This window comes from Anolis sagrei, chromosome 1 (assembly GCF_037176765.1).
Source record: "Anolis sagrei isolate rAnoSag1 chromosome 1, rAnoSag1.mat, whole genome shotgun sequence".
Lineage (NCBI taxonomy): Eukaryota > Metazoa > Chordata > Lepidosauria > Squamata > Dactyloidae > Anolis > Anolis sagrei.
The window spans coordinates 140,719,005-140,863,183 of record NC_090021.1 but is presented as its reverse complement, the minus strand read 5'-3'; the positions used below and the strand labels follow the sequence as shown (position 1 = coordinate 140,863,183).

General features: G+C 39.4%; 2 protein-coding genes across 2 annotated transcripts; one reads left to right on the top strand and one right to left on the bottom strand.

Moving 5' to 3' along the window:
• The first annotated feature begins 61,084 nt into the window (after positions 1 to 61,084).
• Positions 61,085 to 143,425, top strand: CTNNA1 (catenin alpha 1). Its single transcript, XM_060786380.2, has 18 exons — positions 61,085 to 61,238; positions 75,157 to 75,263; positions 77,300 to 77,495; positions 79,071 to 79,237; positions 79,813 to 79,932; positions 81,551 to 81,817; positions 86,411 to 86,614; positions 105,956 to 106,036; positions 107,875 to 108,027; positions 113,408 to 113,500; positions 115,298 to 115,454; positions 123,594 to 123,794; positions 125,858 to 126,009; positions 128,836 to 128,946; positions 131,403 to 131,584; positions 136,502 to 136,607; positions 138,590 to 138,724; positions 142,079 to 143,425. The coding sequence occupies exons 2-18, from the start codon at positions 75,159 to 75,161 to the stop codon at positions 142,364 to 142,366; spliced, it is 2,718 nt and encodes a 905-aa protein (XP_060642363.1). The 5' UTR covers positions 61,085 to 61,238; positions 75,157 to 75,158; the 3' UTR covers positions 142,367 to 143,425.
• On the bottom strand, positions 93,374 to 99,762 carry LRRTM2 (leucine rich repeat transmembrane neuronal 2). The gene is made up of 2 exons (XM_060786394.2): positions 99,254 to 99,762; positions 93,374 to 98,966 (listed from the first exon to the last, which is right to left on the bottom strand). The coding sequence occupies exons 1-2, from the start codon at positions 99,255 to 99,257 to the stop codon at positions 97,420 to 97,422; spliced, it is 1,551 nt and encodes a 516-aa protein (XP_060642377.1). The 5' UTR covers positions 99,258 to 99,762; the 3' UTR covers positions 93,374 to 97,419.
• Positions 143,426 to 144,179: the final 754 nt, after the last annotated feature.

The following is a 144,179-nucleotide window of genomic DNA, read 5'->3' as shown; positions in this document are numbered from 1 at the left end:
ACCTAGCACCATTAATGAGGAGAAAATCTGTTTTTTGATTCCAGAGGAATGGTAAATGTAGGAAAGGGCATTTAAAGAGATGCACCGTAAGGTCATCCACATGCAATGAACTCTACCCTGCAATGTAAATCAGAAACAGAGGGACGAACGGTAATAGCTGCATCAGCAAATGTTACAGAATCATACAAGAAACGCTCTGCTGATATAATTATTTTCCTCATTTTTTTAAAAAAACACACTATTTGAGTTGACTGTTAGCTTCAGATGTGGTCTGTTAGCAAAGCAGAACTGGTATTTAGTTTTAACTTACAACCAAGTCCTTAAATGGTGGCAACTATATCAGGTAAAAATATTTGACAGAATTAGCTGAATCAGCCTGAAGATGGATTGTTTGTTTCAGGAACAGGCAGCACACATCACCACAGATACAATGCATACTCACACATAGATCTATTTGGGGGATTTAATTCTCCCTCAGGGGCTTGAACACTGGATAGGAGAGAAGGTTACATGAGGTGAATGTTCCAAAATTCAGCCTTATAAATGGGTGCTATGAAGCATGGCAGGCCTTTGGCAACAAATCTGGGCCACTCTAAAAGGAAGTTTGAAGTGCACCAGGCACTACCTTTTAAAAAATCATGATTGGAGTTAATTACTTTCAGAACTGTTTGTCGTGATCCTTCTGTTTCACATTTTAATGTGTTTGTTTTATATTTCAACTCAGGAATGGGAATTACGTGACTCTCAAGATCAGTGGTTCCCAATCTGTGGTCCGTGGATGATCCACGTCTTCACCATTACTACACTGTATTGTCGAAGGCTTTCATGGCCGGAATCACTCAGTTCTTGTGGGTTTTTTCGGGCTATATGGCCATGGGTTTTTTTCGGGCTATATGGCAATCTCAAGCTAAATACAAACGACAAACTGATCAGCTTCGATGTGGTATCTCTATTTACCATGGTCCCGGTAGCAGACAACATGGCACTCATCAACCAGAGGTTCCCAGAAGACATCACGGCTCTGTTTCACCATTGCCTCACCACCAGTTACTTTCAGTGGGACAATGAATTCTACGAACAGAAAGATGGAGTAGCTATGGGGAGCCCTCTCAGCCCAGTCATAGCTAACTTCTACATGGAACACTTTGAAGAACAAGCCCTGGAGACAGCAACCAAAAAGCCCACGATATGGTTCAGATATGTGGATGACACCTTCACCATTTGGAGCCATGGAGATGAAGAACTCAACAGATTCCTGGACCATCTTAACAGCATCCACCCAAACATCCAGTTCACTATGGAAAAAGAAAATGAAGGAAGACTGCCTTTTCTAGATGTCCTAGTCATCCGCAAACCAGATCAACAATTGGGTCACACCGTCTACAGAAAACCCACACACACAGATAGATATCTACATAAAAACTCCAACCATCACCCAAGTCAAAAAAGAAGCACCATCAAAGCCTTGGCAGACCGTGCAAAAAGAATCTGCGAACCCCACCTCCTCCAAGATGAACTGAACCACCTCAACTGGGCTCTACAGGCCAATGGATACTCCACCTCAGACATCAGAAGAGCTGCAAGACCAAGAACAAGCCACAAGAGTCAAGATGAAGATCCACCCAGAGGAAAAGTGTTCCTGCCATACATCAAGGGAACCACTGACCGCATAGGGAAGCTGATGAGGAAACACAACATACAAACAAGCTACAAACCCACCAAGAAAATCCAACAAATGCTACGTTCAGCAAAGGACAAGAGGGATCCTCTCACCTCTGCAGGAGTCTACCGTGTACCATGCAGCTGTGGGCAAGTCTACATAGGGACCACCAAACGCAGCGCCCAGACACGCATCAAGGAACATGAAAGGCACTGCAGACTACTTCAACCAGAGAAGTCAGCCATAGCAGAGCACCTGATGAACCAGCCTGGACACAGCATATTATTTGAAAACACAGAAATGCTGGACCACACCAACAACCACCATGTCAGACTACACAGAGAAGCCATTGAAATCCACAAGCATGTGGACAATTTCAACAGAAAGGAAGAGACCATGAAAATGAACAAAATCTGGCTACCAGTATTAAAGAACTCTAAAATTATAACAGCTAAACAACAGAGAGGAAGAAACCAGGCACAGATTAACACCTCCCAGCAACAGATTTTCCCAGGTTCAGGCAGGCCTTCAAATGCTAATGAAGGTGATTAGCTAAACATTCACACCCAACTGCAGCAGGGAAGAGCTCCTTGCCCCACCCCAGCCATTCCACAGATATATAAACCCATTGTCCTAATTCCAACAGACCTCTACCTCTGAGGATGCTTGCCATAGATGCAGGCGAAACGTCAGGAGAAATGCCTCTAGAACATGGCCATATAGCCCGAAAAAACCCACAAGAACTGAGCATTACTACACTGTTGCCTCAAAAACACACAGCAATGAGAGCAACTGGTCTTGCGAAACCCTCCTATAGTGCCGAGACAATGGGGATGTCAGGAGGAGAGAGGCTGACTACCTACAAAAGATAACCACTCCCACATCAGCTCTAGATTATTAAATATGGTTTTCTGTGGGCAAGCAGATGATGACTACTGGACAGCATATGTTCTATATCAGAAACTAGAGCTGATGTGGATTATCCAATGAAGTTTTCTGTATCAGCACCCCCAAATAACCACACTGAATCTAAAGTTGACCAAAAACTGATTCGTAACCTTTTTGGGGTTTTTTTTCCTGCATCAGGAGCAACTTGAGAAACTGCAAGTCACTTCTGGCGTGAGAGAATTGACTGTCTGCAAGGATATTGCCCAGAGGACACCCGGATGTTTTGATGTTTTACCATCCTTGTGGGAGGCTTATCATACGTGCAGTTATACATGTAATTTATAACTACACATACACTAGATGGCAAACAATAAAAATGAGGTTCTTATTTACATTTTTTCTTGTCGTGTCAGGAGCAACCACTCCTGTTGTGAGAGAATTGGCCATCTGCAAGGACATTGCCCAGGGGACGCCTGGATGATTTTTGATGTTTTATCATCCTTGTGGGAGGCTTCTCTCATGTCCCCGCATGAGGAGTTGGAGCTAATAGAGGGAGCTCATCCGCCTCTCCCCGGATTCAAACCTGCAACCTGTTGGTCTTCAGTCCTGCCGGCACAGTGCTTTAACCCACTGTGCCGCTTAATAATGGAACATGACACCCTTAAGAGTTAGAAAGAAGATATAATAAATTCCTACAAAATTCATTTACTCAATTTAAATGCAGAAGCTGCCATCAACTTTCAGCTCAAGTAGCAGTGAGTCATCTGTCTGGTCTTTAAAGGAGCTCTCCAAGGTGCTGAACTCCTTCGCCAGCAGAACTCCAGCACCTTAGATACAGTTGACCTCCACATCCACAGATTCTACATTAACAGATTCAACAGATCCATGGCTCAAAAATATTCTTTAAAAATGCCCAAAACCAAACATGGTTTTAAACATATTATATTTTATCTAAGTCCCATCTATATAAATAAAAATGTAATGTTTGCCTCTGGGATTAACATAACTCAAAAACCACTGGATGGATTGACACCAAATTTGGACATAATACACCTATCAGGCCAACGAGTGACCATCACTCATAAAACAGTGAAAAACACAGTGGAAGAGACTTAAAAAGCAAAAAACAAAGACATTACAATGCATGCGCAAAACCACATATATATGCAAACACACATATATACACATATGCACAAATACACACATACACATATATACACACACAAAACACACATACACAGATTGGACCACAGCAATGTTTGGCAGAGGGTGGGTAGTTTATATATAATGGGACATAAGCATCTGTGGACTTTGGTATCCATAGACCAATGTTGTATTGTTGCTGTGTGCCTTCAAGCCATTTCTGACTTATGGTGACTCTAAAGCAAACTTACCATGAAGTTTTCTTTGCAAGATCTATTCAGGAGAAGTTTCCATTGCCTTCCTCAGTAGCTGAGAGAGTGTGACTTGCTGAAGGTCTGCCAGTGAGTTTCTTTGTCTGAGCAGGGGCTCATATTCTGGTGTTCCAGGATCCTAGTCCAACAGTTAAGCCACTACCTCATGATGGCTCTTCCAGAATAGTGTCACCAGCCCACTGACATGTCAATCAGTAGCCACTATTTCTCATGAGCATCTACAGCATTTTTAATTCTAGCATTTGGGGATAATGGGTGTGTGGCAGCAATAGGGAGGGGAGGCATTATTCTGTTCTTAAGGAGTTGGATATTAGAAGTGGCAACCCCTGTGTGGCTGTCATACTCAAAACACAATGTGAATGTTCTGAAGAGGAAGACAAGATGACTCAGAGCAAACACCCAGCAGCTCCAGGGTTTTGTTTGCAAAGCCTTCTGGATTGGATCGTGGGAGTTGAGTTTACAGATATCCTCAGGCTGAATTTCAATGCAAGTCTATGGAGACCACATCACTGTGTCAATATGTAAAAGGCTGCAGGAATGAGACAGTGTTGGTGCACATTGTACTTTCCTTCAGAAGAAAACAGCAACCAGAAGCAAAAGCAAACAGACACGACACTGTGTGAAAGGAACTCAGCAATCATTGTCACTTCTGTGACAGAGCAACCTTATAGCAATGGTGGCAACTGCTTCCTCTAAATTGTTTTGTCCCCTCCTACAGGGAAGATCAGAAGAGTCCTGCTGGATCAGATCAGATCAAAGACCTGCCTTCTCCAGTATTCTGATCCTTCAGGGACAGAGCAGATGCCTCTGGGAAGCCTGCTGGGAGGACAAAAACCCAGTGGCAGTCTCCACCCCATGTTCCACAGCAGATAAATATCCAGAGGTATGAGATCTCTGATACTAGGATGATACATAGCAATCACAGCTGCTTCCCATCGACAGCCTTGGGAAAAGGCTCATCCTCTTTTGAAAGCCTTGTTCTTTGACACAATTTGACTAACATTACATCAATGGTAGCAAATTCTATCAGAAGAATGCATCAGGGTGGGTGAAAAGGGGTCAGCCAGATCCCAGCTCTCTCCTCTCTCCATATTTTATTCAATTTTTAGATAATTCTTATCCCACACTTTTGACTGCCATTTTGCTTCACCAGGAAAGCTTTTTCTGGTGACATAAAAACAGCTTTCTTTTCTGCCTGCACCTCCATATCTGTACTGCTTCTTCCCACAGTGCTTTCTGCTCAATTGCTACATTGATGTAAATTACCAAAAGGATTCCAATCATAATGTGAAGTAGCCTCCACTTATAGGATAACAGTTGAGAGGGGTGGTTACACACAAAACTGTGCATAATGTTTTAAAAGGTAGAACATAAGTAAAATTAAAATGTGGTAGTAAAATGCAGTTTCTAGGTATACTACATGCTTTGTCTGAAATCCACTAAAGTAGCCTTTTGTCTCAATTACAGGCAGATGACACTGGCTGCAGTTCAACTACCAATCCAGCTTCTTTATGTGGATTGGAGAAAGAACTCCATTTTGTCCTTCAGCTTCAAAAGCAGCAAAATGTTTTGGTTTTCAATAAAATGTTCTTGAGATGAGGAACAAAGAATTGGGCTAAAACTAACAAAATTAAATTTCAACAAGAGTAAATGTGAGGTGGGAAAAATGAAGTGCACATATATGGGATGGGTGATGACTGGCTTGAAAGCAGTGCATGTGAAAAGAATCTAGGAGTCTTAGTAGATCCCAAACTAAATGTAATTCAATAGTGTGATGTGGTGGCCAAAAAGAAAAAATCCCAATGAAGTTCTAGACTGCATCAATAAAAGTATTGTATCCAGATCAAAGGATATAAGTGTCAGTGTAATCTGCTTTGAACATATCTCAACTGGAATATTTTGTCCAATTATAAGAACCACTATTCAAGAAGAATATTGACAAGCTGGAACATGTCAGAAGAATGGTATCAAACTGCTCAGGAAACCAAGTCTTATGTGGAATGACTTAAGGAGTTGGGCATATTTAGCTTGGAAAAATAAAGATGGAGAGATAACATGATAGCCATCTTTAAATATCTGAAGGTATATCTGTAGAAAGGGCATGCGCTTGTTTTTTGCTGGTCTAAAAACAAGAACATGAATCAATTAATTTAAATGGCAGGAAAATAGAATTCACCTAAACATTAGGAAGAACTTTTTACTGTAAGAACTGTTCAGCACTAAAATAGACTGTGGGGAAGGGTGGAGTTTCATTCTATGAGGAAGGTTTAGACCAGTCATTTCCAGCCTTTTTTTGACCAGGGACCACTTGACCAGGGACCACTTGACCAGGCACCACTTTGACCAGGGAACACTTTGAATAGGTACCACTCTCCAGCATTAGTACCAAAAAGATTACAATTCAGTTTTTTGTCAACTTTAGATTTGGTTTAGTTATTTGGGGTACTAATTCAGAAAATTGCACTGGATAGACCACATCAGCTCTAGTTTCTGATACAGAACATATGCCATCTAGTAGTCACCATCTGTTCATCCACAGAAAACCATATTTAATAAACTAGAGCTGATGTGGCAGTAGAAATCATTTGTGTGTAGTCAGCCCCTCCCCTCCTGACATCCTCATTGCCTTGGCATTATAAGAGGGTTTTGCGAGACTAGTCGCTCTCGTTGCTCTGTAGTTTCGACGCAACAGTGTAATAATGGTGAGGCCATGGACCATATTTTCATTCTTGCAGACCGCTGGTGGTCCACAGACCACAGGTTGGGAACCACTGATTTAGTCAAAGGTTAGATGGGCATCTTTCAAGAGTGTTGTGCTTGTATATTCTTGCATGGCAGTTGATTGGACTAGATGCCTTGCTGCCCCTTCTAAATGTAGATTGTATTATTCTATTGTGTGTCCAAGGGCAGCCAGGCTTTGCTTGAAATAAACACCATACAACCAATAATTGAACAAAATCTGGCCATAACTTTATTGTTTACATCTGACAAGTAAAGTTAGTCTAAATCCATGGGTACTAAATCCAGTCATCTATCAACCCTCTTCCTACCACAATCCATAGGATGACAAGGAAATACTACAAACAAGTGACTCTCAACATGGTCTTCCTTGCCATCATCAAATGAACCTTTAACCAGTGAAGATTTATGAAACTAAGGATCCATAGTCTTTTATCTTTTGAGGTCTGCTGAATGAAGGATTGGTGGTGAGATGGTTATTTGGTTTCTTCATTTGTTGTTGTTGTTGTTTATACATTCAGTCACTTCCGACTCTTTGTGACCTCATGGACCAGCCCACACCAGAGCTCCCTGTCAGCCATGGCCACTTCCAGCTCCTTCAAAGTCAAGCCAGTCACTTCAAGGATACCATCCATCCATCCTGCCCTTGGTCTTCCCCTCTTCCTTTTTTCTTTCCGTTTTCCCAATTTCATTTCATACCATTTATTTATCATCCTTTTGCCTGCCAGGACTCCTGAGGCAATGTACAACAGGTGAAAACATTTCAAATATTAAATAGAGACAGATGAAAGCATTTGATAACAAACTAAAACAATTTCTTTCAAAAATTACTCCAGCTTATGTGGGTCATGTTTCAACTGGCTCCTTCCATGCCATCCTATATATGTGTGCCCAGAAGTAAGCACTAATGAGTTTAAAAGGAGTTACATTATGTGCAGACAGGGGCGGCTCAACCCATTACGCAAAGTAAGCATTTGCAGTATAGTTGATTTTGCCCAGAGGTGCTCTTGAGGCGCTCTTGGGGGAAAATAGACCTTGACATATGCGAGTTGTAGTTACTGGGATGTATAGTTCACCTACAATCAAAGAGCATTCTGAACTCCACCAATGATGGAATTGAACCAAATATGGCACACAGAACTCCCACGACGAACAGAAAATATATATCAGTGATTGGTTGGGGGGGGGGGGGGTAGGGTTAGGGTTACTGTTTGCTTACCATTGAAACTTACCCAGGGCCGCCTCTGTGTGGAAAGAATTGGGCCCTTCAGATGCTTTAAGATACAACTTCCAGGAATGCCTGTTCATGGCAGGGCAGGATGGGAAAGATAGTACAATATATTCACAGGATATTCCTCCCAACCCGCATGCCACAAACAGGACTGCAAATGAAGCTGAGAAGGGCAATTCGTCTTTAAAAGTGGTGATAAATATAATTAGCAACATGGCTGAAAGATCCCGCAGACACTGGCTTGGTGCAGTGCTTGTGTCGGCTTGAAAGAAAACATAGGTCTGTTTCATGTCAGATTCCTTTGGTTGTATAGAGATCTGTCCTTATTTGACACTCGCTTCCATCTGTGTATGGCTAGGCTCATTAGTACTCCCTGAAGGACATTTTTATTACACTGTGACACTTCAGAGCAACTCCTTTCATTTTGGACTTGTGTGCCTCCCTCCCTCCTTGGCACCCCTTTGAACAATCATCCTCCAAAATTCCTTTATGTGCAGCACAAGAGATCACTGCATCTAGAATAATCTTTGCAGCAGTCTTAAGAAAACCTCCCTCGCTCCAGAAACTGGGATCAACTGATAAGATTGTGGCAACCAAACTATAAAAAGCATATCAACTTAGATCCCTTTGGTGAGACTCCCAAGTCTTGCCTCTGTTGTGCTATTTCAGTGGCCTGTTTTCACTGGACTTTTGGCAAGTGAAGGGCTTGATTCCTGCTGGTTTTAGGAACTTGCAAGTTGGATGGATTATTTTCGTTTAAAAAGAAACTTTTGAACAGCTGCATCTCTCAGTAGGAATCTCTGGCCTTGTTTCAGCACATAAAATATTTACTTTGCTAACTCATGACCATGGATTATAGGATATGTAGTCCAAAGGATTATGGGATATATACCAAAAACACACAATGGTTCAAAGCTCAGATTCATGGATGCAATAAATGGTAAGGTACTGGGGATGAGGAGAGATCCTGAAATCAGACTTCCAATGGCCAAGTACTGGAGCTTCAGTGTGTCTGCTATCTCTGCGATGATTCTCAGAAGGATTGGCTTTTGGAGAGTCAAAACCAGTTGGCTATCTACACTGCAATGCCAGCTAATATGGATATTGCTCACTGATCCCACAACAATTATGTGGCACAGTGGCAGGCAAAGAATGGCTTGCAAACTGCATTTAGACCAGGCATGGACAAACTTTGGCCCTCCAGATGTTTTGGACTTCAACTCCCACAATTCCTAACAACCGGCACGAGGGCCAAAGTTTGTCCATGTCTGTTTGTAGACCCTTGATCTCATTTTTTGGCTCCTGAAGCCATTCCTGTCAAACCCTTAATTTTTCAAAAGGAGACACATTTTGGAAGTTTTGTCCCCCAAAATTATTCAGAAAGCTCCTGAAATCTGTACAAACTCCAAAAAAAAACCCCTCCCACCTCCACAAGGATTTGGGAATTTTGTAGTGTTCCCAAATAGCCCCTATTCGGCAGTCTTTCTCAAATTGGTGAATGGAATCAATGCAAAGGAACAGGAAGAATATGGACTTGTGGAACATAAGGAGATTGGGGAGATATTGATTCCTGGCTCCCACACAGTTGCCAACCTCATTGTCATTGTAGTGAAATCAACACACACAAGGTTGAAGCGCTAGGACTTTTTATTAATAAAGGACAATGACTGCTGTTCTTTCTGTTGTCATGCAAAGTATCTTGTCATAGCTAGATCTGGAATGAGCAATTAAGAGGCATTGTGCTTTCATGGTTTTTAAATCGTTTATTGCTATTTTGTTATGACTGTTTTTGCTATGTTGTGAACTGCGTTGAGTCGCCTACGGGCTGAGAAACTGCGGTATACAAGCAAAGTAAATAAATAAATAAATGGCTTTATAAAGTGCCTGTTCCTGTTACAGATAGAAATTTCAAAAAAGTGTTTGATAATAGTGTTCAGCACATATTTGGAATCACCTTGGGAATGTCACAGTTTATTTATTTATTTATTTATTTGCTTTATTTCTATACCGCATTTTTCAGCCCCAAAAGGCGACTCAATGCGGTTTACAGGTACAAATTATCATAACAATGTCAGTGCAATTAAAAATACAACAAATATAACAACAGGATCAACAACACCGATCCACAACAATTAACAAACAACATGAAACAAACATAGCGCCTCAATGAAATCAGATCTGATCTCATAATCCTTATATCATTCCTATGTTCCATTTACCATCTTCCTGTGTTCAGTTGCACTGTTAACCAAATGCTTGTTCATAAAGCCAGGTCTTGACCTTTCTCCGAAACGCCAGCAATGATGGTGCCTGTCTGATGTCTACAGTTGGGACTATTGCTCTTCAAAGTTCGCTACTTCTGTACTATCCCTTAGGCCTCTTCCACACAGCTGAATAAAATCCCACATCATTTGCTCTGAACTAGAATATATGGCAGTGTGGACTCAGATAACCCAGTTCAAAGCAGATGTTGTGGGATTTTCTGTCTTGATATTCTGGGTTATACAGCTGTGTGGAAGGACCCTTAGGCAATCCAGACTTAATGGCTCCTCTAGAGCCCTGGTGTCAGAACTAGTTCTCTATTTGGTGCTGAGAGGAATAACAAAACAGCACCCCCTCACCAAAGTAGCAATCTTCCTGACATTTCAGATCTGCTTGCCTTTTTCCAAAACCTCTAAAAAACTACATATTTTCAACAAAAGCTTTAGCTTTAGCATAATGTGGCCTTTGTAATCAAATCTGATAGGAACTGAGCTAATCGTACATTTATGGGGATGTGTGGGCTGATTCAATGGTTGGTTTTCAATCTATTTGACTGAGCTTTTAGAGTTTGGCTGGAGAATCTTCTTCCCCTCCTCTCTCCACAATTGCAAACCTTCTGTGTGAATGTGATTCTCTTTCTCTGCCCTTCTAAATGTATCTGCCTGTGTTTGTTCGTTTAATGACACTGCAGTGCTGCTGCTAGGACACTAATCATGAAATATATGACACCCGCCATCTTTACATGCAAGCTGCATAAACTACAGTTTAGGGATCAGATTGTGAACAATTTTAGATTCTGGAATTCAAGATATTGGCATTGAGTCATAAGTACAAGTTATCTGGAATTCCAAAATCTAAAATTGTTCACATGAGTGGCTGAGATAGTAAAGGTAAAGGTTTCCCCTTGACATTAAGTCTAGTCGAGTCCGACTCTGGGGAGGGGCATGGTAGTGCTCATCTCCATTTCTAAACCAAAGAGCCAGTGTTGTCCGTAGACACCTCCTAGGTCATGTGGCCAGCATGAGTGCATGACGCACTGTTACAATCCCAGCAGGCAGGTACCTATTGATCTACTCAAACTTAGATGTTTTTGAACTGCTAGGTTAGCAGAAGCTGGGGCTGACAGAGAGAGCTCACACTGTTCTTTGGATTCAAACCACTGACCTTCCAGTCAGTAAGTTCAGCAGATCAGGGGTTTAACCCATTGCGCCACTGCAGCTGAGATAGTGACATGTTTTCTTTCTGATAGTTCAATGTAGACAAACATTTTTCTTGAACAAAATTATCTTAAAATATTGCATGTACAATTACCTCCATGTTCTCTGTATAAGGTGTATATGAAACAAAATTGAATGCCATGCTTAGTCTTGGGTCCCACCTCCAAGATAGCTCATTATGTACATAAATGCAAAAACAGTTATTCCGTGGATTTTGTATAAGGAATGCTCAACTTGTATACATGCCGATTGAAATAGAGGCCTCTTCCACACAGATGAATAAAATCCCACATTATTTGCTTTGAACTGAAATATATGGCAATGTGGACTCAGATAACCCAGTTCAAAACAGATATTGTGGGGTTTTCTGCCTTGATATTTTGGTTTATACGGCTGTGAGATACTGAGTCCACTTTGTAATTCCCGGCCATTGGTAATTGAATTCCTGTATGATGGAGAAATACTGATACTGGTTTTAAATGTTTGTGATTGCTTTTTTAATAGGATTTATGTTCATATTTTTATAATGTTTATTTTTGTATGGTTTTGTGTCATTTGGCAATTCATTTGTTGCAGTAAGTCATAGCAGGACCAAGTGTGTGTGTTAAAGAAAACCCTTATGGAGTTAATTATTATGTGCAGCTGGGAATGTAGGTCAACCAGCAAGCTTGGACCACACTCCATGGTGTATATCTATATGTTTTGTTTTGTTTTGTTTTTAGAATATGGTGTGGGTGTAGGAGAACCTCTGGAAAGCTTATGGAGTTTAGGAGAGCTTTTTCTCTGAGGAGATCTATGCTCAACGGCAGCGTGGAGAAGCTACTCTGAAGGAGGCTATGGTGGAATAGCTATTTACTCAAGGTTTAGTTTTGCTCTCTCATTTGATGTAAGATGAAGATGCCTTATTTTGTGTTACTTACAAGGACTATGTAAGTTTCTTGCATTGTTTGACTTTTGTATGCAACATTATGTTTCATTTCTGCTGAGTAAAGAGTAAAGAATTTTTTGTTCATTTTTAATCTGGTCTGTGAGTCTATTGCACTTGGACTTTGGGTGCTGAGTAAAATCCACTGCTGCACAACACCCTTCCACACAGCTGAACAAAATCCCACATTATCTGCTTTGAACTGGACTATATGGCAGTGTGGACTCAGATAACCCAGTTCAAAGCAGAGATTATGGGATTTTTTGCCTTGATATTCTGGGTTATATGGCTGTGTGGAAGGGCCCTGAAAGAGCTACTTTAGGAAAGTTGCAATGAAAAGACAGCATATTTATTATATTATTATTATTGCAAAGAAGAGATTCTTTTTCATTGGTTCCATCACATGACAAAATGCCTGGCTTTAGCTACAATGATTTGAGTGGACACGTGTCATTTGATGCTCTACCTCTGGCAGTTCTGTTGCTTGGCCCAGCCCTGGTTGTTAGAAAGGCTATGGTCCTTTTTTTTCTAAGAAACCCATAACAATTTTACTTAACAGAGATAGGAGGGAAAGTATGAAAACTGTCTTATTAAGTTTCATCTTTCCCTGGAGGAAGATTCTGCTGGGATTTGTAACCTACTGGGACAACTATGTTACACACACAATGGTTTGCACTTATTGGATTTACATCAATCTGAAGTACATATTTGTGCTTTGTCTGCTTATCTACAAATGGGATTAACTACTGTAGACAATCTGCTCCCTTGATGGGTTTCGGCTAACCAGCTCATACATGCATGGCCTATTTGTTTCCGAAGCAAAGAATAAAGCCAAACAAAAGATCATCTGTTCTCAGTAGGTCCCTCAGACAAGCAGTTGGGTGCGGAGGGGCCATTTCTTTTCTATCGCCTATGTCTGTGTGCGCTCATCTGCTTGATCAATGATCATACGTTAGGGGCATAGAGACATTTTGTGAGATTGAACACAATGTTTGCATATCGCAAGTGCCTCCTAATAATCTGAGTGGGAGACGGGTCTGCCCATTTCCTTAGATGTATTCATAATGAGGTTTAACAGCCCCGATAGGATGCTTCCTCACAAACTGGTTGCTTATCTAACCCAGTATTATCTTTTGCAGAAAGCCAATGTGTTGTGTAGTGTTTTGTGTATTGGCCTCCAGCTCTGGGTTCAAATCCCTGTTGAGCCATTGAGTGACCTTGGGCAAGTCACATGCTCTCAGCCTCAGAGGAAGGCAAAGGCAACCCCACTCTGAACAAATCTGGCCAAGAAAACTGGCCTAAGGTTGGCCTAAGAACCATCATAAATTGGAAATTAATTTGAGACATATAGAAGCCGCACCAACTCTCTTATTGTTGGCATCCTTTAAATGTGAAACTGAAGCCCTTTCCACACAACTGAATAAAATCCCACATTATCTGCTTTGACCTGGAATATATGTCATTGTGGACTCAGATAACCCAGTTCAAAGCAGATATTGTGGGATTTTCTGACTTCATATTCTGGGTTATGTGGTTGTATGGAAGGGCCCTGAATCTTTGACTTTCTGCATTGAAAACAGGTGTTCTGACATTCTGCTGCTATTCCCTCTCCTCCAGAATGATTGTCTAGGAGAAATAGTTTTCCTCAGGAAACACATACACCCATATAGGCATCTACCTATATCTAAATACAAGGAAGATAACTATCTTGCTTCACCCAGTATCAGGGATCCAAAGGAGAGAAAGGGGAGGCTTAAACCCCTTCTACACTGCCATATATGTGGAAATGGGAAATTATTGTTTCCGTTCAATGTTTGATGTTTTGTCATATGTCTGTTATAACAGGCTGTGTTTTAATTTAATTTTAGTTGTTAAGTTATAATTTGTGTTTATATGTTGGGTTGTCTAAATTTTGTTATTATGGATGTATTGTTGTTGTATTCGGGCATTAAATGTTTGCCTTTTATGTTTGGAATCTGCCCTGGGTCTCTTCACCACTGGGACCACCTTTACTGGTTTGTGCCAGAGTCTTTGCAGTTTGATCTTTAAATTCTCATATTGTGTCAGCTTTTCCAGTTGTTTCTCTTCAATCCTGCTGTCACCCGGTATTGCAACATCGACAATCCATACTTTGTTTTTTAACACGATTGTGAGGTCAGGAGTATTGTGCTCCAAAACTGTCTGTCTGTCTGTATCCAGAAGTCCCAGAGTAGCTTGATGTGTTCATTTTCTGTAGCTTTTTCCGGCTTGTGATCCCACCAGTTCTTTCTTGCAGGCTGATGGTATTTGTGGCACAAGTTCCAATGAATCATCTGAGCAACGGTGTTATGCCTCTGCTTCTAGTCTGTCTGCGCGATCTTCTTGTTTAATCTGTTTCCTTGCAGAGTCTACATTTGGGATCTGTTGTCAAGTTTTTAATTCTGGCTTTGATGGCATTAGTTCTACTACTACTATTATTATTATTATTATTATTATTATTATTATATAATCCAGATTATCAAAGCACATAGAATCATAGAGTTGGAAGAAACCTCATGGGCCATCCAGTCCATCTCCCCCCCCCCCCCCCGCCAAGAAGCAGGAAAATCACATTCAAAGCACCCCTGACAGATGGCCATCCATCCTCTTTTTAAAAGCAAAAGAAGGAGCCTCCACCACTCTCCAGGGCAGAGAGTTCCACTGCTGAACAGCTCTCACAATCAGGAAGTTCTTCCTAATGTTCAGATGGAATCTCCTTTCCTGTACTTTGAAGCCATTGTTCCATATCCGAGGGATCTTCCAGACAGGCCCTATATCCCAGGATCTGATCCCAGGTTTTCTGTTTATCCCAGATTATCTGGCAATGTGGACTCATATAATCCAGTTTATAGCAGAAAGCCTGGAATCAGACCCTAGGATATAGGGCCTGTCTAGAAGGGCCCCTAGTCTCCAAAGCAGCAGAAAACAAGCTTGCTCCCTCCTCCCTATGATTCCTCTCACATATTTATACATGGCCCTCATCATGTCTCCTCTCAGGCTTCTTTCTGCAATCTAAACATGCCCAGCTCTTTAAGCTGCTCCTCATAGGGCTTGTTCTACAGACCCTTGATCTCTGCCTTAAAGGCAGAGTCTTGTGGTTTGATGCCTTGCACTGCTCAGACCTGCAGAGCAGGTTTTTAGGGTGCATGTAGTAAGGAAAAGGGCTGTAAATCACTGATTCTAGCCAAAACACTAAATTCCACCTTTACTATCCAATTGGGCTCTGGCCATATTGTTTTTACTTTTCTGTAAAGAGGTAGGTATGTGGGAAAGCTGTAGCTTTTGCAATCAGATGTATTTTGTAAAAAAAAAAAAACCTCAAAATGGTAGTGTGGTGGGGGTTTTGGGGGAGGGGGGCACATTGCCCAGAGTCTACCTTCAAACACAACTGCAAGTTCCCACTTTAAAAATAGCTTCAATTGTACCAGTTGCAAACAGAGAAGGTTTCTCCCCGCCTCTATTTCTTTCTTTCCTCAGAAATGGTGGGTGTGCTTTGTTACAATAATAGGTGCAACATTTTTAGAAATCCATGCATGGTGGGTGCATATGTGTGTGTGTGTTCAGTTTCACATTTTTCTTTCAAACTGGTTTCAGTACAGAAAAGTGTTACTCACAAATAATACAGCAGGAGGGTGACAAGGAATAAGTTTCTGATGCTGAGACTGAATAGATCTTCACACCACAGTTCCACTGCTTAGATTGTAAAAGGAACAAATGCCATAAGGCAAGTAACCAGCAAGTGATCTAAAGTGGAAAAACCCTCTGAAGGACTGCTTGGTTATGAGAACCAGTTTAGACTCTTTCTATTGTGTTGTTGTTGTTTGATGTCAAGTAGCTTCTGACTTATGGCGGCCCTACTGTGGGTGTTTTTGGGAATGCAAGTGTATGACCTACCCAAGATAATCCAGTGGATTTCCATGGCCAAGCAAAAGATCGAATCCTGGTCTCCAGAGTCATAGTTAAAACCATTACTCCATATTGGTTCTCAATAATACTGTCAACTCAACAATAAATCCCACATTGGATTGATATCAACTGGTACCCATTTCTGTAAAACCAAAGGTTCTCTGTGTTATTTCAGTTCATTTGTTGCAGCTGTTAACATTTAGATTCTTATGGCAGATGGAGCTGACCAGATATGGTTTCATGAGCTCTGGTTTCTAGACACAGCCAAGAAACTGGTTTATATGTAAATCCAGTGCTGAGTTTATAGGAATAATGGCGAATATTTATTTAAAAAAGATTTGAAGATATCTTTCTGCAAAACTGTGATGGGGAATGTCATAGGGTGTTCACTGTTGGAAATAGCAACCTTCTACAAGCCTCCTATACTAATTATTTGTTATGTATATAATTCAGATTGCTTACTATATTGTATATGTGTGCATTGGTATGCAGTTTTCTCTTAACTCTGTCATTTGAGGTTATGGGAGGGACTGCAGACCATGTGATCAGATCTGGGAGTTTTCAGACTAAGACTCCGTTTTAGAAGTTAGTGTGTGTAACTGTGTATTGTGTTTCTTATGCATTAGACATAAGACAGAGAAAAGACTACAACTGAATGCCTTAGAGAACTTACTGTTTAAACCAGGGGTCCTCAAATTAAGTCCCGGAGGCTGGATATGGTCCTCCAAGGTCATTTACCCGGCCCTCACTCAGGGTCAACCTAAGTTTGAAACGACTTGAAAGCATACAACAACAATCCTATCTCATCAGCCAAAAACAGGCCCACAATTTCCATTGAAACACTGATAAGTTTATATTTGTTAAAATTATTCTTCATTTTAATTATTGTATTGTATAAGTGTTTTTTGCACTACAAATAAGATATGTGCAATGTGCATAGGAATTCTTCTTCTTTTTTTTTCCAAATTATAATCCATCCCTCCAACAGTTTGAGGGACTTTGACGTGGCCCTGTCTTTAAAAAGTTTGAGGACCCCTGGTTTAAACTCTCGACCAATATGCTGAATACATGAAGTTTGTAAGTAAATCAACTGTGTTACTTTAACAAAGACTACTTTATTTTTGTCTCTTGAGAGCATGATTTCAAATATATTTTATGGAAGAGTAGATGTTTTTTGGGCAATTGAAATAACACTTCTGAAGATCTGCTATATATTTGGTGCATTGGCATAATCTTTGTTCCTAACCGTTCAGAGATAACCAGTTTGTCAGTCTTAACAGCTGAGAAACCTAATTTGACTTGCATGAATGCTAGTGGATATTTACCACTAAAGAGAAGATTCACTCAAACAAGTTTTTAGCTCTTCTCAGGAAAATCATACTTTACAAAAGAGTTATGATCATTCCAAATGGTGTGAATGCCAATTAATCTCCAAACGGTCACGCTTCCAAAAGGCTTTGAAGATTCTGGTTTTCCAAAAGATTATGATCTAAAAAGTCATCCTTTTCCAAAACATACAGTGGCTCTTTGGTATCCACTGAAATTAGTTTCATGACCCTATCTGAATTTCCAAATCCATGGATACGCAAGCCCCATTATATGCAATAGCACAATAAAGTTGTGTCCCTTTTGTTGGGTGGCCAAATCAAAGTTTGCTTTTTGAATTTAATTTTTTTAAAGCTGTTGAAGTTTGAATCTATGGATACAGAGGACCAATTGTATATATCATCCAAAAAGAGGGCAACCAAGTGACCCATGTACCTTGATTTTCTGCCTGTTGCTAACTCCTTATGAACAATCTCAACATTTGGGTTGTTGTAGGTTTTTTCGGGTTATATGGCCATGTTCTAGAGGCATTTTCTCCTGACGTTTCACCTGCATCTATGGCAAGCAACCTCAGAGGTAGTGAGGTCAGTTGGAAGTAGGAAAATGGGAAAATATCTGTGGAATGACCAGGGTGGGACAAAGGACTCTTGTATGCTGGAGCTATCTCAACATTTGTCCTTCCTTCTCAAAATCTTTTATTTTTAAATCAGTTTTGGGCTTCAAATAGACACTTTCTAATAGACAGTACTTCAGATAAAAAGGCCACGTTCTGTAAAAGAGAACACATGGTTACTGTGGTGTACAAGCATAATTTTAGAATCAATATCAAAACAGACTTGGATGGAAAAAGAACAGTGGCACAAAACAGCAGCATAACAACACAGCAAAGTAGATATAACCCTCAGAACAGTGATAGGTGAACAGATCTGTCTTTTCTTGGCATAAAAATGACATGACAGGTGTGATTCCAGACACTGGTGGTGACCCACCTACCTTCAAAAAGTGCTATCATCCAAAGAAGATCCTCTGATGAGCACAGGAAGACTCTCTGATCGAAAGTGATCCTTCAGGTACTTGGGTTGCAAACTGTTTCATGAGATCTTCACTCATTGGTTTGATCCAAACAGTTGTGGACACACTGAATGAAACAGACATTCTTGAAAGGGATCTATTGTTCTTGTGTGCCTTCAAGTCATTTTAACCTATGATTTGGTAAGATTTATTTCAAAGAGGTTTGCTCCAAAGTTGAGAGTGTGACTTCTCCAAAGTCAAGCAAAGGGGGTTGAATTCTGATCTCCAGAGCCATAATCCAATGCTTAATGTTTACAAACAATCTAGACATGTTAATTTGGAAGTGAGTAGCATGGTTCATTTCTAAATGGGGGACCAAAATGGATATAAATAACAATAAATTTTATTAATTTGCAACAATCTAGGGCTTCTCAACCTGTGGGTCCCCAGATGTTTTGGCCTTCAACTCCCAGAAATCCTAACAGCTGGTAAACTGGCTGGGATTTCTGGGGATTGTAGGCCAAAAACACTTGGGGACCCACAGGTGGAGAACAACTGAGATAGAGAGACAAGAGTTCACCAGGTTTTTCTATTCCCAAGGTCATGTAAATTTGGGGAAATAACAACATGAAAGTGAGCAATTGAATGTTTAAGTCAAACATGGTAATGATTACACAGAGGTTTGTTTCTTTTATTTGTTTATTAGAGTTAGTAATAATTCCCTCCAAGATCTCTGAAGCAAACTACAAGAAACATAGACACAGATTAAAGCCAAAGCCCCTGCACAATAATTCCCTTTTCACCACCAGCCAGAAGCTAATCAGATATGGAGTCCATCTGGGAGCAATACAGCTGAATTGCTACTATATAGAAATCCAATCTCTGGCTCATGAATTCCAACTTGGCTTCTCAAGATGGTGGCAGATGCAAAGATCTCATAATCTGGGTATGTAGCTGTAGAGGAGGCAGTCTTTCAGATATTCCACAGTGTGATTTGGTGTTATCAACATGCATTTGGGAAAGATGCTCTTAATACACTAACCTCTATAGCAGTGGTTCTCAACTTGTGAGTCCCCAGATGTTTTGGCCTTCAACTCCCAGAAATCCTAACAGCTGGTAAACTGGCTGGGATTTCTGGGAGTTGTAGGCCAAAACACCTGAGGACACTCAACTGCTCTATAGTTTCTATAGTCTGTGTATCTCAACCCTACTATCCAGATACTTCTACTTAAAAGGTAAAGTTGTCCCCTTGACATTAGTTGTGTCCAACTCTGGGGTACTCATCTCCATTTCTAAGCCGAAGAACCAGCATTGTCTGTAGACACCTTCTAGGTCATGTGGACAGCATGACTGCATGGAGCACTGTTACCTTCCCGCCAGTGTGGTACCTATTAATCTCCTTATATTTGCATGTTTTTAAACTGCTAGGTTAGCAGAAGCTGGGCCTAACAGTGGGAGCTCATCCAGCTCATGGGATTCGAACCACCGATCTTTTGGTCAGCAAGTTCAGCAGCTCAATGGTTTAACCTGCTGTGTCACCCATTTCTACAATGGCAGAGATAACTTTATCTCTCAGGTCTTCTCAGCAGTTTTCATAGGGCCTAACCAATTATATGGCACAATCACAAGTACTCTTAAACACATTTTTCCATGTGCTTATGTGCAGTGAAGGTGTGTACTGATACACAAAAGGGAGAACTCATGAAGGGGGAACAAAATGTGCTTCTCTTATAAGTACTTTGTCCAACCATGAAGAAGAAGCCTTGCCCCTCAAAACATGGGGATGATGCCCACCTCAAATCAGATGGCAAGCTTCTCCTGACTTCTCTGCTGCCTTCCTGCTTTCTATAGCTTTTCAGTGGCCTATCTCTGAAACTCAGGCTTCCTGTAAGACATTTTTCTCCTAACTGCATAGTGGGAGGTTATTCTGGCATCATCAAAATAACATTCCCTAAGCATTATATCTCTAGGAGTTAAACTACAATAATAATGAATTAAATAAGAATAACTACCATAATAATGAATTCAACGACTAGCCATCTGCTGCCCTTTGAATTCACCTTAAACCAGCGACATGGTGCAGCTGTTTCATTCAACCTGAATGATAGGCCAAACTCGACAGAAAATTGCTGGGCAGGATGAAAACTGTGTAAACGGGTGGCAGAAAATAAAACAGGGAGTATTCATCGGGGGTTTTTTATAAAAAAGCAGGGGAGGCAAAACCCATCTCACATTTTTCATCTTGCTTTGTTCCAGAAAGGGGCACCAAATTTGGCCCTATAACATTAACAGTACATGAAAACAAAGCAATTTCTAAGCCATGACCACTAAGGTACCAGGGGTATATATTTTAAGGAAGAAGAGCTAGAAGACATTGCTTCCAGGTGCTATTTATCTGGTGGGCAAAGTGGTGGCAAAGCCTTCACCTGTCCTGATTTAGCAAAGACAATGCCCATCAATCATCTTTCATCTCACCCTATTGAAGCCACGGTGGTGCAATGGGTTAAACCCTTGTGCCGGCGGAACTCCTGACCTGAAAGTTGGGTTGCTGACCTGAAGGTTGCTGGTTCGAATCCGCAAGGTGGGTTGAGCTCCTGTCTGTCAGCTCTAGCTTGTGGGGACATGAGAGAAGCCTTCCAGCTAACACATCTGGGCATCCCCTGGGCAATATCTCTGTAGGCAGCCAATTCTCTCACACAAGAAGTGACTTGCAGTGTGTTCTCAAGTCGCTTCTGACCCGATAAAAAAGATATGTGCAGTGTGCATAGGAATTCATGGGGGGTTTTTTTCAATTTATAATCCAGCCCTCCAACAGTTTGAGGGACTGTGACGTGGCCCTCTCTTTAAAAAGTTTGAGGATCCCTGGTTTAAACTCTCGACCAATATGCTGAATACATGAAGTTTGTAAGCACAATAAAAAAATCTCATCCTATTCCATAGTTTTTTAAATGTCCCTATTTCTTTCTCTCTACTTTCTCTCTTTGTGCTCAGCTTCTTTCAATTGCTCCAAACTGAGTTGAACATGTGAAAATTGTTTCTACTCAATTAATTCAGGTGGGGAGCTGGATCTTGCTCTTCTCAGTAGGTTGAGGCACAAGCAAACTGCTGCAGCCTCTTCTAGCTTATGTGTTCTTCCTCATTGATAACTTTTGCCATCTTAGCCACACTCTGATGTTGCTTGACCACACATGTCCCACTTTTTCTCTGTGAAATATTGGAAGGTATGGCTGAGCTGCTAAACTTGTTGACCGAAAGGTCGCAGGTTTGAATCCAGGGAGAGGTGTAAGCTTCCGCTGTCAGCCCCAGCTTCTGCCAACCTAGAAGTTCGAAGACATGCAAATGTGAGTAGATCAATAGGTACCACTTCAGCAGGAAGGTAACAGCCCTCCACAGGCATGTAGCCGGGGGGGGGGGGGGGGCTTGAGGGGCTTCACCCCCCCCCCCCGAAATTCTCATGGTGGTTCACGAAAAGGCCTTACTGGTGCATTATTTAAACTGTTATGTTTATTCATATCATGATCTGATCACCATACTCAATATATCCCATATGCATGGGGGTATTGGGGTAATGATACAAAAGGTTTGCTAAGCTAGACCCTCTTTCACTCAGACTCAGCCCCCCCCCGAAACTCAGCCCCCCCCCCCCCGAAACCCCACCTGAAAAAAATTCAGCCCCCCCCCCCATGAAATCCTGGCTACGGGCCTGGCCCTCCATGCAGTCATGCAGGCCACATGACCTTGGAGGTGTCTACGGACAATGCTGGCTCTTCGGCTTAGAAATGGAGATGAGCACCACACCCCAGAGTTGGACACAACTGGATTTAATGTCAGGGGAAATTCTTTACCTTTACTTTTAAGGGTCGTAGGACAGCTGATGATCTTGAGAAAATAGAAAGTTATTGGAGGCTGTTGGTGCCAATGTCAGCAAGACAATGAAACTAATGGAGGCAAAGGGTGGGATTAGTACAGATTTTAAAGGCACTATTCCATGTGCTGAACTGCGCCTCCATACTAGGCACTTTGGATAGCTGCTTTAAAGTTCAAGCCCAGCCATGCTATTTTCATATCCAAGGTCATGCTGGCTGGGGAGGACGGGAAATGTACGTAACATATCTTGAAGGCACCAGCTTGGACAGAATTGCCTTATGGTTTTCATAAGCAACGGTGTGTATGTGTGTGAATTCAGAGAACTTTCACAGAAATATTGCACTTTGCACCATTGTTGTTTTTCACCTTGTGATTTTGGGTTCAAACACTGCTGGATGAATGGCTTATTCCCTCCTGTTAAAAAATCCTGTTGAAATTACTCATTAATAAAAGGGAAAGCTGTTGCAGTGTTTAAGGTCAGAGACTCATAGAGAGGAAGCCTTCTATTTTCTGCTGTATTCTTGCTGCAGGGCATTTGTTTAAAGTGTTGTCTCCCTTAAGATGATGATGTTTTATTATATAAGATTTATGCAGACCAAGAGGTAGAGATGTTCATAGCATTTATGTATGCAAGGTGTCAGTGAGATTCTTCCCTGGAGTCTTTTAGGTTAGCGTGAAAGATCCCTCTTTATATTTCTCTTTGTTACGATGTTTATTTCCAGGTGAATACATCAAATGAATGCAAACATCACCATTTGCTTGCCTTGTGCTTATTTGTCTCTGGTTTGTTTTGCAAATCACTGCAACGCATCTGGAGGAATGGTTTCCCTTTTCCCATGTAAAGTTTTTTTAAAAAAATCTCACATTATTTTCATTTTGAATACAGAAAAGCTTGCACGTTGTGGCAAATTTTCCATGTGTCCTGGCCTAGTTCAATAGCCCAGCTCAGATATTCACTTGAATAAGTTCAAGGCTAAATAACATAGGGATATAGGCATTACAAGAGGCTATAACATAGGGATATAGGCATTACAAGAGGCTACGGTAGTGCAGTGGATTAAACCACTAAGCTGCATCGGAAGGTCGGTGGTTCAAATCCGGGAAGTGGGGTGAGCTCCAGCTCTTAGCCCCAGCTTCTGCCAACTTAGCAGTTCAAAATCATGCAAATGGAAGTAGATCAACAGGTACCACCTTGGTGAGAAGGTAAAGGTACTCCATGCAGTCATGCCGGCCAAAAGACCTTGGAGGTGTCTACGGACAACACCGGCCCCTTCTTCTTAGAAATGGAGATGAGCACCACCACCACTCCAGAGTTGGACTCGATTACACTTAATATCAAGGGGAAACCTTTACCTTTATTTTATGGGCATTACCAAAGCATCCCTTATTGTAAAGGATGTTTCCTATGTGAGGGGAAATCTTTTCTTTTTGTATAAACTGGACAAAACTTTTGTCACCCCACCCAACCACAGATCCTGTATTTCTGAGGGTGAGTCCTTCACAAAGACAGAAATGTGTGCATCGCATGATTTATGAATGTGAGAGAAACTGTTCATTATGCAGAAAAAACACCTTGCTTCATTAACTGAAATCAATACTTTCATTTGGTATCTCAGTAGGAGGCAAACTTGTCACTTCCTGATTGTCAGCCTTGCACATTGTGGCTTCTGGCTGTTCCTTATTGTTGTTTTGAAAAGCTGGCAATGCTAGATAAGCTTCACCCTGAGCATCCATCCCCATGTGCCCAACAACATTGGAGGCCACCTTGTGTTGAGCATGAAGGTCTGTAGAGGGCATTGTAGCAGCACTGAACTGAAGGCTATCAGAGAGTTCATATGATTGGGAGTCCCGAGAAAAACCTTAGTGCTATTCCCAAGATGGGGATGACAATATGGTACCTCCCTGCCATATAGCTTTTCAAGATGAGGAACATTTTGCAGCGGGATAGAAGAGGTGGAAACCCCAGTTCAGGATTCAACAACATGGCTAAAAACTGGGTTCTTCTAGGACTCTTCCACACAGCTGAAAGAAATCTCTCATTATCTGCTTTGAACTGGATTATATGGCAGTGTGGAATCGGATAACCAAGTTAAGCCTGGACAAAGGGGTCCCTGGTCCCTGGTCAAAGGTGCCTTAAACACATGTTTTAATTTGTTTTGGGGCCCCATTCACATTCTACGGCAGTATTTCCCAATCTTTTTTTTTGACCAGGGACCACTTTGACCAGGGACCCCTTTGAATAGGGACCCCTTTGAATAGGGATCCCTTTGACCAGGGACCCCTTTGACCAGGGACCCCTTTGACCAGGGACCCCTTTGACCAGGAGATCCCTTTGACAAGGGATCACTTGGCCAGGGACCCCTTTGACCAGGGAGCCCTTGATCAGAGACCCCTTTAACCAGGGACCCCTTTGACCATGGACCATTTGACCAGGAGATCCCTTTGACAAGGGATCACTTGGCCAGGGACCCCTTTGACCAGGGAGCCCTTGATCAGAGACCCCTTTGACCAGGGACCCCTTTGACCATGGTCCACTTGACCAGGGACCACTTTGACCAGTGACCAATTTGACCAGGAACCCTTTTGACCAGAGACCACTTTGACCAGAGACCACTTGACCAAGGACCCCTTTGACCAGGGATCATTTGTCCAGGGACCACTTAACCAGAGACCACTTTGACCAGGGACCACTCTCCGACATTAGTATCAAAAGGGTTTTGGTCAACTTTAGAGTTGGTTTGGTTATTTGGGATGCTGATTCAGAAAACTGCATTGGATAAACCACATCAGCTCTAGATGCTGATATAGAACATATGCCATCTAGTAGTCACCATCTGCTTGCCCACAGAAAACCATGTTTAATAAGCCTCAGCACTATAAGAGGGTCGCTCTTGTTGCAATGGTGTAGTAATAGTGAGACCATATTTTAGTTCTCATGGACCACTGGTGGTCTATGGATCACAGTTTCTACAGTTATGACGCTATGATGGCATTTCAACTGTCATGGTTCTGTCCCATGAAATCTTGGGATCTGGAGTTTCATGAGAGATTAATAATTCTCAGACAGAGAGTTCTGGCATCCCCTGATTCCAGGATTCCATAGATTGTCGCCATGACAGTTAAAAGAGCACCGTAGTGCTATAATTGTGTAACATGAATGAGCCCCCAGATCAGCAATTTATGCAAAATAATAATGTTGTGATTGTTCATGTTCTGTGTAGTATAATGGTTAGAATGTTCTATTAGGACCAGTTAGACCTGGTTCAAATCGCCATCCACTCCGCCATTTCACGTAAGATGATCTGAAATTAGTCATTATTTCATAGTCCGATCTCACAGTGTGGTTGCAAGGAGGACAACCAACAGGGGCAAGGTTAGAACATCTTCAGCAAGCTAGTGGAAAGGTTATAAAAGAAATGTTATTTCAAATCCTAGTTAGAGATTGTGCTTAACAGATCATCTGAAGGTGAAAGTTTGGGGAATACAATCATTTCCTACCATGCACTTGCTCTGGGCACATGTACTATTTTCTCACATCTCTCCCTTTCTTTTGAAAGTGATATAATAATTTTATATTGTTTTCTTAATACATATTTATGGATCAATAAGACAGTAAGGTACAGTTCTGTAATATGAAATAAAAAAGCAATGGATAGAAGTGTGATGTAAAAAGGGTGCGCAGCAGGAATCCTTAGAAGGCACTAAAGCAGCATCAAGGCTATAATTGGAGAGCATTCTTCATAAATGTGGCAGAAAAAAAGTAAAGAGTGGAGAGGGAGGGAGAAGCCATAAAGTTGAACTCTTATGGGGCAATCTGCACAAGATTGTTAATGAATGTATAACTTAGTGTTGCAGAAACACTGAAGGAAACTGGTGTTATTAATGGGATTAACAGCAAAATATCCTCACCCAGTGGTATCTGTGTCATTGGGGTGATGAATCCTCTCGGGTTTCAGTCTGAACTTTAGAGAAACTATCCAAGGTGCTGAAATAATTTTGGAGCTAGGGCTAACATCATGGATTGCTAAAAGCCAGAACAGATTTACTGACCATCTGACATGGAACATCAATCCTGTTTGAGATGTAGGATGGATCTACACTGCCATATAATCCAGTTTCAGAATAGAGATTAATTGCTTTAAATTGGATTATATGATCTACACTGCCACAAAATCTAGTTCAATGCAGTTAATCAGCATTCAGAAACTAGATTATATGGCAGTATAAGTGGAGCCCAACTTGACTTCAGGCATTAGCAGCTGATAGCTCTCAGTGGCACAATAGGTTAAACCAGTGTTTCTCAACCTGGGGGCCAGGACCCCTGGAGGGGGTCATGAGGGGTGTCAGAAGGGTTGCCAAAGGCCATCAGAAAACACAGTATTTTCTGTTCGTCATGGGGGTTCTGTGTGCGAAGTTTGGTCCAATTCTATCGTTGATGGGGTTCAGAATGCTCTTTGATTGTAACTATATTGTGAACTATAAATCCCAGCAACTACAACTCCCAAATGTCAAGGTCTATTTTCCCCAAAGTCCCCCAGTGTTCACATTTGAGCATACTGATTATTCATGCCAAGTTTGCTCCAGATCCATCATTGTTTTAGTCCAGAGTGCTATCTGCATGTAGGTGAACTACAACTCCAAAACACAAGGTCAATGCCCACCAAACCCTTCCAGTATTTTCTGTTGGTCATGGGAGTTTTGTGTGCCATATTTGGTTCAATTCCATTGTTGGTGGAGTTCAGAATACTCTTTATTGTAGATAAACTATAAATCCCAGCAACTACAACTTCCAAATGACAAAATAAATCCCCCCAACCCCACCAGTATTCAAATTTGGGTGTATCACATATTTGTGCCAAATTTGGTCCAGTGAATGAAAATACATCCTGTATATCAGATATTTACATTAGGATTCATAACAGTAGCAAAATTACAGTTATGAAGTAGCAACTAAAATAATTTTATAGTCGAGGGTCACCACAACATGAGGAACTGTATTAAGGGGTCATGGCAGTAGGAAGGTTGAGAACCACTGGGTTAAACCCTTGTGCTATCGGTCAGCAGTTCAAATCTGGCAAGAGCGGGTTGAGCTCCCTCTGTCAGCTCCAGCTCTCCATGTGGGGACATGAGAGAAGCCTCCCACAAGGATGGCAAAAACATCTAACATCTAGGCATCCCCTGGGCAACATCCTTGTAGACAGCCAATTCTCTCACATCAGAAGTGACTTGCAGTTTCACCTCACTCCTAACACGAAAAAAAGTCGATACCTTCCATGCCCAGCTATCTGAGGTGCCGAACTCTGGTCATAACATAAATCCAGAACCTTGGACAGATCCTTTAAAGCTCAAGCTAAAACCTGGATTCATGGTCCCACTGACATGGAAGTCCCCAGTCCTTAGTGCCCTCATCTCCTAGCAGGAATGCTCCTGTTCAGTGTTGCAGTTAGCCAGCCATACTTTATTTTAGATTACTATGCACTCCAAAGAATTTAAGGCATTCCACTCTGCTCCTGCCCACACGGTTTTCAGATTTTCATTTTTAATAGGTTGCTCTCCTTCCACTGAGCAAGTTCAGATCTTGTTTGATTGCCTTTTTGTGAAGAGGGGATGACACTCCACTCATTTTTTAAATACTTGTGCAAGCCTGAAAGTTGACCTGAGCTGATGCCAGCCTCTTCTTTCTGAATGACCCCACTTCAGTGCAATCCTGTCTGACTCACCATGTAAGTTCGTGATTAATGAAAAACCCAGGCTACTTGAAATCCCTGACAGCTGTCGGCTTCCTTGTCAATAGGGAAGTGAATCTGCTCTGGTTTTTACTCTGAGATGTAACAAAACTCTTCCCCAGAGAGCACACAAATAGGTTCGGTATCGTTCACATTTCTCTTAAAGTTTGGTCTAAGAACAGATTCACTGCCCCATTCACATGGGTCACCAGTCATCACTGCCTGAGGTCCAATATGGAAAAGCGTAATAACAAAAAGATGGAGAAAAAGGAAATGCTTTGCATGCAATTTAGATAAGCTAATGTATATGTATGCATGCAAAGACAGAAATAATTACTATCATTTAAATAGAAATACAATACCTTTCATTGGGAATGCCTGTGCAACCTGTTGTAGGGTGTTGATGGGCAACTTGAAGGCCGCAGCGTTGCTCTCCTTTCCTTAAACTGAACCTTAAACTGGATGTGGTCTGAGACAACTTTTCAAATGGAGGAAAACACCTGAGAAATTTGTTATCTGGCAGTCTATTCAAATAAAAGGCTATGTTCTGAAGAACATGGAACCACCTAGGTTTGATAAGAGATGAGATCCATTTGATCAGGACCTGGAAGTCCAGAAGAAGATCTAGACTTGACAATGTTTGCATGTGTTTTGTTTTTTTCTTGGCCATACAATTATTTGTTGATTGGGTTTGATATCCGTAACACTGGTGAATTTCAAAGTAAATAATGATAGCCCAAAGTATCAACAGATACAACCATTCACTCATGGTTTGAAAATAATTTTTTAATCCAAAAAGCAAACCTTGATGCTGTTGTTTTATGTATGTAATATCATTTTATTTTTATTTATTTATTTATTTACAGCATTTATATTCGCCCTTCTCACCCCAAGGGGACTCAGGGCAGCTCAAAGAACACACACAGGGCATACATACGAGGGTTGAATGAAAAGTAATGCCTCTACCTTTGTAACTCCTCAACAGATGGCAGTACTGATATGCAGCAAGTACTGACTTGTTCAGTAGAATCGCCTCTACAGGTTCCGTTTTGGTGGGAAGCCTAAGACCCGTCGCAAACTAGGTTCCTGCGGGAGAAAACCTTGCTAGCATGTCCCTGACGTCATGAGACTCCGCCTCTCGCCCCGCCCCTTTCTCCGCCCCTTTCTCTTTGCCAGCGTGGTTTTTCCTTTGCTAGGGCAGCATTGCCCGCATTTTCTCTCAGTTGGCAGAATTCAACTGAGAGAAAATGCGGGCAATGCTGCCCTAGCAAAGGAAAAACCACGCTGGCAAAGAGAAAGGGGCAGAGAAAGGGGCGGGGAGAGAGGCGCAGGCTCATGACGTCAGGGACATGCTAGCAAGGTTTTCTCCCGCAGGAACCTAGTTTGCGACGGCTCTTAGCATTGAACGGTTGTGTTGTTAAAGTGCAAAGTATGGAACCCTGCGCAGACAGTCGGTCAATGCGACATAAGCAACGTGCAGTCATTGAATTCTTAACAGCAGACGGTGTCACCCCAAAGGAGATTCATCAGAGAATGCAAGCTGTTTATGGTGATTGTGTTGATATGAGTACTGTGTGTCGCTGGGCGAGTAAGTTTAAAAATGTTGAGGTGGAGTTGGACGTCCTGTGATAGCAACCACCAAGTTTCACAAACAAAAGGTTGACAGATTGTTTCAGGATGATCGTTGTATCACTCAGAGAGAAATTTCATGCATAATCGCCATTTCACAAAAACATGTGGGTCACATTATTGCTTTGCTTGGTGATCGGCTGTGCATGATGGGTTGAGGAAACAGTGTCAGCTTATTTCATGACGGCTTCAGAAAACTTGTTCATCATTGGCAGAAATGTATCCAATTGACTGCTGATTATGTGGAAAAGTGAATAGTGGTAATTAAAGAGCACATTCTAAGGATTATTTCTGCGTTTGATTTATTAAAATATTCCCATCCAACCCAAGTTGGAGGCATTAGTTTTCATTCAACCTTCATACATTCAATGTCATTAAACAGACAGGACAGACAACAGATAGAGGTATATGTTGGCCTTTTCCCCCAACTTCAGCATCCTGGAGGTTGTGCTCGATTCTGGCCACCGGCGGGTGCTGTCACTCCATCCTCTATGATGAAGAGCCCTTGATCACAGACTTCCTCCTTCCTTTGATTAGCAGCTTTTTCTGGTATTTCCTTTTTATGGTGCCGTAAAATACCTCCCGGTGTGAACTATTGCTGCTGGCAATTAACTAGCTGTGCTAAAGCCTGGATATTTAACTATGCCATTGTATATATCGGTACTTGAACATTCACAGATGTTAGTATATCCATGGAAGAGTTCTGTTGGAACCAAACCACTATTTGGTTCCACTGTAGAAAATTTGAATTCCTGGGTTAAAAAAAAGGCTCATATCTGGTTGCCAGGCAGACAAGAAAAGAAAATCAGACAGCTACCAAGTGAAATAGCCTGGCGATGAAAGCAAAGGAGGAAAGTGGTCCTAACTTTAGGCTATTCCAGGCACTGGAAATTCCTCCTTCTACTTTCCCTATACTTGGTGAACCAATATCTACTTCTCTCCTATATCCCACATTGCATAGATCTACTGCTAACTAACCATTGTGAGAGTCTGGGGTTTTTTTGTTTTTTTTTTCATGTGGTTGAGAACTCATTTTCTTCTATCCAAGTCACTTGATGGAGAGAAACGGTGGGATCAACTTATCAAGAGGAATAAAGGGGAAGCATTCTGAAATGTTAAGGGAGGAAAGTGCTAAAGCAGTGAGAAAAGTCAGAGGGGAAGTAGAGGAAACAGATGAGAAATGGAGTGCTGCCTGAAGATTGGGAAAGCAAGAGGAAAAAACAGGATGCTACTGAGAGAAGTGGGCACAGGAAAGAACAATGCCATTAAAGTTAAGAGGGCCATTCACCCACTCATTCTTATATTCTCCCTACGTGTACAGGAACTAGTTCTGCTAAGATTGGCCTTTTGTCCTAGATAAATGAGTCACTTCTTGGCCAGTCTCTCCCCCCTCTCCCCCTAGGTATTATCCAATTGCCTGCTCCATGTTTTCTCTTTTCTGTCTTGCTATCACCAGATAGAGATTATAATGGGTTGCTGTGAGTTTTCCAGGCTGTATGGTCATGTTGCAGAAGCATTGTCTCCTGACGTTTCACCCACATCTATGCCAGGCATCCTCAGAGGTTGTGAGGTCTGTTGGAAACTGGGCAAGTGGGATGCATGTCTGTCTATCTATCTATCTATCTATCTATCTATCTATCTATCTATCTATCTATCTTCTATCTATCTATCTATCTATCTATCTATCTATCTATCTATCTGTTGAATGTCCAGGACGGGAGAAGGAACTCTTGTCTGCTTGAGGAAAGTGTTAATGTTGCAATTGGTCATCTTGATTAGCATTGAATGGCCTTGCAGCTTCCAAGCCTGGCTTGATGTCTGGAATTCCCAGACAAGAAGCAGCCAGGTTTTGAAGTTGCAGGGCCATTATATGCTAATCAAGCTGGCCAACTGCAACATTCACACTTGTCTCAGGCAGACAAGAGTTCTTTCTCCCACCCTGGACATTCCACAGATAGATAGATAGATAGATAGATAGATAGATAGATAGATAGATAGATAGATAGATAGATAGATGCATCTTACTTCCCAGTTTCCAACAGAGCTCACAACCTCTGAAAATGCCTGTCGTAGATGTGGGTGAAACATCAGGAGAGAATGCTTCTGGAACATGGCCATACAGACTGGAAAACTCACAGCAACCCAGTGATTCCAGCCATGAAAACCTTCAACAACACAGAGATTATATTAACATATTATAATATCAAAATATAGTATTTTATTTTCCTACCAGATCTGCCTTTGATGCCACTCAAACTTGGGTTTCTGCTCCCTAACAAATGATCAAGGGTCTGGAGAAGTCCTATGAGGAGCGGCTTAAAGAACTGGGCATGTTTAGCTTGAAGAAGAGAAAGCTGAGAGGAGACATGATAGCCATGTATAAATAGATGAAAGGAAGTCATGGGAGTAGGGAGCAAGCTTGTTTTCTGCTTCCCTGGAGACTAGGACGCGGAAGAATGGCTTCAAACTACAAGAAAGGAGAGTCCATCTGAACATTAGGAAGAACTTCCTTACTGTGAGAGCCGTTCAGCAGTGGAACTCTCTGCCCCGGAGTGTGGTGAAGGCTCCTTCTTTGAAAACTTTTAAACAGAGGCTGGATGGCCATCTGTCGGGGGTGCTTTGAATGCAATTTTCCTGCTTCTTGGCAGAATGGGGTTGGACTGGATGGCCCATGAGGTCTCTTCCAACTCTAGGATTCTATGATTCTAATATGGACTCTAATATGAGGGAAATAGGCTAAATATGGCTGCGTAGCATTTAATCCATATAATTGTTTGGTTTTAATTGTATCTGTTTTGTACTAAATTTTAAACATATTTTATTGCATTGCTTTATAGTTTGTTGACTGTAATGAAGGCATGATTGATTGATTGATTGATTGATTGATTGATTGATTGATTGGAGGAAAAAAAATAGAGAATATTTTGATTATTCTCACTGGTGGTTGTATGAAAAGCAACTCTGAAGTACCGGTAGTTCATAATTACAGGTCTTGTGTAAATGTCATATGCATTCTCAGCAGCAGGGAAAAGAACGAGTCAGAGAGCTACACTGAGTTCATATTTCAACTCGTCACACAGTAAGGATGTTGTATTTACAGAATGAGGCAATTTCTGGTATGAAACCAGAAGTAGTTACTCATGGGATGTTTCTAATATAGTCACTAGGTTATGACGGCTTGCATTGTCATACAGATGACATCATATGCTGATTAAGATATGAACTTTCTTCCACGCAACAGTGTTCCTGAGTCTCAGGGACTGTTATTGCTTCTACCATCTCCCACTCTTCTGTGGAAGGGAGAGGCTCTGAGCTTAGATAAACACTGGGTGTGTATGTATGTACACGTAGGCAGCCAGTGTGTGCATACTCCCAAATAAGGCAAAGCACATGAGTGAGGGCACAGAAATCACAGTATCCACACTCTTGGGCAGAGAAGATTGCCTGAACTGTAGCAGGAACAGAATTAAGGAATTTTCACCCTTTCTTTCCTTTTTCTCCTCTTTTCCCACCCACCTTATATCCCCAGATGTTGTCGGATTGCTGCTCCCATCAGCTCTATGATTCAATGCAATATGTTCTGTCTTTAAGAATATTGTAATGTGTATTAGGAGCCCACGGTGGCACAATGGGTAAAAGCACTGAGCTGCTGAACTTGTTGACCAAAAGGTTGCAGATTCGAATCTGGGGAGCAGCATGAGCTTCCACTGTCAGCCCCAGCTTCTGCCAACCTAGCAGTTCGAAAACATGCAAATGTGAGTATCGCTCCGGCAGGAAGGTAACAAATCTCCATGCATTTATGCTAGCCACATGACCTTGTGTCTACGGACAATGCTGGCTCTTCGGCTTAGAAATGGAGATGAGCCCCAACTCCCAAAGTTGGACACGACTGGATTTAATGTCAGGGGAAAACCTTTACCTTTACTCTAATGTGTATTATGGTACAAATAAAGTACCTTCAATAGTCTTAGTCAGTGTTTCTCAACCTTCCTAAAGCCACGACCCCTTAATACAGCTCCTCATGTTGTGGTGACCCCCAACCATAAAATACAATTCAACTGTTTTGGTTTGCTCCTGACACGATAAATAAATAAACCATAAAATTATTTTCGTTGCTACTTCATGACTGTAATTTTACTACTATTATGAATCATAATATAAACATCTGATATGCAGGATGTATTTTCATTCACTGTACCAAATTTGACACAAATAACCGATATGCCCAAATTTGAATACTGGTGGGGTTGGGAGGGGATTGATTTTGTCATTTGGGAGTTGTAGTTGTTGAGATTTATAGTTAACCTACAATCAAAGGGCATTCTGAACTCCACCAATGATGGAATTGAACCCAACTTGGCACACAGAACTCTCATCACCAACAAAAAAATACTGGAAGGGTTTGGTGGGCACTGGCCTTGAGTTTTGGAGTTGTGGTTCACCTACATCCAGAGAGCACTGTGGGCTCAAACAATGATAGATCTGGAGCAGAACTTGGCACAAATACTCAATATGCCCAGATGTGAACACTGGTGGAGTTTGGGGAAGATAGACTTTGACATTTGAGAGTTATAGTTGTTGGGATTTATAGTTCACCTACAATCAAAGAGCATCCTGAACCCCACCAACAATAGAAATGGGCCAAACTTCCCACACATTACCCCCATGACCAACAGAAAATACTATGTTTTCAGATGGTCTTTGGCGACCCCTCTTACACCCCCTTGCAACCCCCCCCCCCAGGGGTCCCAACCCCCAGGTTGAGAAACGCTGGTCTTAGTAGTACTACATATACTCATGTCGATTTCAGAAATAAGTCAAGGGCAGGTTTGGGGAACAAAATTATGGATTTTAATATGATCATGCATAATGCTCCCTTGGTCACCACCACCACTGTTTCCCCACCCAGACACTCAAAAAAGCCATGAGTGGCATCACAGTGGAGAGAGTAGAGAGGGTTGGTGTTTCTTTGGTTCGCCTTGGATGGACTAAGCTCTCACCTTTTGCCACTCTATTTAGAGTATATTCATTCATTTATTTAATTTGTATCCTGCCTCTTCCACCATAGGGACTCAAGGCAGCTAACAATGCCATGACACAACTCAGTAGGATTTAAAATAGAACAAATTCAGTTTTTTATATTACATAATTGTGTCATTGATGTTAAAATACAGTTAAAATACAATAAAATGCAATTAAAATGTCATTTAAAAGCCAAACATCCCCTCCCAAAATCCCACCCACAGCATCCCCAGCAGCTTGCTCTTCATCATCCCCCCCCAAATGCCTGATGGCAGAGATGTTTTCATGATAAGAGTTAAAGTCCATTAATAAGTTTACCCAGATTCAAGGTTGCTTTCTTTTTTACTAAAATTTCTAGATGTAAATGTGAATAGGGGCCCCTGGTGGTGCAGCAGCTTGAACCGCTGAGCTGGTGTATTGCTAACCACAAGGTTGGCAGTTCGAGTGGGGTGAGATCCCGCTGTTAGCCCCAGCTTGTACCAACCAAGCAGTTTGAAAATATGCAAATATGAGTAGATCAATAGGTGCCACTTCAGCGGGAAGGTAACAGCATTCCATGCAGTCATGCTGGCCACATGACCTAAGAAGTGTCTATGGACAATGTTAGTTCTTCGGCTTAGAAATGGGGATGAGCACAGCCTCCCAGAGTCAGACACAACTAGACTTAATGGAAGGGGAAACCTTTACCTTTACCTTTTTTACTCACACTGATCCATTCATAAGTTGATCCAGGTTCAAGGTTGCTTTCTTTTTTACTAAAATGTCTAGATGTAAATATGAGTATGTAGGGTAGGTAAGACATTGAGATTCAAACACTATATAAACCCAGTCTCTATCTTTCTATCACACACATATAAAATACAATCATACCAAAATTTCAGGTGAACTAATATGGAAATATATAAACTTATATCTATCAACAATATCATACTCTTGTCTAGCACTTTTAATATGAGTATATAAAAACAGGACTGCAGAAGACCAACCTTCCTAATCTGGTCCCTTCCCATAAACTTCCCATAAACTTTAGCAGTACTTCTGAATGGGAACACCTCTCATAACACTTTGCAACATGATTTTTGTTCCTGGGTTATAAATGTCATTTCCTGGTTGCTTCTGCCATAAAAACATGGAAAAACTTTATTCAACTCCAAAAACTTTGTTTTTGCAGGACATCTTGCAGCACGTTTCGCTATAGTTTTTCAATGAATATCTCATAGTCTCAACCAATTCAACATAGTTTGTGGCAGCCACAAAAATTAAGTTTACTTTCAAAGTAAGTAAAGGTAAAGGTTTCCCCTGACATTGTCTAGTGGTGTCCAACTCTGGGAGGTGGTGCTCATCTCCATTTCTAAGCCAAAGAGCTGACGTTGTCCGTAGGCACCTCCAAGGTCATATGGCCAGCATGATTGCATGGAATGCTGTTACCTTCCCGCCAAAGCGGTACTTATTGATCTATTCACATTTGCATGTTTTGAATTGCTAGGTTGGCAGAAGCTGGGCCTAACAGTGGGAACTCACCCTGCTCCCCAGATTTGAACCGCCAACGTTTTGGTCAGCAAGTTCAGCAGCTCAATAGTTTAACCTGCTGTGCTACCAGGGGGTAAATACCACATAATTAAACAGGGAATAACACTTTCAAACCAGGAACAGAAGTTTTTGAAAATTTTGTTATATAGTGTGACAGATCCTGAGTCATATCTGCCATGGTTCACTACCATGGTGGGACTTTCACCAAAACCTAGAACCCCTAAACTTGTATAACTGAATTATGGAGATTGTTTGTGTTCTGAATAATTGAATGAATAGCTAAAACTTCTAATGTTCGAGCTGAAATTGATTAAAAATATGTCACTGATCGAAAATAAGATTGACTGGATACCCAAATGCAGGCGAAAGTGATGATATTAATGGCCTGACGCAAGCTGAACACCCAGAGCCATTAAAATCTGTCATCTCTATGGTCTTGTTAAAAATCCTCCTTCTGAACAGACAAATGAACAGTCTGTGCAGTCTTAATAACTTGCTTCCCAGCCAAGCATATACACAATGACTTCATCACTCTTTCTACTTGAGTGAAAAAGGACTTTCACGGAGCTGAATGGTTGCACAAAGGGTCCATTTGCAAAGAGAAGTTGGTTTCTAGACCCTTCTGTTTTCAAATATATGGATATGAAGGTAATAATCTACCCACTTGCTCAGAAACAGGTAAATCTGATTCATCTTTACAGAGTTCAGATCTCCGTAAAGAGCCCACACATACTTTGAGAGCTCTTTTTGACATTGCACTGCGTGGTGAAGGCCAGGTAATGACAGGGGCAAACTGAGGTTGATTTCCTTGTTGCAGCCCCATATGGAACTGTCAGACCTGTTTACTAGTTATCTCCAAATTGGATTGCTATAATGCACTTTGCATTGAGCTGCCTTTGAGCCGAGCTGGAAAGCTCCAGCAGGCGCAAAATGTGGCTGCCAAAATGCTGATGGAGGCCAGAAAAATTCAAACCATGTGGTACCCCTTTTGCACTGGTGATAGGTTAAGAATATGTTTTTGGTTTAAATGCTGGTTATTATGTTTAAATCTTTAAACCATCGAAAATTAGCTTATTTGAGAGCCTGCATTTATTGATGTGCTTTTATTTGTTTGTTTGTTTGTTTGTTTGTTTAGTCTTTTTACAAAGATAAAAACACTACTCCAGGGAGCTAATGAACCCTGTTGCAAACAAATCAAACAATCAAACCAAAACATGAAAATACTGACACAGTTTAAAACGCCATATTGAAAAGATGTATCTTTATACCTTTCCTAAAATCAGCAAGACATCTGTGTGATGCTATCTCCATTTGCATGTCACTGTCAGTGATCCACTGGATAAAACAACTAGGCTGGCAAGTACAAGATGCAGGCCTTCCTGAGTGATGGTCCGTCAGTTGTCAAATTGCCTTCCTGCAGTTTTAAATTTTTCAGCACTGGGAGAGACATTTAACTGCTCTTTTCTAAATCTCCTCCTATGAACCAGCTAGGACATTAAGATCGTTTGGGGAGGCCTTGCTCTCGATCCCACCTGCATCACAAGTACGTTTGGCGGGGACGAGAGACAGGGCCTTCTCAGTGGTGGCCCCTCAGCTGTGGAATGCCCCTCCTACAGAAATTACATCGGCCCCCTCCCTGTTAGCATTTCGGAGGAAAGTGAAGACCTGGTTGTTCGAGCAGCATTTGAATAGGCAGTGTAACGAATATAGAAATATGGAACAATTGGATGATGAGACTGGATCTTGATTTTAACTGTGAGACGATATGAGAAGTTATATGATGTTTAATTTATTGTTGTAATGCTATTGTTTTAATTGTTCTTAACTGTTTTATGATGTTTTAAGCACTGAATTTTGCTATTGTGAACTGCTCTGAGTCGCCTGAGGGCTGAGAAGAGCGGTATACATATATAGTAAATAAATAAATAATAAATAAAATGTAGTTTTCAAGTTAATCCATGCGCTCCACTCTCAATGGTCTCCAAATGAGGGTTGTGTGTGTGTGTGTGTGTATTTTTGTGCATGGCTTGGAGCCTGTGGCCTTTCAGATGGGCCGTGGTAGCATAACGGTTAAACCGCTGAGCTGCTGAACTTGCGAACCAGAAGGTTGGTGGTTTGAATCCATAGGACGAGGTGAGCCCCCGCTGCTAGCCCCAGCTCCTGCCAACTTAGCAGTTTGAAAACATGCAAATATGAGTAGATCAATAGAATCAAAGAATAGAATCATAGAATCATAGAGTTGGAAGAGACTTTGTGGGCCATCCAGTCCAACCACCTGCCAAGAAGCAGGAAAATGGTATTCAAAGCACCCCCGAGAGATGACCATCTGGCCTCTGTTTAAAAGCTTCCAAAGAAGAAGCCTCCACCACACTCCAGGGCAAAGAGTTCCACTGCTGAATAGCTCTCACAGTCAGGTACTGCCTATGTGGGAAGGAAAACGGCGCTCCATGCAGTCATGCCAGCCCCGTGACCTAGGAGGTGTCTACGGACAATGCAGGATCTTCAGCTTAGAAATGAAGATGATCACCACCCCCAAAGCCAGAGATGAAGGGGAAGCCTTTACCTTTATCTGTGTATCTGTGTTTCATTGTTTCGAGGCATTGAATACTGGCCTTATGTCTATATATATGCTGGAATACACCCTGAGTCCCCTTGGAGAGATAGGGTGAAATCCAAATAAAGTATTTTGTTGTTGTTGTTTACAACTGAAATGCTTTTCGGGCCTGGATAACACAGCCAATGGGACAGGATGATGGGAGTTGGTGTCAGACAACATATCTCTCTGGCTTCTGAACTGCTTCTCCCTTCACAGAAATCAGAACTGGCTGTGAATAAAAGAAATGGCAGCAAATACTCTTTGTTGCCACCTCTTTAAATAATCTGCTGCTTTAATGGCATGTAAGCCTCTTTGGCAGCTGCTGAAGTGCAGGATAAAAATGCCTAAAATACATAAATAAATCCATCAGGGCTAATCTATTGGGGGCGCCATGCCAGTAATGGGTGGGGTCTGTATTTGAAACACTACGAGATTGAGAAGTTCTTCCTTTCTCCCTCCTTTCCCTTTTCTCCAGCCTCCACCACCCCATCCATGGAGATCTGCAAGAGATAAGGTCCACATATAACTAGGAAAGGTATTTCATGAGGGAAGAGATCAGTTTCAAACCAGATAATCAGACAAAGGGCTGACCTGCTGTTGCTCTCAGTCTTTTGAGAAGAGAATGAGAGCTTGTCTTACAAAGATCTGTTAGGATTATAGCAACTGCCTCCAGGGCCGAAACAGCCAAAGAGTGGAAATTGCCACCAAACGTAGTATTTGGGGACATTGCTGAGCAAAGTGTGAATAAGAGCCCTCTTGGAAAAACCTAACCTTCCACATGAAATATTATTCAGGACAAAGAGATGCAGACAGTTTTGAAATGGCTCAGTTTCCATTTATTTCACCTCTTAAATCAAAAAGAATGCCATATGGTAATATGGGCTCCCCAGCAGCACGGTCCAACCAGTGGAGAGATGTGATACATGGGAGACCTGCACAAATTCTGAGAAGCAATAAATTATCTGCACACATTGGGACTCACCTGATAAATGATGTACCTAGGTTTGTTTGTACCAACCAGAATGCCTAGAGATATAAAAGCTTTCTCAGCTGATCGCTTTGCTGATCTTAAGAAAAACTATCAAATGCTTGAGATGTAGTGTTTTTACTTTCTTTCTTGAGATTATAAAGATGTTCATTTAAGCTTCTTTGTCATTTGCTTAGTATTTTCTATATTTTTTGGAATTTGTTCATTGCCTTTTCTATATATTCCTTGGCATAAACCATAGTCATAATGCTCCAGACTGTGCAACCTAGGGGGGGAAACAGTTGGAATGATGAATAGTTTTCATGTACGGCTCCCATATTTACGGCTGTTGCAAGCACAATATTATTACAGGGAAAAGGGAGAATTCTGATTCAGTTTACTTGATTAAAGGAATTACTAAAATTTGGTCATAATTACCAATGGGATTTTGGCCTGCATCAATTGGAGCATAGTGTCTAGATCCAGGGAAGTCATGCTACCCCTCTATTCTGCCTTGGTTAGACCACATCTAGAATATTGTGTCCAATTCTGGGCACCACAGTTGAAGAGAGACATTGACAAGCTGGAATGTGTCCAGGAGAGGGTGACTAAATTGATTAAGGGTCTGGAGAAACTGCCCTATGAGGAGTGGCTTAAAGAGCTGGGCATGTTTAGCCTGAAGAAGAGAAGGCTGAGGGAAGACATGATGAGGGCCATGTATAAATAGGTGAGAGGAAGTTATAGGGAGGAGGGAGCAAGCTTGTTTTCTGCTGCCTTGGAGACTAGGACTCAGAACAATGGCTTCAAACTACAAGAAAGGAGATTCCACCTGAACATGAGGAAGAACTTCCTGACTGTGAGAGCCGTTCAGCAGTGGAACTCTCTGCCCCGGAGTGTGGTGGAGGCTCCTTCTTTGGAAGCATTTAAACAGAGGCTAGATGGCCATCTGTCGGGGTTGCTTTGAATGCAATTTTCCTGCTTCTTGGCAGGGGTTGGACTGGATGGTCCATGAGGTGTCTTCCAACTCTATTTGATAAGACTCTGTGAATCATATTTTTAAAGGTGTGGTATGGAAAGAATTTGTTTTTGTTTTTGTTTTTCAAATGTAACTGTAGGAGAAATGGAGAAAGACAAATTGATCAATTCAGGTCCATAGCTGTGAGTGATGGACTGAAAACTCTGGGTATGAATACCTTGCCCGTGCTGGTGCTGAATTTGGCTTGCCAACTTCTTTTTTCTCACCTTTAATGCATCGACCAAGGATGTATCACATGGTTCTCTAAATGCTGAGAATCACCGTGTCTACTAAATTTGCCTAATGTTCATGGGAAATGACTTTGTTGCAATCTAGTTCCAAAAAGCATTCACCCAAAATCCACATTTGGAACAGAAAGATGTGAATGATAGAACAGGAGAATGTGACATCCTAATATACATCTGTTGGCAAACTGTGTGCTGTAGTGGTTTGAGTGTTGGACTTAGGACTTTGGAAGATCAGGGTTCAAATGCCTGCTCTCCCATAAGATCCTGCTGGGTGATCTTGGGCAAGTCACAAACTCTCAGCTTCAAAGACCATGGCAAGTTCTTTCTGAACACTAGTGCCAAGTGGAGCCCTTGCTTTAGGATCACCCTAAGTAAGAAATTACTTCAAGTCATACATAACGACAGTACTGCATCTTTCAATATACTATATATACTTGAGTATAAACCTAGTTTTTCTGCCCTTTTTTGGCTGAAAAAGCCCCCCTTGGCTTATACTCGGTTAAGGGGATTTGGCAGGAAAGTGTGGGTCTGAAAAAAGGGCTTCTTTCAGCCCCACACCTTCCTGCCAGGACCCTACCTCTCCGTAGAGCAACCAAGCTCTCCTTCCTCTCCTCCTTTCTCGCACAGCGCACTTCCTCTCCTCCTCTCTCAGTGCCAGTCTTTCCCACTTTTCCTTATTCATATACGCACAGCATTTCCCCCAAAATGTATAGTTAAATAAATGATGGTGATTATTTGAAGGATACTTAAGCACATTTATATTGAAGAAGGTTAGAATGATGACTTAATCAGAGTTGGACAGTCTTATCTTAAATTACAGTTTTATGTAAATATTCAAAAACATTTAATCTACTGATGGCTCAGTTAATGTAATTTTATTGGTATCTATTTTTATTTCTCAAATTTAGCAGTAGCTGCTGCATTTCCCACCCTTGGCTTATACTCGAGTCCCCCTGTGGGGGTGAGAAGAGCGGAGTAGAAATGATGTAAATAAATACATTTCTCAGGGTTTTTTTGATAAAATTATGTGCTTCGGCTCATATTCGGGTTATGTGCTTCGGCTCATATTCGGGTCCGCTTATACTCAAGTATATACAGTACTTGGGCTTGGGTTTGTCTTTCATGAATTTCAAAAATAAAAATAGATACCAATAAAATGAACAAGGGATTCTTTTGATTTATTCGAGCCTCCCAACTTTCATTTGGTAAAGGAGAATAGTGTTCTTCAGGCAATTCTCCTTTTTACCTTTAAGACCTGATACAATATTCCCCAGTAATCTAGAGCATTCCCCCCCCCTTCCCAATTCTACCAGTGAAAACATGAGCATTCTCCATGACTCTTTCCTACTTCTACCAGTGAAAACATAGTGGAAATATGGAATAAAGAATGGCTCCTGGCTAAACTCCCGAGATCCCATCAGTGTAGACCAGTGTTTCTCAACCTGTGTGTCCCAGAAATCCCAGCCAGTTTACCAGCTGTTAGGATTTTTGGAAGTTGAAAGACAAAACATTTGGGACAGGCCCGTAGCCAGGATTTCGTTTCGGGAGGGGGGCTGAATTTTTTTCAGGGGGGGGTTTGGGGGGGCTGAGTTTCGGGGGGGGCTGAGTCTGAGTGAAAGAGGGTCTAGCCTAGCAAACCTTTTGTATCGTTACCCCAAATACCCCCATGCATATGGGATATATTGAGTATGGTGATCAGATCATGATATGAATAAACATAACAGTTTAAATAATGCACCAGTAAGGCCTTTTCGCAAACCACCATGAGAATTTTGGGGGGGGGGGGCTGAAGCCCCTCAAGTCCCCCCACCGGCTACATGCCTGATTTGGGAACCCACAGGTTGAGAACCACTGCTGTAGACCAGTGTTCCTCAAACTGTGCTCCTCCAGGTGTTTTAGATTTCAGCTCCCAGAAATCCCATCCAGCTTACAAACTGTTAGGAATTGTTGGAGCTGAAGTCCAAAACATCTGGGGGAGCAGAGTTTGAGAAGCTGTGCTGTAGACAATCCTGACCTTGGGCCCTTCCACACAGCCCTATATCTCAGAATATCAAGGTGGAAAATCCCACAATATCTGCTTTGAACTGGTTTATCAAAGTCCACACTCAGATAATGTGGGATTTTCTGACTTGATATTCTGGGATATAGGGCTGTGTGGAAGAACCCCCAGTTGGCTAATGGTGTGACTTCAGATGAAGTTGCTTCTTATGTTCTATGCTGGGCTTGGAAATTCAGTGGGCCCTTGGTATCTGCTGAGGATTGGTTCCTGGATCCCATAATCCGGGGGTGTACAAGTCCCATTGTTTACAATGATGTGGTAGAATGGTGAGTCTCATATAAAATCAAAGTTTGTTTTGGGGATCTTTTTGTGAGGGAGAATATTTTCAAGTTGTGGATGGTTGAATCACAACTATTCCCAGTCAGCGAGACCATGGAGACTTGTATTTCAAAAAACCAATTTTTCCATGTCCTGGGTCTACATTTCTACTGTCATATACTACAGAACTGGTTAATTGTTTATCTGTATTCATCAGGAGACAAAATGATTTTTCTCGATACAAGCCCACCATACACTATAAACCCACGTAGTCCAAAGTGTGAAACTTTGTTTTTGAAAGGAAGCCCGGGCAAGAGGAATTACTTAGGGAATTTACACCTGTGAAGCTACTCCTGTTATCTATTATAGATGACCCTCCAAAATCTTTTTTTTAAAGTCAGGTGGGAGTTGTGTTATCTCTTGCAACAAAATAACAAAAGGCATCTTGTGGCATCTTAAAGACTAACAGGTTTCATTTGGCATAGGCATTTTAGACTGCAGCCTCTTGTAATGAAGTGAGCTTATGCCAGATAAAACACATTAAGTCTTTAAGGTATCTCAAAATCCTGCTGCTTTCCCTCAAAATAAATGGCAATATATTGGCTGAAAAATGATACCTGGGACATAATACTTGGGAAATAGTTGGTCCACTCAGGACAAACTTGAAATATAGGCATTTTGACATAAGTTTCTAAGTTTAACACGCTAGATCAGGCAAATAAAGAATTCTTTAAAAGAGGTTGGGGTCTTCTAATCAGGACGTGAAGTCAATTTGAAATTCTTTATTTTCACCATCTCTCTGGCTCATTAAGACTAATCGTGCCCTTGAGAGCGATTTCCATGATCTAAACTCCACACGGCAGCCTACAGCTTGTTTTCTTGTTTGCTCTGCATTGAGAGATGCCAAAATATGCCCCCGTCCGTTTCTTGAGGAGCAATACCCGAACCTTCCAGAATAACAATATTTATGCGTCTGCAGAGCTTGGGACATGGAAAATATATTTGTCATTACAACCTCCATTGTGCAATATTCATAAAACCTTAGGGAGAAATTCATTGAGAAAGTGTTAGAGAGCCTAGGCAATTGAGATGATTTAGCCAACATCATTTTATCTTCTGTCTAATAAAAAGGCATTTGTCATGTGAAGGGAGCTGTGAGAATCCCCAACGCTGTGTCGAAACAGCGACCAGAAAGGTGTTGAAACCACAATCGCTGACTATTTTATAAGATACGTCAGAATGAATGCTTGCTCTCTTTTATATTTGGAGGGCAGCATTTAATATCTTTCAGGGCGGGGGTGGTAGCATTGTATTTTGGTTGTTTTGATAGTAATGATTTCATTGGTTAAACAATTAGCATTCATGATGATCAAGGTGTTTTTCAGTTATAATAATAATAATGCAATTTTTTCTGCTCCCTCTCCCCAACGTTGTCTAGCTGTGTATCCTGAAATGAATCAGGATTGTTGACGTTTCTGTCATTCAATAAATCTTCAGTGCAGCTTCTCATAATCTATCTTGGCCTCAAGATTTGATGGCTGCCTTCCCTTTTGAGGCTTAGAAGAGATGACAAGACAACACTTTGATCATTATCTGTTCAGCACCCAAGGAAACATAACTCCGGACCTGGGATAGATGCTTGGTGTGAGAGAATTCATTGGCTTCTTCAGGAGTCAAAAGGGCAAATTACCCGAAACACAAATCACTTCCGTAAGGGAACATGGTAGCCCTGTACAGTACTGCAGTGGACAGGGGCGGCTCAACCCATTACACAAAGTAAGCATTTGCAGTATAGTTGATGCCCAAGGGTGGTCTTGATCCTCTCTTGGGGGAAAATAGACCTTGACATATGCGAGTTGTAGTTACTGGGATGTATAGTTCCCCTACAATCAAAGAGCATTCTGAACTCCACCAATGATGGAACTGAACAAAATGTGGCACACAGAACTCCCACGACGAACAGAAAATATATATCAGTGATTGGTTGGGGGGGGGGGGCACGAAAATACTGTTTGCTTACCATTGAAAATTATCTAGGGCCGCCTCTGGCAGTGGAGTCTTGGCTCTCAGGATTCAAGTTTGATCAGCAGGGATATGGATATTATCTTGCACCCTCTCAGCTTCCCTTTCCTTTCTCTATTTCTTATTTCATTGGATGCTGTTGGTGAGGGTTGGAAAATGGACACAATGTGTTGTTGAAGGCTTTCAAGGCCAGAATCACTGGGTTGCTGTGAGTTTTCCAGGCTACATGGCCATGTTCCAGAAGCAATCTCACCTGACATTTAACTCACATCTATGACAAACATACTCAGAGGTTGTGAAGTCTGACAACCTTTGAAGATGCCTGCCACAGATGTGGGCAAAACATCAGGAACATGGCCACACAGCCCAGAAAATTCACAGCAACCCAATGCATACCATGTTGACAACACAACATGAGGAAATCTACCACATTCATGTTTTAGAAGGGAGGAAGAGGAGAGTTTGACATATTGTTGATGGCTGTCCAATATTGAGCGTAATATTCAGGTCTGAAGAAATAAGATCAAAAGGGGAGCAAAATCCTTAATGACATTTGGAGAAACTTTTGGGGTCAGGGAAAGTGGACGAAACAACAACCAATGGATTGCAAAGTAAATTTTAATATTTCAAGAGATCAAGGAGTAGGTATGATGTTTGTTGTTAAATCTTAGTACTGCTGTGTCTTCTATGAATACCAACATTTATTAATATGGATGAGACATCACATGACAAAGCATAATATACACCATGAGAACAGAACTACTAGACCTTAATAGTAGACCTTGGCGATGTCTAAGCATAAACTGTTAAAAAAAATTGCTTAAAGAAAGTAAGAGGGCCACGGTGGCACAGTGGATTAAACCGCTAAGTTGCAGAACTTGATAACCAGAAGGTCGGCAGTTCAAATCCGCGGGACGGGGCGAGCTTCCATCATTAGCCCCAGCTTCTGCCAATGTAGCAGTTTGAAAACATGCAAATGTGAGTAGATCAGTAAGTACTGCTTCAGCGGGAAGGTAACAGCACTCCATGCCGTCATGCTGGCCACATAACCTATTTATTATTTATTATTTATTATTTTACAGTATTTATATTCCTCCCTTCTCACCCCACAGGAGACTTAGGACAGATTACAGTGCACATATACATGGTAAAAATTCAATGCCATAGACACACACAACATATATAGTCAATTTAAGCTTCATGAGGGTATGCTCGAATTCTGGCCACCGGGAGAGCTGTTGCTTCACGGTCCATTTGTGACACTGAGTCCTTGATGGAGTACTTCCTCATTCTTTCACCCGCTGCTGGAGATTTTTATGGCGTCCCCACATAAGTGGTACCTAAATTTCCTACTTGACAGATGCAACTGTCTTTCGGGCTGCAAAGGTTGACAGCAAGTTATACAAATGTTCAGGAGCTTACTATGACCAAGCTCGCTTTGAACTCATGACCTTTCGATCAGTGGTGATTTAATGCAGCTGACTCCTAGCCAACTGTGCCACAGACTTAGGAGACGTCTACGGACACACCGGCTCTTCAGCTTAGAAATTGAAATGAACACCACCACCCCCACCCCACTACCCCCCTCCCCCAGAGTCAGACTCGACTGGACTTCAGCATGGAATAAAACACTGGTTCTATGAACATCCCAAAATTAGGGAACATCACAAATTCATCCGGTCATTAATTATTTTTCCCCTGTTAAAACATTAATATCAAACATCATTTTGAAAGCACTACTTTATTCACAACTTGGAGATCTTTCTGTACAAAATAAAAGATCATCTTTTTGCAAACGGGACGGATTTTCTTCGTGAAAAACACTTTGGGTATTATTTTTTTCCTGTTCAAAGATTTCTCAAGCCGGCTTCAAATGCACTAACTATGCATCCTTTAAAAAGAAAAGAAGGGAAAAGGCATTTCTTTTCTCATGCTGCGATAGTCAGGGAGACATTTCAAACAGCATGGATCGTTTTTTCTGAAGTCTTCCTCATTCACATTCCCACAGGGTGACAGCTATTTTATAGTTTAGGTTTTTCCCCCTTCTTTTGCCTCTCAAGTGTTTTTGTCTCCTGCAATTTTATTAAGAAAATCCGTTTGAAGTCAAGACTCTTTTCTTTTGTCTTTGAAAGAAAAACCTGGCAAAAATGTTAAGTTACAAAACTTGCATTCTGAAAAGGAGAACTAGAACAGGTGTTCTTATGACACCTGTTTGAAAAATATATTTGAAAGAACGCCATTTTATATATCAGAGAGATTTCCCATATGTATATTGGCTTGTGTATAGAATGAAGGACATTTGCCCTTTTCTCTTTTCCCTTCCTCCTCCACAAAAATAGCACTTCCCACATGCTGTTGCGGATAAGCTGCTTGTAATGTTGTCTATGGAGAAGCTAATGGTTTGAATTCTGGAAGAGCAAGGATCAAGGATCCCAAGGATCAAAGAATGATCTTGAGCAAGTCACACTTTCTCAGCCCCAGAGGAAAGCAATGGGAAGCCTCAGAACAGTAGTTTTCAACCTTCCTAATGCCATGACCCCTTAATCCAGTTCAGCATATTGTGGTGACCCCCCAACCTTAACATTATTTTCATTGCTACTGTAATTTTGCTACTATTATGAATCGTAATGTAAATATCTGATAGGCAGGATGTATTTTAACATAGTCTCTCATATTGGGGTGACCCCCAACCATAACATTATTTTTGTTGTTACTTCACAACTGTAATTTTGCTACTGTTATGAACCAGAATGTAACTGTCTGATATGCAGGATGTATTTTCATTCACTGGACCAAATTTGGCACAAATACCCAATACACCCAAATTTGAATACAGGTGGGGTTGAAGGGAGGGATTGATTTTGTCATATGGGAGTTGTAGTTGCTGGGATTTATAGCTCACCTACAATCCAAGAGCATTCTGAACTCCACCACCAATGGAATTGAATCAATCTTGACACACAGAGCTCCCATGACCAACAGAAAATACTGGAAGGGTTTGATGGGGATTGACTTTGAGTTTTGGAGTTGTAGTTCACCTACATCCAGAGAGCACTGTGGACTCAAACAATGATGGATCTGGACCAAAATTGGCACAAATACTCAAAATGCCAAATGTGAACACTGGTAGAGTTTGGGGGAAATCGATCTTGATATTTGGGAGTGGTAGTTGCACAAATAACTTGGCACAAATATTCAATATGCCCAAATTTGAACACCGGAGGAATTTGGGGAGGATTGATCAACAATTTTGGGAGTTGTAGTTCACCCACATTGTTATGCATTTTATAATGGGAACATTAATGAAACACAAAAGGAAAGGCTGACTTTTTTCTAATGAATAGCACTACAAATTGTCTAAGCTTCTTCTGCTGCTGCTACTTCTCCTGATGCTGCTGGTCCACTCTCAGTCCCATGTTGGGCAGGCACTTTTCCCCTTGCCTTGAGGGGATTTGCTGGCATGAGCCTCTCTACATACTCGCATGCTCTCTCCTGCCTGTGCATGCACACTATGCTGCCAGGCGTCAAGCACGCCTGCTCTCCCCTCCCTGCTTGATCTCAGAAAAATCCCTCCTCTTGGCTGAGAGACCGGCTGAAAGGCTGGCCAATCAAAGCAGGAGGAGGGCTTTTGGTGAGAGGATTCATCATATTTTCCAAAAAATGAAGAGAATGACAGGCAGAGAGATCTTCAGCCTTCTCTGCCAAAAGGGTTCCTAAGACCATAAGAAATATGGGTTTTCTGATGGTCTTTGGTGAAACACTGCATTAGAGGATCGTCTCAGGGTCACAATAAGTAAAAAATGAAGGCACACAACAGCAATGTGGTTTATGTTGAGGGAATGCGGAGACAATCCATTTCTGAGCTGTGGGCTATGGCCATAATCCACAAGCCTCATGCTCATAATATCACCATATGTTTGTGTGAGAAACCTTCACTTTACAGAAATTTTAAATCAGGCATATGACAAAGTATTGCAGTGTGCTTTTTTTTTTTTTTTTTTTTTTTGTCTCCTTCATTTTATCACCACTGCTGCTAGCTTTCCATTTCTCTTTTCCAGCCCTGGAGTCCAAAAAATGTTCTGTTTTTGAAATACAGCTCTCAGAATATGATCAGCCATGAAGGAGAGGAAATATTGTTGTTTCGCTTATTATTTAGGTTATGCATTTTATGTTTTCTAGTTCTGTTATGCCTGTGTTATATTGTGTTATGTTGTTGTGTAATATTGTGTTTACTGTATTGAAGGGTGTGGCCTCATGTAAGCCGTCCCGAGTCCCCCTGGGCGAGATGGAACGGGGTATAAATAAAGTATTATTATTATTATTATTAGTATTAGTATTAGTATTATTATTATGAGATTTATAACTCCTCAAAAAGATTTTTTGGGGCCTGCAAGTACAGGCATGCCTCCGTTAACAAAGCCTCTAACAAAGAAGCTCCTTTTTACAAAGTTTGTTTATGGGAGCCCAGTTCACCTCCAGCCTTCTGTCTTGTCTTTCTAGTTTGAAAGTTTGTTTCTTTGCTTATTTATCTTAGCATTGGCATTAGGAGGATGGTCAGGGGGACAAGGAAAAGACTTTCAGTGTTGTGGATTGTAGCAGTGGGTCTGCAGTAAACAAAACAATAAATTGTGACCTGGGAAATTCTGGGCCTCTCCAGGCAGGCCCTATATCCCAGGATCTGATCCCAGGTTTTCTGCTTTTAACTGGATTACATGGATCCACACTGTCAGATAATCTGTCTGGAAGGGCCTTCTGTCTCATCTCCTAATGTGGTATGCTTGGCACTACTGCCTTAGGCATTTTTGGAGTATCAGATCCAATCCAATTCTTTTATCACAAGAGGATAATATCCTTGTTTATTAGTTAGACGTAGCCATTTCATCTATTTCACCATTAATAGATAGCACGTTTTATATTTTCCTGCAAAGCTTGAGTGGGTTCCAGTCCATTTCACCAGATGCATAAGAATATTAACATTATGAAAGCTTGGCAAAGTTACCTTTTTTTTTCTACAGTTCCCACAATACATCAACCAGTATGGCTCTGAAGGCTGAAGGAAATGGCGCAAACTGTCATTCAAACTGTAACTTTTTAAAAACTTTGATGGTAGAGAACTATGACCCCTTCTATACTGCCATATAATAATAATAATAATAATAATAATAATAATAATAATAATAATAATAATAATAATGCCAATATTATAATAATAATAATAATAATAATAATAATAATACCTTATACCCCACCACCATTTCCCCCAAGGGACTCGGAGCGGCTTACATGAGGCCAAGCCCAACAACACATCAATAAAACAAAAAGCAATAATCAAAAAACAATACAATTAATATAACTCACATATCTAGTCCACATTATCTGCTTTGAACTGGATTATATGAGTCTACACTGCCATATAATGCAGTGTAGACTCATAGCAGTGTAGAAGGGGCCTTAAAAGGCTTTCCTCGTGGTCATGGAAAGAGGTAAACAAAAAGAAGACTGTAATGGAAAAAACAAAGGCAGCGTTCATGTATTTTAAAATGTACAGAGTCAAAAGTGTTTCACATCAAGGACAGGACAAAGCAATCAGTAAAAATCACAGGAAGAATACATTTAAGCTAAACAACTGAAATGGAACAGCCTGCAAGCAGAACATGGAAATATTCCCAGAAAAGCTGAAAAAACAGCTGATAGGGGATGTTTCTGGTATATGGCACCTTGTATTTGAGCAGGAGTGGGGAAACTGTGCGGCCCTCCAGCATCAGATGGACTACATTATTCCAATCCCAGTGTTAAAGAAAGGTCTTATATTATATCCCCACCATTGTATGTATATGTGCTTCATGTAGGCTCTCAACATATTGTGATTCCATGAATTTCATAGGGTTTTCTAAGTAAGGAATACTCAGAGATGATTTGGCTACTTCCATCTTCTGTAATATATCCTATGCTCCTGGGATTCATTGGTGGTCTCTTATCAAAGCTACTCATTTTTAAGAACAGTAACTGTTGCCTTTACCCTGTTTAGACCCTAGCCCAGGGGTCCTCAAACTAAGGCCTGGGGGCCGGATATGGCCCTCCAAGATCATTTACCCGGCCCTCACTCAGGTTCCACCTAAGTCTGAAATAACTTGAGAGCACACAACAACAACAAGAATTCTATCTCATCAGCCAAAAGCAAGTCCACACTTCCCATTTAAATACTAATAAGTTTATATTTGTTAAAATTGTTCTTCATTTTAATTATTGTATTGTTTTTAAGTGGTTTTTTTGCACTACAAATAAGATATGTGCAGTGTGCATAGGAATTCATTCATGTTTTTTCAAATTATAATCCAGCCCTCCAACAGTTTGAGGGACTCTGACCTGGCCCTCTGTTTAAAAAATTTGAGGACCCTTGCTCTAGCCCTTCCAGTACTATGTTCAGTTTTCCTTGTGATGTTGAAGGAGAGCCACTCTGAGCCATGATGATGGGAAGCAGCAGATATTCACAAACCCTATGAACCCATTATCAGAAGAACCAGCTAACTGTGTGACCTTAAACATGTTTACTTGAGTAAATACCATTAGGCTCAACTGGACTTGCTCCCAGGTATGTGTAGGGTTACTGGCCTTGATTTTGCAGGTAGTCCTATCTGAAGTTGACCCATTGAGTCAATTAGATATTAAAATGTGTTGACTTACCATTCAGCATTGTATCACTTTGTATCTCAGCTGATAGTCAATGATGAGATAAAGAGGGAAAGAAGGAAAGGAGGTAAATCCATCTATGTTTAATACATTATGCTGAATTGATGTACTTACTAATATACAGCGGAACCTCAACTTAAGAGCAACCCAACTTAAGTATGTTTTGAGTTAAGAGCTAGTGCTAGAGAGAGTTCTAGCGCACAAATACAGAACTTTAGGACTTCAAGAGAGCAACCACCGTGTTTCGTGCTTCCGTACCTCGCACCTCATTGATCATGCTCTCATCTGCTTTGGGAGATTGATGTCCGCTTTGCTCTTGTCTGCTTTGAGGAAACTTTCAATCTTCAGATGTCCAATATTCAAATCTCTCAAACAGTGGTTTCAGCTATGTACTTGGCTTGAGCAGAAAAATATAATAATTCAACTTTCTAGACAGCCTGAATAGGGATGTAATTTATTTTATTTTTGCATTTCTCCAAATCCTGTCTGCATTTCCCCCCATCTTTGCACTGTGTCATATTGTAAGACTTGGAGGTGGGTTCCACAGGGAAATGCGCACATATTTGGGTAACTGTCTTTCCCAACATACCAATCACCTCCAGCTCAGTCCTTCTTAGTATACAATTTTGGCATGTATTACCCTCAATTGACTAAAGCATATCTGTATGCATTTTTGAAACATGAATATTTTGGTCATGAACATTGTTTCTTCATTATTCAAAATGTGAAAGAAATAGAATTAGCCACTTGCTGTTTATTCCCAATGATGAGAAATTTAAAAGATAAGAACACTTTTAAAAATTGTGTCATACAGATCTATCTATTTGAAAATGCAATTACTTCCTTTTCCACTCCTCTCTGAAAATATTTTTATGCATTTTGAGTATAGTTCTTGCTTGTTCTTTTTCTTAAAAGACCCTCTGATCTATACTGTGGAGATCATGCAGTCTGACACCACTTTAATTCCCATGGCTCAGTACAGTGGAATCATGGGAGCTGTAATTTTTGGAGGTCTCTAGTCTTCCTTGCCAAAGAATGCTGGTGCCTCATCAAACCACAAACTGCAAGATCCCATAGCATTGAGTTAGGGCAGTTAAAGTGATGTCAAACTGCATTCACTCTACAGTGCAGATGCAGCCTAAGGCATCCTTGTGTTCAGGAAAGGGGGAAACTGTCAGTTTCACTTTTTCCCAAATCTGTTGTTTTTTAAAAACAAAAACAAAAAAAACCCACTCTTGAGTTCTTTCCAATCTCAATATGAAGAAATTTACCAGTGTTATTGAATTGTTTAAAATTAGTTGAAACCAAAATTTCCCTTAACGATCACCAAATTGGATATACCTCATACCTGCCTGCCTGAAGGTTTATGGACAAAGATGTTCTTGGAGAAGAAAAAATGGTGGCACATGGCCCTATTTACATCTTCTCTGGGAGTAAGAGCCATTGCATAATGTCTAAGGAATCTCATGGATTTTGCTGCTAAGGTAGAACTCCTAAATACAAATTACTAGGGGATAAGCCTTAGCATAGAGTCAGGCTTAATTACATGTAAACATGCATATGGTTATGCTATAAATCTCAAAGGAAATGGATTGTGGAGGCCTAAGAAACCTTGCAGATGGTAAACATAATAACATATAAGCATTTGATGCCTTGAATCAATTTGTATTTGGAGTGTGTGGGCAGCACTATTCCCATTTCTTAACAGATATTATCTTACCCGGAGAGAATATATATAACGTTCACACAGGGTACATTGAGTGCTTAGTACAGCTTGCAATACAAAAAGAACCACACGTATAAATACCAGTGAATTACTCTTGTTTTCTTTCAATACACATATATTTTTCACTGCCTTTGTCCCAAATTAAATGCTGATTGAAAGGAGGAGACAACAGTATTGTCATAATCCAATGCTGTTTTCTACACTTTAGACTCAATGGCTGTCCTTCATCACAATGGCTGTCCTTCATAACAATGTCTGGGTGCTAAAAATGTCAGCTTCTCAGCAGTTGTCTTCAGATTTGTACAAGCCAAATCTAGGTCCAGGAGAAAGTGTTTTGGTGTATTGTTTATTGCTTGTTGTTTTGTTGTTTTAATATTGCTTTAATTGTTTTAATTTGCTTTAGGTGTATTGTTATGTTGTGTATTGAGGCCTTGGCCTTTGTAAGCCTCATCGAATCCTTTGGGAGATGCTAGCGGGGTACAAATAAAGTTAATAATAATAATAATAATAATAATAATAATAATAATAATGCCTGGAAAAATGACTCTAAGGACCCTTCCACACAGCCATACAACCCAGAATACCAATCCACGATATCTGCTTTGAACTGGGTTATCTGAGTCCACACTGCCATGGAACCCAGTTCAATGTGCATTTTGTACTGCTGTGTGGAAGGGGCCCTAGAATCCCATTGCCATACTGGAACATATAACCCCAAAGTATTTAAAACCTTTTTTTTTCATGTCAGGAGCGACTTGAGAAACTGCAGGTTGCTTCTGGTGTGAGAGAATTTGCTGTCTGCAAGGATGTTGCCTTGGGGATGCTCGGATGTTTTGATGTTTGACCATCCTTGTGGGAGGCTTCTCCCATGTCCCTGTGGGGGGGGGGGGGGCTGGAGCTGACAGAGGAAGCTCAACCCGCTCTCCCTGGATTCAAACTGCTGATCTATTGGTCAGCAGTCCTGCCGGCACAAGGGTTTAATCCATTGTGTCACCGGGGGCAAAAAAAAATTAAACTATGGCCTGTAAGTCACTTAAGCATTCAACAATGTTTCTCTTGCTCTTCTGTTTGGAAGAGCATACACCCCATTCACATGCTCAGGGCTAATGTGAAGTGGCCAGAAAAGGAGCATGCTCTGGATGTGGAACACTATACCACTAGAATTGCCCATTCCATAGTATTTGCCATTATGTGTATGGTTCTAAAAACTAGATGGTGAAAAAAGCTGATAAGAAGAAGATCAAGTCATTTAAAATGTGGTGCTAGAGATACTGTGGGAAAGGTAAATAGATAGGTCCCAGAGAAAATCAAGGCTGAATTCTTCCCAGAAGCCAAGATGGCCAAACTGACAGACATGCTTCGGTCTTATCATGAAAAGGTGAGATCTAAGGGAGTAGGAAAAGAAGACTGCATTCTGGATGGATGGGCTCAAATCAAGAAAGCCATGATATTTTTTCTGAGTCTGCAAGACCCAAGTACGGCTGTTGAGTACGGCTGGTGATGTGAAGGGCTCTCCTTCATGAGGTTGCCATAATCCAAAGTTGACTTGACAGTAGTTAACAGCAAACACTCTGTTTGCAGATATCTATAGTCATCATAGAAATATTGAGATGGAATTATGACACTGCTCTATTCTCTGCACAGGCTTCAGTATTATGACTCCAGGGCCTTCCTCAGCCATGCAAAGCAGAGAACAGTGCTTCAGAGACTGATGTAATGGAGATAAAGGTCATGGGGTTTGAGGCAAGGGCTGGGACAGTGACATCATCTGCCACTTCCCTCAGGCTTTCCTGTTCTTTTGAGCTTGACCACAATCACAATCAAGCTAGGAGAGGGTGGGGGGGAGAGTATCTTCCCAGAACCAATATTCGAGAGGCGAGGCTTGGCATGAAATAGGCAATTCAGAGGTATAAGATTAACACACACAAAAACTAATGAGAATTATAACTGTTTGAAATGTTTTGAGAGCCAGTGTGGTGTAGTAGTTTGAGTGTTTGACTATGGCCCCTTCTAAACTGTCCTCATATCCCAGGATCTTATCCCAGGTTATCTGTTTTGAACTGGATTATGTGAGTCCCCACTGTCAAATAATCTGGGATAAACAGATAATCTGTGATCAAATCCTGGGATACAGAGCAGTGTAGAAGGGGCCTTTGATTCCAGATTATGGTTAAAATCCCATAATCATGGAAACCCATTAGGTGGGCTTGGACAAATCATACTCAGCCACATCTTCTGTAGCAATGGCAAACCTCTTCTGAACAAATCTTGTCAAGATAGGTTGCTTTAGTGCCACCAGAAATCAGAAACAACTTAAAAGGCATACAACAAGAAATTGTTTATTGTTGATATGGATCAACACAGTATTCTGTATAGAAATTGTGGCCATAATGTGTGGTGGAGGGAATATTCAGAAAATACTGGGGGAAATAGGTTATTCAAGTGATGAAAGTGAGCACATGATGACTAATTTTTTATTGTTGTACCTTGGATTTATTGTAAGACATGACTCTAGAGAACACATAAACACTGGCCAACACATATTTTGGGTGTCAAATGTTAGACCTGTTTCTGGGTATATTTGACCTGATGATTTCAAAAATCGCATCAGCTTTCCCCTATCAACTCTATTTTTTGGGACACAGAACACATGCCATATTCCAGACAGGAAATCATGATAACCATATGTGATGACCTTATCATACAGGCCCATAGATTCATCCTCCATCAGGGGGAATCCATGGGCTGGCTCCAGTTGGGGGGTCTGGAGAAGCCACCGCTCCACACCCTGGATTGCTTTCCTTACCTTTTCCCTCATCCCATTGTTGGAGGGGGGAGCATCACTGCCCGACTTCCCCCCATTAAAGGAAAGGCAATACAGGACTTCCTTGTTGCCGCAGTGGTAGCCAATGTTGCTTCCTCTACCTTTTTGGCATGGAGCCCAGCCGGAAGTCTCTTTACATCTTGTGAAAGGCTCTGTACCATAAAGGGAGGTCAAGCCACCAACGACAGGCAAATCAATCCGTCTGATGAAGTTGTAAGAAACTTGAGCTGATGCAGTCTATCCAATGCAAAGGTGTGAATCAGCGCTCCAAATAACCCCAGGAACAGGCCTAAAACCCAAGACACCAGGGTTTGGGGGGGGGGGGGTTGGGGGGATGTGCAATGTTTGGGAATCCAACAGGCAGTGAGAAAAGAAAAGTGAAAGATTGCATTCCATTCAAGAAAGCCATGGCATCCAGTCTGCAAGATCTAGATGACTATCTGGTTTGGAGGGTTCCCAGATCTATTTGACGAAAGTTGGTAATATCAAGCCCCACTGGATATGGATGTGATACTCACTTGTTTCTTGTCTTTGCTGCTTAAGTCTCTTGGGTAGCACTGTTCAAAAAGACCCCTGTCTGACTACACAAGCAGAGAGAAAGACAGGCCAGGCTGACAAACTCCTCCACTTGCTGTTGCATTGACAAGTTAATCGGAGTGGTCAGCAGAAAAGGTGACAGATGGAGCTGTGAGTTGGAGCGGCCTGCTATGCACCCTCTAAGCTAGTCCTGTTGCACTCAGTAGAGGATAATGTCACATCTCCTATGCTGAAATAAGATTACTACATACCAACTGTTCAGATATGACAGGGACAATCCCTTTGTGATATTTTCCAACTCTTTATGATTCTATGACATACAATGATATGGTAAAATGGTGTCCCTCGTATAAAATGGCAAAGGTTTGCTTTTCTTAATTTTTTATTGAAATATTTTCAAGCTATGAATCATGGAATCCGTGGATGCAAAATCCATAAATACCAAGGGCCAGCTGTACTAAAGGGGGGCCCTTGTGTGAGAAGGTCCTAAATCCATGTTGGAAGCACTTACCTATGTCCTCCTAATATAGAGATACGGCGAGTGGATCTTTCGAGGTCTGACGTCACCATTATAGAATGCTGTCCCACATTAGGCTCACCTGGCCCCAATATTTACACCAAACATATAAAAGAATATTTTATAAAACATTGGGAGAAGGAGTAAGGAGTGTTGAGAGATCAAGATACAGGCAGTTCCCAAGTTATGAACAAGATAAGTTCGGTAGGTTTGTTTTCAAGTTGAATTCATTTGTAAGTCGGAACAGGTACATGTTTAAGTATAACTCCAGACAAAAATATTTATATTTTAGCTTTGGATAGCATAGGGAAGGGTTAACACCCCTGTGCCCCTGTTCAGAAGACTTCACCTCACTTTTTGCCCCTGTGTGACAACTGGATTTTGAAAAATATGGCTTGTCATGGAAACAAGGATTGGTGACATGGCTTCAGTGCAGACACCTTTTCCACATAACTCTTTTAAGAGTGAATTTCCCTTCCAAGGAGCGGGTTTCTCTCATTTCCTGTAGTCTCGCTCCCATTCTTAACTAGGAGTTGCTTAATAGTTGAATGTTTGTAACTCGAAGAATGTCTGTGTAAGCCTTACTTTTAAATTCACATTCTGTTTATTGTGTTTTAATTTCTGTTCCATATATTTTAATATGTGTATTTTATAGAAATATGTTATAATGCATGCTTTTTATGGAATGCATTTTAGTATTATTATGTATTTAATATGTTGTGCCCCACCTCTAGACATAACGAGATGGGACATATATATATACATACAACATACATACATAATATTATTGAGATATAAAATTTGTCATCATCATCGATATATATAGTGCCATCATACCGGATAACCCCAAATTTGTCACTCTCTCAGTTCAAGATCCCTCACAAGGTGGCTCTGAGGATGATGAGAGTTATACACAGCCGGAAATCCCCTGTGGATACCAAAATCTTTGAAGGTTCAAATCTCATAACATACAATAGCATAAAAGGGAAAGAGAAAGGTTTCCTCTGACATTAAGTCTAGTCGTGTCCGACACTGGAGATTGGTACTCATCTCCATTTCTAAGCTAGAGCTGGCGTTGCCCATAGAGGCCTCCAAGGTCATGTGGCCTGCATGGAGCACCGTTACCTTCCCATAGAAATGGTATCTATTGATCTACTCACACTTGCATGTTTTTGAACTGCTAGGTTGGCAGAAGCTGGGGCTAACAGTGGGACTCACCCCGCTCCCCAGATTCGAAACGTCTACCTTTTGGTCAGCAAGTTCAGCAGCTCAGTGGTTTAATCCCCTGCGCCACCAGGGGTCCCATACATATTAATATTATTGAGATATAAAATGTATCATCATCATCAATGTATAGTGCCATCATACCAGATAACCCTGAATTTGGCTGTCGTCTTAGTTCAAAAATTATAGGCTGCGTCTGCACTCATGAACTAACACAGTTTGACACTGCTTGAAGTGCCATGGCTCAATGCTAGAGGAATGTGGGAGTTGCAGTTTCGCAAGGCGACAAAAAAAGCCAGTGGGATTTTGGCCTCCATCAATAGTCTAGAGTCTAGATCTAGGGAAGTCATGCTACCACTCTATTCTGCCTTGGTTAGACCACACCTGGAATATTGTGTCCAATTCTGGGCACCACAATCCAAGAGAGATATTGACAAGCTGGAATGTGTCCAGAGGGGGGCAACTAAAATGATCAAGGGTCTGGAGAACAAGCCCTATGAAGAGCAGCTTAAGGAGCTGGCCATGTTTAGCCTGCAGAATCGAAGGCTGAGAGGAGACATGATAGCCATGTTTAAGTATGTGAGAGGAAGTCATAGGGAGGAGGGAGCAAGCCTGTTTTCTGCTGCCCTGGAGATTAGGATGCGGAACAATGGCTTCAAACTACAGGAAAGGAGATCCCATTTGAACATTAGGAAGAACTTTCAGACTGTGAGAGCCGTTCAGCAGTGGAACTCTCTGCCCCGGAGTGTGGTGGAGGCTCCTTCTTTGGAAGCTTTTAAACAGAGGCTGGATGGCCATCTGTCGGGGGTGCTTTGAATGCAATTTTCTTGCTTCTTGGAGGAGGGTTGGACTGGATGGCCCACGAAGTCTCTTCCAATTATAGGATTCTAAGGCTTCTCTGCCATGAGAGCTGTTGCCTCTGCAAATGACCAATCCCAGGATTCCATTGCACTGAGCTAGGCAGCTAGAGAGGAACCAATCCGCATTAATTGTACAGTGCAGACGCATCCTGCCTGGCAAGTTCTGGTAATACAATATTTTCTTCTGGCTCTGCCGGTGATCGCGTTGTGCTCGATTGTATATGAATGTCAAGTTTTAGCCTGGCTGTTGGTTGGTTGCCTTGAATCCTTTCTTCAGAAAATAGAGGTGAATATTAGTTCAATACACCAACAGCCATGAGAAGCTTTGACTGAGATGCCAGTGAGGGAGGGCCATGTTTCTCGTTTCTGGGTTGTTGTATTTTTTTTCGGGCTATATGGCCATGGTCTAGAGGCATTCTCTCCTGACGTTTTGCCTGCATCTATGGCAAGCATCCTCAGAGCTAGCGAGGTCTGTTGGAACTAGGAAAAAGGGTTTATATATCTGTGGAATGACCAGGGTGGGACAAAGGACTCTTGTCTGCTGGAGCTAGGTGTGAATGTTTCAACTGACCACCTTGATTAGCATACAATGGGCTGACTGTGCCTGGAGCAAACTTTTATTGAGAGGTTCTCGTTCCTTTCCTGAAATGGAGGCCCTTCCATGAGGAAATGGGAGGGATATGTTGTCCTACATATCGAGGAGAGTCCAGCCTTATATGGCAAACATTTCCTCTGCCTCTGAGGAAGTTTCTTCCTCTCAGAAAAGCCACCTGAGGCGCTTTCGGCCCTTGAGCCACGCATGCGCAGTCAACTCCTTCACCTGAAACTCTCTCCCTGATTCACTCCCTCCATTCCCCCCTCCCTTTCTTTGGCTGTTACAGCAATCGCCGCTCCTCCCCACTCGGTTTCCCTCCCTGTCCTACATTCCAACACCGACCCCCTTCGGGGAAAAAAAGGAAAAAAGCAGACGTTTGGGAGTGGAGGAGGAAAGGGTAAAGAACCATTTCAGAGAAGTCAGCGGGGAAAGTAAAGCACGGGGCGGGCTGGCACTAAACTTCGACAGCGGGGTGGGGCGGGCGCTGCTGGGAAGAGCCTCCGGGAGGGCGGCGCTGGGGAAGAGCAGCTGGAGCGGGCGGAGGGCGGTGCCGGGAAGAGCGGGGGGTTGGGAAAGAGAGCGGGGGGAGGTGCCCGGAAGAGCGCGGCTTCCTCGGCTTCTTTGGCCGGACAGGGCGCGGCGGGGCGGAAGACGGAACAGCCGCAGAAGCCAGGCGCGAGACGGGAGAGCGAGAGCAGAGGGGGGAGGACGAGCAACAGGAACAGCAGGTAACTTTCCCCTTCAGGAGGCGAACTTTTCCCATTTCGGGCCTGGTTTCCTCCACCGTCAAACTTTGGGAGCGTCGCTGCTGGGACTCAGAGGGAGAGAAGGAGAGAGGAGAGGCCTCTTGCCTGCTTAGTATTATTATCCCCCTCAAAGGGAAGGAGGCCAAAGGGGCGCGACGTTTGAGGCCTCTCCGCCGTCCTCTGGGCGGAGGCCTCATTCCAGGGATTTGAGCGCAAGGGGGGGGAGGGGAAGAGGGAGGAAGGGCCCAGCCTCACTTCCGCCAAGAGTTAGTTCTGGTTGTTGGAAGCTTCTCCATAGCCTCCCTCCATTCTTTCCTCCTTGACAGAACTCTCACTCCAACTTCTCTTTCTTTGGGAAGGCCTCCCTCTCCAAAGGGGGAACAATGCTGACTCCTCCTCACGTTGAAAACAAACTTTCAGCTGGGCGTGGGCCTTCATTGTGTGCGCTGGCGCACCAAGTTGGCCCAAGAGTGTGTAAACTTCAATGGAAAGGGGAAAATGCTATTATTATTACTAGCTGTCCCCTGCCACGCGTTGCTGTGGCCCAGTCTGTTGATCTGGAAAATAAAGTAATGAGAAAGTGTTGGTTTCTAATATATGTAATTTATTTCTGCTTGATAATCAGTATTTCTTGCTGTTTCTTTGTCAGTGTTGATGTGGAGATTGTCTGATTTTCCTACTCTGGACCATGCAACATATCACTGTCCTTCTTTAAGGGTCCCTTTCAAATCTATGATATTGTGTGTGAGAATCATATCTATCTATCTATCTATATTTATGGCTGGATGGCTCTTTGTCAGGATTACGTTTTCTTGCCCTGATGAAGGGAGTTGGATTGGATGGCCTTAAGTATTTACTATTGGTCATGGGGCTTCTGTGTGGGAAGTTTCCTCCAATTCTGTCGTTGGTGGGGTTCAGAATGCTCTTTGATTGTAAGGGAACTATAAATCCCAGTAACTACAACTTCCAAATGTCAAGGTCTCTTTCCCTCAAACTCCATCTGAGTTCATATTTGGGCATATGGAATATTCGTGCCAAGTTTGGTCCAGATCCATCATTGTTTGAGTCCACAGTGCTCTCAGGGTGTAGGTGGACTACAAGTCCCAAACTCAAAAACCCCCCAAAAGAATCAATGAATGAAATGTCAATGGCCACCAAATCTTTCTGGTGTTTTGTGCTGGTCATGGGAGTCCTGTGTGCCACATTTGGTTCAATTCCATCATTGGTGGAGTGCAGAATGCTCTTTGATTGTAAGTAAACTATAAATTCCAGCAACTACAACTCCCAAATGACAAAATCATAATTTTTGAGTGATGGTCACTCCTTGTGTTGTGAGACATTTTGTTGCCAAATTTGGTGTGATTTCGTTCATTGGTTATTTTGTTTTTAAGGAACTCATTATGCACAGAGCATTTATATATATATATATATATATATATAGATTATTATTACTAGCTGTCCCCTGCCACGCATTGCTGTGGCCTACATGGGGGTTCTGTGTGGGAGGTTTGGCCCAATTCTATCATTGGTGGGGTTCAGAATGCTCTGTGATTGTAGGTGAACTATCATCATCATCATCATCATTTAATTACTTATTAATCGCCCTCCATCCAAGATGCTCTAGGCGATTTACAAACTAAAATTGTAAAGGATAAAAATACATACATACAGATATTGATAAAATTAACATAGATCAAAAGCTCTAGTAAAAAGCCAAGTCTTAAGTGCTAGGGTAAAAGGCCCTAACTCACGAATGGCTCTCATATAGGGCGGCAAGGAATTCCACAAGGCAGGGGCAGAAATAGAAAAAGCTCTGCGTCTGGTCCTTTCCAGGTGCACTTCTCTAGGACCCGGTATATAAAGTAAGTCACGTTGGGATGGTCGTTGCGACCTCCGACGATGGGAGAATGAGAGATGGTCCCTAAGGTACGATGGACCCTGGCCATAAAGAATTTTAAAGGTCAGAACTAACATCTTATACAGGGCACGGTACTCAGTTGGAAGCCAATGTAAATGTTGCAGCACTGGTGTTATATGGCATTTCATGGGCGTTCTTGTGAGTAACCTGGCTGCCGCATTATGAACAATACGGAACTATCAATCCCTGCAACTCCCAAATGTCAAGTCTATTATCACCAAACTTCACCAGTATTTACATTTAGGCATACTGAGTATTCATGCCAAGTTTGGTCCATATCCATCATTGTTTGAGCCCACAGTGTCCTCTGGATGTAGGTGAACTACTATTCCAAAACCAAAGGACACTGCCCACCAAACCCTTCCAGTATTTTCTGTTGGTCATGGGAGAACTGTGTGCCACGTTTGGTTCAATTCCATCGTTGGTGGGGTTCAGAATGCTCTTTGATTGTAGGTGAACTATAAATCCCAGCAACTACAACTCCCAAATGACAAAATCAATTTTTTTAAATAAAGGACATACATTGGGTTCTTAGGTGTCTTGTGTCCAAATTTGGTGTCAATTCGCCCAGTGGTTTTTGAGTTCTGTTAATCCCACAAACAAACATTACATTTTTATTTATATAGATTTACTAGCCATCCCATGCCATGCATTGCTGTGGCCCAGTCTGTGTATATGTGGTTTTGTGCATGCGTTGTAATGCATTTTTTGGCCTTTTAAGTTGCTTCCACTGTGTTTTTATGAGTGATGGTCACTTGTTGGCCTGATAGGTGTATTGTGTCCAAATTTGGTGTCAATCGTCCAGTGGTTTTCGAGTTATGTTAATCCCACAAACGAACATTACATTTTTATTTATTTGGGTTATTTGAAAAAGTCAGTTTTTTTTTAAAAAAAATGTACAAACTACAAGAAAGGAGATTCCATCTGAACATTAGGAAGAATTTCCTGACTGTGAGAACTATTCAGCAGTGGAACTCTCTGCCTTGGAGTGTGGCGGAGGTTCCTTCTTTGGAAGCTTTTAAACAGAGACTGGATGGCCATCTGTAGGGGGTGTTTTGAATACAACTTTCCTGCTTCTTGGTAGGTGGTTGGACTGGATGGCTCATGAGGTCTCTTCCAACTCTATGATTCTAGGTTGTGGGTGAACTACAACTCACATCGTGCCTGGTTGACCCCGAAAAACTCCCATCAGTACTTAAAGTTTGTTATGTTGGGCAAGTTTGCTGTAGAACAGGCAGGGGCAAACATCAATTTTTTTTAATAAAAAAAATTGAATTTAGGAATTGTGGGAGTTGAAGTCCAAAACACCTGGAGGTCCGAAGTTTGCCAATGCCTGCTCCAGATGCATCATGGGAGGGATTCAGTGTGCTTTCTGGCTACAGGGTAAACTACAACTCCCACTATGGTGAGTCAGTCCTTTCAAATCCTTCCAATAGGTGGAATTGGGTTCTGTGTACCAAGTTTGGTCCAGCTCCATCATTGGTGGAGGTCACAGTTTCTCTGGTTGTGGGTGAACTACAACTCACAGAAAGGAAAGTCAGTTCCCTCCAAACCCCTCCAGTAATCACATTTCGGCATTTCAAGTCTGTGTGCCAAATTTGGTCCAGATCCATCGGTGTTTCGGTGCACAGTGCTCTCTTGATGCCTGTGAACTACAACTCCCCCAAGTCAAGGTGAATTCTCCCCAAAGATCTCCAGTAATTTTTGCTGATCGTGTGGGCTCTGGGTGCTAAATTTGGTCCAATTCCAACTTGGGGTTCAGAGTGCTCATTGATTGCAGGTGAACTATATGTCTCAGTACCCACAACTCCATAATGTCCAAGCCAATTCCTCTCAAAACCCACCAGTATTCAATTTTGGGCATATCAGGTATGCATGCCAAGTTTGGTCCAGATCCATCATTGTTTGGGTTCATAGTGCACTCTGGATATAGGTGAACTACAAGTCCAGTATTTTTTGTTGGTCATGGGGCTTCTGTATGCCAAGTTAGTTCCAGGTTCATTGTTGGTGGAGTTCAGAATGCACTTAGATTGCAGGTGAACTATACATCCCAGTACCCACAACTCCTATAAATAATGTTGACTTCTTCCCAAACCTCTCTAGTATGTTCAGTTGTTGATCAATTGCTCTGTTTGCTGTGTGCCATAGGAAAAAAAATAGGAAAAGGTTATGTGAGAGGCATTGCGTGGGATCATGCAAATTCCACAACAATGGAGAGTCAGAAACACTGGGATGTCTGTGGTGGAGGAAACACATAATATCTAGGATGAAATTTTTCCTGAACAAAATCCTTCACTCAAGTGTTGGGCAGTAGTGCGTTTGTTGGGCAGTAGTGTGTTTATGGAAGTTATTGGCAGGGCTCTTGTACATGTTTGTGGCACTCACTATAACCTGCAATGTCATTGGAGGGAGGGCCATTGGTGTCTCCTGCATAGTGAGAGCTGTTTGTTGAGGCAGAAGCTTGTCTGTGTAAATGGGCACCCCAGCCACATGCACACATACATTTTCACTTTTATTATGTGCATAGATTAATTTATATCCCGCTTTTCTCCCCCATCGGAGATTCAAAGAGGCCAACAACAAGGTATAAAACATACAAGATACATTGGGATAAAAGCGTTGGAAATGACAACCTCCTTCAGGCCTTCTCTAGTAATTATCCTGTTGCTTACTGTTTCCTGTATGTCTATTCTGGTATGCTGCTTCTTTTACTCTATTTATTTACTGTATTTCCCCTGCTCTACCTCAATCCTGAAGGGGACTCAGAGCAGCTTCTAAATTGGTAATGATTCAATGCCACAGTAAACATAAACATACAAATACAATATACATTATATATTAAGATTAATAAAAATCATAAAAATAATAACATATTAAATAATCTGTTAAAAACACAAAACAAAGACCCAAAATCATAATCCAGGAATCATTCCAATCATATTGCAATCACTTTATAGCTGCCTATTGCACTGTACTACTCTACAAATGCTTAGTTCCATAGCCAGATTTTAACTTTCTTTCTAAAGGACAGGAGGGGGGGAGCCGATCTAATTTCCTTGGGATGGGAGTTCCACACCCGAGGGGGCACCACTGAGAAGGCCCTGTCCCTCGTTCCCACCAGCCACAGCTCCAAAGGGGATGGAACTGAGAGCAGGGCCTCCCCAGAAGATCTTAATGTCCAGGCTGGTAAGCTGGGCCAGAACCATTTAAGGCTTTATAGTCTGAAGCCAACGCTTTGAATTATGATTGGGAGCAAATTGGCAGCCAGTGGAGCTGACGCAACAGCGAGGTTTTGTTCTCCCTGTATGCCGCTCCGGTGAGCAATCTGGCCGCCACCCATTGTACTACTTGGGGCTTCCAAACAGTCTTCAAAGGTGATCCATGCTCTTGTTACATCTCGAATAGACTACTGCAACCCCACATAGAGCATGTTGCAATAATCTATTGAAGATGTAACAAGAGCATGTATCACTGCAGCCAAGACTAGCTTCTCAAGGTACAGGCGCAACTGGCACACAAGTTTTAATTGTGCAAAAGCTCCCCTCCCCACTGCCAAATCCCAGGGCTACTGAGACCTTATGAAAGGGGCTGCAGACCATCTGCTGTCTCTCTCTCCTTTTGACTATGTGACCTGTTGATGGCTGTTTTGTTATAAGAGAGATGCCCTGGCACAGAGAATTATCTCAAACACTTTAGAAACTGGACTGATATGTTTTGTACCTGTGTATGCTGAACACATGAAGAATATCAAAGTATTTCATTTTCGTCTCTTGTGTGCATGATTTAAACAAGTTGTTTTATGGGAGAGTATATTTTTGGGCAACTGAAAAACACTTCTAAAGCTTTGCTATTTTTATGCACTGGCAAATATTTGTTTTCCTAACAGATCAGAGATAACAGGTTATTCAGTCAGTGCTGAAACCAGACAGTGCTGGTCTTAACTTATAAATCCCTAGACAACTCGGGCCCAGTCTATTTAAAAGACCGGATCTCCCTCTATGAATCTGCACGAGCCCTGAGATCAACAGGCGAGGCCCTTCTCTCGATCCCAAGACTGTCACAAATACTCAAGCTGCCAGAACTCTCAAGCATCCCATTAAACATTGAAAATATGCAATTCTTTAGATAAATCAACTTCTATTAATGAACATTGAAATCAATTTTATTAGACAATGAAAATCTGTTTTTTTTAATACAGGCAGTCTCAGACTTGCAAGCGGCTCCTAGTTAAGAATGGAAGTGAGACTACAGGAAGTGAAATAAATATACCCCTTAGAAGGGAAATTCACTCCTGAAAGAGTTATTACGTATTTCTATAAAATACACATATTAAAATATATGGAACAAAAAATTAAATACAATAAACAGAATGATAATTTAAAAGTATGGTTTAAATAGGTATTCCCCACTTTACAAATATCCTACTTACAAGCAAAGCCTAGTAAAGAACAGGAGTGAGACAACAGGGACAGAAAGGGAGGTGAAATCTTCTGAACAGAGGCAAAGATAACAAAACAAATACCACAGTGGTGTTAACTCTTCCCTATGCTAATATATCTATATATCTATATATCTATATCTATATATCTATCTATCTATCTATCTATATCTATATCTATCTAGCCAGCTCGAATTAGATTTAAAATGTATCTCTTTTGACTTGCATATAAATTCAACTTAAGAACAAACCAATAGAATCCATCTTGTTTATAATTTGAAAACTGCCTATACAATAAAGCTGCCTTTCATTAATTGTGTTGTATTTGCATTTAATTACTGCATTTCAGTATTAATTTCAACTTAGGTTTATGGTGTGGCATAGTATGAGATGTAGTTTTAGACCTGTTTTTTAATAGTAACCCTCAACAACCAGAAATTATATTTATCTGGCAGCAACTAATCCCCAAAGGTGCTGGTTAACTGACAGCTTACCAGCCAACACTACATTCTCTGTATCCTCAGGACCAGTATCTGCGGTTATTGTAAACTTTATTACATGCATGTGGGTACATAGTTTTTGACGTTAAAAAATCTTATATGGGCCATCAATCTGCTATAAAATTTAATAATCTTGGTTGATTAATATGTGTTGGGTTAATGGATTTGCTTCCAAAAAGTCCCATAATTGTCTAATTCCAATCTGTTCTTTTTCAATGGCCAAGATCACATCGTGTGTTGAAAGTAGTATGTGTTGCGGTCACTTTCTGTAGTATGAAACAAATAGTATTTTGGTGTTATGGAAAGCATGTACAGACTCATCTGTTCATGTGGGAAGGTGTACCCTGGTCCCAATCCTAAGTACAAAATAGTTTGTTGAATATTTGTTTGTATATAACAATAAATTAATATAAATTGGGTTAAAAGTCATCTAATACACTTGATGGTTAAGTGGTGACTTGATTCATTCAAAAATTGATTAGTCGACACAATCTAGTCATGTTTTGTTCAAGATACAAAAAGTCTCATATTAACTGATTTGGTCACTTTTCTTGGAGATCAGTGAGATGTACTATAACTCTTAAGAAATGCACACAGTTAAAAAAACATATTTTCTAAATATGCTGATGACGCAATTTGGGTATTTTCTGACTTTGACCTGATTAATGAGATTTGGATAAACAAGTTACAGGATATATCAACTGTGAATTTACAGGGTAAGGTGCTTTAAGTTAAAGTGGAATTTTGTCATATTTTAGCAACAAACTACAAAATGGAGGTTTCAAATATAGAAATATGCTACAGTTCTTTGATTCATTTGCTTGTCTAAGTGTGAATTTTTTGATTTTATTAATTGAAAATCTCCACAACTAATAATTACAGAATGAGCATTCCTTATCCAAAGTGCTTGGGACCAAAAATGTTTTGGAATTTGATTTTTTTAAAATATATGTATTTGCATTCATATTCATAATCTTGGAGATGGAACCCAAGGCTAAACATGAACCTTATTTATGTTTCATATACACCTTGTACACATAGCTAAAAGGTAATTTATACACATTTAAAATAATTTTGTGCATCAAAAGGTGTGTACTTTGAATGATCAGATAGCAATGGTGTCATTATCCCAACCACCCATGAGGAAAATTTTGGATTTTGGAGTATGTTGGATTTCCAGATAAGGAATTTCAAATGACAACGGCATGATGATTTTTTTTAAAAAATCTCAGATTTCTGAATTATGTGATGAGAACTAGCCAGTACAAAGTGAAAGTATTTGGACTGAGAATGAAAGATTGGGGCAGAGGGAAATTCCTCGCTGCTAGTTGGCTGTACAGTCAGCCCCCATTTTTGCCAGTTTCACTTTTGCAAATTTGATTATTTGCTGCCACATGTGCTGGTTCCCTCTGATTTTTAAATAGGGAATGCATAGCTTGCGAGACTGAGAGAGACAGCAAATGTGCAATGAAAATTGTAAATCCCTTTTAAAAAAAATAGCATAGGGCAACAGCAAAGGTGACAGGTGGAGATGCGAAGGCAAAAAACATTCATAGAGAAATCAGATGCCAGACATGTAATCCAAACTCCTCACCTCCCCCCAAAAACGTGGAGAGCTGTTTGTATTTCATAAACCACCTAATATTAGTTAAGAAGTAGTATGAGAGGACTGTAATGGTTTCCCACTCCTGTGTGCCAGTTTCATGTGTGTTGAAAACATTAAATCTTATAACATTTAACTTCTAAAGCATCAATATCAAATTTTCAGAAACCTAGGTGTTTTGTAACGCTGAGGGATGCCTCACCTTTGATAAATGATCCTCTGAGTCTTTGTATGGTGAGATAAGGTTTGTGAGAGAATGATATGTATTGGGCCAACTTCTCATTAGTTTTATTTGTTGAATGATTTCACTCCTAGAGTTTGCAGAATTTTAAATCTCTTGGAAAACCCAGTTCTGAGGATTTTTCCAGCCCTGTCTAACTTGGTCCTACATGGCTGTCTTTTGCTATCCTTTGGTTCATGGCTTGCAGGTCTAGCACAGGGGACTTGTCTCTCCCCTAACAAAGCAGATAACTATTCATGGAACAAATTCTGAATTCCCTCCATATGTTTGCCACAGGTAAAACAAAGCATGTTCTTTATTTAGCTTTTCCCATTGTAAGCAAAGCAACCTGGCAGTTAAGAACTGGGACCTTAGTTCATCCTAAATGGGTTGGCATTCTGTGGATTTTCAGCCTGTGTCATGGGAATCCAGCCATTATCTCATTGTAATCCTAAACACAACATAAGCTTGCATATAAATCCCACTGAACTTGTCTTACATTTATCTGATATGCATGTTTAGAGCTGCATCTGTAAAGGTCAGTATAGCTAACATTATTGTTAGTGTAGTTGACCCACTTGAAATCTCCACTTTGATTTCCGACCAAGCAGGAGGAATGGGTAACTAAAGAGATGACACAGGTAGGTTTTCCTACACTAGCATTAGGAGGTACTAGTCCTTGTGATTTTTGTAGGAATAACCCATCTCTCGTCACTCCCACCCAGTTGTTTCACTGTGCAATCCTTGACCATTTTTCCACGCAGTGCCCTTGGCTTAATATGGAAAACTTAATAGTGTTAAAAAAAGAGGATGTTGTAATTCTTTCTTTTATTATTTGTTGTGGGTTCTGCTTTGTGTGTGTGTGTTATTGTGTAATCAAAGTTCTGTAGATAGGATGATTAATGTCTGGTATGCAGTCTGCTAGACAAGTACAGTGCTTCCATTAATGCAGTCGTTTAATTATCATCTAGGCCTGCCGCCAAACTGATGCGTAGCTGTGTTCAAAACTGAGTTTGTTTTGCTGTACTCCCTGTGACTGAAGTGAATGTGGCACGGAAGAACAAAAGTTTGAGGCTGTTGAGTGGAGTGATGACATCACTGAATAACTATTCATGGGTTGATACACTAGCCTTATATTGAGAAATCTCTGGAGCATGTTCTGGATTGACAGTGCTGTTCACCCTATACAAATACATCTTTTTTTTAAAATGCTATTTGGTCACTACTGGAAACAATATAAGAAAACTATAGACAAGATGGCTGTGGCCTGTGTACTTGGAAGATGCAAATGAAGGATTAAAGAAGGTCAGAGCAGGTAGTTGAGGAGAAAAGAGGGTGAAGCAAAAGAAGTGATCAGGATAAGTTGTGAAAGGTTTTAAAGAGCAGAATTGAGAGGTTGCCCCATTGACCCAAAAGTGAGGAAGTAAAGAGGCCAGGACATTTTGAAGGGTAGGTAGACACCTGAGAAACTGTATTTTAATTGACAAGCAATATGTTTAGTTGCAAATTCCCAGCATAATCTGGGGAGTCCTGCAGTAGCAACTGCTCTTCAGTGCAGAACAATCCCAAGTAAACAAGATGTGGTTGTGGGAAAATGACTTCCTTGGTAGTGTTGGTCCTGCAGTGCAAATAAAATAAAAATGGGTTGGAGCAAGAGCTTTTAAGGCCCCTTCCACACAGCTGAATAAAATCCCACATCTCTTTTGAACTGGAATATATGGCAGTGTGGGCTGAAATAATCCAGTTCAAAGCAGATATTGTGGGATTTTCTGCCTTGATATTCTGGGTTACATGACTGTGTAGAAGGGCCCTGGGATACTTTGACAACACAATTCATACATGAGTGAGAGTAATTCCTTCCCATATGTTCATCTTTCCTAATGAAATGTTGCATCCTGTTCTTCCAGTACAAAATTGAGTATGTTTTTCCCTGCAGGATAGTTTATGTCAAATTTATGTGTCTGGTTGCACGTATATCCTTCCTGTGTGGTATGGGTAACTTGCATGTATCCTCTAGAACTGCTTTTTTCCAAGCAGAGCTGTCTGCTTATGGAATGTTATAATCTACTGGTAGGTTATATGGGTTGGTCTGTAAAAGATGATGAATAGATAGTTCTACCTTTGTGCCCAGGATGAATATAGAAATGGGATTAAGTGATCAAAAGGTTCTTAATTTTGATTTACTGATTATAATTTGTGATTCAAAATTGTAATTAACTTCTAATTACATTTACATGAACTGCACCATGTTTCTGAAAATATTGCACGGGCTAAGTATACCTTCTTTGAAATCCTTGGGACTAGACATGTTATGAATTTCAGATTGTTTCAGATGTTGGAATACCTGCATTTGCATATACTATACGTACATAATGAGATATCATGGAAATGGGATCCAAGGTTAAACATAAAAGTCTTACGTTTCATATGTACCTTATACAAATAGGCTGAAGGTAATTTTAAACAATATGTTTAATAATGTTATGCATGAAACAAAGTTTGTGTATATCGAACCACCAGAAAGCAAAGGTGTCACTATTTCAGTGACCAATGTAAACAGTTGTGGATTTCAGAATTCTAGATAAGGGATGTATTTTTAATATCTAGTTAAGGAATATGTAGCAGAATGCAAATGATATTTCTCATTATTGAAATCTGTTTTTATTGCTGCATTTTAGACTTTGTAGGTAACAGAAGTATCTTAAATGTGTAAACTCTTTTTAGAATGGAAGCATGGAAACTGGCAATAAATGATAAGCTTACATGTATATTAAAAGTTTAAAAAGGTATATGGAAACAAAGTGATTTTGATGTTGTATGGGGAAAATTTGTTGTAAATGGTTTAAAAAATAAAGAAGGAAGGTTACCGCCACAAGAAGAAATGAGATTTTGGACAGATGATATGTAAAAGTTGTGGCTTGAAATGGGGGGAGGGGAGCACAGTGGAAAATGCTTAAGCAGAATAATAAGATTATATGTTAAAGAGGGTGATGAATAATATGTAATTGCTATAAACAAATGTATAACAAATGTAATAACTATGATAAAATAATAAAAATATTTTTTAAAAATAGAATGGAACTTACCTGACACAGCTATGTGATAGTATCCCATATCTCACCTTAATTCTTCACAGTAGCTACAGTTAGGAAATTTTTGTTAAGGGACTGTTCCCTGTCCACTTTCCCAAGGCCTTTGTGATGTACAGTAGAATCTCAGTTAACTGGCCCCCATTGATTGATAGGTGTCGGAAAAATAGGGTGTCTGTTTATTTGAGAGTTACTATTAAAAATAGACCTGACTATCATAAACCTTGTATTAACTTGATATTAATATATATTAAATTAGCTTTGTGAATTCAGTATGTGATTCTAGTTAAAAGTAAACTTCCAGTTGCTTTGAAGTTCCATTTAATTAAAAGTCTACTGCAAGGGTCCTCAAACTTTTTAAACATAGGGCCAGGTCACAGTCCCTCAAACTGTTGGAGGGCCGGATTATAATTTGGAAAAAAATCGGGAATGAATTCCTATGCACTCTGTACCTATCTTATTTGTAGTGGGGGGGAAACCACTTTAAAACAATACAATAATTATAATGAATGATTTTAAGAAATAAAAACTTATTAGTATTTCAGTGGAAAGTGTGAGCCTGCTTTTGGCTGATGAGATAGGATTGTTGCTGTTATTATTGTGTGCTTTCAAGTCGTTTCAAACTTAGGTTGACCCTGAGCGAGGGCCGGGTAAATTACCTTGGAGGGCCGTATCCAGCCCCCGGGCCTTAGTTTGGGGACCCCTGGTCTACTGTATACTCATGGTCAGATTACGAAGTCGAAGGAACAGGACTGCTGTGTGCTTCTTGTATATCATATATGCTCATGTATACATTGACATCACGCATAAATTGAGGGGTTTTGGGGCCAAAATTATGGATTTTTATATGACCTGTGGATAAATTGAGGATCGTTCTGCAGGGAAGAGAAATCATAAGCATCACCTCTAGCATTCAAAAGAGCCTTTTGTCTACTCAGAGAGGGTTTGGTTCCTTTTTTATGTTATAATACTGTACCTTAGGTTTTATCAAAGAAGGAATCATTCCTTTCTTTGAGTGATAAAAAGTGGGAGCTTAGTCTGTCCTGGGACAACCAAAAAGAAGTACAGATCCCTTCTACTCTCTAAGTTCTCCTTTGAAGGAAAGCACCAAAAACTGCTGCTGCATAGGCATTGAAAAAGTTCAGAATTGGAACTGCAGCAGATGCTTTTATTTTATTTTTGATGTTCTTCTGGAATTGACTATTCAGATAGGGAAATGGTTTCTTTTTTAATCAGGGTTAAGTTGGCCTGTAGATAAGTTGACCAAGATTTTTGGGTCAATTTTTTTACCACAATTTCATCACTTGGTTTGGTATTACATAGTTTGGAATAGTTTCAAATTTTGGTGTAATATTAATGTGTTTTTTAAATCACACCCACATAACTTCATGAAATTTCATGTGCTGTAGAGCTAGATGGGTGTGGGAAATGGGCTGAGAGAGACACAAAAAAAAAGCATTCGACATACCTGAATTTTTTTTTCCTGTTCCTGATTAAGGAAAGGGCATCCTTGCTATTTGAAAGCACATTGAATTCAGAAGTATTTGCATTGTTCTCATTCAAGGACCTCCCATATCAGAATTAGATCCAAGCTCTATTCCAATATGGGTAGGGGTATACTAAACATATTTATACTTTTTGTTATTATTGTCCGGCCATGTTCCCTTTTGCATAAATCTCCATTATATATTTCTTTTTCTAAAGGTTTATTTCACAATAAATGAGTACAAAGCCGTTTGACATTACAATATCATGCCAGCTGTACATGAAAGTATGGTTAGCATACTACTGCAGTGTTGCTTTTATAGCAGCACATAAGAATAGTAATTTCAAAGGAACATTCCATGGCCTCAAATAAAAGGTAATATTAGCAGGTACAGCTTGGCATTAAAATTACAACTGCTGAAACTCCATTCTGTATACAACTGTTAAAAGGTACAGGAGTCATAACCTATTTTTCATCTAGCCTGTGTCTGAGGAATCTTATATATGCTCACTTATACTGAAATAAGCTCTTATTTTGGAATGAGCCCCTTTGATGGCATTGCATCATCTGGGTAAATGGGACTAGGCTAGGCTGCATAGAAAATTGTAGTAAGGATGAAATTACTCAATGTTTTTCTTTCCCCCAGAAATGACTGCGATTAATGCAGGAAATGTTAACTTCAAATGGGATCCAAAGAGCCTGGAGATAAGAACTCTGGCAGTTGAAAGGTTACTTGAACCTCTTGTCACACAGGTAATACATGCTCTGTATGGTAGTCCTATGCGTTTTAATTATGTTCTGGCTCTGCAGTGCTGTGTTGAAGGTGATAGTTAAGTTGTATTGGATCACTAATCATTTATAACGTGTCGGGTTTTTCAAGGGCAAGGACAGTGATGCAAATTGAGAGTGTTGTCTTCTGTTCTGAGATCAGATTTTTTGGTCACCAGATCATTTAATTTGATGTAACAGTAAATAAACATTCATAACTTTTTCCAAGAATGAATATTGAGAAATAAAAGTTTTATAATGCATCAGGGTTTTTTAAATATCCAAATTTAAAATGAAGTCTGATCTTAAAAGAAATGCATTTGAATTTAGCAAAGCTTGCTTCCTTTTAAAAACCAAATCAGTGACTTTCTACCAAATACGTAAACAAGAGTCAAAGAGAGATCCTTGATCCAAATCAAGTTAGTTGAGCTGAAGTCCCAATGAAGTGAATGGAAATTACTTGTAATTAATCAAAATGATTGATATAACCTCTAAATGATCTGAGAAGTTTTGTTTCATAAGAATATGGCTGAATACCAAAAAGTCTTGTATAGATCACATAATAGACATCCCCCCCCCTAATTTTTTTAACATAATCTGCCTTTAGCATGACCTGTGATTGTAATTTCTGCATAAAACTGAACATGCACATAGTTAGTAGATTTCAGAAGCTAACCTAGCTAAACTTAGATTAGTGATTAAAACTGCTTTTAACTATAGTTTCAGGTTCTGTAGTTAGGACAGGTTAGGATGGAGTTGCTTGAGCTTGCACATTTGGGGTGAAATCCTGTGTGTGGAGAGGGTGCATTTGTATAAACTCTTACCTAGGCATGGGCAAAGGGCTCTGGAACACTAAGTGCAGCCCTTGCAGCTCCCCATAGCTCCCATACCCATTCTGTAAAATTATTGTCTCAATTTTTACCTGAAAACTGGCCACCGAAAACCAACTGGAAATGCAAATTCATCACTTTCCCCAGAATTTGTTCTTTATGCTCTGACATTTGTTTGTATTTTTGATGGGGAAATACTTTACACAGGTGGCAAATTTTACATTGTTCTATAGGATTGGCGAACTTGAGTAAGTAATTTTGAAAATATATCATCAAGTTACTGGAATAACATGACCTTAGAGAAAGGACAGGTATGCAAACATCAGAGGAAATCTCATGTACGACTAAACATGATGCTGTGTCTATACAAAACAGTGACCACTTTATGTAGTATGGAAAGTAATCTCGAGAATTCACAGGCATTCAGTAGGAGAAGAAGAAATTAGCTTGGAAAAACATGAAAGAAAACAAGTTGTGAGGGGAGGTTTGCTACAAAAGTGCTAAAAATGAGAAATGATCAAAAAAATATGGTTTTAACAAGCAAGTTTAAGCTTGGACAGGGAATCAGAATCAGAGTACAGAGCTAAGAGTGACAAAATAAAGACGAGAATTGCCTGTAACTGGAAGAATATGCTTGGCACGACCTCAGTTCCTATTGGGAAGACAACATTGCTCATATACAGTTACAATTTCAGCTGTGCTGATCATTGACATAAAGATTTCATTATATTAAACTGTTTCAAACTTTTATGAGTTCATTATTGGTGAATGAAAGTCGAGCAACATTATGAAATTTGAAATTCAAATCAAGAGGAGATTAGGGTGCATAAATTAAACCAGGATACATTGTATGTTATGAGGTTTTTCACATTGACTTCTAAAAAGCTCTCATGAATTTTACTGAAGTTAATCACCTAAAAACTAGAAATATTATTCAAATTTATCTTTGTCCAAACCGTTAAATGATTTGAAACCATTGCTTATTTTCTGTAGTTACAACTTGAGTAAATTCATTGAATCAATGATAACTTGGTAATGCAACACTTATATCAATTCATTGCTGCAATGAATCTATTTTAGTTGGGACTAACAGTTGGATTAAATCTCATATTAGTATGGAACTTTCACCATGTAACGTTTTCATGAGTTCAGCCGCTGAAAAGATGTATATCATGTGATCCTTGCTTCCAGGTTACTACACTTGTCAACACCAGTAACAAGGGTCCTTCCAATAAAAAGAGAGGTCGGTCTAAAAAAGCACATGTTCTAGCTGCCTCAGTTGAACAAGCAACAGAGAATTTCTTGGAGAAGGGAGATAAAATTGCAAAGGAGAGCCAGTTTCTTAAGGAAGAATTGGTGGCAGCTGTGGAAGATGTTCGTAAACAAGGTATGTGGTTCAGCTTTATAATGATAAACCTCATTTGCTTTGTCTGTTTTTTGCCTCATCCTTGTGAGTTTGTTCACAAAAGTTACCCAACCTACAAGATACAGTAGTCTACTGGTGCATACAGAACTGACCCTTCACTTTCACAAATTTACTTATTTGCTGCTGTCCTACACCATTTTTGATTAGCTTCATGAGGCTGAGGAAGACCACATATGCATGATGAGGCTTGTAAATCCCTATGAAATGTGGTTTATGGTAGCAGTAGAAGTAGTGGATGAGGGCGGGGAGGGGACAGAACAATTAAGTTCTGGGAGGAGGGAGCAATGGAAGAGGTGTGTCCAGTTTCTATTTTCCTTTGCTCAAATGAAACCAACAAATGTGGCATGCAGAAAGAGGAGGAGAAGCAGGTCCTACACAGTGCTACACCTCACCTGCCCTGCCAATCCCTGACTCCTACTGCTGCTTCGTGCCATGTGTGTTTGTTTGCTCCCCTCCTCCACAGTTGACTCACAGAAACCATGGCAACAATTCTGCCCAATCTTCTGCCCCTGAAATATTTGGATTTTTTTCACTTTTGTAAAGGAGACTCAAGCCACAGAAAAAAGTTTCCTGAGCTCAGCTGGTTATGTTTTGTAACATGCTTCCTGTAGATCAGGGGTGACAAACTCATTTTTACCTAGAGCCACATCAGGCTGTATAAATACTGTGTTTCTCTGACATTGAAAGCCTTGTGGGTCACATAAAATGATGTGGTGGGCCAGATTTGGCTCACAGGCCTTGCTTTTAATACATGTGCTTTAGAACTGAGATTTCAAAGTTGTGGTCCTCCAAATGTTTGGGTCTCCCAATTCCCAGAACCCCAGACGATGGAAGCCCAAAACACCTGGAGGGCCACAAGGTTGACACAACTACTCTAGATTGATAATGAAAATGATCGTTTTTAAGTTAATTCACAGATTTTAATCTTGCTTTTATTATTTTACTTTATACCATCATGAGGTAGGTTAGGATAGGAGAAGGTGACAGATATGGTCACATAGTGAATATTGTGTTTTATTATCTGTAATTGAGCTAATAGCATTTTATAAACTGAAATTTTAACTGTATTATGTTTCTGTGATGCTTGATACCTGTACTTTCTAAATATGGTACAGAGTTTGCTAATCCAGGTGAAATTTCTTTGTATCTTCAATCGCTCAAAATCTGATGTATTACATATTCTAGTTTTTCATAATGTTGGGTTCATTGTAAAGAGGAGGCTTGAGTCTTCTGACCAAACATTGGTATAATTCTAATTACGTTGGTGACCACTGAGGTGAAATGAGTTAACTTTCCGTTTTATAACATAAGAATGCTGTCTATTTCCATCTTTTAACAGGCTCTTACTGTTCAAAAGTAATAATCAAATCCTTCATTTTACTGTGTTTATTCCTTAAGATGTAACTACCAAACTTGATTTGGTTAGCAAAGCTCCTTTGCCACCGCTATATCCACTGGATGTATAAAGTGTATTTTTGCAATGATAAGTGATAACTGGAACAATATAACTACTTTCTTGCAACTTTGTGTACATAGGAGACTTGATGAAGAGTGCATCTGGAGAATTTGCTGATGACCCATGTTCTTCTGTGAAACGAGGGAACATGGTTAGAGCAGCACGTGCCCTCCTGTCAGCTGTTACTCGCCTGCTTATTTTGGCTGATATGGCAGATGTATACAAGCTGCTTGTTCAACTTAAAGTTGTAAGTAACCATTCATCATTAGCTATCGCATATAGGTGGTTGTCAGAAAGCTGTACTGTTACTCATAAACCACTGGGTCCACATATCTTAAATATGGAAGTCCTATTTTTCCCATTAAAACAAGTCATCAGTCATCTGTGCACTCTGACCTAATGCATACATGCAGAAATCAAGGTATAAGAGTGGCAGTGGAGACACTCACTGGGACACATAAACAGCTGGGAGTTGAATGTAGTTCATGGGCTGTTTGTTGCCCACCACTGATATATTATGAAAGCCATTCAGAATAACATTTTGGAAGCAAAGTGGGTTGTGGCAGTAACTACTGGCTTCCTGTCCAGCTTGTATGTTCCTTAGAATTATCTGGTTCATCAGTATTGAAAACAAAAGTTCTGAGCAAAATTAACCCTTGGTTAGTGGACTGTCAGAATATTTAAGTTTGAATTTGAAGGGAAGGGGTATAGTAGCACATTTTCATTGTTTGAGGGAAGTGTTCTTGGAATTACTTCTGGCTTTTTGCTAAATTTTGAACTGTTGTATATGTTTACGGTTTCAAACCTGATTTAATATTTTAGGTAGAGGAAGGCATCCTAAAACTGAGAAATGCTGGTACTGAACAAGATCTCGGGATACAGTACAAAGCTCTTAAACCAGAGGTGGATAAGCTTAATATAATGGCAGGCAAGAGACAACAGGTATAGTAACAATTTCCATGTTTTCAAAGATGTGGTCACTTGACTATATATTAGTATAATATTTGGCAATATCATTAGCCATAAACAATTACCATAGGAATGTTAAAATGGTTATATTTGACTGCCTTGTAATGAGATGGGCAAAATATGATGGCATTTTAGTAGTCAGTTTTTTTAAATATTCAGTAAGATGGACATTAATGAATGAAACAGCTTTCCCCTTGACTGGATAATAGCAGAAAATGGAAAGTGAGAGAGAATCTAACATGGGAGTTCTAGAAGATGAAAGCAATTTTGGTTGATAAAGGGTATCTCTTAACATGAAGTTTGGGGGAGGGGGAGAGAATCTCCCATTTTGCAGGAGGATAGACTGAAGAATAAACTTGGATGACTCATAACATATGAATCCTACCTGGTTTGCCTTGACACCAGCTCTTGAAAATAATCTATTCATGTGAACAATTTAACATAGAAAAGTAGTCATGTAATATGCATTTGCAACTACTGTAAACAGAAATTGCTGCACTTTTCACTGTGCCCTGCTTTTAGAAATTGCTTATCTGCCATAAGTATTCTATTTTATACTATTACATTCATGTAAGTAAATCACTTAAATATGTGAACCTGTGTAAGCTACTCAGACCAAATGAGCTTCCTTTATAGTATGAATTTGTTCTCATATGGAGGAAGAAATACATTTTATATCCTTCTGAAGGCACAGTCAGTAGACATAAACCTTGCAGAATTTTTTTAACTGCTCCAAGATTCAGCAACTCAAATATGGTGGAAAATAAATGGATTGTATAATAGAGGAGTTTGTTTTGAATACCAGAATTGTGAATTGAGCTCATATTCTTCCTATACTAAAAAAAGTCAACAAAAACCCACTCCTCGTGATCTCAGTGTTTGTCATTTCAGCAATGTAATTAAGGAACTTGCTTTAAAAAAAAAAGGAGTTAGAAATCCTTACCTATACAGATTACCTTCTGCCAACCACCATGCTTATAGGATTTCCTGAACTCTAGGTTTGGGGGTGGAGCTCAGCCAGAACAGGAAGGTGTGATAGGGAATGGAAATTGAGCTTAGTTTTATACATTTCATCTAGTTCCTTATATTTAAGATCTACTGGAATATTAAATGAATGTAGAGTAGAGTTTCTTAACCCTATATAATTCTGGAAATGACATGGAAGACCAGTCTACTCAGTTATGAGTTGTATCCTATGTACCAACCGATGAGAAACAGGTAAAGGTTTCAATTTATTTCATCTACTTATACCTTAAACTTGAAATAAAGGTTTCAAGTTTTGAAATGGTAAGATGTGAATGAGAAATCAAGTGGAGCCTTAAGAGCCTGGCTTCTAATATCTTCTATAGAAACCTTACAGGCTTTTGCCCTTTTAAAAAAAGCTTCATAAGAAAATTTCTAATAACCACTGTTAATAGAAACATATTTGCAATTTCATTGCAGAAGCCATATAGTATTTTGTACTATCTAATCAATACTATGTTATTTTTATTCAAAGGTAACAACACATAATCCTTTTTTAAGTTAACTGCATCAAGTTTTTTTTAAATTCTAACAAAAGCATATTGCTGTTCTAAATATTCTGTTTTAGGAATTAAAAGATATTGGGCACCGTGATCAGATGGCTGCAGCCAGAGGAATTCTTCAGAAAAACATTCCTATACTTTATACTGCTTCTCAAGCATGCCTTCAGCATCCAGATGTAGCTGCTTACAAAGCCAACAGGGATTTGATCTACAAGCAATTGCAGCAGGCAGTCACAGGGATCTCTAATGCAGCTCAAGCAACAGCTTCTGAGGACTCAGGACACCATCAAGGTGGTGGTGGAGAGTTGGCTTATGCACTTAACAACTTTGATGTAAGTAATGAATTTTGCATCCTGTTGATAGTAAGATTATGTAGAACTACATAAACCTCTGAAAGGGTGATAAAGTATTTTGTGTCGGTGTGAATGAGTCAGACATTTTCAACTTTGAAAACATCTAAAGCAATTTTTATATGTCATAGTAGACCTATATATCGTCCAATGTATGTATTTGTTTGTTTCTAATCACAAAAATATACCGCTCTATTAATAAACTTCATGCTTTATGTGAACAGAAATTATAACATGATTGACTAAATATCTGTAGATGCCTCAATGGCCAGGATGCTTTTTGCTCTAGACATGCCCCATTCCTTATACCACTATTATACAATAGAGAGTCTCTTTTTGACTTGGTGTAAGATCTAGCAAGTAGCTGCATACAGAAGGACCTTAACATGGACCATAACTTGACATTTTTGATCAATACCACAGTAGCCTTTATACAAAACCAAACACACACAACCAGCAATTCCCTACTTTTAGTCAATATCCTCTTTTTGCTGAATGCATCATCTTGTACCCCAGTCCTGTGTAAATATAATTTCTAAGACTTTTGTTTTCTTTATTTTTGTTTCCTTGTCTTCTCAAGCCTGTCCTGCTTTAATCTACTTTCTGATTAAAGCAGAAACATCTCTTCAGTTCCTCAAGTTTTTTTTCTTTATTTATTTCCCTGCCCTGAACCATTTCAAACATCCAGTCTTTCTTTAGAACCAAGGAACTGTGTGTCCTTCTCTCCAGAAAGCACACAGGGCCAGAGTCCTACATTCAGAATGGTGCTGAGACTATCAGATGCAGTTCAAAATCTTAGGAATGTGTGGACAATGCTAAAACATTTTGTTCCTTTCAGAATCATTCAATGACTTAGTCTAGTCCCCAACCACCACCACCACAGAAAGATGTCCCAAGACAGAAATTCCTATCTTTGAATTGAATTATATCAAATAATTCCTGTCTGTCGGGGAGGCAGGCATACTTCAAGACAATCATGGACCCTTTTAAAAACGTTACTGAGGTTTACAAAATTTATATATAGCTGTCCACTGTCTGTTATAACCCTTCCAAGTTTGGCAATCTTTTCCTATACATTTCTCCTGATAGCACAGCCTCTCCAATCTGGGTATTTCTATGTAAACTATGTAAACTTTCTATGTAAACTTTCATCTCTATACATTCTTCCTTGGTAATCTTCTTCTTTCCTCCTGCTTCTTTTGAGATATTTGCCACATTGATTTACACCTTTGTAAAACTGATATTTCTCCAGCCTTGCAAGCAAATATAATAATTTAACATAAAAAGATAAGGAAAAGAACAGTTTTTCAACTTTAAATTTCTCCCACTTCGGAAATGGAAAATACACAAGATGCAGATGTTGGAACTCTGTCTCTAATAGTAAATAGATTTGCAATCGTTTAAAGTAAAGGTTTTCTAATTTGCACATTACTCAGCACAATTTTGCAAATTAAATGTATACATAAAGTTAAATAGTAAAGTTGGTTTGGGTTTGATATAAAATGTGCATTCTAAGATTCCTTATTTTACATTTTTTAAATCTATATCCCTTGTATATGTATATCAAACAGTAGATATGACTCTGACATGATAGGAGCAGTGAAACTAGACATCAGATTGAGGTACAAAGAATTTAACTTGTAAGATCCTTAGAATAAGAACTATCTGTGTCACTAACAACAGTGTAGTAAACATAAGGAACAATGTGTTGTTTTTGCTTAGAAGCAGCAGGCAGCATTCATTGTTGCTCTGTTGACAGAACAGCCCCTTCTGTGAGCAGAGACATTGGATGCTGTCAGGACATAAATCTGCATATTGAAACATAAAATGAGGAAACATGTTTTGAAATTAAAAAGTTGTGAAAGAAGTGTCCTTATAAATATAATTAAAAAGTAACATGTTTTGGGTATTCATTCTTCTACTGACGTTTTAAAAAATATGGTGTCCTAATCATGTGCAATCTAATGTACATCATGTGCAATCCTAGATAATGAAATGCTCCAATACCTAGGAGTAAACATCAGGGTTTGTTTTCTTTTCACCTGCTTCTTGTTAAGCACCAATCTGCAGTAATTGAAGAAACTACAGACAGAGTTAACTAAGTTGAACCCAACAACAGCCATTTTCCTACCTAAGTTGACCATCCAGTTTTTTTTAATTAGAAGTACAGAAACTAGGGCTTCTGTACTTCTAATTGTTATGTAGAAGAGGAATTCTCCATAGATGTTGTTCGAGCAACATGATATTGAAATCTCTTAACTTATGAGCCATTATGGATACAGAATCCCTGTTGTGTTTTCCATCTGGCCACTTGTCATAACTCACCCTCTAGAGTCAGATGAAGAGAAAGAAAAGACAGATCGTCAGGAATAGGCAGCTCCTGATAACAGTGGCTTTTTTTTAGTTTGAGAAACTAGGCAGAGGAGAGCTGCCTTGCTCCCCAGCAGAAAGCTGAAAACCCATATCCATCATTCATTGAGTTGTGAAGGGACAAAGAGAAAAGACATTCCTTAGTGGCTTTGTTGCTTTCATCCCTCCTGCTTGACAACTAGCAGTATTTTTTGGATGTCCATGTTTTTCTGAACGTGGACTTCCTGACTTGCTGAACAACTTCTCTAGTGACTAGTGACTACTCTTACTTCTCCCTTAATCCTGCTGTGATTGATAGGGACTGAACTAACTCCTTGACAACTTTTACACTTCATCCACCTGGTTTCTGGCTCTCTTGCTAACTGAAAAACAGGACACCATTCAAAGCTGTTGTGGACCTAAATGCTTTGTTATTATACCAGCTCTAGAGGCAATAGAACTTTCCAGATGATCAATGAAATGTTTTGGAGTTTTAGGGATTTTGGGGGGGGGGGGTGTTGTTTTTTACTTCTGCTTGTACTGGCAAGAGACATTGAACATTTGGAATGTATGTTATTCTGTAAGATACCAACAGATCATGCATGGCTAAATATCAATACCATCTTTCAGAACTAACTCTGCCTCATAAATTCTTACACAATTCTCAGATTGTTCTTTAAGTGTCTGCGTTTTCTTCCTGCTAGTGACTCCCTCAGGTAATTTCCTCTTAGTCCAACCTATTTGTCATTTTGATGCAAGTCCATACAATAGCTTTAGTGAGGGCATTTACTTGTCTTTGTGCCCATGGTGATTCATAATTACTGTTCTTCCCTTGAAACAATTGTTACATATCCAGGTCTCTTCCAAGCAGATTTTTTTCCAGCTCTGCCTTTCTTTCACTTTGCACATACGTCACTCAGCTCCCTCAAGTGCTTGTTGATTAGAAAAGGAATGTGCCTCTGGAAAATTCTTGGATACCATATTTAACCATTAAGTGTGCATATATGAAAGAGAGAGAAAAGACTGTCACTATATTTGCAGATTGTCTCTGTGGCAGATTTTTAAAGCCCTAAATATTCTGGTCTTGGCAAATCGCTTGTGTGAAACATCATTATATTTTCGAAATGTCATGAAATCCTTCATTCAGCTCCCTTATTTTGTAAGAGTAACACTTTTGAGGATTATTAGCTATGTTAGTCTGTTACAGCAATAACAATATGACACCTTAAAAAGCTTAATTATTTGACACATGTCGCTCCTTAAAGACTAACAAATGGACAAGTCTTTAAATTGTATTATTACTGTTTTCGGAGACCTAAGACCTGGTGATGATCCAGGGTTGGAATCACTGCTTCTATGAAACAGTATCCCTAAGAATGTCCATCAGGCTACATCACTGAGGCTCAAAATAAAACACCTATGCTGAAAAATGATGACATCTCCTCCTTAGATTTTTGTTCTTCTCTTTGCGTTAACCACCTGGCTTAGCTGTATATTGCATTCCATACTTCATGACAGAAAGAGAGTTTATGCTTGCTCCCTGATGAATTAGAAGCTAACAGTGCTGCCTTGCTTGATGTGCTACTCCTTTTTGTCCATGCAAGTGTTGGCTGTGATTTGGCAAAATTAGGAAATGTGTCAATGCTATGTACCTATGAAAGGAGAGGTGGAATTGGTATATTTGTTTGATAATGCCAATATACTGAAGATGTTCAAAGGAAGAAGGGGCATTTAGGGAATGTCATATAAGTACATAAAATAAAAGAATCAGGACAAATCATTATATGAATATGATGAACATTCATTGATTTATTAGCATGAAGTGTCATATTTAACATGATCTGGTATCACAAACCCCAATACATCATGTGTAGCGAGTTTCTAACAAGGTAATATAACTGAACATTTTGAAATAATATCACTGGTACAACTTTGGCTTGGTATAAACTGTACTGCTACATACTAAATTTAGCAGGCTATAAAGTATGGAAAATTGAACGTGAGATGTAGTATTTTGTTCTTAGTCTAATTGAGGAAGATGAGAGAGCTATGTTGATAAGATTTCTGTTGATATTTTGGATGTAAAGATTGAAAATATGAACTATGCTAAATCTTGTGGAAAATGTTAGGTATAAATATTCCTCCATGTCCAAGTGAGAGTTGTAGTCCTAGTGTAATCATGTAGTCCATAACAGCTAAGAGTGCAACAACTTTTCTTTTAAACAGAAACAAATTATTGTGGATCCTTTGAACTTCAGTGAGGAGCGTTTCAGGCCTTCCCTGGAAGAGCGCCTGGAGAGCATCATTAGTGGAGCAGCCCTCATGGCTGACTCATCCTGCACACGTGATGACCGACGGGAACGCATAGTGGCAGAGTGTAATGCAGTGCGACAGGCCTTGCAAGATCTGCTGTCAGAGTACATGGGAAATGTAAGTAACCAGAGCATGTGCTTCATATTGCCTTTTTACATACATATATAAATTTCTAGTCCTACACATGTGTTTCATGAGCTAGAATTGTGTAATCACTATTTTGTATGGAAACAGTGAAATGGCTCTTAAACCTGGCTAGTAATCGAGCAGTAGAATGTCAGTTTCCATAGTACTAAGTACTTGTGACGAGAAGTTGTCTCTTGCCTGTAGAAAGCTCATGCCTCACTTATTTATTTAAGACAACACAGCTGCTGCTCTGAAACAGAGAGTTCTGCCAATATCATAGCCTTTTTAGTACAGGATGAATGTTCATTATTGAGAGTGGGACATTTCAGTGACAGCCTCCTCCCAATGACCACACAACTTGCATTGTGGGCAAATGGCAATGTTCCATCAGCTCTTTAGACAAGTACAACAGTATTGGATGTAGAGGGATGCTCTGGAGAATCAAGTCAGGCATTTCATCAAGGTTTATTGATTAATACTATGCAGTAAGCATTAAATGACACATGCATATGAGTGCATGATGAAGATAAAAATAGCTGAACAAAATCACACTATCTATTGTTTACAAATTACTTCATTGAAGTCAGTACAGGTACTCTTTTTAACTTTATTGAAATATTAAAATAATTACTTGGAATAGCATAAATGGAAATAGACTACAGTATTTCATCCCACACCTCTTTTGGGGGTCCCATTTTTTGTATTTTTGTATGCCTTGCATAATAGTCACACCCCTGCCTGCACTCCTGTCCCTTGGAGCAGCCCCGATGGGCTCCAAGAGGCACACCCTATGAGCTGCCATCAGATGAGAGTAGCCTTCTAAGCTCTTGTTTGCCTGTGCACACCTCCCAATATTTCACCATATATGTGACTGAATGAAATATGGTATTTCTGTATGTTCCATTTAACATACAGAGAAAGAGCCCATTGGACTGTAAGAGAACAATGTAATTTTTATGTCAGAACCAGATCTGTGATTTCAGCATTTTAACTTAGTACAGAATTTTGACATCAAAAGTCAGAATTAATATGTTTGTTTGATTGAATGAAGATATTTTAAATTTTAACTGCGAAAATTCTATCTGAAGAAAAAAGATTCAGTTCCCCATCAACAACAGGTGTGTTGTGATGTTAGCAATTTGTGGCTTGAAAGGAAATGTGTTAGGCAGATGGGTAGGATGTGCCTTGCAGTCAGAGGAGGATTGAGTTACCTGATTTCTATCTTAATTCATCAGGAATTTGAGTATCTGAAATACTGTCAAGTTTATTGTTTGATGTGCTGTTCTGTAAGTTGTACAGTGACACAGAGTGTGTGATGTTGAAATAACATTTGAAAGTTGTGGCCTTTGGGTTCCAGACTTTCTTACTAACTATGAGGGAAAGGTTTGAGGTGCTCAGGTGCCTACTCCATTGACGAATAATTGTAAATGTAATTCTGTGTGTCTGGCTGCTTAATATTGCTTTTGATCTTCTACAAAATAGGGTGTGGGTGAGAACTGACAAACAGTTACTTAGATGATTATCAATAGCTAGGTAGATTTACTCAAAAATAATTTGCTTTAAGGCCTGGTCTTGATAGCTGGAATAGGGTGAAAGCTATTGCTAAACTACGGTATATGCAGGAGGAATTCTCAGAAAACAGAAACATTCAGGTTGTTAATCAAACCTCTTTTATAGATCAGAATCTATGGTTGAATAACAGTAAGGTATTTATTATTATTTAGTTTCATAATCGCTTTTGTCTGACTGAAGGCACTTTCCAGTCTAAACAAAATTAAAGATGAAATTTATGGACAACATAAAATGCAAAACAATTTGCCCCCAAATAAGTAAATTGTAGATAGAATTGGCCACAGACTAATATTTTAAAATCAGCTATTCACATCCAGCCAGATGCTCAGTAGTAGAGTGGTACGCCTGGGGCACTGAGATCAACTTTCTCCAAATGAGAGTCAAGGTTAAAAGTAAAATGTTGGCAGGTATGAAAAAGTTCAGAAACAGCATGCCAAATGCATGGTGACTCACATGAAAGGAGGAAGAGATGGATTAATGGAGCTTAATCTATTTGCTTGCCTAGCAAGTTCAATGCTTTTGAATGAATGAAAAGACTGACACTATCATACTTTCCAAATGACTAAATATATGGTTGTATTTAGCTTACTACTGTCCCACACAGAGATAAAACATTTTAAGCATATCACAGCCCTCCTGTAATATTTAGAAGGGTTTAAATGCAGTGTAACTAGTTGGAAACAAGAGCTCAAATCCAGAATCAGATCCACAGTATAAATTATATTTGATCCAGCCATTCTGAAATGGATTTCTGTTATAGTCTTCATACTTAGCACAGTATAAAAGGTAATAGTTTTTAAACTCATATTCTGAGCAGAGTCTTCCTAGGTATTCAAATAGTTAACATTTATGTACCCCAATTCACTGTTTCTACATCCCATTCGGTATGAATCACTTTGATTGATGTGGGAATAGTTTACTTCTTTGTACCCCCCACCGCACCCCGATTTGCAGGTCATTAACTCTTCAGTGGTAGGTAATATCCAGTTCAATAAATAGGCATGAAAACATTGGTAATAAGATGAAGTGACTTGGATTAATGGAAATCTGGAAATTTAATGCCAATTAAGATATTGCAAAATGTCATGTCAAATAGCCAAATATTAAATATATGATTGTATATTAGATATCTGATAAGACATTTGTTTTACTACAACATTGATTTTCTTAGAGAGCAACAAGAAGTGCCAATTTTATTATGCATTCTAGGTCTAAAACACTCCAGGAATTAAAAATATGGTGAATGGCTTCCTATCCCTGGTGTGGGAGCATACTTAGTCACAAACATTGAAAAATTGAGAACTGAGTGGAGGAGTAGAGACCTTGAATTGCCTTGAGGAGCACATGTGATCCACAATTTATACATGCATGCTGTGCTATATTTTAAGGGAAGATGAAATATAGAATTGATGACTGAGGAGACCGCATCATTTCTTCCTTCAAAGTTTTTTCTTACAATATTTTCATAGGACTTTGGAAACAAATCGGAATTATGTATCACAGTTAGTACCTTGATATATGAGTATTTTCAGTTGCATACTTGCTGCACATGTCAAGTTGTATAACCAAAATTTGAATGAATTGAAACAGCATTATGGTTGTAGGTGCTAAACAGTTGCTAAAGTAGAAGAACACATTGGAATGCCATTTCAGAAATTATCACACTGTTGACTTTTTTCCAAGTATTTCCCCTTTACCAGCTCTTTTGGGGTGTACTCAGATCCCTCTATAGCTTTGCCAAGACAAGTTCCCTTTGTCTCATTGCAGAAAAATTCTGATGGATCTGGACTAGTTTTAGTCAAATGCAGTCTTCTATGAATTCATCAAAAAATAATAAGGCAAGGGTGACTGTAGCCTTCATTTATTTCTTGCTCTGCTAACACAAAATTGAGAAAAGGAGGGCCTGATGGTGATCACAGCCAGTGGTTAACTCTTCAGCCAAGGAAAAACTCTTTGAACAGTGCCCCTTCAGAAGTCTGGAAGTTCATTAAATCAACATTAATAATTAGCACAAAAATAAAAGTGACCTAATTGCATATTATAGTTAAGAGATTCACAAGCCTTCCATGTACAAGGAAACTCAGCAGGAGATACAGCCTACCGGGACTCTCTGGGAAAGCATTGTGGCCCATCCGTTCTTTAAAGTAATGACCATGTAGGCTCACAAAGGTCATAAACCCTGAATGCTCTTCGAGAGCATTTCAGCATGGTTTGGAGACCCCTTGACTAAGGACCAACAAGGACATTTCTCCCCCAAAAACATTTTGCTCCACAGTGTCCTCTAGGCGGCATGAGGAACATTTTCTCCATGTCCTCCCCACTTCTTTCTAGCACTGGTCTAATCCCTATAAAAACATTTTTGAAACAGCAAGTGGATTTTACTGTATCCCTGTTGTTTAAAAGGCCCAGGAAGGCCCTCAAAATCTGGTGAACATGTTTGCTAAATGATGTTCAAGGGAAAACACCCCCCCCCCCCCGCCAAAGGTGACTACTATGCCACTTTGAGGTGTGCAGGAAGACAAGATACTTAGCTTTCCACAGTTGCCTGACCCTGCTTCAAAGTATTTGTTTTCACTTGGTAGATTGGGACTCAGTGGTGATGCAGTGTCACAATAATAGTCACAACTGGAGTAGTACTGCAACATGAATGTATAGATACACACCAGTATTCTTGAAGGTCTGATTAAACTAAAGATTTTTCTTCTGGAGATAAAAGCACTTGACCTTTGGGGTTATCTATTTTGGTGGGTTAACTTCCAAACTTAGTTTTGTATTTTAAAAATAAATGCCAATGATGTCAACCTGGCTGAATTCTAGCAATAGTGAAGGCAAGAGTCTATGTATTAAAACCAACAGATTTAAAATACCACCTATTCCCAAACATTCTCCTTGGAAATACCAAGTATCTAATCACAGAAATGTGAGGAACTGTAACTAGCATATTTGATATATGGATTAAACTGCTGGGTTTTGTGGTACATGCTCAGATGTCATCATTCTAATTGCATTCAAAAGTTTGTCCATTAGAGTTTTGATTTGGAAATAAAGGCGTTTAGGCTTACAATTCTGGATAAGCCCAGTTTTCAACATGTTAATAACTTCAGGTCTTCTATTTTAAAATATTAACAAAATTGTTTCCTTTTTCTAATCCATCCAAATGCAATAATTACTCCTTATCACTTAAGTGCTTCCTTGCTGTGGTGCTTTGTTCAATTGTTCATTATTTCTCTCAGGAATAGAGGCATTTGGTAAGAAATGGGCTTAAGTATTGCATATGTAACATGCTTTTATTATCCAACTCACTGAAGTGAGAAGAAGTTACTTAATGCAAAACATGTTTTGGGGAGATGGGTTTTGAGTCTTCATTACTGGGTACAATTCTAATATCTCAACAAAAGCCTCGGTAAATCTGGCTTTGTCATTAGTACAGTTACAAATAAAACTGAAATTCTCAGAAATACGTTCACCTCCTTTACTGATGTATTTCAGTTAGAGGTAAATTAACTTAAGCAGTATTTTAATGACTTTAGAGCAGATTGGGCCCTTGCCTTCATGAGCACAATATGCCTAGACCTATACTTTGGGGCCTATATCCATGAATGAGATGAGGTTAAAACCTATGGACATATGCCAAAAAAATGTTTTCCTCTCCTTATAAGAATGCATAAAGGTAATATACTTTGGAAGAGTTAAAGAGAATTGTCTCTGTTTGTGGGGGTGGACATGGAGCCTCCAATGGCACAAGGGGTTAAACCCTTGTGCTGGCAGGTCTGAAGATCAACATGTCTGAGGTTCGAATCCGGAGAGAGTGTGGATGAGCTCCCTCTGTCAGCTCCAGCTCCCCATGAAGGGACATGAGAGAAGCTTCCCACAAGAATGATAAAACATTAAAACATCAGGGCATTTCCTGGGCAATGTCCTTGCAGATGGCCAATTCTATCACACCAGAAGCAACTTGCAGTTTCTCAAGTCACTCCTGACACAAAAGAAATGGGGGTGGACAAGAATTCCTGATTTTAAAATGGCTATACAAATACAATATGAATAAAGCAATATATAAATAAATAAAGTGGGAGGAGAAGAGCAAGAAAAGTAAGGGACCCAGTGTGGAGGCAGTGGCAACAGGCATAGGAAAGAAGCGGTCCCTCTCTGTTACGCCTGTTATCTCTTTGCCAAAACCAGTGAAAGAAAAGCAGCCCTTTTTTCCCCTTCATTTTTAGCCCAGGTGGCATTTAACAGTATCCATTTTGGGTGCTTGAAAGGTGGTGGCCATTTTTAAATACAGGCTTCCTGTGGTCTTCAAATCTTGCAAGGCTGCCAAGCCTCACTAGACTTACACAGGAAGCCCTTATTAAAAATGGCTGCTTCTGCCCTGCTCCAAGGGACCACAGAACGTTTCCAGTATTGACCTGTGAATAAATTGATCCAATTAGTTTGTTTGGGTTGTCAAAACCAAATTTCAACATTAAATATTAAAAATTTTCTAGGAAGTTGACATCATTTCATGAATGGGAACAGGGAGAAAATGAAGAGTTGGCTGAAAGCTACATTTGTAAACTAATGTTTTGGGGCTCCCTTATGCCTGTCATCATCGCACGGGACAATATTGTCCAGATGTGACGTTTTGTAACTAGAATACTTCAGTAAAATATCTGCTTTTATACTGTTCTCAGCAATGGTATTCTCAGCAAATTGTTTTTCACTTTGGCTATTCATACTGAGAAATACCTCCCATCTAAAAGGGAATATGCCACACAAGAACATATTTCATAGAAAATCATAAGTGTATTCTCTTGAATACTTTTGGTCAGGCCTATTAGTATTTATGAGCTCAGTATCTGTATTGGAGAATCTATTACAATTCTTACTTGTGAAATCATTAGGAAAACTTTAAAGGCTGGTGAAAATACTCCATTTCCACAAACATCAAGGAATAAGATTGCTTTGATAATAAAACATATGTACTTTTGCTTCTAAAATATATTTTTAACTGGCTAGAAAATCATTTCACTGAAAGGTAATGCAAAGTACCGTACCAATATAGCTGTGAAAAATGGCATGGCTATAGGGATTTTTTCTATTGTATTGCAGGAACTGGTACAATAAATTTTTGCACCCAAGACAATTCTGATCAACAGTGCATTCCTATTTTCAAAGTATTTCAAAAAAAGAGGCAACTTCTATTTTTACAGTATACACACTTTTAATGTTTTTTGTACACTGCACTTTCTGCATTATGAATCTTTCTCCTCCACCAGAATAATGTATCTTGGAACATTACTAACATACATAATTTGTAATGTCTGTTGATAAATCTCACCATTTGTTGAAACATTCCAGGATTTTAAAATGTGGTAACACCAGAATATGTTATATCGGAAGTATAGCAGAGACTTGAACTTTACATCATGGATGTGGCCACAATCTTATTTTTGTTGTGTGACACAATTTAAATCATTTTAACTACCAAAGCCTCATTTAAACTTTTATACCCCTCTTGAGTTATTCCCTTTCCAACCAGAAACTTGTTGCAGTATAAAATGTTTGACTGGCAAATAATTGATACTGAACATAATTAATCTCATGGTCTTGTTTTCTCTATATCAACAAGTCCTAATTCTGAAATCTGTTTGTAAGGAATAGTAACTTTCTGTAGTGATGGCAATAATTTTTCCTTAGAGATTTCCATTGTGACTAAAAAGTGGGTCCACTTGATTTTTTTTTCCACTGAGAATTTTGTAACCGTAACCTTAAACTGTGAGTAATGGGAATGGTTACAAATGGTGTTCTGCTGTTAGGAATTACTGTGTAAATGCCACAAGAATTACAGGTGGAAATGATAAGCCAATGAAAATACAGTGCTTTGGGGAGACTATATTTGTATGAGACATTACGTTAGGCTAGCCTTGGGATTGGTTCAAACATGCATCACTTGATTTCCCATTATTTATTTATTCATGTGTCTGAGTCAAATGTATATGAGCGTTCACAATTGCCTTTTTAATTGCTATCAGGTGATATGAACAACATCCTGTTTATGATGGCACTTCTTAGATGCACATCCCTAGTTGACACTATTGCTACCATGAACATACATATTTGAACTGATTTACATGGTACTCCTTCTGGTTAAAATAATATTTAGCATCTCTATTGATACTGGATTGAATGTAACTTTAATAGTTTACCACGTAAAATACCATCATCTAGAAAGAGCAAAAAAAAAATAGAATGCTGACCATCACTAGTGAGTGAGCTTTCTCTGTATATTTAATTGTTAATTTGATATGTTTTGCTGATTGACTGTGATTTTATAATGCAGGCCATACAACTTCTCTTCGTTGGTACTCACTCTGCCTATGATTTACATAAGCAAGAGATTGTACTAAGTATCTCCCATGAATTTTGCTTACAACAGCCAAATGTAATCAAGTAGGCATTACTGCCTTGTAGTAATACTGGTATATATGGTAAAAACTAATTTTCATGAATTCCAAGATTAAATAAGCATTGGTGATAATATTAGTTGCCTACTTGCCTACTATCTGCAGGTATTACAGCTCAAAGCAAGGAAAGTGAAAACAGTTTATCATAGAAAGGGGCAAGCAAGTTATGCTTCTGTGCTAAGAGCAGCTGAAGGGGTGATAAACAGCCTGTATCCAGAATTCCAGAAATTCACTTGTTTACTTCCTAATCCTTATGATCGCTTTCCTCTGCTCTTTTGGAAGAGAAAATGGCAGCAGCAAAATACTGCTAGCTTCATTTGTAAAAGCTCAAAGAAGCTATCTCAAGCATCAGCAACTGAAAAAGAAATATATGGCCAGGTAGTTGCTCCAGCCAGCTGTCATAGCTTCCAGTTAGCATTTAGGTAAACAACCAATGAAGTAGCATTTGAGAGTATCCTTCAGGGTGCAAGTAGGACTTATAGATTTCATGGATGTGTTTATTTTTATTATCCCTCCTTTCTCCTCCCTCTGTTCAGGAAGGCATTATACTGGAACCAGTTTCTATTTTTTACTAAAATCTCCAGAATTTGTATATGGCTTAATATAATATAGTGGGGATATATAGGCCTAATGAGTGGCAAAACCTGTTTGCTCCCTGTTAAAGATTTGGAAGGACTTCTCTTTTTAAGTGTCAAATTTTCCTTGTAATTCTTTTCTATATATACATATTTGTCTACGCTCATACACACTTGCACAGTTATACACAGCTGAATCTTGGCAACACTTGAAGTGATCTGCACCTTCATAATGTGTGTGGGAGTGTTGCTGGAAGTGGAGGAGAGACACTGGAACATACACAATTCACAAGAGAAGTGTGAGAAACATTAATTTCAATGAAACTTAATCCATTCTTGGTCGGTGCAGTGTTTAAATGCAGAGGGAATTTCCCTTTATCCAGATGCATAGACTATATGGTATATGGCTGAAAATAAAGGCTTACTACATGAGAGAGTTGTGGCTATCCGTCCATCTGTTTTCACTCTAGTAGTAAACAGGTAGTGACTTCATAAGAACTAGAAAAATAATTGTGTAGGAAGCCTCAATGTAATGTAGTATCCAATATGAAAAGCTGGAGTTAATGAGTACAGAGCCTTGATTCCTTGGTTTTAAAATCTCAGATCTTCAAATTACTCACTTTATGTTAAAGCACTACAGTAATCCATCCAGGTATTCCAGTAAGAGAAAATATGCATATAAAATGGATTTTTGAGCCAGTGGTTTAGCTTGAAAACTTTTCAGCAAAGTACAATACACAATACTATAAACCGATCTAAAGAATTCAAGCACCAATGCTTTTTCCCCTCTGCAAGTACTTGTAAAAAAAGGTTTGCTGTTGAACTTGGCATGATATTTTAGATATACATATGTACACTTTTTTCCTAGATTTATAGCTTTGGTTATTTTTCATGGTTTTTGAGCTGTTGAATTAAATACTCTCTTCTTCCCAAAAGTCTTATTCTTAAACTACATAGATGCATGATAAATTTAGCCTCATAACACAATTTAGATATAATATTTTTATCTAGAAACTATTTGTTTTTCAGGGTACCTTTGTACTACGTTTGAGTGATATCTCAGCCAAGGAACATTGTTCTAAATATGATAGTTCAAGTTTATGTTCTTGCTCTTCCGAGGGTAAACTATCAAACAACGGCTTGGAAATAAATCCTGTGGAATTCATTTATGAATAATTAGGGTTATAATTGGTATATACATTGTTCAGTGATAACTGTGACTTTGTCCTGCAGTGTCTAATTTTGCCTCCTGAGAGATCCCTAGTTCATAAATTAGATTTCTGATCAAGAGTAACCATTGGGATTGAGAGCAAAAGAAATAGGTCTTCTGTTCTGGCTTTAAAAATAAAGAATTCAGTGTTCCTTTCTTTGAAACATATATTGGCTCGTAATCTGAAATCTTAATCGCTTTAAATTCAAGGCATATTCAATAGAAGTTAAGGTGTCTGTGAGATACTCTGAAGTATAGTACTACATGGTACCAAATGCCTGTAGAAGGATGTTATTTTAAAATAGTATATATAATCTTGGTTTATTCAGAAGTGTCAACAGCTATATTCTAGATCTAGAACAAATTTCAATAAGCTGAATTCTCACTGTGGAATTTTAGAAAACAATATGGGTTTTTTCCCCCCATGCTTCGGTACATAGCAAAATCCCTCTGCTGAACTTTACTATTGTATATCGTAAATTTGAGAATCAGCTTTTGAAAGGGGGAAAATGTAATTTAACCTTTTCTGTTAAATCTCCACTTAAGAGAAAATTGAGTCAACTGAAATATTGGGGATCATAACTACAGTGCATCACTTGGCAAATGTCCTTCCTTCACGGAGACCTGTAAATATACCTAACAGCGCCATTTCATCCAGACTATTCATCTACCTCAAATCTGGAGGCTTCAGAGTAAAAATCTTACACATAGAATTACATAACATGAAGCAGTTTACATATTTTGGGTTGAGCATATTTAGACTTCCAAACATCAGGAGTGCAAATTTAATGCAAACATTGCTGATTTCACATTGAAAATATTATGGGTTATTTAAGAAGAAAAACACTTTTAAATACTGCATCACTCAAAACAAGTAGCCTAGAAAAATCTAGGCTTTTTCAACATTTCTTTTTTTAAAAAAATTAATAGTTTTGGATCCCTGCAATTTAAAATAAGTTTTATCTGCTTTTGTTTTTTGATTACCTGTAGATATTACACTTCACATTCTTTATAGGGTAGTTGCTGACACTTGCACTGTCCATAACCATTAATGATGATGAAAGGTCCTTCATGGGTGGGTTCATATTCATTATATGGTCCTTGGTCTGACATATTTGACATATGTAGCCGTGTTTGAGATCGCAGTTGCCTGTGGCTTTGAATCATTGAGCACTGCCTAATTTTTCTTAATGTGGGAGGGCAGCACTTCCTGGAGATGAACACTACAAAAATGATAAAAAAGAAAGAAAATAATAAAGCCATTGTTCCTGTAATTACCTGCTGAGTGAAGATGACATTGTTTGGTTCAGGCAACTGATCTTCTGTCGTAATAGGTATGCCTGTAGTAGTTGAAATTTCTTTGTCTCCCACATGGAAATTTGAGGAGCTTATCCTTTTTGTATATTCAGTCGTTGGAGCTCTGTAGCTTGTAGCAATGGATGTAAGAACAGTTGATAAATTCCAGCAAAGCTGAAAACCATACACTGCATCTAGAATATCCTCTCCCTGGGTGTGGTTTGGGCTATGACAAAGTATGGAGTGCTCCCACCGACCTTGGAAGCCACTCAGCCATGTGGCTAATGAACATATTTTGGGGCTGCATTCCCAAGGGTTGCTGGAGAGGCCCACCGTAGTGAGGGTTTTAAGTGAATATAAAACCTTGGATTCCAGAGTGATTAGTTTGTTGTTATCCATTAGGAGTACTTTAAGATTAGGCATTATTTCAAAAACTGTCATATCAATGGCTTTGAGATCATTTCCAGACAAATCTATCTTTTCTAGAGTGACCCAGGTCCATTCCATCCCGCAAGTCAAGTTGCTAATTTTATTCCCCTGCAAGAAGAGCATGTGCAGATTGCTTAGCCGTAGGAAATGAGCAAAGTTAATCTTTGTCAGCTGGTTGTGCTCTAGGTGAAGCTCCCTCAGTTTGATTAATCCAGCAAATCCATTGCGTGCCAAACTTCGCAAACGATTTGTGCTCAGATCCAAAAAATCCAAACTACGACAGTCTGAAAATAGACGGACTGGTATAGTCCTCAGGGAATTGGAACGTAAACTCAAGGTTTGCAGTTTGCGAAGGCCATAGAACAATTCAGGATGCAAAGCAGATAATTGGTTGGAAGAGAGGTCCAAATGTTGCAGGTTAAGCAGTTGGCTAAAAGTTGTGTTTGGCAAATAAGAGATTTTGTTTGAACTTAAAATTAATTCCTTTAGTTTATACAGTCCTTGAAAACCATCTTCTCTTATTGTATCAATTTGATTATGGTCTAAATGAAGCCAAGTAAGTTGACTGAAGCTTGCAAACTGATCCCCTTCAAGTTCCGTAATAAAATTGTGCCTCAATGACAAACCTAGACAGCCCTTGTCAGTGGTGTTTGGCACTGAGTGAAACCCCTGAGAGTCACAGTAAAAGAGCAGCTTCTCACAACGGCATTTTGGTGGACAAGCCGTGCCCAAGGCAGGCAGCATTTTAAAAACAATACTCATTGCATATACTGCTGCCAGCACAGGAGTCCCTAATGGCCACTTGAAATGTAAGCCTGCAGAATATAGTTCAAGGAAACAACAAAATAGGATATTCTTATCAGATAAATGCTCACAATAAAAAACGGAAAAAAGATTGCAGCAGGTAATGACATGCATTAATGTGCTGAGGTCTTTACGCTTTAAATAAATCTGCTATGAAATTTGTCTAAATTATTGCAATTATTGACAAATACTACCTAGTTGCATTTTTAAAAAAAAAAACATTAAAATGCTATTTCTACCTCTTTCTAAAGTAAAATTGACTGCACATAATACAGCAAATCAAAATGTATAAACTTACCCATTCTTTTGAGTACGTTGGAGGTTTCATTCAGTCGTAGTTTTAGACTCAACACAGTGAGTCTGTAAAAAGCTCTAACGTTGACAGCCTTTGAATAATTTACATCTACTGTCTTCCGCTATTAAGAGTAAAAATGACTTCACATCCCATTGTCATATATTCCTTTTGAATTCATTTCCTTGATTTTCAGTGACAGCTCTGCAAATTCCCGAATCAGTGCTGAACTGGAGTTCTCTGTTTTTGTTCTGTACAGCTGTTTAACTGCAAGCGTTTTCCACAGCTATGGCTTTTTTGTCGTAACTTGTTGATGGCAGATGGGTGGCTTATTGCTGAGAGAAGCTTCTATAGTCGCTTGAATGCATTTGCTGAAAAGCTTTCAGGGATACGATACAGGAACGCATTTGCTTATGTGCTGCGACCACACAACTGTATATAGGCTGACGTCATCTTGTGACGTTCCTTTTTGTTTGGGTTTTCCAGAAGCTTTGCAGTTTAAGGCACTGTGGTGCATACTGCGAATTGTGAGATTAGACTACCACTAAGAGGAAAAACCTAACTAAGAATTCTTCATTTGGTATCCAAGGGATAGAAGTGACTTTGCAAGAGTCTGTCTTGCAGATTGCATTCTTACAACTTAGAATTGTATAACTGAATTTCTGAAAACCAGCCACATTACAGATTTTTCTGTCATAGTTGTCCTGTCGATGTTCTGCTTGATATTTGGGGGGGGGGGGGGTTCGTTTGCTAATTAACAAAGCCTGTCAGGCAGAGCCATGTGGGATTTTAACTTCAAAGGGGATCTTTCTTGCTATAAAAGTTTATTTCTAGTTTAAAAAGAGGGAGATTGCTGGCAATAGATAGATGGTTTTGCTAAGCATCTTGTGAAAAAAAATTAAATCAAATCCAAACATTTTAACCAGTAGTTTTTCACTTTATAACTCTTTTTTAAAACTGCTGCCAGGGCTCTATTGTTTCCACATCTGATAGTTCAAATCAGATTAGAAAATAGATAAAGGTAATTCAGTGAAAGACAGGATGAAAAAATGTATAGGGAAAGTAAATGAATGGGGATGGTACACATTTTCTCTTCCTGATCAATTTAAGGGTTTTGGTTTTTTTTAAGTAATCTAATCTGTACTGCACCACCAAAGCAAATGTTAGTTGTGTGACTTTGTTCGGTTCAATTGTCAGATTGTATACTCCCTTTTTTTGATGCAAATGATTCCTTGCAGTTCTACACACAGCTTAAAATTTCCATCTAGAAATATTTTACTTTCTATTTTTTAAAACTGGCGTAAAAATGACTCAAAAGGCTTTGTTATACATATTCTTCCATTGTGAAAATATTAATAAAAGAGACAAAAGGAGTAAATCAGAAGAATTCATATTTAAGCTATAAAGCAAATAATGTTCGCTGTTGGAGTACTTGCAGTTCAAATACTGGTAGATTCATTCAAAGTCAGATTTCTTAGTGATGCATGGAGTAGTAGAAATCATTTCCTTCCTTGCCATTCCTGGCACTTGTTTTGGCCCTTTGCCAATTCAGTTTGATATCCTAAAGTGTTTAAAATAAAAATGGGCTGTAGCAGGATTCAGAAACAATTTTTGGTTAAAGTATATATGTTCGGAAAATATAAGTTAATATTATTTAAATATTTTGAGGTCTGTGGTGTAATTAACACCAGTGAAATCAGTTGAATATTAATGAACATAGGTCATCTCCTTCAATTACATTTTCAATTAAAACTACAATCCAAGTACAACTATGAGATGATGGTACCTCTTCTAAAAGGTTTCTAAGACCAGTTGTCATGATTACAATGTTCTAGAGCAATTGTTTATTTCCTTTCACATAATACAGTGCGTCTTTGGTATCCATAGGAATGTGGTTCTAGGTTACCAAAATCCATGAATGTTCAAGTCTTGTTAAATCGTTAGGGTGGTGTAGAGAGGGAGCCTCCCTCCCTCTCTTCATCAAGCCAAACATACCAGGAATAAAAACCACACAAAATCAGTTAACCCAAAGTTCCTCAAAGCGAACAAGAGCAAAGCAAACAGCAATCTCCCAAAGCTGACGAGAGCACAAGGCACAGAGACTACTCTCTTGAAGCCCTAATGCCCTGTACTCTCACACTTGCGCCCCCAGTGGTGCAATGATTGTGCCGATAGGACAGCTGACTCAAAGGTCAGTGGTTCGAATCCCGTCTGTCAGCTCCAGCTTCCCATGTGGGGACATGAGAGAAGCCTCCCATAGTATGGTAAAACATCTGAGTGTCCCCTCGGCAACATCCTTGCAGACTGCCAATTCTCTCACACCAGAAGCGACTTGCAGTTTCTCAAGTCACTCTTGACACAAAAAAGTGCTCCCTCTGGCACTAGCTCTTAACTCAAAATGCTACCTTTATGTCAAAGCAAAGCCCAGGCCGAATGATAACCCTTAACTCAAAACACTCTTAAGTTGGGACATGCGTATGTAGAGGTTGTACTGTACTGTGCATTTCTTCCCTGACATATTCAAGGTTTCAGATGAGGGACCTTATTCGACTCCCAAGTTTAAATACTTGCCTGATAAAGAATTATATGCAGATGAATGAGTTGATGGAGGCTTTGTCCCTCTAAAACTAGGATACATACAAGCAGACGGTGCTCCTCATAGAGTTGTTGTGGCCTGCTACTGGAGTCATTATTCTGCTGCCAGTGGCCATTAGACTAGTAGACAAAAGACACCAGACATTAAAAAAAACTTTTTATATACAAGACTGGGATAAACATGGTTGTGTGTGTTTTTGTGTGTCTGGTATATCATATGAGCAGATCCTGTGTATCCATTTAAGATAACAAATGAATAAAGAAAATGGCTACTCTACTTCTGCATTGTACATCTGCTACTGCACTCATCAAACTATATATTCACTTAGGTTTAGAGGAGTAGTATGCTCATGTTGACATGCATGTAAAGAGTTTATGTGTTTAGGATAGATAATAGGCCTTTATTCAATTCTAATATTGCTTATAGGCTAGATTCTTTCCCAAAACAAGTATTGGCTAAATGAGTGTACTTCTATTATTCTGTACTGATGGGTAACAGGTAAGGAAGTAGATACGCTTCCTTCCTGTAGAGCAGTGGTTCTCAACCTGTGGGTCCCCAGGTGTTCTGGCCTACAACTCCCAGAAATCCCAGCAAGTTTACCAGCTGTTAGGATTTCTGGGAGCTGAAGGCCGAAACATATGGGAACCCACAGGTTGAGACCTACTGCTGTAGAGGAATGTAGGAACTTGTTCTTTGTTCTTGCTCAAAGCTGTTTCTATTTTTTGAGGAATTGAGTTGTTACCTCCTCTAAAATGTCTTAATCTAGTGAAATAGTTCCTTTGTGGAGGAGCATTTTAATACAGCCATAAATGTGTGTTTCTAGTTGAGTGGTTGTATACAAAGCCTTGAAGCAAATGATATGGTTATGGTTATACATATCTTACATCCCCGTTGGATTACTGTACCATATTCTGTGTGGGACTGCCTCTAGAAACTGTTCAAAAATATTAACAGGTCAAAAGTTTTGTAGCTTAGCTGTTGACTACGGCTGGTTACAGGAAATATATTATGCCCCATCCCCATTGTAATGGCTTCATTGGTTATCTGTTTGTTTCGGGACAAAATTCAAAGTGTTCATTATGGCCTTTAAAGCCCTGTATGGCTTAGGTCTATATTGTCTGGGGGGAAAATCTCACTATATACAAAACAACATACTTTACAATTAAGCAACTATTTAAAAAACCCTGCAAATTACCTACTCTCTGCCTGATGGTTGTTATCCCTTAATAGTCTGCTCCCTTTAAACAATAATGTTAATTATACTTTTACTTAAAATGACACTCTACTCATTCATGAATCCCTAAGTCGATAAATGCCTCAATTAGCATTGTTGTAAAAAGCTAGCCAGCAGGTCACAGTCTTTCTTGAACTTAGTCAAAGATTTATCCTTCAATTGTGCCTCAATAATACAATGGTATGGTTGCTGATGACACGATAAATAAATAAATAAATAAATAGTCAATTTGTTCATTTCTGTTTCACAGATTTTCATCTGGGTATTCTTGCATTGGTAAAGCTTTTTTCCTCCCACTTCTGAGAATATACCATTCTTACAGCAGTTGTCATATATTGTAACATTCTCCTCTAATTTTTCTTTTTGAACGAGTATCCTGTATTCCCAACGTTTTACATTTAACCTTGACAAGGTATTTCAACATTTCTGGGCCTTTCTCACTACATGAGATTAAATGCCCCAAAATTGTCCTTGTATTTCCAATATTTGGTAGAACTGCCCTTATTTGACAACAAAGAAGTCTTAGAAATCACTACTCAAAGCAGTGTTATCTCTTTCATCCATACCTTCCATTGTTTCATTTGAATTTGTGTGGCAATATTTTGAACTGGGGATTTTGAGCCCATATGATAGTACAGTATTTTACTTGATCCCTCTTTATTTCATATTTTAGCAACCCTTTATACATTTAGCCCTAGATCCTGCATAAAGAAAAGGGTCAAATAAATATGGAAATAGGAGCCCATTTTATATCTCTGTAGGCTCAATCATTTCTGTGTTTCAGTTGGGATAGGGATATACATATTTTATTTCACGATCTATACAAATCCATAAAGCATATTGGTGCAACACACCATTTAATCAGCAGTATCTATGATTCTACTGTAACATCTTCAATTTTTTGCCAATATTGTAATCTCACAAATTGTTTTATAGTGGACAAGTCAGAAATGTTGTAAATCAAGCAGGGCCATGAGTCTGTTTGCTAATGCCTATGTGCACATACATCCTATTTCTGGATGAGAGTAGAGCCCTAGTACTCTTCATCCCTTGAACGCTCTCAAATACAGTGGAGGGGTAAAATAGCCATTAAGGCAAGGCTTTGAGGTATAGGTAGAGTGTTCAAATTCCCAAAGGCAGACGTTTTATCAAGAGTGTTTTACCGAATGGTATAGTAAAACAGTTTGCTACATGTTCATGTTACAGTCAGATACAATAAACAATGAAAGCAGGCACACTTGCACACTTACTATTAAAGCATATTCCCCCTAGTCCTTATTTCTGTGCATTCGTATATTCTGCTTGTTTTGTTACTTATTCAACAGATGTCTTTTCAGTACAACATTGCCACCTTGGCATGCTACCAGTACCTAGGATGCTTCCTGAGTGCTGCCATTCCATCTATTTCCCATGCATTTCACACCCACATGTGGCTGGCACAGGGCTTTTATGTAGTGACGCTACATCACCTCCTCTCATGCCAAGATAACAACATAAGCAGTCTTATTATTCTGTTGCATTGCAGAACCCACCTCTATTGATCTGGAACTGAGAGCTTCGGCACAGTCCTTTTTCCTTGGCAACTCATTGTACTACTAATGTTTTGCATTATCATTGTGAAGATTAACTATACATGTCCTGACATGAAGGGTGGTGCTGCTGACATCACTTTTGCTGCTATTTTAATGGGCTGCTGATACTGAGTTGGCATTGAATCTAGGTTTCAGGCTCTTCCTTAAAAGGCGGAAGGGAAAGAATCTGTTGGTGACTAAATCACCTGCTAAGTTGTATGAAGGCGGTTTTCAAAGCAGTGACAAATATTCTAATAAGTGATATTTGTAATATTGTTAGACATCTCCAATTACATCTTAATTGGTGCAAGAGAATGGAAATGTTGCAATTAAGGGATTACAAGAATTAAGACTACAGTCCTAAATTTGGAAAGCTGTCCCAAAGAAGCAAATACTGTTCATATCTACACCTGATTCTCTAAATCTACTTAAATTTTGCTGCTTCATTCTTGTCATTTGTAAAAGACATAATCTTTTCCCACTTTTAATTAATTTGAAGTCTTTTGCTTTAGAATAAATAGCTTGTGTTACTCAGTTGTGTATAACTACATTTGATCCCCCTTTATTTCAGCTGGGATATATACCAGAAACCCACAACATCCAGGCAGGGCTAGTGTCTCTCAGGGGATTTTCATTATTAAGTTACTGTATATACCCATGCATAAGTCTAGAAATTTTAGCCAAATAAACTCAACTGTAAAAAACCAAGGTCAGCGTAGCCATGGATCAGTCGTAAGTATTTATTTTATTTATTTTTATTCTGATTTTCTTCCAGTCTAAGGTCTCAGGGTAGTTAACAATAAAAATGGTATCGTACCTTAATTCATTAAAAAAAAAAAAAAAACCTTTACTGAGTAAAATGGCAAAATGTGAGAGCTTAATCTGCATTGGAAGGACCTGAAAGGAGGACTGATCCCAGACAAATCCTCCAGAGCTCACTGGTAAAGGAGAGCAAGGTACTTAACCCAGTGGTGCTCAAACCTGGATGTAGATATCCTCAGTCTATGTGTACATTCCCAGACTAGGCAAGTACTGAAGTTCACTTCTTGCTCAGTGTGAATGCACACAACATGAAGCTTGGCACAATGTACCATAAAAATACCAGGTGTGTGCGACAAGGTTAAAATAAGATTGACATCATTCCCACATGAGGACTTCTTGGTTGTGCAAGAATACAGAATTTATAGACATTTGACATTTTGAACCTGGCATTTAAATGGAAAACATCCTAGTGTATGCAGGCTTGAGTTAAAGTCATTGATGTGGTTATATTACATTAATCTAATTTTGTTTCTTCTTTTTTTTAGGCTGGACGCAAAGAAAGAAGTGATGCTCTGAACTTGGCAATAGACAAAATGACGAAAAAGACAAGGGATTTGCGTAGACAGGTATTATATGAAATATAATTTTATGAATCAATAGCAACAGATCAGTGTGCTATTTGTAAAATGTTTCTGCGTAAATAACAATCTATTTCTTATGATATCTTTTGATTGCAGCAGTCCCTGTAACTATGTCCATTGCAATAGAAAAGTAGATGTGAGAGTTCTGGTAGAACTTTAACAAGTTGGCCTTGAGAGTACAAGTTGGCCCACACAGCGCATGAACAACCACCAAGGGTAGAACCCATTGTTATTTTTCAGAATTGTACAAAATAAACTTCTAAAAAGAGAGTATACACATTGGCAGTATCTTCACCAAAGCCGCTTTGGCTACTTCCACATCTAACAGAGGAATTTGAAGAGGGAAGGGGGAATTTCCTATTCAAGGGACCAGGAAGAGAAGAGAAGCCTCAAGACCTGTAAGTTGAGGGCAGAATGGAGGACAGGGAGGGGAGGCTGGCAGTGTCCACCTTGCTCCCCCCCCCCCCCGGGCCTCTCGGACCCAAGCAAAGGAGATGGCTGTGGGGACAGAGAGCTGGGATTACACATGGTGAACCCAAGTGTCTGTCTCCACAGACCTCATAACGCCAAAGGTCCGGACCGTCCCTGAGGGTATATTTTGAGATAGTTTTAAAAACTTGATTAAACCTGGAAAATCAGATTTACTCCTGGTTTAAATGGATTAAGACTAATCCATTTCTCAGACCACATTTTAGGGCAATGTAGATGGGACCTAAGATACAGTTGTATTCAAGGCTGGTCAGATGAAGGTTTAAGGGGCTTAACTTCCTCACCTTCCTTATCTACCTCAGCACCGACAAATGTCAGCCTGATCAAGCTGCTGCCTAAAAGTATAAGTTTTTGTAGCATAGATAGAATATAAAGCTCCATTGGCAAAGGCAATTTTATATCTCTCCCCTGGTCATATTGTAAATTCAGTATGTCCAAGATCCATAGATAAAATTTGCTTTTGTGTCATTTTAAAGATTAAACCAGCCTCTAGGTCAGTTTAGATCAGTCTAGATTAAATACGATTAGATTCTGATCTTATTAAAAAGGTCAAGAGGTCTGTTTCTGAGACACAATCTAAGTCAGCCTTGTGCAGCAGTAATGGTACAGAAAGGTTCTGAGGTGACTAGAACTTGCCAGCCAGACTCCAGTGGTATGGAATCTGCATCATTGTTTCAAAAACGAAATTGTTTTCCTTTTGCGTGAAATTTTGTAAAGCTTTCTGTTTACCTTGCTTTAAAAATATGTGTAATAGGATTTTTGAGGGTCAGGCAAAACATCTTTGCAGGTTGGATCCAGCTACTTGAGAGCCCTCCAGTGGTCATCCCTGATGATTGATAGATGCAGCAAAGGAATAAGCAATTGCGAAATCCATTATCTTTAAGGGACATTGTTAATTACCAAGGAAATGTTAATCAATAACACGTTCAGATAGGTGTGCCAGCAAAATCTGTAGAATTGCGCTATGTGGTTAGCACAATATGTTTTTAAGTATTGATAAGTAACCAGAAGAATGTAGTGTTTGGTCCAGAGTCTCATTTGGATATATAAACAAGTACAATTTCCAGATATCATGGAAGTATGACTTCCCAATTACTTTGGAACAATTATTTCATATCAGTGATTTTGAAGTGGGAAATTTGAAGCATGCACAGTGTCAATTGACAGAAATAGCTGTAGATATACTCTAAGCAGTAGTGCTAATTTGCATTGAGGGTGAAAAGCTCTGTATGTAATAAAAGGATTACTGGCCATGTAAGTTGTTGTAAAGATTGAAAATAACCATCTACTGCACATTGATAAAAGGCTAACACGGATTTGATCTCTGTTCTTAGCTCCGAAAAGCTGTTATGGACCATGTTTCAGATTCCTTTCTGGAAACAAATGTACCACTTCTAGTTTTGATTGAAGCTGCCAAGAATGGGAACGAGAAAGAAGTGAAAGAATATGCCCAGGTTTTCCGTGAACATGCCAACAAGCTGATTGAGGTAATATGCTTGAAATTAAGTATTGTATTACCTTTTGACAAGGTGGATATACATTGCATAAAGAGGGTTTTGATATTGAACAGATTGAATATTTGCTAGAAAGAGAAGAGTTCTAACAAAGAAGCCATTTTGCCACAGGTGACAGGGAAAGCTATGTGGTAAATGTTTAGTGTACATGAATAAACTTTGCATATTTTGCCACGCCATTGGCTCTTCCAAACAACATATATTTTTATGCAGTGATTATAGTGTTTTCCTCATCTAGAAGTGCATATTGCTTAGGCAGTCTGCTCCACTGTCTGGAACACAGTTTCTTGCCAGCTGTCTCTTAAGAGACTTAGAAGTGCAGTTCTTCAGTGTTTAATATTTTTCATCATCTTGATAGTTTTCTAGCCTTCCTTGATTTAGGAAAGAAAAACAAGTATTGTGTCTTGTCTATTTGCACATCCTACCAATTGATATTTATAGAAATTGGGATTTTTTTTCTTCTTGAGCAAGTATGGAAAAGTTGGAAATCCTGGCAACATACATTTTAAAGATAAAAACATGTACCCATTTGGCTAGGACTAGAAAATAGAACGTTCCACATTTAGGGTTTTCTGGATCCACAATGATTACATTATAGCTTCCATCTGTTTATAGCTTGGGGGAAATGCTTTTGTTATTGAATGAAACGTAGAAGATGGAATCTGACTGATTTAATTCCTGCATTTTGTTCTCTGTACTTGATGATATCTACTAGATTTAATATCATGTCCTTCCTTAAAAGAAGTGTAAAAATATTGATATAGAATTATTACAGACAGAAGCTGCAATTTTGAAGGTAAAAAATTGTCACACTCTAAAGATTGCTTATCACATGCATATTTATCACGCTCTGAGGAATCAAGTGATGCCTTGCATTTATAAACGAACCATCAGCAATCAATCAACGCAGACAAAACTCTATCATCCGGCATTAACTTTCACAATGCTTTTCACTACAGACCATTAATATATGTGATTGAGATGTCAAGGGTATAAAATTCTGTCATAAATAAAGCAGTCTTGAGATTAGCACACACTTTAATGCATTGTGTAATTGCTGAGAAAAACTTTTAGGGAATTACACTGTTAACAAATACCTTTATAAATTTTGATTGACATCAGATATGGCTGCCAATCTGTTCAAAACAATTTAAGGCTCAGATGGGTTTTTGGAATGTAGCCTTCTGTGTGAGCACACATTTTTATACAGGCAGTCCCGAGTTACAAACATCTGACTTGCAAATGACTCATAGTTAAGAACAGGGAGGAGACAATAGGAAGTTAGAGAAATCTACCCCTAGGAAGGGAAAATCACTCCTGGAAGAGTTATGGAGGAAAGGTGTCTCCACTGAAGCTTTATCACCAATCCTTGTTTCCACAACAAGCCAATTTTTTCAAAATCCAATGATTATAGGGACAGAAAGTGAAGTAAAATCTTCTGAACAGGGGCACAGAGAGCAAAACAAACACCACGGGAATGTAAACTCTTCCCTATGCTATCTAAAGCTATATATACTTTTGGCTGGAGTTACGTTTATAAAATGTACCTGTTCTGACTTGCATAAAGAATTCTACTGAAGAACAAACCTACAGAACCTATCTTGTTCGTAACTTGGGGACTGCCTGTATTATTTATTTTTGTTTCAGATATTTAGGGATGTTGAAGATATTTACAAGGTAATTAGTTATAACCTGTAACTAATCTGAGAATTCTAAATAATAGCATTTTTTTCGCTTACAATATTTAACTCAGTTTTTGTTCTTGGGTTATAAATTTCATTTCCTAATTGGTTCTATCATAAAAACATGGATAGAACACATGCAGCACATTTTGCTATAGTTTTTCAATGAAAATCTCAGAGTCCCAAGCAATTCAACAAAGTTTGTGGTAGCCACAAAAACAACTTTTGGAGTATAACAACTACTTTCAAAGGAAGTACCACACAATTAAACAGGAAATAACACTTTCAAACCAGGAACAACATTTTGTTTTGGTTTTTTTCTTTCAAATTTTGTTACCTTGTGTTATTTAGATGTTTTCGATTAACTACAGGTTATAACTATAAATTTTTTATAGATTTGGTATTAACTGTCTCTTTTCAATTGCAAGTAAGTGATTTGATTTCTGAACCATTTTACATAGGATTACATATTGAAAATATTAATGCAATGAGTTGGAGATAGTTGTGTGCTCTTCTTGCATACTTCAGCAAGAATTGGGAATCACTGAAGACAGAAATTTCAATCAAAAAGGGACATAGATCATTACTTGTTTGGTCCAATAATTGAGATCTATACTTGCTTTCCACAAGTAAACTCTTTACAGAGCCAAGAATGCTTCACTTGAGACATCAACCTAATTTCTTACTCCAGTGTCATTTGTAGTTAATTTCAAAGCAAATTTTAAAGACTTGGTCTACATTTGGAATGGGCAGCCTTCTTGGTTAACCAGCCCTTACATTTCTGTCACCAGCACATTAGCTCAAATTGTGGCAGAGTGTTGTAAGGGGAGAATTGTATGCTTGCATTTGTTACTATTATATTTGGCAGGATTGTCACTTGAGGGTAAATAGAAACTTGTTCATCCAAATGCTGGCAGCACCCCTAGTCAGCCTGAGGTCATTTGTGCCACTTAAGATGTCATGGGCGGATTCTTGGAGATAAGTTACCAACGTGACGAAAAGTGCATTCTTGGGAAACTGCGTTAAAAATTAATTTGTTCTGTCTGTCCTATAAGAACTGTTATCAAAGTCTGAGGTACTCATTCCTTTTGTATTAATTTAAGTTATCATCTAAGGCCATATCTGTCAGATTCAGAAAACATGCCACTTGAAACCTCCCAGTCAAAACTCCAAAATGGAAAATTTCAGTTTTAAAAATATACCTCTTATTCCTTCATATTTGCCACATTTTGCATCTATTGCTTTTTGTTCCTCACTAGAAGTGTGGTGTCCTTGCTATTACATAGTTTACAAATATACAGTGGGGGGGGGGGGGTCAGAATCCAGTCGAGAAGCTTGTCTTAGTCAGGTGTTGAGAAACCCAAGGGCTAATACACATGGTCACAGATACTTGATTTTGGCAGACTAGGCCAGAGATAGTAAACCTGTGGCTGTCCAGGTGTTTGGGCCTCCAACTTCCAGAAGCCCTAGCCAACTTGTTCAATGACCAGGAATTCTGGAAGCTGAAATCCAAAAACCTGAAGGGACACAGGTTTCCAACCACTGGCAGATCAGGATAAAACTTGCCTGCCTCTCCACCTCAGCAGTTCTGAAGAACCTGGTACTACAAATCCAAAACAAATATTTCAAATTTATTACACTATCTTACTTATTATTTCCGTTTGGAAGTGCATTACTACCTGTAACACAGGATCCTTTGAGAATGTTTCCCATTTTCGGAGAGGGGACTGGCTCAGCAGCCCAGTGAGAAGCATTGCCTTGTCAACTGCTTCTCGACTAGTCAGCATTTCCATTTGGGCTTGGTAGCACAAATCACTTTCACACAAGCATTATGCGTTCTGGAAAACCGCAGATAAGTGTCAGGTTCATAAAACATACAAATTCAGCCTAATTTCTCTGTTTTGGTGATGCTCACATTTAAGTTTTAATTTTCATGATTCCAACATTTCCTCAATGAGAGCAAAGAGACATGACAAGTAGGTTTAAAAAAGACTTCTCACAAGCCAGTGTAGGTTGGAGTGGCCATTCACTACTTGCTTTTCAGTTGAGCCATGTGCACTGAAGGTCAGATATAAGAAATGATGGAATATTTTTAGTTCTAATTTTCTTGCATATTTTCCTACTTTTCTTAGAAACTGTGCAAATGGAAAACCTATGTAATGTAATAAAGATCCTCTAAACCCTGTTTCATATAGGCATCTCTGTTATCGACAAAGTATGTTTGACAGACCAGTGAAGAAATATATTTATTCAGTTTGTGGTCTTTAACCATTTATTGTCATTATCATCTAAAAATAACATGAAGAAAAATAGACCATATGCCTGGATTATATATCTGAACTCAGTGTACTCTTAGGTTTACTACTGTCAACTTATGGTTGGGTTTTTTGTCTTCTCAAAAAGTATTATTTTTAGTTCTATAGCCTTGTTTCTGTTGGCACTTAATAATACTTTATGACAGATTTTTCAGTTGATACATAGTATGTATGTATATGCAACTTAGCTGACTGGGTTGTCATTGGGAAAAAACATTCAGTATGTTATGCTTCTGAAAACAGAGAGTATATACTGACCAGAATTTTGACTTCCTTTGAGAGACTGCTGCTAAAAGGTAGGAGGGAACACAGTGTTCCAGTTTTTTTCTACTACTTTTACATATTTCTCTGCACAAATGTCTTTAAATAACAAGCTGTCACTCACCTGTCAGCTAATAACTATAAACCGTTTTAGAATCCTTCTTCAGAGAACAAGTTCCAAAATATAGACTGTTTTCACTTAAAAATAACATTGTTTTGTATGACCTTTGATTATCCTCCCAGAAAGCAAATAGAAGGGCTTGTCTCTAGAGAAGAGGCAGCTGGCAATGTCGTCTTCACCAATTGGCAACAGTGTTTTCTGTTGTGTAGGAAAGTTGAATGCACATAAACCGCTTGCACATTAGTAGAGGAAATTCATACACAACATGATGTTTTTGGGGGTAGAGGAAATTCATGCTCAACATGATGCTCAACTTCTGTCCAGAACACTGGATGCACCTTTAATATAATAACATAACAACAACAATAGCAACTTTATTTTTGTATCCCGCCACCATCTCCCGAATTGGAGCGGCTTACATGGGAACAAGCCTGGTCAAACATAGAATTACAACATAGAACAATAAAAATTTATTAAAACAACATAAAAACAACATAAAATCATATCATCAGCCCATGACCTTTCAGTAACCTATGCAGTTTAAAAAGTATATTCTGCTTTCACTAGTTAGTTCCATAGGCTCATAATGCAACTAGTATTGTGGTGATGCTAAATAAAAGAGTAACTTTCTCTTTATCAGAGGCAAATCATTTTTCTTCAGAGTTATTTTACTTAGCATATTAGTCCAAACTAATACGTATTTAAGGAAATAAGTGAGCTCTTGACTATTAGAAGTTGCCATTGGTTACCATAAATGTAAGCTTTAAACATGCCTCTAACTCGTAAGTGTTCTTCCTTTGTAATTAATTGCCTTGGCAGTTGTTATCACTAATTATAAAAAGTGTGCGAACTGTAATTATTTCCTTGTGAAAACCGATTGGACACAGCAACTGAAGAAGGCTGCTTTTGATTCCAGAAGCAAGTTTGCACGAAGAAGTTTAGGTTTCTAAAATGCCTTTCATTTCTATATCTAGGTTGCCAATTTGGCCTGTTCTATCTCAAATAATGAAGAAGGTGTGAAATTAGTACACATGTCGGCAAGCCAGCTTGAAGCACTTTGTCCTCAGGTAAATCACAAGCTTCATACATCCATTTTATGTTTCAATTTCTAAGTGAAATGTAAAGATCACTGTACAACATCTTTTAATCCACGTAGTAGTATTTAGCCTGTTGAGACCAATGATGTCAGATTAGGTTTTCAAGATGACTTATGGTGGTAATTTTGTTGTGGAGAAACACTTAATCTGTATTAATTCTAAAGAGAGTAAAGAAGTTAGGCTTGTCAGATTTCTGTACCATGTCACATTAGTCAATCATTTCTTAATAAGAAAGTAACACAATATGACCAAGTAAAAATCACATGCAAATGTACTTTGTTTTAACAAAATAAAGTATAACAAGCTTAAAGGTATTAGCAGTTCAAAAAACTCTGGAGAGTTTTGTCAGTGGTAAATGCCCTTATTCATCTTGATATAGGTCATAATGTTATAATAGAATATAATTGTTATAATAGGATATAATTGTCTTGATTCTTTAGCGCAGTTGTGGTCAGTGTGTGACCTTCCAAGTATTGTTAGACAGCAAAGCCAGCATGTATGTGTCAGGAGGGTCATCTGGGGGTTTGAAGTTCTGTTTAAACAATAAAGCTGATAATATTCTGTTATCTTCTCTTTCCACAAAAATCTAGAAAAGCTGTTAAAATTCTCAGTTGGTTTCTGATAGTGTTAGTGAACTCAATAAGACAATATAGTTCCTGGTCATTTGAAAGGCAGGAGAGGGAATTGAATTTCAATCTGTTTTGGATGGGATTGTTATCCTCTTGAAGACTCCAGTCGATTATTTGGGTTTGCGGTACAACTCTAGATTTCAAAACACGCCGATATCTGAAACCAGGAATAATAATGAGCGTTTGGTTTTTTTTACTATACTTGGGCCAGAAATATACCAAAGAGTTGCACTGGAGGGCCTAGAGAGGTCCATAGACATTTCCAATATTGGGTGTCTCTGATCCTCCAGGACAATTGTATGGTACCCTTGGGCCAGAAGCATACCATAGAAGTCCTACAAATACTTCTGGTGGATATTGAGTGTACACATAGCCCTGGACTTGCTCCGTTTTTCATGAAAAGATGTTTAGATTCTGGCAGTGTTCAGGGTCACTTTTATATAGAGCATCAATCATGCCCATTCTTAGAAATGTTGCCTCTGACATCTGTGACATATATTCCCTCATTTCCTCTTGTTTGAATTATTAAAATAAGTTGTACACAGTACTGGCTGACTTTGAAAATGTTAAGGAACTTTAGCTGTTCACATGTTCATTTCAATACGAGCATGACTAAGTTTTCAGATTCCTGGGAGATACCTGGCCAACCTCTAGTGCACTTTTGGCAGACTTCAAGAGAAGAGGACCTTCTCTGTGGTTGTGATTAGTCTTTCAGGAGAGGCCAAACTAAGCTTGTCCTGTGTCATTCACGCTGATCTGTTGCTATTGATTGTAACCAGTTATTTTAATTGGTTTTATTTGTTCCATCCTTCTTTCTTTAGGGCTTTTAAATTTTCTTTTATAATTACTTTCCTCCCTTTTGGCCAACTTGCACACCATTGGGTAACAGATGGGCTATAAATGTAATAAAGCATAATTTTCCTCTACCATGGCAATTTTAAACTTGCCATAAGCTAACTTTATTGAGCTTTAACCAAATTAAACTCTACCTAAGCACCATAATGCTCTACCTCGTAAAGGTGTTACTAATGAAGTAGCTACTTAGTCCAATAGAATGCATGCTTTATCATCTAAAGTGCCCAATATTTGAAAATTGGTATATTCACAAATAGGGTATGAATTTTGCATTGTGTTACAGGTAATTAATGCAGCATTGGCTTTGGCTGCTAAGCCACAAAGCAAGCTAGCTCAAGAAAACATGGATATGTTTAAAGAACAGTGGGAAAAGCAAGTACGTGTGCTGACAGATGCTGTGGATGACATCACTTCCATTGATGATTTCCTGGCGGTATCAGGTAATGGAATCAGTTTTGCTAAAACGTCTTTCATAACAAACTTCATTTTTTCCTCACATTCCGGTGTTGTCTTCTAAGATTCTATGAATGGCTCTGTTTGTTGCTGCATTTAATTTGTCAGAGATACACTATCACGGCTTCTACATGTTAAGTAACAGAACCTTTAGTTTCATGTTGCTTTATAATGTATCCAGATAATTTTATTACCATCAAAGCTGTAGTAAGTTCTCCCCAAAGTTGCCTTATGAATGTTATCTAGTGACTCGCAAGAACATTGTGGGAATAGCATCTACCCACATTGTCTTCATAACAGTATATAAAGTTGATCCGGCATGGACACCTGCTTTATACAAGCTGATACTTTGCTTTTGTTTTAATTACATTCCCCTTCAGCAGTCATGGGAGGCTAACCATAATGAAATACTGATAAAAAAATTTGATTTTACCATAACTTCAAGTGAATAAATTAGAAACGCAGTTAGAAAACATAATAAAATATATAGCACTCCAAACTAACATGGTGGCCTTTCCTATTTATAATTGTCTACAGTAGGATGCTGATCATTGTGGTTGGTTGGTATTGTGAATATTGATTATATACAATGTTTTATACATGTTTTATACAAGTGCATTTCCTGTATATTGTTAGCAAACAAATCTAATTATAATGTTAGATATATTTGCTGACATAAATTGGTTCAATTGGTTCATAAATTGGTTCATAAATTGGTTCAATTGGTTCATAAATTCGTTTCAATTGGTTCCGCTTGAGGATGTGGACAGGATTCTTGGAGAGGTGCGACCCACCACATGCATCCTAGACCCCTGCCCTTCCTGGCTGATCAAGGAAGCCAGAGGGGGTTTGGCAGGGTGGGTGAAGGTGATGGTTAATACCTCCTTACAGGAAGGAAAATTTCCAGCGAGCTTGAAACAAGCTATTATAAAACCGCTGTTGAAGAAGCCATCACTGGATCCCACCCAATTCGACAACTATCGGCCAGTTTCCAATCTCCCCTATTTGGGCAAAGTCATGGAACGTGTGGTGGCAACACAACTCCAGGGGTTTCTGGTAGACACTGATTATCTAGACCCGGCACAGTCTGGCTTCAGGCCGGGACATGGAACTGAGACAGCCTTGGTCGCCTTGGTAGATGATCTACGCAGGGAACTAGACAGGGGGAGTGTGTCCCTGTTGGTTCTGCTGGATCTCTCAGCGGCCTTCGATACCGTCGATCACGGTATCCTTCTGGGGCGCCTCATGGACATGGGGCTCGGAGGCACTGCTCTGCAGTGGCTTCGATCCTTCCTTGAGGGACGGACCCAGAAGGTGTCATTGGGTGACACCTGTTCGGCTCCACAACCGTTGTTGTGTGGAGTCCCACAGGGTTCAATTCTGTCCCCGATGTTATTTAACATCTACATGAAGCCGCTGGGAGAGATCATTCGGAGTTTCTGACTAAGATGTTATCTCTATGCAGATGATGTCCAAATCTGTCACTCCTTTCCACCTGTCACCAAGGAGGCTGTCCAGACCTTGAACCGGTGTTTAGCCGCTGTATCGGACTGGATGAGAGCTAACAAATTGAAATTGAATCCAGACAAGACAGAGGTCCTACTGGTCAGTCGCAAGGCCGAACAGGGTATAGGGTTACAGCCTGTGTTAGACGGGGTTACACTCCCCCTGAAGACGCAGGTTCATAGCTTGGGAGTGATCCTGGACTCATCGCTGAGCCTGGAACCCCAGGTCTCAGCGGTGGCCGGCCTTCGATACCGTCGATCACGGTATCCTTCTGCGCCAGCTGCGCCCGTGCCTTGGGAAGTCTGATCTGGCCACGGTGGTCCACGCTCTTGTCACATCCCGGTTGGATTACTGCAACGCACTCTACGTGGGGTTGCCTTTGAAGACTGCTCAGAAACTGCAACTAGTCCAACGAGAAGCAGCCAGATTGCTCACCGGAGCAGCGTACAGGGAGCATACCACCCCCCTGTTACGCCAGCTCCACTGGCTGCCGATCCAATTCCGAGCACAATTCAAAGTGCTGGTTTTGACCTATAAAACCCTATACGGCTCCGGCCCAGTGTATTTGTCCGAACGGATCTCCCTCTACATCCCACCTCGAAGCTTAAGATCTTCTGGGGAGGCCCTGCTCTCGACCCCGCCACTCTCACAAGTGAGGTTGGCGGGGACGAGGAGCAGGGCCTTCTCGGTGGTGGCCCCCCACCTGTGGAACTCACTCCCCGGGGAGATTAGATCGGCGACCTCCCTCCTGGCATTCAGGAAAAAACTAAAGACCTGGGTTTGGGACCAAGCCTTTGGACACGCTGGCAGTTAAATTAAGGATCTGACGACAGACAAGGACAACGGAATGGAATGGATATATGGACTCTGAACCCGAGCATGAGACTGTCTTAATATTTTATTATGCGCTGATGTTTTTAATTCTAATTGTTGAACTGCTTTTTTGTATTTGTATTACTGTCAATTGTTAGGCATTTAACCATGCCTCCTCTGTAAGCCGCCCTGAGTCCCCCCTGGGGTGAGAAGGGCGGGGTATAAGTAAATGAAATAAATAAATAATAAATAAATAGAAGACATAGCTTATGCCATAGTTTAAATCGCTGGTATTGCTAAAAAATTTAATAGTTTACATCTGTCCCCTAGATCTCATAGGCTTCTCTGTAGACTGGAGGCCAGGAGTTCACTCATTTTTGTTTATCTCTCTACACTTCATCCACTCATGGCAGATAGAACTATCATAAAGCTACTTGTTGTTGTTCATTCGTTCAGTCGTCTCCGACTCTTCGTGACCTCATGGACCAGCCCACGCCAGAGCTCCCTGTAGGCCGTCACCATCCCCAGCTCCTTCAAGGTCAGTCCAGTCACTTCAAGGATGCCATCCGTCCATCTTGCCCTTGGTCGACCCCTCTTCCTTTTACCTTCCACTATACTTCCACAATATGGAGAGTTCTTCCACAATATGGAGAGTTCTTCCACAATATGGAGAGTTCTTTTAATGTAGGGTTAATTTAATTTTCAAGGAGGTATTGCTAGGTCTCTTGATTGAAGCATCTGCCTCTATGTGAAAGACTGGAAGCTTTTCACCTATCAACTACTAGTGTCCACTACCAGTGCAAGATTCTAGCAGTCATTTCTCAACTAAAATATTATGGGCTGCATTTTGAAAACCTGGACTTTTGGAAGCATTTCTAGAAACAAGACAAAAGGCAATCTAAAAATTTTATTTATTTATTTGCCATATTTATGTCCCACCTTTCTTACCATGAAAGGGACTCAGAGTGGCACACACAAAGGCACAATTTGATACCATGCATATCCAGCAAATAAAACTTATACATTAAAACAACTGCAAAAACATTTCAACATTAAAATTATTAAAATCACATGATCCGGTATCATAATCCAATGCCTTTCCAGTTATTGCACCTTTCTACTTTCACTTACTGCACTGATATTTATCAAAAAGCTTTGTCCCACATCCACATCTTCAGTTTTTTCCTGAAGGTCAGAAGGGAGGGGGCTGATCTGATATAACTGGGGAGGGAATTCCACAACCGCGGGGCCACCACTGAGAAAGCCCTGTCTCTCATCCTCACCAACCACACCTGCAAAGGAGGTGGGACCAAGAGCAGGGCCTCCCCAGAAGATCTTAATCTCTGAGATGGTTCACAGAAGGAGATATGTTTGGATAGGTAAGCTGGGCTGGAACCATTTAAAGCTTTATAGGCTAAAGTCAACACTTTGAATTGTGCTTGGTAATAGACTGGCAGCCAACGGAACTGACGTAACAAGGGAGTTGTATGCTCCCTGTATGTCACTCGAGTGAGAAATTAAGTTGTAAAGGGAAAGAAAACTTGCTTTCCTTCGTGGTTTCATAGAATCACATAGTTGAAAGGGAGGGCATGTAGGAGCACATAACTGGAGAGATGGCCATCAAGCTTTTGTTAATGAGGTACAGTAAAACAAGGGTGGGCAAAGTACAGCCCATGGGCCATGTGTAGTCCTTGGGATCCCAACAATGCAGCCTTTGAGTGCTGTTTTCCACATAAGTCCCAAATGGCTCAGAAATACTCTAAAACACATCAGTTTTTCTCCCTATGTCTACAAAATTCGATTGGGAGGGCGGGGGATAGAAGCCAACTAAAAAAAAGACAAAAATTGAAACAAAGTGACAGTTTGCAGCACTTTTGAACTGGTTTGAAGACTTTGAGGACCAGTTTTTTCCAGTTGAAAAAAAAACCTTAGAGGCCTTTTGACTTGTATGCCACCAATGGGGCATGCACATGAGTATAAATTGGTTCCTTCCCTCTATAGTTACACAGGCTTTGGCAAAATGGAGAAGGAATGCTGTTAGGGGAGTTATACCATCTGAAGAGAAACCAGAGCATACTTTTAGAAGGGTTAAGCATTCCTTAAGACTACTCTTCTTCACTGCCCATCACAAATGTATAGCAGGCTGGGACCTTATTCCTGAGGATGAGACAGAGTTGAAATGAGGTACCATAAACTAGATGGAACACATTGCCTGATGGGAGCTCTCAACAGCAGCCAGGAAGGGAGCTGATTTGCAATCCTGTCCTTTGGATTTATCTCTTTCCCCATTTCTGTGTTGTTCTGAAGTTCACCTAGCCTTGTAGTCATTCCATATGAGGTCAAACATAATAGTTCATGAAGATTTTAAAGCTGCACTTAATTCAGACTTTTCTCTGCTGTGTAGAAGTTGAACAACATTGACTTCAGTTTGATCCAAGTTAATGATACATGACAAGATATGGGAAACCCTGTACGTTATTATGAATGCCCTGAGCACCCTAAGCTGAACATTTTTCAGGCTAAGTGAAGTAGTTTTTAAGGGATAGCCAAGAGGATCTGAACTAATTACACCCTTGCATTAACAGATCTAATAAAGAGTGGCAGCTGTTTAAGGCAACTTCACACTAGTTTTTCTACATTTCCTTCTGGCTATTTTTCATGTAGGAAAAAAGCATGTGTTGTAATCACTGCAATAAGTAGCATTATTGTATGCATTTCTGTTACTTGCTCGTAGCAACAAGCATGCTAAGTATCAGGTTGAACTTGGAAAAAAGAGGATTGAGAAATGATAACATACTCATCTTTACATATCAAAAAGGGTGGCATGTAAAATATGGTGTGAGATTTTTTTTTTAATGTGAACCAGTGCACTCAAATGACAAGAAAAGAAATTAGATTTAAACATTAGGAAGAGGAAGGAAGAACTTCACTGTGAGATCTGTTTGGCAGTGGATTAAACGGTTTCAGAGGGTAGTGGATTCCCCTTCTTTCTTATTAACTTTCATCAAATCAACTTCAACCTAAAGTAACCCCATGAATAATGATTATGATTATGATATAAATTACAATTTATTTAATACTATTATTTGTACCCTGCTTTTTTCTTAAAAAGATACTCAAAGCAGCTTATAGTAAAACCAATACAATACAATTTAAAACCTAAAAATATACAAACATTGAAATAGACCGAGAAGGCCCACACTCTCGTTCCCATTAATTAATTAATTAATTAACTTTATTTATACCCCGCCACCATCTCCCCCAACGGGGACTTGGGGCGGCTTACATGAGGCCAAGCCCAAACAACAAATTACAACAAAGTAAAACCAAGAACACAAACAACAAGCAACAACATCATAATTACATAATTTTAAAAACATATAAATACATTAGCAATATAAAATTACAATCACAGTGACAATGGACCTTGTAGTGAAGGTGGAGCCAAGAGAAGGACCTCTCCTGAAGATCTCGGGGCCTGGCCAGGTTTGTACAAGGAGATGCAATCAGCCAAATAGCCTGGACCTGAGCCGTATAGGGATTTAAAGGTCATAACCAGCACTTTGAATTGTGCTCTGAACCAAACTAGCAGCCAGTGCAGCTATTGCAACAGGGTAGTTGTACACTCCCTGTAGGCAATCCCTGTTAGCAGTTTGACTGCAGCTCTTTGGACCAACTGAAGTTTCCAAACACTTTTCAAAAGCAGCCCCACATAATCCAAGTGGATTGTAACTATGGCATGTACCACCATTGCCAGATCTGCCATCTCAAGGAACAGGCGCAGTTGGCACACAAGTTTTAAATGTGTAAACACACTCCTGGCCACAGAGCTTCCAGGTTCAGTGCTGAGTCCAGGAGACACCCAAACTGTGGATATGTATCTTCAGGGGGAGTACACCCAATCCAGCACAGATTGGATCTCTATTCCCTGCCCTGCCTTCTACCTGACCAGGAGTACCTCTGTCTTGACTGGATTAAGTTTAAAATCGTTTGACTTAATCCAGTCCATTACTAATGACAGACATTGGTGCAGGGTCAAAACAGCTTTTTTGGCTTTAGGTGGAAAGAATTAATGAAGTTGAGTATCATCTACATCTAGATAAGAGGTGAAATTGAAATCACTAAGACCCCATCTACACTGGCATATAATGCAGTTTAAAATTGTATTATAATGTAGTTAAACTGCATTACATGAGTCTACACTGTTTAGATGTGGCTTAAGTCACTCTATCCTCAATCACCCTGCTGGTTTTGCAAACTCAAGACTGAGGCTTCTTTAACTGAATCTATGTATCTATTATGTGGTCTTCCTGTTTTCTTATTGCCTTCCGCCTTATCGACTCTTCCATATTGCTAGTTGCTTTTTGCTTTCCCATATTAGAAGAGTAATTAATCCTTTTGAGTAACTCCAGTAACATATATTGCTAATACTACACCATGATGGCATTTTAGAAGATGAGATAGCTTGAAACAAGAAGCTTGTTTTGTTGTAGTCTTGCTATGCCATTTTACATATTTCTGATTTTCATTAGATTGTTTCAAAATGTCTTGGGTAGTGTCAAGAATAAGAACATATGTTGGGAACCTGGAACGGATGAATGATAACATGAAGAGAATATTTCTTGCAGTGGCAAGTCTCACTTTCCCATAAAGCAGCATAATGCTTCAATGGCAATACTTAGTACCTTAAATGCCAGACCTAAGTATCTGGAAAACTGAGTGTCATAAAGCGTGAAATTGTCAGAGATGCCTGAGTAGCATGAACAAAATATTGCCAGTAGAAGCTTCAGCCTCTTCATCTTTCTGGGACCATAAATATTCTTCAGATTCTTGAATGAATATGAGAATCAGTAAGGATTCTGTAACAATTAAATTGTTCTTAAGGATATTTGTAAGTACCTTTAATTTCCCTGGTGTTCTTGATTTGCTGCCAGATTAGTCTGTAGAGAGTTTTAGAACACTGACTGGTGTACATCTTATACCTTATCCATATCGTAAATAAAATTAATTTACAATTATGGAATTGTTACTACTGTTTTCAATCATTTTAGATTTTAAAAAGTTCTTTCTTAATAGAAACACTTCACTGCTATGTTTTGTTTTTACTTGGCGATAGTGCCATACCGTATTTCTTCATAACCATAACTGATTTTATTTTAGTAGTATAAAAACAGTAGTAGTGTACCTTCATCCTCCTGTTTTCTTATTCAGAAGGTAAAGGTAAAGGTAGTCCCCTGACATTAAGTCCAGTCATGTCTGACTCTGGGGTGTGGTGCTCATCTCCATTTCTAAGCCGAAGAGCCAGCGTTGTCCGTAGACACCTCCAGGGTCATGGGGCCGGCATGACTGCATGAAGCGCCGTTACCTTCCCGCTAGAGCGGTACCTATTGATCTACTCACATTTGCATGTTTTCGAACTGCTGGGTTGGCAGAAGCTAGGGCTGACAGCGGAAGCTCACGCCACTCCCCGGAATCAAATCTGCGACCTTTTGATCAACAAACTCAGCAGCTCAGTGCTTTAACCCACTGCGCCACCGGGGGCTCCTATTCAGAAGGACTTTGCCTTTATCTTCCTCTGAGGCTGAGACAGTACAACAGTCCCAAAGTCATCCAGTGGGTTTCAATGACTGACCGAGGATTTGAACTATGATCTCCAAAATCATAGTTCAACTCTCAAACCACTACCCCATGCTGGTTCTTACCTATTAGTAGGACTTTCATTCAATAAATTAATAACATATTTGTATTCATTTACACAGAACCTGGCAAAATCTTACTTTCTTAATTTTGGGGGTTTTTGCCAACAGAGAATCACATTCTAGAAGATGTAAACAAATGTGTCATTGCTCTCCAAGAGAAGGATGTTGATGGTTTAGATCGCACTGCTGGTGCAATTCGTGGTCGTGCGGCAAGAGTAATTCATGTTGTCACTTCGGAAATGGATAATTATGAACCTGGAGTATATACAGAAAAGGTTTTGGAAGCAACAAAGCTGCTGTCAAACACAGGTAAGATAAACTACATCATAATGGTTTTATTGGGATACTTAACAGACTTAATACTACTTTGCACAGGGGCAATCCAGATGGGTCCATTGAAAGAATGGAATCTGTCAGAGGAACAGATTCCATTTCCAAGTGTAGCCCTCCAAAATCTGCTCTGAAGCATTGGGCAACTGTCAACTTGAGGCATGTGGAAGTTGCAAAGGGCTGAAGAAAGATCCATTTCACAAGCAGATCTTGCTCCTGTATTGTTGGTTATAGCCTTGGCATCGAAGGCACTATATGAAGTTGCATGGGTGTTTTAGAATGTATTAATTGTTAACCTTTAGCCCTAACATCTATAGCAAATTGCTAGGGCACTTGCTTTAAATGTGGGTTCATTGAATTAGGATGAGTTAATTGTAAAATCTCTTATCTTTAATCCAAAGAATGTCTGGTTTGTCCTGTTATTTTCCTAGAGCACTTTAAAAATTTACTGTTTTGTGCTAATGATGATATGCTATTTTGTGCTAATAAAGCTTAGATTAACCTCTTGCTATATCTTTTCTATAGAGCCTAGTGTGGTACATGAAATACCACAAAACATTGGTGCATCCTTTCTCTTTTTTCATATAGGGTTTCTATTTGTATTGTATTGTAATCAATGAAGTACTTAGTTTGAACATTTATAAAGGAACAAAAGGGACTTTCATTTCTACAAATGAATTATTTAACCTCAACACATTTGTCCTACATCCTCCACTCAATGCTCCTGTCAGTGCTACAGTTAATACTGATTCCAGTGTGCCTGTATTTACCATGCAAAGGCATATACATAGTCGAGAGCTTTGTGGTACTTTGATCCCCACTCAGAATGTGTTTCAGTGAAAGGGAGCAGTATAGGATTCTTGGACAAAGTCATAAATCTTTGCCCCATTTGCTAAATTGAACTGAGCTTGGGTTAGTGGAGCTTATCGAATACATTTGCTATTGAATTAAATATAGCATTGATCGCATTATCAGGTAGCTCTGGTGATCCTGCTGATAGATAAAACATTTTCCTGGTGCGGTGGTTAGTTCATTTCGCTCCAGAAGGAAAAAAAAACTAGCTGTACTCTTTCTCGGAATGTTCTTCACATGTATTCTCAACATTTTTTCTTTGCTTCATGGCAAATAATAATTTTAAAACAGCCTTAGTCATAAAATTAAAAAATGCACAGATTTCAAAGAGTTAGTATAATAATTCCAAATTTGAACTTTATTTGCAAACCACCTATTTTCATTTGTCCTCCTCCTTCTTGTATCTTAAAAGAATTAGATCTTCACCTGCTGTCCATATGCCATTCCCTGTTACACAAATACTTCATTTTTTTCACATCAAGAGTGACTTGAGAAACTACAAGTCATTTCTGGTGTGAGAGAATTGGCCATCTGCAAGGACACTGACCAAGGGATGTTTTACCATCCTTGTGGGGGGCTTCTCTCAAGTCTCCACATGGGTAGTTGAGCTGATAGCGGGAGCTCAACCCACGCTCCCCAGATTCAAACTGCTGGCTTGTCGGTCAGCAGTCCTGCCGGCACAAGGGTTTAACACATTGCACCACCAGGGGCTCCTTACACTAATACTTCATCTGTTGCATTGGAATGGCTCTATCTTTGTTGCACTCCTCTTAACACCACAGATATAAGCCACAGTATCTACCTAGCAGAACCTTTCTTATGTGCATTCCAAACAGGGGTGTACGGAGCCAACATTAATCCAACTATGCTTGCAACCTTTATAGCACAGATCAGGTGGGACTCCTGATCCCCCCCTCCACATCATGGAAGGACCTTTCTGAAGGTACCTGTGCCTCATTCAGAGAGCCTCTCCCTCAGCCTTCTTCAACCATAGAGATTGAGCATAAGTATATAATTGACTCTGGAAATGCAGGTTGGAAAAATGAAATAAACAAATTTAGTCATAATGTTGAAATGAAGGGAAATAATATACAAATAATATTGCTAAATGAACACTACTTTTCAGTATAGTCACTGCAGAATCCTTGTGCTTTGTATTTTGGTTGTAAGTTGGTTTTCCTGTTCTTCAGTCATGCCACGTTTTAGTGAACAAGTAGAAGCTGCTGTAGAAGCCCTGAGCTCTGACCCTGCTCAGCCAATGGATGAAAATGAATTTATTGATGCCTCACGACTGGTATATGATGGAATTCGTGACATCAGAAAAGCAGTCCTCATGATCAGAGTAAGTAAACTAATATTTGATGAAACAACATTCTCTGTTTTTTTAAAGATTTTTAAAAATATCAAACATATCAGATAACAGATTTTTCTGTGTGAAAACAGATTTTTCACAATAATATGTTGTAATAATAGCTTCAGTAAATCCTGTCCATCTATATAAATAAAAATGTAATGTTCGTTTGTGGGATTAACATAACTCAAAAACCACTGGACGAATTGACACCAAATTTGGACACAATACACCTATCAGGCCAGCGAGTGACCATCACTCAAAAACACAGCAGAAGACACTTAAAAAGCCAAAAAAACCATTATAACGCATGCACAAAACCACATATATACACAAATATATATACACACTTACACATATATATACACACACAAAACACATATACACAGACTGGGCCACAGCAACACGTGGCAGAGGACAGCTAGTATTTGTATAAAACTAAATCTTCATAGTGGTTAGAAAATTAGGCTCCATATTTTATTCATTAAATAGCAATAGTTAAATAGCAATCCCTACATGCTATTTAACTGTTTTGGTCATTTTCCACACTTTTAACCACAAATCAGGTGCCATTGCTTTATGATAATCGCTAAAGGCTTATTATATTGGAAAGTAATAATGCTGTCAGTTGTGTTTAAAGCTTTTCCACTAGTTGGCTCAATGGATTTAGTTCATCATTGCCTCCATAAATGACTGCCACCGTCTCATTTATGTGAATTGTCATTGACAAGTTGTGCATAAGTCTCACCGGGTACATAAAATGATTACCTATTTCTTTGTTTTATTGTCATTTATAGTCTACCCTTTAAGCATTTTTCCAGGACAGCTTAAAAGTAACAATGAAATATAACAAATCTCTGGAACAAGAAAATTAAAACTTGTCAAGATCTTTCTCACACTATAGCTTGTAGTCAGTGGTTTTGTGGTGGAGCAAGTGAAATATCAAGGGATGTTATTGTTGTTTATTCGTTCAGTCGCTTCCGACTCTTCGTGACCTCATGGGACCAGCTCACGCCAGAGCTCCCTGTCAGCTCTGAGATACTTGCTGATAAATACCCCTCCCCCTGCTTTTTGTGGCTGAGTAGTGGAAGCCTAAGATGTTGCGAATTTCATTGTCCCTTGTTCTGTTCTGTTTGATGTCTAAACCTACAAAGACTGAACAATGGCATAGTATTATCAGGAGCATCTTTCTCCTGTATGAATCCTCTCTGTCCTTGAGAACTCGTCAGGCTCTTGATCAATATATCATTCTTTAGGCATACCTATGGCTTGGTGTATAAAGTAAGGCTTCTGTGGTGTAGTTTCCCTTCTCAGAGAAATTTAATGGATCTGTTTGTATTTTTTCTTCAAAGGTATGCTGTGGCTTTCCTTGAATTTTCATTATACAGTTGAATATATGAAAGTTTTCATCTAATTTTATCCATGGTAGTTTAAATTTACAGATTTTATGAATGAATAATTTTTTGAATAAACAGAACAGAACTGAAGTTCGAAGTGAAATGATCAAGATGTTTTACAAGGCTTTTGTGTCAGGAAGCAAAACGTCAACTACTTGATCAGTCATTAATGGGGAATACTGAAACCATGTAAAGCTGATATTTAGAGCTGTTGTGATGTAATGGTTTGAGCCTTGGATTCGAACACTGGAAAACCAGGGTCCATATCCCTACTCAGGAATGGAAATCCACTGGGTGATCCTGGGCGCAATTCACACACTCACCTTTTAAATCAGAGGTTCTTAACCAGGGATCAGTTGAAAGATTTCAATAAATTGAAATCAATAAATTGATTTGTATTGGGAAAACAAATCAATTTATTATCTTTCTTCTGACATTTTAACTGAAATCTAGCATTTCCTTAATTTACGCATCTCTGCAATAAATTACAGTAGTATTCATATCACATTTGTTCATATCTCAAAAAAGCACTTATGTTCATCCATACAATAGTAGTTAGACCTGATGTTCAATCACACTAATGTTGCACATCACAAAACTATCTGCTGTTACATTCTGAGAACAGGTTCATTGTTTTCACCTGAGTGGCAGAGGGGCCCATGGAAGAAAAAAGATTAACTCTGTTTTTGAGGAATACCAACACAAACTACCTCTAAATAAATTTTGCTAAGAAACCTCCATGATAGGGTTGCCATATGACTTGGAGACACACAACAACAACAAAGCTAAGATTGCATCTAGTACTCTAGGAAACAATTTTTAGGAAAGAAAACCACTAATTTCCATTTGGTAGAGATGCAGCAGCATAAATTTAGACTTCAGTGAAGAAACAAATAAACCAGAAACAGGTGAAGTGTTTCCTGCTAGTTGCATATATCCCACAGTGTCCCAGAGTTTATACCTGCCCCCAGCTCCATTTTTTTCAAGATATTCTTTTTTACCCCAAATAACCATGTAAATATTACAAAACTAGTGGAAATGCATCCATTTTCTTCCCCCAAGTCCCCCCACATACTTAAACTTGTTAGAATACCAAAAGAAACTTGAGAGGCTCTGTTTAATGAGTGCAGTTTGGTCCCGTGTTTATCCCAAATCTTTAAAAGCCCACACTTTTTGTTTGTGTTTCTTTAAATTGTGTAAAATTGCTCTTAACCATCCATTCCATATCATTACTGTCAGTGCATTGCAGAAATGTAACAATGGTATTAAGCTTGCGCAATTGAGTCAATGTTTTGTCAGCAAGCTTCACAAATATGAAATTTTGTGTTTAGTTTGCATTCCAAAGTTCACTGTATTACAGAGTGAATAACTCTGAGAAATTTGTTCTTGTGTTTGATTTGTGTTTCAATTCCTTTTATAGACTCCTGAAGAACTGGATGATTCAGACTTTGAGACAGAAGACTTTGATGTCAGAAGTAGGACTAGCGTTCAGACTGAAGATGACCAACTTATCGCTGGCCAAAGTGCAAGAGTAAGAGAAAAGTTATGGTTACTCTTGTTCAGGTCTCAACAAGACTATCAACAATAAGATACAATTAGCACTCCTCTACCTTATTTCTACCTTAGAACAGGACCACGCCACGTGGTAAATTCTAGGTACTTTGGCCTGCAACTCCATGATCTCTGAACATTGGCCACATTGATTTGTGATGCAAAACATCTAGAAGGCATCAGATTAATTGGTTTTTGTTGTTTGTTTGTTTTTGTTTTTTTACATAGAGAATGGAATCTGGCTTCCCTTGACTTTCCATTAGCGCTTCATTCAGGAACCCATTGATATTATACAGGGTTAGTCAAAATGAATAGGCCAATAAGAAAATTAATTGTATATCTTATTGGCCTATTCATTTTGACTAACCCTGTATTTCCGTTAGTGCTCCCATCTTGTCTTCAATTAGGAATCTGGTGGATTAAATTTAAACTGAAAGAAAATAATGACACCTCTCTGGCATCAGGGAATGACTCAGTTGTAAAGTCATCCCACATATGCATCATCTTTGCTTCTTTTCAATGTTACTGTAGTTAAACTCCAGACTCTTAAGCGATTTGGTCTGTGTAATTTATGACTTTTGGACCCAATTTTAATATTTTTGGTGAATCCAAATCCATGACATGAAGCCCCTGAGTCTTGGCTGCTTATGAAATTGCTTCTAATATGATAAAAGTTATGTACTTCTAATGATATTCTCATATACGCATACGGTCTTCACCCTGCACACCCATACACACATGCATTTTGTATGCCAAGCACAGACTTAGAGGAGCATGTAATCTGACTTCTGCTTTAACAATCCCTTGACTTTAAACCTTCCCCAAGATAACAAGGGAAAGAAGAATATATCTCTTATCAGAAGTTGCACTACGCTAGGAAGCTTTTAAAAAAATAGCCTAGCCTGAATATAAAATGCTACCTCCGGAGACATTATATTTTGATCTTCCTTCAGACACACATATTAGTAGTTATCTCTCTCCTTTGTGATAGCAGAATGTTCCTGCCCCCTTTGCATGATGAAGTTTTTTTTTCTCTACATGGTTATAAATCTTTTAACCTTCCCTAAAATTTTATGCATTTAAATCTTATTTTGAAACCTACCCAGTTTCTTTTTGGATTTCTTGAAAAGGCTGGGCCCAAAGCTGAACATAAATGATCAATTTTCTACTGTGCTTTAAGCAACCAGGTATCACTATACACCTGTATTTTATACTATCAACTTTGACAAATTCCATCAAAATCATAAATGACCAACTGTAATTTTTAAGATAGAGTAAGTGTAGTGGAGCCCCTGCTGGCACAGTGGGCTAAACCACTGAGCTGCTGAACTTGTTGACCAAAAGGTTGCCGGTTCAAATCCGGGGAGTGGGGGGAGCTCCTGCTGTTAGCCCCAGCTTCTGCCAACCTAGCAGTTCAAAAACATGCAAATGTGAGTAGATCAATGCAGGAAGGTAATGGCATTCCAAGCCACATGACCTTGAAGGTGTCTCCAGGCTTAGAAATGGAGATGAGCACCAACCCCCAAAGTCAGACTTCACTGAACTTGATGTCGGGGAAAACCTTTACCTACCTTTACAAAGTGTAGCTGGTTGTTTTGTTTTTTATTTATTCATGTGTTTATGCATATGTGAAGCGCTCACAGATCACAACGAGAATAATTAATAGAAAAGATGTATTACAAAAGGCAGATGCTTGATTCAAGTGGCTTTGCTTTTTAGAAATTATGCCACTTGACGGTGCAGGTGGATTACTCGCTTACAAGTAGATTTACGTGTAGATAGCCATGCCCTTGCAAGCAAATATCTCAGTCTGCCCTCTTGGCATTTCATAAAATCCTACAATGTTGTTCCTCTCTAATTTGCTTTCACAGTGCAAAAGTCCTTAAATCCTTTATAGGTAGCATGTGTCTAATCTTCTAAAATTCAACCAACAATGGGTTTAAGGTCAGCATAATATTTCTGCGTAGTATACTTTTGAATCTTTCCTTCATATTCTTAACACAACATTGATCAGTGTATGCAAGTAGACTTTCAGCAATAAAGGTATATTTAAAATGTCCACTTCAGCTGACTGTACTTTTCAGTGAATCCTATAGCAATTTGAAGTGATGGCAATAGCTTTCTGTGAAAAGGGTTGCAGAGGATAAGAAAAGAGGAAAAGAAACTAAACTTTCTAAGGCTTCTTGTAATTTTCTTCTAGTAATGCTTTAGATGACAGCCTTTTTTTTCGTCAGTAGCTTTCTTTCCTGAATAGGCTTTACTTCTAATTTTAATAGATAATTTATATAGTCACAAAGTTTGGATCAAGATGAAAAGAAATATTCCTGTCAGCCCTTCAGTTATAATTTAATCTTCCCATTATAAATTACTAGAACCTGAAAAGGCTCCATGCTAGTGAATGAAAAGAGTTATGAATAGAGCAATTCTTCATTTCAGGCTATCATGGCTCAGCTCCCTCAAGAGCAAAAGGCAAAAATTGCTGAACAAGTCGCCAGCTTCCAGGAAGAGAAGAGTAAATTGGATGCTGAAGTTTCTAAATGGGATGACAGTGGTAATGATATTATTGTTCTGGCCAAACAAATGTGCATGATTATGATGGAAATGACAGACTTCACCAGGTAAGGATCCTTCATGGCTCTACTAACTAAGTAAAATGTTTTAGAGACATTTTTTGTGTCTTTCAAGAGAATCAAGCATAATATTTTTCTGGGTAGACTCCAAATTGAGAGCATGTGGCATTGCTCTCAGGCAGTTCCATTTATACTGGGATAGCCATTACCAAGAGTTAGTAAAAAAAAAGGATTTCTAATAAGAGTGTTGCATTTATGCTCTAGTATCTAGAATTCTCTGTCTGCCATGCTGTGTCACATTTCCATAAAACTTAAATGAATTGGATCATACAGATATTTAAAGCCTGGTGGGTAGCATAAAACTCTACAGTCATTTTTTCATATATTCTAGGTTACAGCAATTGGGATACTAGTGCCAGGCTTAGTAATAGATTGGTGGGGAGCCAAGAAACTAGTGCAATCCATGCATATTTGATCTGTTGGTAGTGTGGTTGGTTTGTTGATCCATGTTCATAATTGTCAGTCTGTTCTAAAGGCTGTTGTACTCCCATAAAAAGATCCAAACTTGAACTTGGGCTGTGCTCATTGACCCATCTTTGAACTTATTTATTTATTTAGCAGTTTTGTATACCGGTCTTCTCACCTCCGTTCGAGGGACTCAGGCCGGTTTCCAACATCAATATTGTATTACAGACAGTCATTAAAACATCATATTCTAAATCACACTAAAACATTAAAATAGCAAAAACTTAGGAATGTGCCTCTGAGGTCCAGTCTCCCTGTTACAAGATTAGGCCAGCATCCCAACTATATTATCTTATTTAGATAGAAATAACCCCTCTTCCTTCAGTGGTTACATCCCATCTGAGTTTATAACAATGTTTTATGTGTGTTACTGTATTTGAAAAGCAGTGCAGAAACTTAGATTGGAACTCTGCAAGATTGCTAAAGTAGCAACTGGGTCTGGGAATTATGAACAATATATGTGAATCTGTTGACAGCTTCATTGGCTTCTAGTTTCCAACCCAACTGAGGATGTTCAGTTAGACCTTTAAAACTCAAGGGTGCAAGTAAATTATAGCAGGCAACAACGGGAAAGGGGGCATTTTAAATTAGTAGTTCCCTTAGTATAGAATGACCTCCTCAGAGAAGGCCCACTTATAATGTCTTTTTGACACTAGACACATACTTCTTAAAAATTTTTCTAAAACCTTTAAGCTATGATGAGGTGTTACATTGTTTTATATGTGTGAACCTTTGTTACATTTTAATGTCAACAACTATTCTGTTTTAAAGTGACATTTTTAATATTTATCATTATGCATTAGCTGTACTGCTACCGAGCACAATTCAAAAAGCCCTAAAATATCTTACCTGCCCAAATGCATCTCCCTCTATGAACCATCTCAAAGGTTAAGATCTTCTGGGGAGGCCCTGCTCTCGGTCCCGCCTTCTTCACAGATGCGGTTGATGGGGACGAGAGACAGGGCTTTCTCAGTGGTGGCCCCTGAGCTCTGGAACTCCCCATCCCCAGTGCAATTAGATCAGCCCCCTCCCTCCTGGCCTTTAGAAAGATTATAAAGACATGGCTATGGGACCAAGCCTTCAAACAGTAAAGTAATGCAGTACAATAAATGAATAGAAATACATGCAATTGACAAGTGGAATGGCTTTGGATTATGATTAGGGATTATATGATTTTAATGTTAATATTAAGATGTTTTAATTTTATTTTAATTGTACAAAGGTTTGTTTGTGGTTCATGTTTAATGTAATTTTAATGGTTGCAATGTATATGTCATTGTTTTTGGATATCATGCATTGGTTTTGTATGTTTGTTGATATTGAATCTTGCTATTATTTGATGTACACCGCTTTGAGTCCCCCATGGGTGAGAAAAGCGGTATATAAATGCAAAAAATAATAAATAAATAAAAATTTCATGGTATGTTAAATAATTGCAAATAGGCTGAAGGAGCAGCCACTATCTTTGGGTTTTGCCCCTTGCTTCAACTTGACCTAGAGTCCCTAAAAATCCTGTTCCATTGAAGCCATTGATTCCTCTCTTTCCTTTCAGCTTTCTTTCTCCTGTCCATCCAACCCTTCGAGCTTTTAATCTGTCTTTCCCTATATCACACTATTTCTTCATTTAACCTCTTGAAAAGCTTAATTGATCAGTTTAATTTATAAACAAATTAACAATGACTTTAGTAGTTAGTGAGATGATAAAAAGAAGTGTAAACAAATGAATATGGAGAAGACAAAGACTTTTGCCACTTGTCTTCTGAGAAAAGGAGGTGATAAGCAGTGGATGAAATCAATTTAGTCAACTCCCCCAAGAGCAAAAGCATGCAGTCACAAAAGAAGAGCAGAAAACACAAATGGGCACAAAAGATCAGCACACCAATGAGGAATGTGCCACAGATTCACATTTCCCAGTTAAAATTAAAGAAAATATTTCTAGCTTCAAGTGAAAGCAAAGCCAAGGATCTCTCTCTGCAGAAGTGGGATATCACAGTAAGACCAAAAGGAAAAGATTTGGGGTAGGGAATTATAACTTTAAAAATTATTCTCCTTCCAACTTGAAAGGTAGAAAGAAAACAGGGAAACCAAATGCCCAGGCAGGCAGGGCTTTGCAGCCAAGTGAGCAGCTATCCGCTATTTCACCTAAACAAGAGGAGCTTGCTGCAAAGTAAGGGGTCCAGTCCTCCACCCTAATTTAGGTTGGTTGAGATTAACCACTTGGAAAATGAGTGGAAAAAAATTGTTAAATCAAAGCTACTGAGATTCAGTTGCAAATACCATATTATTATCTAGACGATAATCCACACCACAGATTAATTAAGACACCTGGAAAGTGTTCTGTAAGGGGAGTGTGACCAGCCCTGAGCTGTATGAATCTTTATCAGTCAAGGATGTATTGACATTTCTGCAGTCTGGTCTGACAAAGGGTTTGAGTCCTAACACATTGAAAAGACAGGTGTGAGCTCAAGCAACAGTTCTGGGCAGTAAAGAGAAATCATTATCTCGCCTTCATGTGAAAATATTTCTTAAAGGGATTAATTTACAGGCAGCACCAACACTTCTTAGGTTCCCTTCATGGGATTTAAGTCTGGTGCTAAATATGTTAACCAAGTCACCGCTTAAACTACTGAACTTCATGGCCTGTTTTTCAAAGTAATGTTGATAGTAGCAATAACATCAGCTGAAAGAGTTTCTGAATTGACACTGTTATCCATTAATAGAAATCTTTGCAAGTTTGAAAGGGATAAGCTTACATTGATTCTAGATTCTTTATACCAGTAGTTTTCAACCTGTGTATCCCTAGATGTTTTGGCCTACAACTCCCAGAAATCCCAGCCAGTTCACCAGCTGTTGGGAGTTGAAGGCCAAAACATCTGGAGACCCACAGGTTGAGAACCACTGCTTTATACCAAAGTCATTGCAGTTGAGAGTTAGGACTCACACTTTAGAATGCCCACATTATGTCCAAATCCAGTTCTTCCTTTGAGAAAAAGTAGCATGTAAAAGTTTACATTCAGAGAAGAAAAAGGTTTACAAGATTATAAGAACTCTTGTTTGTTTCTTACCATTCCAGAACTGAGGGCAATAAAGCATCTAAACAAATTATTTCAAGTTGGATAAAAAAGTTATATTTATGTATGCTAAAGTACCAAGACTACAGCATGTCTGGGCACACTCAACTCGATTCATGGAGATTAATACACTTTATAGAATATCGGTATCATTAGGATGTTTGCAGAGCAATGGGATGGAAGGAGCAATCCATTTTTGTCTTCCATTATAAAGTTGACAAATACCAATTGGTTCAGGAAGGGATAGCTCTTCAAGAATTGTTAAAATATGATAGTGATAATTAGATCCATCCAAGACGTGAAGGTTAGATTTATCCCATATGTAGTGGGTTGTTCCTTCAGCCTACCTAGGAATAAGAGGTTGCTATCTTGAATGGTCATTTTAGGGAGGCTGAAGAAGCAATCATGGCTCACCCAAAGCATACATTTAAAAAAAAACTTCCATGCTCTACCCATTCTTTCTCTATTCACTGTCTTTTTCCATTTACATGGAAAGGAGAGAATGGACTTTTTAGGGACATCTGTCTCTTATCAGATTGGTGCAAGGGCTAAACCCATAGGTTTTTATTGCTCCTTCAACCTTCCTGGTACTTCAAGATCTCAAGCTCCTTTTTTTCTTTTTCTTTTAATTCTCAACATAGTATTGTAACTCAGAAAACATTAGTTAATGGCAGGAGAAAGGTTGTATAAGAAATGGAAATGTCAGTCCACCATGTGCATAGCTGAATATACTTAAATTATTAGAAAAGCCATGTTTTCTGAGATTTAAAATGGAAATTTCCTAAGTTGATTTAATGCAACTTGCAGCATTTAAGAACGGGTTATATTTGGTTTGTAATCTGAACCCCAGGCTAAAATGCAATTTGTTTCAAATTAAATGTAATAAGGTGAAGGCGCTTAATGTTTGAGTGGTGAGGACTTATTTTGCATATAGCAATAATTGAATCATTCCTCCCAAAACATAATTATCTGACCATTATGATTTACCTGGGGATTTTCTTTATTATAGGTTGGAATCTAAAGAACTAATAATAGTACCAGAACATTTGGGCATTCCCTATATAGGTTTTGATTTTGTAATTTGAACAGCACAAATGCAAATATCATTGCTACTAAATCAAGAAGTCTGTAAATTCTCCCACCTGCAAAAGAGCCTTTCCTGCGGAGGGAGGGATGGTTTTACAAAAAAAACTCAAGCCCAGAGTCTACTTGAATTTGAACAATCAGAATTTGCAGTTCTTTGGATTCCAATCAATAGTTGAGAACATGCCAGCTGTAGCTCATCTTCAGTAGGAAACTGTCCAGTAAAGATGCATTTGACCAGGGTTCTTGAAGATAATAAACACCATGTTCTTTTCTCCCCCTCCAGAGGGAAAGGGCCACTTAAGAATACATCTGATGTGATTAGTGCTGCCAAAAAAATTGCAGAAGCTGGGTCAAGAATGGATAAACTTGGACGGACCATTGCCGATCATGTATGTTATTGCTAAGCCTTCCATTCATCTTTCATCTTGAGTTTTAGTTCCATAAGTGCTTGTAGTATAGTGTCTTTATGTCTAAAAAATATTAAGTTCTCTATTCGTTAGTTTCTTTATTTATCTATGCAAATGTCTTTTGTAATGCTTAGCTGAATTTTTTAAAACTTCCATATTTTTATTTTCATTTTGAATATTTCCTGAGGCTTTGCTTTCATTTCAGATGCAGTAGTTAGGATGCAGAGGTTCCAGAAAGAGCTTTTTGTCCCCTGTTTTCAAGGCATTGTCCTCAACTATTTGTATCCAGTTCCATACCTTTCTAAGCCATGTTTTAAAAAAGAAACATGTTCCTCAGTACATATCCAAGCATTCACTAGCAAATCAAGGTCCTGTTGCGTTTCAGTTTCCATTTCTGAAAACTTCTCTCCACAAACAGTTGATAGGTCAAATCTAACTTGATAGGTCAAATCTAATTTTAGAGAGACACCTTTATTGCGGAGCCTCACAGAGTGTTCTGGATCTCATTGGAAGTTCAGGAGACGGAAGAAATCTACTCACAAAGCACAAAACCAAAGATCCTTCTAGCACACTGCAGAATAAATGAGATTTCCACTGTGCATCCCCCACTAGGAGTCTCAGCATTTTGGTTCTTGCAGCTACTTCACATGGGGAAAATGCCTTTCCATTTGCAGTCAGAGAATACTTTCTTACCATTTAGATGAATTTTCAACCCTTTCGAGAACTTAATTCATTTCCGTTCTCCTTTCTATTGTTATCTTAATGCATTCTGCCTTTTTTAATTCACTTCACACTGTGCGTGTGGTTTGGTTTTGTCAAATATGAATGCTTAAAATATTTTGTACTCAGATGTAGCTCTCTTCTATGCAGTGCTAAACATGTTAATGCTTGAAAGGCATGAGTTTGTGCTCTTCTTCGTTATAAACTGAAGTGTTAGTATGTGATGAATTTCTAATATAGATCCGGTCTTGCAGTGAACATCCAGTTGTGAAATTGAAACTGAACAACATATGCCAAGCCTCGTTAAACTATGATCCTCCAGGTGTTTGGGCCTCCAACTCTCTGAATTCCTGACCATTGAACAAGCTGGCTAGGAGTTGGAGGCCCAAACATCAGTTTGAGGATGCCTGGAATATGTGGTCATCACAAAACAATCCCATCTTTTGCCATTCCCTTCCAGCTTACCATTTCCCATTGTAAGAGTTTACCAAATACTTGCCTAATGTTTGGAACAAAAAACAAACAATATTTTCATAATGTCTTGTCAAACACTTTCATGGCCAAAATCACTGGGTTGCTGTGAGCCATACAGCCCAAAAAATGGCCATACAATCCATATTTCTTAGCAGCAGTTTCCAATGACAATACACATAAAGCATGAAAAGAACATTGTTGTTATCCCTGTCCTTAGAGTGTTGTGTGGACCAGCGTTCAGGTTCCCACTAAGCCATGGAGCTCACCTTAGACTAGGTCAAAATAACTTTGATAGAATTGTTTGGAGGAAATAATAATAATAATAATAATAATAATAATAACTACAACAACAACAGTTTGTTTGTTTGTTTGTTTGTTTGTTTGTTTGTTTATATTCCCCCCTCTCTCCCCAAGGGGATTCAGGGTGGATTCTCAACAAAAGATGGCAAACATTCAATGCCAGATACGATTCATAAATAAGAAACAAGGAACTATGTACACTACCAGGCCCATAAATAGTAAAATAATGCTCTGTTCTTAAAATAGAGGTAGATGAAACAACACACTATGTAATATGCATAAACTAAAAGCATTGGTAAACTGAGGAGTGATCGTACCATTGCCGTTTGCTGGGCTCTCTTTCTGTCCTATGGAACACGCCTGCTAACAAGATGAGAGTGTTTTTATTACCTGAATCATTTATGTTACTATTTTCAATTTTGTTCGCTTCAACTTCTCTGCAATAAATGCCATATTTTTTCAACCCTCAGTGCCCAGACTCTGCTTGCAAACAAGACCTGCTGGCTTATTTGCAACGTATTGCTTTGTACTGCCACCAGCTGAACATCTGTAGCAAAGTGAAGGCAGAGGTCCAAAACCTGGGAGGAGAACTCGTTGTGTCAGGGGTTCGTACATTTCTTGACATTTCTACTTTGCTTTCTTCTACGTTCGGCAGGCACACAAGCTTACTGTGTATGCTCATGTAAAAATCTAGAAATCATAGTAAAAAAATGACTCCAAAAATATGAATCAACTTATCCACAGATCAGTGTGAATACTGTACCTTATCTCTGAGTAGAGCAGCAAAAGGCAAGAGGTTAGTCAGTCCCAGGAGGACCTAAAAGAAGCACCAACCTCCCCCCTTCTTTTGGCCTTTTTGAATGCCTGGGTGGGGGAAAAGTTCCCCGAGGCAGCATTGTTGCTTTCCCCTCTTGCAGAATGACTTATCAAAATAATGACTCTTGTGTCATATCAAATTCTGCCATTGATTTATACATGACATCAGCTTATACACAAATATATACAGTAAAATTCTAAATAAATTGTATTCTTCTTTTGCCGGCGTTTGGTTCACTTTCCCTTTGGAAAGATCACTGGGGGTCATCAGGTTTTTTTTATAACATTTCCAATTAGAGCAATGGTTATTATATATTACCACTATGTCAGAGACATAATTGGACATTGCTGTAACTTGGTATAGATTTGTGTTTCTAGCTTCCTGTTATTCCTGTAAGAAGCAAGTTCTGTTTTGAAATAGTACTTATTTAACACTGATTTCATATGGCATGGCATTGCTTTCTGAATACAGATGTGTGCTCTTACTTCTATTTGAAGCTCCCCAGCCAAAGTCCCAAAGCCTCTCCGGTTGTTCAGTTGTGCAGTGTTTCTGCACTTGCATGCACTCTGATAAATTCCATTTGCACCCACTACGCCTCAAAACAGTAGGAATTCTGCATCATTTCTAAACTTCAAATTGGGTTTGCAGAGTGGCAAAAGTATGAAGCCATGTAAACAAGGGCATGTGTCCACTTGCTCCTGTACAGCAGCGCCATTTTCTCTAATACGTAAGATAGCATATTCTAGCTTATACTTTTCTGTCGGCTTTTCAAAGTCAAGGATTCTGTCTCTTCTTCCACTGAAGCAAACCTTTACCAGAGAAGCAACTTTGACTTTTTCATTTCACTAACCGGTTTATTCAGAATTGCCACTCATTAACCAAATAACAGTTTGGCACACATTCATTAGCACATTACCCAAACCCTAACTGGTGAAATGGAAATTCTGGTAACTTCTTGCATATCCTTGTGAGTGGCATAGCAAACATTGCCTGGCAGCAATGTTGTTGTTTAATGATGTGTGTTTTGTTTTTGTAGCATTTTTTAAGAAGTTGCTCTCACCGTCACAAGTTGAGACAATTACTTCCACAGTAAATAAAGCAGAGTACAGGGTATGGGAGATAAGGAAAGGTTCCATTCATTAAACTTTGATGGCAGCTACTAGAAATAACATGACAACAGTGAATCCTGTCTTTGGGGAATAACCACAACTGTGAAGCAAAAACAAATCAAGTGCCACTTAAATGAAAACTACTTTTCATGTGACAGTAGGCTTCTTTCTCAGCTTACCACCACCACCAGGAAGGAAGGAAGTAAATGGGCATTGTAGAAAACACAACGTGTAATGTTGTGCTTCTCTGCAAGCCTGGCACTTTTTGAAAGGTGATTTGGCAGTCGATAAATACATATTTGGTAGTTTGACAGCAAATAACATGTTCCTTTGGGTTTCACTGTGACTGTAAAATACTGATTTGCCTTATGTAGTCTTCTACCATAGAAATATATTTCTATCCAAGCTAGACTTCATAAAATGTGATTTAATATACACTGAAAAGTACGTATGTTAGATATTGTTAGTATCCTGTTAACTCTTTCTATGTCTGCTGTCTTTCCATTAAAGCAATGGTTCTCAAGCTGTGGGTCCCCAGGTGTTTTGGCCTACAACTCCCAGAAATCCCAGCCAGTTAACCAGCTGTTAGGATTTCTGGGAGTTGAAGGCCAAAACATCTGGGAACCCACAGGTTGAGAACCACTGCATTAAAGGTTGTTTGTGGTATAGACAACAATAATAATAATTTGTAATAATTTTGTACTGATTGTTTTGTGACGCGGGCATCAAATGGTGCCTCGCTTTTGTAAGCCGCCCTGAGTCCCCCCCGGGGTGAGAAGGGCGGGTTATAAGAACCTGTAATAAATAAATAAATAAATAAAATAGACACTTATTAGAGACTTTGAAAAACTGGTGGGGAGAGGAGAAGTTAAAGTTGCAGAAGAAGTCAGGGGTTCCATATAATTGGCTTGCTTTTTCTTATTCGGAGGGACTTTGCTACAGGGCATATAAGAAGGCTCCTCCACCCAAAGTTACCAGAATCAGAATAGGAGTGGAGTACAGTGGATCCTGACTTGGAGTCTGCTTCCACACCATCTACTAGGTTTACATTTGTGGCCCTCCAGAAACTGAAAAACAGGGGCAGTTTTTGTTAATTTCACAAGTCATTTTTAGGTTCTCAACCTGTGGGTTCCCAGATGTTTTGGCCTTCAACTCCCAACTAACAGCTGGGATTTCTGGGAGTTGCAAGCCACAACACCTGGGGACCCACAGGTTGAGAACCGCTGCCTTAACCAGTTAATAATGAGAAAGATTAGCAGCAGTTAGGCTTTGTGCTTCCTCTTTTCATGCGTTCTGAACATTGTTTCAAATCTCTCACATTCTCTCTGTCTTTATTCTGAGTGGGTTTGTGTGTTCTTTTGACACCATAGTGATGTGATATTCCTGTACAGAAGTTAATATACATATCAGGGCTGGCAGATGAACAGTCTTATCCTAGATAAATGCAAGCATTGCATGGTGGTCACATCAACTACTGACACAGATCTGTTTTGACACATTAGAAACTTGTTAGAAACCTGTGTGCAGTCAAGGTTTTTACTTCCATCTGTTAGTTACCTTGGTGACTTACTTAGGTAGACATCACAATCCATGTTGAACCTTACTAGATGTAAGCTCTGCAGCAATTGATTTTTTTCCTAAATAAGAAAAATACTACTTTAATCCAGCCTGTTGCACCATATGAAAGCATCTTTACTTCATTCCCTTTCTAGTCTGTGCTTCAAAATACCTTGCACTCAAATATTTGCTTAACCATTTTGGTAGACTCTGTTTTCTAGTATTCTACCAAGTCTTTTTCTCCCATCACCCTACTGTTCCTAAGGCACATTAACTTTCAACATAAACTCTTTTGTGTGATAAAGGGTTCAACCTACCAAACAGGAGACATGAATGAACCCTTGGTTATGTAAAACACAGTTTTTTGATTCTTGGATTTCCTATAATTGGTAAGAGGACCACTTCTCCTTTCCCTAGTAGATTGCATTATGGACGTTATTGAAAACTAAGGGGATTTCTTGCTCATTTTATTTTAGGTGGATAGTGCTATGTCTCTGATTCAAGCTGCAAAGAACCTGATGAATGCCGTGGTACAAACCGTGAAGGCTTCTTATGTGGCATCCACTAAGTACCAGAAGTCTCAAGGGATGGCTTCTCTGAACCTGCCAGCAGTGTCTTGGAAGATGAAGGCTCCAGAGAAGAAACCACTAGTCAAGCGAGAGAAACAAGACGAAACGCAGACCAAAATCAAGCGAGCTTCTCAGAAGAAGCACGTTAACCCAGTGCAAGCACTCAGTGAATTCAAGGCAATGGATAGCATTTAAACGGAGAAGGTTTGGCCGCTACTATCTGCAGAATTACCTCCAGTGTTCTGTGGATTATGTTAAAAATCATTTACTTTAATATTTTGATAAAAAAAACATTTTAGAGTGAAAGAAGGTAAATAGATTTCAGAAGCATGACAATACAACTTTAAAATTACATGCTGGTCTTAGTATGAAAGTTTAGAATTCTGTGGTATTTTTAGCTGACTTCTTAAAAGTAATAAATCCTGCTTTAAATCTATTCTATAACCAAAGAAGAATTTATCATAATATTAATCCTTTACATAGCTGAATCACATCATTCCTTTTGGGGGGAAAAGTGAGCCTTCTTAAACTTGAAAGTAGAATTGGGACATCTGGTTACGTAGGTAATGCTGTGGGTTGGTAGAAAGTAAGCTTTTTATATCAGAATTGTTGGCAGAGTGGAAAATGCTAGTTGTTGCTTTGAACACTAAAATAATGCTAGAAATCAATTTTGAGAAAGTGGTGTACTCTAATGCTCTTTTCTAATTTAAGCAAGTTTCTCCCTCTTTTATTTTGTAATGGAATACGCTGATAAATTTGTTCTTGAGCTGCTGAAATCAGTTATTTTTATCAGCATGTGCAGAGGTGTGCATTTTCTGTAAGCCTCTTGTGAGCGGGGGTTTCTCTGGAAGCCTGTGGGAAGACAATCCCAAAGAAACATGGTTTGTAATTCATAGTGCATCATGAAGAAATCTGATTGTTTTCCTTGAGACAGGGAGAATGTTACGGTTTGATTACAGATTACTGATGTACCTTGCCACAAGACTCTAATAAAGTTGCTTGTATAAGCCAGTACAGTAAACGTTGCATGTTTTCCCTCGGCATTCAGATGCCAATTCATCATTGTGTTCCTCTGATAATCGCTATGCCTCCTGCCTTAAGCTTAAAAAGAAACCTAGCCAATCGTTTTTATTCAGACTGCAATCTAGACATTATTTGTCATATTGGGAGCTTCTTGATATAATTTTGCTGTTTTGAAAATTTTATGGATTACTGTTTTTATATCTTTTCCAATAAAGTCCGGGATAAAAAACAGTTATATGGATCGGAGCTGGATGTTTTGTATTCCTAATTCCCCAATGAACTGTGTGACTTACTACGATAGTTTTAAAGGAGCAATTTGTGATACTTTATGAGTAGATATACTAGGACAATTACTGTTTCATAACACCACAGACTGTTAACCTGCTCTTCCTCTAGTTCCTACCATGTGCCACTGGGAAAAGACATTCATGGGTTAATCAGTGATGTGTCTAGAATTTGCTTCTACCATTTCTTTCGTGTCTTCCATTTGTTTGGGAGCCCCCTCCCCACATAAAAATCTGCTTGACCCAAAAGCCTGCTTTTTTCTGCAGCCAAACTTGCCTCCTTGCCTTGGAAAGAGAGTTTGTGTGTGACAGGGCATGCAGACAGGCCCAGAGTATGCCTGCAGCTGAGCACCTCTTACTGTAGAGTAAGAGGTGGTTGGCTGCAGGCACTGGCAGGCGTACATGCTTTCCGGGCCTGCCTGTACATGCCACACACACACACACTTTTTCCAAGCAGAGTGCTTGTGTGGCGTGGCGTGCAGGCAGGCTCAGAAAGTGTGTGCGTCTGCCGAGTACCTTTTATTCTAGAGTAGAAACAGCAGATGCCAAGTAAGAAGAATGGAAGCTTCTTTAAAGCACACTATGCGAAGGGGAGCCAGTGGGTGGGAAGCCCTCCCCCCATGGTCTCATTTTGGGGCCCCAAACTGAAAACAAATATCTGCCATCCCAACTTCAGGAGGCTCCCAAAAAATGGATTGGAG

What these genes read in the sequence shown, in the direction of transcription:
- CTNNA1 (XM_060786380.2), top strand. Translation starts at nt 75,159, where the DNA reads ATGACTGCGATTAATGCAGGAAATGTTAACTTCAAATGGGATCCAAAG. An exon ending in TTGAACCTCTTGTCACACAG is followed by an intron (nt 75,264 to 77,299) that starts GTAATACATGCT and finishes CCTTGCTTCCAG; the next exon opens with GTTACTACACTTGTCAACAC. An exon ending in TCGCTGGCCAAAGTGCAAGA is followed by an intron (nt 128,947 to 131,402) that starts GTAAGAGAAAAG and finishes TCTTCATTTCAG; the next exon opens with GCTATCATGGCTCAGCTCCC.